This window comes from Python bivittatus, unplaced genomic scaffold (genome assembly GCF_059951505.1).
Source record: "Python bivittatus isolate LINGU-HERP-01145 unplaced genomic scaffold, Pbiv_v1 ctg000000_np1212, whole genome shotgun sequence".
In the NCBI taxonomy this organism is placed as follows: Eukaryota; Metazoa; Chordata; class Lepidosauria; order Squamata; family Pythonidae; genus Python; species Python bivittatus.
This window is the reverse complement of record NW_028277028.1, coordinates 3,433,928-3,578,106: the sequence shown is the minus strand read 5'-3', so window position 1 is coordinate 3,578,106 and position 144,179 is coordinate 3,433,928. Positions and strand designations below refer to the sequence as shown.

The 144,179-nt window shown below is 38.5% G+C and overlaps 1 long non-coding RNA gene across 2 annotated transcripts; it reads right to left on the bottom strand.

The window, feature by feature from the left end:
- Window positions 1-39,150: 39,150 nt before the first annotated feature.
- Window positions 39,151-110,852, bottom strand: LOC112540082 (uncharacterized). Of its 2 annotated transcripts, XR_015794860.1 has the most exons (5): window positions 110,591-110,852; window positions 87,410-87,463; window positions 57,825-57,893; window positions 47,982-48,175; window positions 39,151-45,566 (listed from the first exon to the last, which is right to left on the bottom strand). It is a non-coding gene; the product is annotated as an uncharacterized LOC112540082 (long non-coding RNA). The 2 variants fall into 2 exon arrangements; XR_003084140.2 differs by lacking the exon at window positions 57,825-57,893.
- Between the last annotated feature and the right edge of the window lie 33,327 nt (window positions 110,853-144,179).

Here is a 144,179-nt window from a genome sequence, read left to right as displayed (position 1 = left end):
TTATTAGAGGAGCCTTATTGGCTGTCCTGTCAACAAACTGAATTTTTCTTACAGGACTCGTTCACAGCCAGTCTCACTTTGTACTATGCAGATGGTTTTCTCTGATCAGTGATTCTTATTAAAAATGTGAGAATTTGCTGTCAATAAAAGCCTTCCTAACCACATCTAAGCAGAGGCTAGGGTGCTCTCTTGCCATCTTTCTGTAATAAGTCTGCATATGTTATTAAACACAAGATTCTACTAATGTAATTAGATAATTTGAATTTTATTTAGAATTCTTTGTGTAAAAGGCCATTCCATCCTTGTTTTCCTGTTTTTATTTCAGCATGTTGATTTCATGACTGTGGTCTCATTTGAGCTTAATAACTTGACAATGAGCTATTTCTATTGTAATGTGACCTTGCCCTGGTTCATATATGCTAAATCATGATTCATTGAATAAACCATAATTAGTTGGGTTCATAAAACACAGTAAGGTATAAGTTTACAAACCATGGTGGCCAAGATGACTTCATGTACTACACCAAAACTAAACAAGCCACATTAGGATTGTGATATTAACCCTGACATTGTATATTCCTTTCTACTGGCTTATTAAGGAATATGTTGTAAACATGCAAGACACTAATGGATATTATACATATCAAATGATGGACAAATAAACATTTGAAAAATCAAGGCTTTTCAATAAATACTGCAAATGATCTTCTCTGGGCAGAGCAATCAGGCTTTTACTGGTGATAGGTATAGATTTGGTTGTTTAGTACTAGTCCTTCAAACCATGCTTAGTCCATATGGTAATGATACTGATACTGTCAAATGATGCCATGGTTTAATTACAGGGTGGGACTTTATTAAAAGGAAATATCTCACGCATTGCACTGACACCTGGTGCCCAGTTGCATAGAAGCTTTGTGTATTTGCACAGGCTAATTTGAAGAAATTATTAGCCAATTGCTACCTCCTGTGCAAAATTGCTAACAGCAATTTCATAGTATTAGCTTCTTGCTTTCTGTCATGCAGGATAGCAGTAAGGGAAACTAACCTGAATAGGGATTGTGGAATTGCATCCATAAGAGAAGATGTAGTGCCAAATCAAGGCCTTTCAATAAATACTTCTCTGGAAACAATCTTCTCTGGGCAGAGCAATCAGGCTTTTACTAGTGATAGGTTTAGGTTTGGGTTGTTTAATTTATGGAGTAGGCTGTCTTTCTTTCGCTAAATGTCATTTGAGTTAACTGCTTTTACCAGTATGAATGGAAGTGTCCATTTCAGTTCAGTGCCTGCTGAGTCCCACAGACATTCTGGAAACCAAAATAGATGGATTAAGTTGGAGTGGCTGAAATGTGCAAAGTTAATGCAATTGTAGAGAGAGGTGAGGATGAGCTGAAAGCATCCAAAATATCAGCAATAAGGTTTTGGATGTGGATTAGAAAAAAAAAGTTGTCTATTTTGTCCGCACTTGCCATTCTTCCTGATAGAGCTGTACCCATTCTGGATATTTTTGTAGGGCTGCTATGGGGCAGGGACTATCTGTCAGTGAGCTTCAAATCCAGGGGAACTCAGCCTGGGTGCCTGTCATAATTCTAAAAAGCAAATTTAGAGGCTAAATTGTGCATCATGCCTTTTTTTTTCCAAGTAATTTTATTAAAGATTATAATTACAATAGTAACAACTAATAGAAACTAAAAGATAGAAAATAGAAAGAAAGAGTAAAAGCTGCAAAGGGAAAAAATAGGAAGGACGTAAAGAATAGAAAGAAAAAAGAAAAGAAAGAAAAGTAAGAATATGGTAAAGAAAAGAAAAGGAAAATAAGTGATTTCCAACTTTCATCACAATAAGTATAAACAATGTTAGTAACATTTCACCTCTTAATTGCAACAAATGATCTCTTCTTCCCATGTCCCCTCTCTTATCTATAAACTGATCCAGAAAGCATTGTCATTTCAGTCCTAGTGTCAGCAAAAGTCCATTAAGGGTTAACAGAAATAACAACTTATCTTTTTAAACCTTGATTAAATAAACCAACTTTATATTCCTTCCTTTTGCTTCTAATGATCGTAATCTTTTGTCCATTCAAATAATGTCATAGAATTTGATTTCTTTTCATTTCTTCTTTGTCCCTTCTCAGAAGATTCTTCAAAAGTTTAACAAGGCTCTTTTGTAAGTCCCATAAGAAAAAATTATCCAGGTCACTCTCTTGGTTTATTGTTTGTATGTACCTTTTAATTATTACAACATCAGCCAGTTTCTTTTGTATACCCAGTGTAATATCTTTTTCCATGTCATTCTTGTAGCCTGTGAGTTGTGACTCCACTTTCAACTTAATCTGTCTTGTCAGGTAAAGCTTGTTCTTCTTCCATAACATCTTTTGGACATAGTCTATCCATAGAGGCAGATATTGCTGCTAACATTGTTAATATTAACTTCTGACTCCATTTTTCAAAAGGGTCCTTCAATATTTCCAACATTAGAATATTTTGTGCCATTCTGTAACTGTCAAATTTATGTGTTCTAGTGTCCAGTTTTGACTTATTACTATTTTTAAATTCAAAACAAAAGCATTTTCTATGGGAAGTATTCTGTATAATTAATTCCAAAATCTTTATTTCAAATTTATCTGGACATTTAGTCTGTTTGTAGCTTTCTAAAATGAAAGTTTTAATCAACCTTTTGCTGTTTATTTCATTTTTTTAAAAGTTCTTAAGCTTGTAGTTAAAACTTTCTTTTGTTAATGATTAAAGGCAAACCCAGTGCTTTCAAACTTGTCAATCCAAAGGTTTCTAATAGCTGAAAAGTAGTTAACAAGCTATTTCCAGAAGTGATTAGAAAAGTAAGTATGTGAACTTAACATCCTTTCAAAGGTGCTGACCGTGGTTTGAGCAAGATAGTTATTCCCTCATCTCCCAGTGCTCAAAACCTGCCAGAGACCTCTGTCTTGCAGTCTCCTTGTGAGGACCAACTGTCTAGAGCACGTCCGGGCAATCTCTGGTCCTCTCCTTTGTCTGGAGAGGTTCAAGGAGCTGGTCTACTTGCTAGCTCTTTGTTCTTTGCTGTAGTTGTTGACTCCGCTTCTCATGGAGCTTTCTTCAGTCTGCCATTCTTCCTCCAGAAGTCAGTAAATTGTGCATCATGCTTGAAGGCATTGCACAAACATATTTCTTCACATTTCTTCAATATTCAGTTCTTTGGTTTGTTGAAGCCAATCAGGAATGGTGCTAAAACAGAACCAGCAATATACTGGCTTGTGAGGATGATGGGCCAGAAAGTGAAAAACTGCTTGTGCATGCATGCATTTTAGGGTTTCTTAGTTTCCAAGGTAGAATCAATGGAGTATGGGCATCTTATAACTGAGGAGCAGGAAATGTGTCAGAGCAGTTGAAGTCACAGAAAAAGGGGAATGCTGCAGTTGTAGACACAAATTAAGAATGGTTAAGCCTCTGATTTTTGGAATACATGAAAGAATTGATGCCTTATGAAGGAACCTATGTCTCATGTTTAAGAGAAAATGAGAGAACATCAGTTATTCTGTAGTGTTCCCAGCTAAAATAATTCCGATATCTACAGTGTATTTTAGACAATGATAAATCTCTCTCAAAGGCTTGTGTCCTGACAGTTGACTCTCTGCTATAGAGTTACTTACTAACAAAAACAGTCCTTATGGCAGAAACGTGAACATACGGTGCCATTTTTGTCCTCACGTTATTAGATGATTTAATAATGTCAACCCAACTCCACAGGTTCATTCATTCCAGTTTGCTAATATAACAGCAGTAGTGCGATTCTACCCTCCTTGGTGGACAGTGTTCTGTTGGCTATAGCAGGGAGGTCAGCAAGTGAAGCTGCTGCAGTTATGGATACCATACAGGTACCAAAGCAGACTGGAGAAGGTGGAACCAAGTCACCAATAACTTCACTATCCCTTAGTGAAGTGCCATTAGTAACAGATAGCATGAGTTGTCAACCTTACCACTCTGCCATAGCAGCTGAGTAAGGAACCAATTCTCATAGTTAATCTCTGTGCAAAGGAATAAATAACATAAATCTCAGATAAAAAATGGCAATGTTTAGAAACAAGCAGAGCATTTTAGCTTCTCATTATGTTACTGATCTTAAAAGTTGCCATCCTGGCATCCAAAAACACTTCAGAAGAAATATCCAGCATGAAACTTTGCCCCTTGAACTCTATTTGTTTGGTTCTAAATAGAGATAGCAAATTCCTGTCAAATAAGAGGTGTTAATTTACTAAACAATGCTAAAACAATGATTGATTGATTGATTGATTGATTGATTGATTAATTATGTGCCATCAAGTCAACTCTTAGCGACCATAAAGACAGATTTTCTTCATGAGCTAAAACAATGACATTGTCATTGTCATTGATAGCAATGGTTCCTAGGAATGGTTCTTTTACATATATTTAAGTTCTAAATCAACCTTCACATTAAAAAAAAAATCTATTGCCATTTAATTTATTTTTATTTTAAAAATTCATTTTTCATTTGTGGCACTTATTGGCTGAAAGTATTAATTCCCACATGCATATTTTTCACTTTAAAGTGTAATGTTTACTTTTCTGACATGCAGGATGGCAGTAAGAGAATCATACAATGTGAAGGTGAGTGACCCAGAATAGGATAATAGATAGGACAGAAACCAAATGAGATCTTATTACAGCAGAGTGTAGTTCACCTAGGTTAGGCAGTCTCAAACTCAAGACTCATAAGATTGCCCTAAGAATTGGATTAATACAAACCATGTACAGTAGTAATTAAGTAATGGTGACCTGCCAAATTACAGTTTTCTGCCTACTGCCCTCAAGATTTTCAGTGCAAAATCTCATGGTGTAAATGATAGATTTAAGGGTTTCACAATGTGTACACCCACACAGGCAAATGCCACTGAAATCACTGATGAGTAGTCACATCTAGGATTAGAGAAGTAATTTGTAGAGATGGCTGCTTCTCAGTCCTTTATATGTTAATATTCCTGTGCATTCCCAAGTGACTCATTTCATAAGCAATATGAGCAGCTGTTAATTCTATCAGTTCTCTGGCATATGTTTTTATTATGTGGCCATACATCAGCTTTGTTCATCAAGGTGCCCTCCAGATGTGTTGGTTTACTATTCCCGTAATTCCCAGATAGAAGGCCATACATCTTTGCCTTCTACTACTAATCTTACCAATTATTTTTATGGTAGGAATAAGGCATTTTCTTCTGTTTTTCAAATAGAATGTCGCCAAGTTAGAATGACTTATGATTTCTTATCTAGGCTTAATATCTATCATTGAGGATGGAAGCCACAGGAATAAAGCTAGATAATTCCATTAATTTTGGCAGTTCCTTTCAGTTTTAGATCTAGTCTTTTTCTGTGACTTCTGGGGGTTTTTCCTAACCTTAGGATGGCAGTTCCATTTAGTACAGGTGGAAATTGATTGCTTTTTACATAGCTGGTTCAGTCTAGGTAGTCTCACAAAGAACATTATCAAGGAAAAAAGAAAAATAAGCATGTTTCCCAGGGCAGATCAGATACAAATCTAGAAAGAGTAAAATATCCCAATCCACAATCACTTTCTCTAAATCTGCTTTAAAAGTGATCTTCAAAAGCAGCTCATGGACTCCTCTGTTCTGGTTCCAAGAACACATGTGGAGCTGAAGGGAAAGCCCAGGCTTAAAACTACAGGAGACCTGGGTCTAAGGAAGTGTTTTTCAACCTTACCTTTAAGATGTGTGGACTTCAACTTCCAGAACTCCCCAGACTTGGTATGAGAAGAACAAACTTACCAATTTTCACCTTTTGAACTCTCAGGAGAGATGGCAAAGCAGGGGTGTCTTGGTGCATTGAGCCAGCAGGAGCTAGTCTCTCCAGACAGGACACCCAGCCGTGGTCTGGATTGAAGGTTTAACCATTGTGTCCCACAGACCAGGCTAAACCTTGCTAGATAATTCCCTGAACCTCATTAGTTCTAGGATAGATGAAATTATGGAAATGGATTCCATTTTAAGCAATGACGGAAGTTTTAAAGAAATTCAGATTTTTAGGAACAGTTAGAAATCTCCTTTAAGCTGGACTCCATTCAGTTCTCACCTACAGTTGTGATAGTTTATTTATTGTCCCCAAAAATAAAATAAAATAAAATAAAAATCTGGGTATAGAATTGAAAGATGACACTACTGAGACTACTAGCCCCTTAGGAGATACTTCAGAGGAAATATCTCCCACCGAGATTAGTGGCAAGAAAAAAGGTGCTCCCTGTGGCAAAGAGATCACTCAAAACGAAGCCTCTGGAAATCTTGTGCTCCAACATTTTGAGACTACAACCTCAAGAGGAACTGATACAGACAGCCCCCTCAGGCAAGGAATCCTTCAAACTATCTCATCTTTCTCAATCCACCACTCCAAGGAGGAAAAAAGGAGTCCTTCACCTGTTAGCAAGTTGCTTAACTCAGGTTGTTTTGGGGAGCTGTTTCTTCCAAAGACAGATAAGCCTATTTCTTATGTCTGAGCCAATGTAGTTTACTGCTTTGAGGTGTTGGACTTAACTGGGGAGACCCAGGTGCAAGTCCACCTGTGGGAAAAAATGGGGAAAAGGAGCACTGTGTACACCATCTTGAGATCTTATGTGGATTCATTATTCATTTAATGTACCTGCATTACAATATGTATTTTAAATTCATGTTTTGAATGTAATCTCACAAAATATGCAGTTATACAGTAAATGTATTTATTCTGAGCTGAAAACTGCATCACTACATCTGGAGAAAGGTGAAGTTCAGAGGATAGCTACCTTCTATCAGTTGGGAACTTAAGAATTGGGTTCATTCATATCAAAATTCACTAAGAACCACAACACATAAATGAGAACAGGAGACAGTCTCATGTACAGTTCCTGGAATTTATTTTATTAACTTACTTTATTCCAATCAATATTCTGAAACAAATACTGAATCTTCCTGTTCATCATTCAATGTCACGTAATGAATTCAAGTAATTGAAGCAGTCTTTTGGGACCAGGAGATAATTTAGGTGCACTCTTAATTGTCCTTAGGTCTGAAGAAAAGTAGCTGAACTTGAGGATGCAGACCCGAACGCTGACTCTACATCTCTTAACAAACAAAACCGGCATCAGCGCTCAGCCTTTCACTCATATCCTTGTGGTAGTGATGACTCACTAGAGGATGCAGAGAATATGTTCCATAGTTGCACGATACTCTTATTTCAATATTGTTTATGATATTTTATTTATTACAGTTATTCATAATTCTCCTTTTACGTCTCTATTCTCCCAAACTATATAAACAGTTGTAAATAAGAATATAATAAATATTTTGAAACAAACAAATTTCTAGCTGAAAGGTGGCAGCAATTACTCAGAAAAACAAGAATCCAGCTGAGCAGCCTTCTGTAGTAGTCAATCAGTTTCTTCCCAGTGGCTTCCACAACATACTGTGGTGTCTTTATAATGAAGGCTTCATTGCTCCCTGGATTCACACAATGCTTGGAACTTTTAGGATGATCATGGATGCAGTATAATTCTTACAAAGAAATAGATTTATGCCTGCTCACATCAGACTTTACCACTTCCCCCCTATCTATTCAGCAGAACGTCTGAAAGAACTTGTGCATGTACAGTTGGTATAGACCCAGACTCTTTAGGAACTTACCCCAAAAACCTATAGCATTTGGGGTAGGACCAAATCCCATTTGTTCCTCTTTATGTATCTAGTGTATTTTATTAGATAGTCCTATTATCTACCTGTAGTTATGTTGCTATAAAGCTTGGACAGTTTGATTGGAAGTACCAGCACAGTTCAGTTAAGAATAGTGCTCATTGTATCCATTGTCCCCCTCTTTAGCCTGTACTCTATGAAACATCTGGAACATGCCTTAGTTACTTTCAATGACTGAAATGTGATAGATTTCAGTTGTAACTCTTTTACTTTGGCTCTGGAGTACCTTCCCCAAGGAGGCCTGCCTAGCTCTGATACTGTGTGGAAACAGGCTTAGCAGAGAGCAAATGAAATAGAACAAGTCAGCTATGACTCATTTAGATCTCTCTAATTTCAGTGGGTAATCCATGCCTAACTCCAGATTCATTTCTACCATAAAAAGCCGACTTTCTTTAAAAGAGTCTCCTGACAGTGGAGATCATCCCTGAATGTATTTTGTTTCCATAGATCTGATTATTGTCATTAAATGTTCACATGGGTTTTTTACCCACAGATAATGTATGCTTAAGGGCATTATTCTGCTGTATTAAACATCCATACAGTCATCTCATGAGTCAGGAGATGATGATTTTCTTTACAAAAATAAAGCTATGCAATTGATGGGAATTTCTCATTTTTAGCCCAAATGCAAATGGGCAAACTCACCAAGGTGATAAACATTTCTAAGTCTTGTTTACATTTTTGACAATTGACATTGTGTCATTAATTCATTTACATTAATGTACATTACCCTTTATATTTCCCCAGGCCTTTGGGCCAGAATGAGTTCCTATTCTTATGAATTATAGTCAATTCAGTTGTTTTTGCCACTTACTGTTTATTTGGTTTTAACAGTATGTTTATTTTATATTGTTGACTTGAATTTCCTTTTGAATTCAGGAGACACATTGTTTGAATTGGATGGCCACATAAATGCTATAAATAAATACATTTCTAATAACTCTCTCTAATCTGCAACAGAATAATCTGTATGCAATCCAAATAGTTAAATGAGACTGAATTCCTTTGCTGCATCAAACTAAAAATAGTTTAAGAAAGGACCAATAATGAGTGGCAAATTTCCTTCCAGATACACTTGTCTGTCATTACATTTTTCCTACTGCTAAATAGCAAGTTTCTAAGGAAGCTTAAATTAGGGCTGTCAGATCTAGATTGTAAAAATATGCCTACCCCCTAGATTTAGAATTTTTCCTCTATAGTTGCTGCTGTCTACCGGTTTTTCAGCCGAGATCTTGTATCCCTACTTAAAAGTATAGAAACACAGCATGAAAGTTACTGAAATGTAGCCAATCTGCTGGGTTTGATTTGATTATATTTTTATTTACCTTTATTGTCTTATTCTTCTTTAATCCTCTTTTCTGGTATCAAACCACAATAGATCCCTCTGCAGCTGGTGAGCTCCTGGCATTTGCCCAACAATACTGGATATGACAACATGTTTTCTAGCAAGAGAGGGGTTAATAGTTGGGTCCTGGAATGCAAATCATTACTTATATAATTCAATAATCCCACAGTAATATGGCCACCCTATTATAAATAGCAAGAACCAGTTAGGTGCAGTGGTTAAGGCACAAGGCTAGAAACTGGGAGACTCAGTCCCACCTTAGGACAAAGCCAGCTGGGTGACCTTGGGCCAGTCACTCTCTCTCAGCTGTAGGAAGGAGGCAGTGGCAAACTGCTTCTGAAAATCTTGCCAAGAAAAACTGCAGGGACTAATTCAGGCAGTCGGCAGGAGTCAAAAACTGACTTGAAGGGACAATATAAATTATAAATAGCAGTAGGCCCATCCCTTGATCTAGAAAGCATACCTGAACTAGATCTAATGGATTGTGCCAACAACTAAAACTGGTCAGTTTTAATGTATCTTTTCTGAGCAAGTCTCAAACTAGGCAATTCTCAGCACATTTGGGAGGCACTTATCTAGATCCACTTTAATCTGGTTTCAGAGGTTTGGGCCAATGGCCTCCATTGGGAGGAATGCCCTCTTGTGGATTTTCCTGGCGGTCTGAATAGGTACAGGAGATGTTGCAAGGTCAGGTCTGCATTGTGGGAATGCTGAAGCCCAAATGGCTTCAGTGGCTTGGAGCATCTCCCATCAGCTGCTACAGAGGCTACATTGCTATGGCTGAGAGAAAAGATCATGAAAATTGGGCTTGTGGAAGCTGGAGCCCACTGAGAGGTTCAAAAACTTTCCCCTTATTTCTTCTGTAAAATTGAGGGTTCCTCCTCCAAGGAGTAGCACATTAGACATGTATTTTCAACACCAGTTGAAACCCTTTTTATTTGTCTATATTTTTAAGATTCTTTGTTGGTTCTAAGAGAAGGTCTATGGCTCAGATGGTAGAGCACCTGCTTTGTCTGCAGAAAGTTTGAACTCCCTACCATTTCCAAGATTAAAGTTGGAAGAAAAAAACAACAATCAGTACTGTGCTAGGAGTACTAGGAGGCCTGACTCTGTAAAACGCAATTTCCTATGTTCCTGTCTACTCTTTATTAAAATTGTTATTATAGTGTGATTTTATGTTTATTTTCTGGAAGCGCATCAAGAGCTCTGGCTGAAGAGCAGCCAACAAATAATTTTAATAAATTAAAAGTTTAGTGGAGAGAAATGCTACACTTGATAAAAAGTCCTTCACTGCACAGTTATCAAAGTCACAGTTTTACTGCCATCCGTTATGCGTGATCTATGTCTGGCTTTTAATTAAGATCCTCACAAAGTATGTACAGTTAAAATATCATATTTCCAAAATTAATTTAGGTTTATGTTCTGATATAGAGTTCTACTAGTTTAGAAGTACCAGATCTGGCCTGCAAAAATGCATAGGAGTGCTAGAGAGCGGCAATAAGAATCAGAAAACTCTACATTGGTGTTTTTCAAACTTGGCAACTTTAAGATGTGTGGACTTCAACTCCCAGAATTCTCCAGCCAGCATGTTTGAAAAACTAAGTTTGAAAAATACTGGCTCTAAATCTTTGCTGCTAACTAATAGTCCTCTGGTCTATCTGATAGCCTTAAGCTTATCACAACTTACTGCCTTTATAGAACCACATTTCCCATGTTCTGAGGTTAACTTGCTCCTGATCAAGTGAAGTATAATTAGGGTAGATGTGCAATTAAAAACATTTAGAAGGTACAAAGCTGAGGAAGGTTGATTTGTACTAATGCCAATCAGCCAGTTAGTTTGATAGAACCTTCCTTTTGTAAGCCATGGTTATCACTTGCCAAATGTTCCTTGGATTTTATATAGTCAGTAATGGCAGATTTGTTCCTCTCTGTGTGGTCCTATTGCTGACTGATATAATGTTTTAACTTTATGTGTCCTGTCTATCTATATTATGCTTCTTTTTATTGACAAATCAGGAGAATTAATTTAGGCGGCAACACTTTTTGGACATGCCTTACATCTAAAATGAACTTTGAATTTTGCAAATAACCATGTTGAACAAGAAATTGCAAATTTATGTTGATTTAATCACCTTGGCAAGAAATTGCATTGTAATTGTTTCCTATTTTCATAGATACTTCTTGATTAATTTGCAGCAAGGACTTATGGAAAGCGACAGGAAGGAAAAGCAGACCAGAACTGGTCTAATTAAAGTGAAGAATGTTGGATGATCACATAAGTGGCCACGATGAAACGTATGAAATCCCATGACAAATAAATGGAGACTGCTTAAAGCAGCAAGGAAATGTGCACTGCCTGTGTGTGGTAAAAGACAGCATGTGGTTCTCAAAAAGCTCAGCAGGAGATAGATAGTTCAAGGATAACATGAAATTAAAATATTCACAGTATAAGAAAACTATGAAGGCATAGATTACAGTAACTAGTGAATGGTAGCAACAAGTTGAAGAATAGAGCTGTGTGCCATGAAGCTGGTCCTGAGCCCTTCTGTCAGCCTCTGCTCTCCTATCTGGTAGGAGACATAACTGGAATTGGCAGTCTTGGTAGCTCCTCAGCTGTGAGCAGGTATGCCTGATCTTGGGGCTGGCCCTGGTTGGCTGACTGCCCCCAGTTCCAGAATAGCTGCCTTGTGCCCAGGGAGAAGTTTTGCTGTTGTTGTTTGGCTTTTGATCCAAAATACTAATAGTAGTAATACTTCTAATAATAGTAATAGTGGTGCTCTATGTTATTAAGGGTGTTATACTGGTAAAAAATTGACAGGAAATGCTCCTCAGAGCAAGGCCTTGGCTATTTGTAAGATATCACTCTGAGACATATCTATTGAGATGGGCAAGTGAGAAATGGCTGGTGAGGAAAGAGTCAAGTGTGGGTGAGGGTAAGGGACAGGTGAGCGTGGCAAGAATAGTAAGTTGGGGGGGCTGCCTCAGTTCCTCTTGGGGAATGTGTATATGCTATGGTGGCAAGAAACCCATTTCACGAAAGGCAAACTGATAAAGTGGACATACAGTACAAGTTGTTCAAGAAACCAAGAACTAAGCAAAAGTGAGCTTTTGGCCCTAAACCACTACGGTTTTGTTTTGTTTCATTTTTGGTTCCTTCGAGTCAGTGTTGACTCCTGACAACTGCCTGGGCAAGACTGCATTTCTTGGCAAGATTTCAGAAGTGGTTTGCCATCTGCTTCTTCCTAGGGGTGAGAGAGAGTGACTGGCCCAAGGTCACCCAGCTGGCTTTGTGTCTAAGGCAGGACTAGAACTCACAGTCTCCCAGTTTCTAGCCTGGTGCCTTAACCACTGCACCAATGGCTCTCAAACCACTACATTACTCCCATGAAATAACAATTCATTGCACTAATATCCATTCTGTAGAAAGTAAACTGATGAGGCTCAGAGACAAGTATCTTGCTCAGTGAATGAGAGTACGGCTGTAATCTTATGTGTGTCTATATGGAAGTAAGCTTCATTGAACTAGATGGAATTTAATTCTGAGTATCTCTGAATGAGAAACCCACAGAGTGCATCCCAATGACAAAGGAAGGCTCTGTTCTGGAAGCATGTTTTCTACCTTCCAGTAACTCTGTTGTGTCTTAAGGAGTGCCTCTTTCTCTTTTTGTCTGTGTATATATGTGTGTGTACGCATACACATTTATGCTTCCTGGACAAGAAATGTGGCCCTACCTGTGTTAAAATGTTTGGCCATCCATAAACTAGACCTACATATTTTTGCTTTGCATATGCACCCCATCTATCTTGCATGCCCACTTTCACTTTCTGCAAAGCAGGATGCTACTCCTGTTCTTTAAAGAGGGAGTTTCAGCAGGTGTCACTGACAAATGTCCTCTTTATAAAGAAATATCAAAGGTGCTCTTATTTCTTTTTACCTCAGCCCCATTCTGCCCATTCCACCCCTCTCTTCCTCCCTCCCTGACATAGACCATGTCATGCCCTCATGCTTCCTACCTCACTATACCAGCAAGAAGGAGAGGAGAACATCTGGGGATATGAGGGAAGGAAGGAAGGAAGGAAGGAAGGAAGGAAGGAAGGAAGGAAGGAAGGAAGGAAGGAAGGAAGGAAGGAAGGAAGGAAGGGAGGGAGGGAGGGAGGGAGGGAGGGAGGGAGGGAGGAAAAGAGAAAGATGGAAACATGGAAGAAGAAGGAAGAGAAAGGTAGAAGGAGAAGGAAACAGAGGGGAAATAATTAGAAAGAAAATAATGAGGAAAAAAAAAGAGCATTGGGTAATAATGGGAAGGAGAGAAAAGGAAATGAGGGCACAGAAAGGACCAGCAAGTTATTTTTGCTGCTGGTTTTTTAACCCTCCCCACAACTGTGCCTGTTTCCAGCCCTCTTAGCTGCTGCTTTTCTGACCTACTCAGAGCCCTTTCTGGCATTATTATCTACCCTCCTGGTTTCTATTTCATGGAGTTCAGGTTATTCTGATTCTTCTCCCTACCACTTCAAAAGCCTGTTGATGCAGGATTTATCCAATTAGAAAGGAAACAAAATCCCCCCATCCCCCTGCACAAGGAAGAACTGGAATGAAGGGCAACAGAGACCATTAAAAAATACAATGGAGGGGAGCAGATTTTGGGGGGAAATAAAAAAAGATATTCTCACAGCAGAATAACATCAGGCAAGTAGGAAAAAGAGATATTATCTCTTCTGTTTTCAATTCATTAATGCCCCTTATTTTTTTCCCCTTGATAAATGAGTTGTAGACTGAACTAAAATGCTTGTTTAGGGCAATGCAATCCTATAGATGGGGTAGAAGACTCTCCTTCCCTTTTTAACTGCCTAAATGGCCAGTTAAAAACAAGAATGAATATAATTTACTCTGATTTATCGAGTGCTTTTGATAATTGCATATCTGTAGCATTTGGAAGTCTGAAAATAATTACCATTATTTGCTTTTGAGGCAAGCATAGGTACTGGTCAGTTCTTCCAGAGATACTACAGGCTGCAGTCACAAGCACAATTTACTGAGGATTTATGAAGCAACTGAAAACCTCCTTTAGAGGGATAAGGCTGATAGATTTACTCCAGCGAGAGCTATCAAGGAAAGAAATGAATCCAGCAGATGAATAAAAGTAGACAATGAAGCTTTTACAAATAACTGTGTTTGCATATACTGTATGCATCTGGTAGGATCAATGCATCTTCTACGAGCTGACTGATCCTGAACCATTAGGTGGAGCTAGGGGGCCACCGTAGGCAGTTGTTTTGGGGAATTATGAATAGTTAGCAATTTTTTTAAAAAATATTTTTCTCTCAAGGACAGGCACTGGTTGGGTTTTCTGCTTCAGTGGCCAAACTGGTTACTTTCACCTTGAATGGGGGAGCTTTTGCTATCTCAGCTGAAGCACCAGCTAGACCCAGGCCTTTTAGAATCCAATCATTGCAACAAGAGACATATTTTAGTAATCTTGATGCCTTTTACTTTGAGGAGGAGGAAAGGTTTGGGCAATTTAAGCTGGAAGGATGGCACTGAACAGGTAAAGCTAAAGAGGACCCTTTGACAGTCTCCTGCTTTTCTTGTACAATCAACCAGATTCATTCCCTGAACTGAATGAGAGATGTGTGTATTATCATATCCTCTTTGCAATCCTCCTGCATTTGCCTACAACTTCATCAGTTTGTTTCCTTTCAGGAAATGTGGGGGGGGGGGGCAGGAAGGAGGAGAGGAGAACTTCACAATAACTTTTGATGATAATGAATCTGTTTGATAGATGCAGATCTGGTGCTTCTGTCTGGAAGAAATCCTGAAGCAGACCTAAGATACCGTTAGGTGAACTGGATGGTAAGGTTATAAAGCCAGATCTGTTTGGAGGCAAAGCAGGGGCTGTACTAGTGGGTATTTTTGTGCAAGGATTGTGGACATTGGCACAATCTGAAAGCCAGTGACAAGGTTTAAGTGCAATGAGATGATGATGAGAGAGTGGCTGGAAATCAGGAGAAATGGACCAGGGAGTTAGACCCATCAAAATCCTCACCCCACTTTACCCTCTTGCCTTGCCATCAGTTCCCTAATGTCTGAAAAGCCCATCTGGTTTGATCTGTTTCTACTATACCCTCTGACAGATACTCAGTACCCTTCTATAATCTCCCCATACCCCATCTTAGATCATCATCAGAGCTCCCATTTTCAAAATGGTGGGAATTTGGGGGCCTCTAATGCAGAATCATTTGGATTGCTCTGATAGTGATAAGAGTTCCACCTCCCTCCTACACATATGCAGAAAGCACAGTCTTCAAAAATCCTATCTAAAATATAAGGGGGAAAACTAAGTAGGCCAAGCCAGTGATAATTCTCTTTGATTTCAGTGTCATTTGGCCCTAGTTTTATCTGCCTATCTACTGTATATGTATAGGCGTATGTGTACATGTGTATTCAAAAAAACATACAAACACCATATATAACATGATGCATTTGATGAGGTCAGCTTTGGTCTGCTAGGTTGCTTCCATGCTAGAACTCATTAACACTGCTGAGACACTGCTTTTCCACAATCGGCTGAAAGCAGAAGTCAAGCAGGAGTTCGATACAGTGCTTAATTGTGGCACAAAATCCAGCAGTGGGGTCTCCCATGGCCCAAATCTTTCAATAATGTTTATTCAGAGGTAAGTGCTACTCAGCAAAGGTTCTTTCCAATCTTAATTGAAAGCTTGCAGATTTAGTCCTTTAGGTCTTTAGATTTAGTCTTTTAGGTCTTGATAGCTATTGGACATAGTGCTGGGGTTCTTGATGAATAATCCATTCATTTCTTTCTGAGTACCTTTTGCTTTATTGTCTTTTATTATCAATTTCTGTTCAGGGGGCCCTAATGATTCCTTTCCTCTCATTTATTTGAGCTTCATATAACAAAAGAGTACAATTTTGCTATTTAAAAATGAAAAAGGGGATAAGGAGATGTCAATTCCATTGTGCCACTCCCAGGTTGTCGCCTTGGTGGGAGTGGTCAGTTGAGGCAATTCACAGCTCTGCTTCTTAGCAACCGCCTAAGTGGTTTCCAGAACCACGGATCCACTCTCCTTTATAGTTCTGCTCATCCCTGAGGTCTGCTGCCTACACTGTCAGGCGCTCCAGGCAGAAGCATCTAGCAATAAAGCTGCTAGGCATGTCAGTGGGGCAACTGGCAGCTTGGACTCTAGAACTGTAATTTACTGAGCTAGACAAGACATTGTGGGATCCTCCAGACAGTGCTGAATTACAGCTCCCAGAATCCCTCTCCCATGGCTACATTGTGGGGGGCTGCCAAAATTGAGGGCCACACATTGAAGTCTCCGGAGCTCTGAATTCTAAAAATATGGTACAACTGTGAGATTTCACTAATGCAATTGCAGAAATGTTGCATAATTTGGTAAAGGGCAATTTCTGATGTATGTTGTAGAAGGAAGTTGTTTCTTAACATATTTTTGCAAATCACCTGGAACATGAATATAGAAGTCCCCAGGAAGTGATGGGGATAAAAAAAGTCTCATTCATTCTGACATATCAAGGTTTCCATTAACTCTGTTTCCTTTCCAATCTGGTTTACCTTTCAGAAATAACAGTGTTCTTTCCTTGTTGACATAACATTCTAAAAATGCAAGACCCTATAACAAAAACGCAAGACTATAAACATCCTGCAGAAACATCACACAAGCTGATCTTGAATAATCCCATAAAAAGTCATCCTCCTCTTGCAGTTTGTAGCTTGAATACTACAGAATGGCTAAGCTGCTACTCAAATGCAGTTCTTCCCTGTGTACAAACTGGAGTGATTCCCTGCACAAGTTCAAGGAGGTCCTGTATTACCACAGAGTCCAGAGGATGTTCTGGACATATGATTTTTATAGGACTGTTTGTTAAGGGGATCATAATGTTATCTCTTTCCACACAGAAGTAGCCTTTAAAGTATCAGGCTATACTTTAGAAAAAGTGGAAACAAACAAATGATTTAGGCCTGCTACTTGACAGAGAGAGATTCAATACTTTACAGCACAGACTGTGCACTGTTTCAAAGCAGGATAAAATGGCTGAAATGATCTGTTAAGAGAAATCTGATTCATTAAAATCAAATTCAAATTAAATTAAAAACTGATTCATTATAGTGATCAGCTAACTGAAATATGTAAGATAGATCTTGATAACCCATTTTTGTACTTCTCTGTTTCTGAATTTGGAAATCTTCCAAAATCAGCTTATTGATACTAGTTACAGGTTAGCCCTGTACTTCTACAAATTCTTCTATATATGGGCAAAAGTAAAACTGGATCTTGCCTGGACGGTTGAGCTTGGCATGGGTAAAATCTTCCACTTCATAATTATCACAGCAACCCACAATCACACTACCTCTTTCATCCTGCTTAGATTATTGTCAGGAGAAGCCATTTTCTGGAAACTTGAAAAAACGGTATTGCAGTGAGGGCTTTGAGGTAACTTTGTATGCATGTGACAGGTTGGGTTAGAGCTGAATGCTGCAAGAATAAGGACTGATCAGAAATGGATCCAGGAGAACGGGTGCCAAAGCACTGATTTCTAAGTTGCATTTTGGCTTAGATTACTAAGCCATCATTATAAGCAGATGGAACCTTGTTTTATTCTATATTTCCTGATCTATTAAACTTTCCTTTTGTAACTACCATATTTACACACACATACAAATGAACCTGAAGATAAGACTATCCACATCATGAAAGGAAGATAGAAAAAAAAATCTGCCTCTCAATATTCAATATTCTCACAGAAATTCAAATTTTAGCTTTCTCACTGAAATTAAGATTTTCTTCCCATTTTAAAGAAAGCTCTCAGGTCACTACAATAACTGTTTCCATTCTTCCTTCCCTAGGCAACTTCTGTTGTCCATGACCTGACATAGGAAGGTAATGATGATAAGTGCTTGATAAACTACTGGTAGAAAGGGAAAGGGTTAACAGGGTATTCTTGTGCGGGGCAGGGGAGGAGAAATTGAATGTATGTCTTCAAGCCCTTTGAGGCTGATTCAAGGACATCTATCAATCAAAGCAGTGAAGTCACAGAGAGATTTAATTGGAAATTCACTGAACTTCTAATGATGTGACAGAGAAAAACAAGGGAAGAAGAGTATGGCGTATCCTTCCTTTCCTTGTGTTAATTCTTTCAAAGAAAAAAGAAGAAGGAAGTGATGCAGTCCAGTGTTTCTCAACCTCAGCAACTTTAAGATGAGCTGGCTAAGGAATTCTGGGAGTTGAAGTCCACAAATCTTAAAATTGCTGAGATTGAGAATCACTGATTAGCCAAAGATTTCATTCCACGCAATAATACTTAGAGATCCAGCAAAGTGTTTGAAGGAATGCCCTGTTCTTTCTGCAATGTAAAATGAAACTTTCAAAAAATCTTCAAGCTCAAAAAGTACCCATTACCTTTCTGCCAATCCAGTACACAGTGATGGAATATATTAGAAAAGTGAAGTTGTTTTTCAAAGAGTACCATTGATAAACGCTCTTACATTTATTTATTATTTATTTATTAAATTTATATGCTGCCCATCTCCCCCAGAGGGTGACTCTGGGTGGCTCACAATTAAAATCCAAAATAGTAAAAACAGTAAAAATATAAATACATCTATGAACTCTGTGTTTTCTGAAATGGATTCCTTGATAATGCTCAGTCTTTTCTGCTTTCTCAGTTTTGAGATTGCTACTCTTTGGGTCAAAGATACTGCTCAGGTCATTTGTGTACATTTGCTGGCACTCTGTTCCTACATATATAATCTTACCTATTTTATCTTGAGAGTCCTCAGGACTGTGATGGTCTATAAATGTGATAAATAAATAATTGAATATGTAAATAAATCTAGCATTCTGTATTCCTCCAATGTGAGCAAAAATGTGATCTATCATGGGGCTCTGAAGTACTGCAAGAGCAAGCTTGATTCTCCCCATCTTGGACAGGGAAGCAATTTTGCTCTCCCTCAGTTTATGCCTTAAAGATTGAAAGACCTCTCATTTTGTTCTCTCACAGAAGAGAATGACTGGCTGTTGTTCCTATGGGGATAAGTAAAATGCTGCACTTCTCATGGAAACGTTCAGAGACCAGTGCCCCACAGGTCTCTCCTCTTCGCTGTCTCTCTTCCTCTGCTGTTTATTATGACACCCCACATGTGCAGCTGGAGTTGGCTTTTCATTTTTCCTTCTACTGAGGCCACTTCTTCTCTCTTCAGGCTTCCTCAGGGCAAATGTCATAGCTATGCAAACCCTTCTTGCATTTAGACCCACCACACACCTTCGAGACATTTAACTGCTACTCGCTGTTAAACTGATTGACTGACATTAAGTGCTTGTGCTATTAATAACAATAATTGTGAAGCCTTGCGGAAGGTATAGACATAGCGTTGATCAGGCAAGTGGGGAGGATGAATGTAAGGTGATGGAAAGCCTCCCGCCCGTTCCCCCTCCCATGACTTTTCTCATCAGCAAACCGAGCAGAGATTATACGGGACAGCCTCCAGTTGCAGAGCAGAAGGTAAAGCTTGGCATAAACTACATTTCAGCCAGGGCCTTGCTGCTCAAGTCAGGATTACTCACAAATAGTGAAAGGCAAGCTGCTTATCTCAACTTTCACATGAATATGCGGTTATACAAAGCCAGATTTTTGTATCCCATCAGCAGGGCAGAGAGAGAACAGCATAAACCAAAAAGTCTTTGGCACTGGAATGTATGTATGAGATACTTCATACTCAGGTCCTTTACAGGGTGAGGATCCTTTGCAGAAGGGATGGAGGGTCCTAGCTCTTCTCCTGACCTTGGATGTGAGTATAAGATGTGGGCAGGAGAACACTGTGAGATCTCAGGCACCCCTGGGAGAGGCCCTGACTAAACCTCCAGAGAAGCCTGCTAACCAGCATGAGGTAGATGGGGCTAAAGAGCAGCTTGGATGAAGGCCACTTCCTCCATTTCCTTTAAACTAAACTTTTATTTGCACCTTGAGCTAGACAGGAACAGTCGCCAAGGTGGGTGCTGCTCCAAGGGCTGGAGAAAAGCTGATTGTTGGTGGATGTCAAAAGGAAGCTACTGCTGGCTTTGCTTTAGATGTCATCTTCTATCCTGCCATCCACAAATTTGGAATCTGGTGGGCTACTCAATTTCATGGAGAATTCATATTCAGAGCCTGGGCAAGGAAGCATTACCAGATCTTGGTTTGGGCAAACAAGCCATCCTCCCCAAGCCCAAGATTTTGTTTGTTTGTTTATTTGTCACATTTATATAGCCGCCCATCTCACACAAAACAACTCTTTATTGAAGTCCATTCCTTTATTCTGTGTACAAAAGGGGGTATCATCCACACGGAAGATCTACATTTGGTCTTCCACAAGTTTGGCTTGCCTCTGACAAGACCACAAGAAAAAATAAAATAAAATGAGATAGATGTGCAAGAGAGATGTCTGATATTACAGTCACAATAGAAATGGCCACAGAGGCACAGAGCTTCAGCAGGCAGATGGAAGAGGGCCACAGGGGGCCAATCAGGGCCCAGAAGATCACCAGCCTCTGAAGATGATGACTCCATGCAACTTAAAATTTACTTTATTTACCCAAGGAAAACATTACTTTCCAGTTACAGAAAACACTACAAGCAACCAACAAGATGGAGGACCTCAGTGAATAGTAAGTGGGTTGTCTTTGCCAGAATGAGGAAGCTATATGGATTATATAGGCTCTTCTCTAGGTCTCCTTGCTTTTTGCACAAATTGTTTTCCCCAGTTGTGTGCCCTGGGTTTAAGATATTGCTGACCTGAGTGTATCTTGTCTTAAGTCTTTTCAGTATTAGTCTTCTTGACTTAGGGCTTTCTTCCTTTTTGATTCAGCCCTTTTTTTACACTATCAGAATCCTTTCAGATTAGTCCTGATCTGATGAAGAAGGCAATGGGATGAGGAGTTTCAGACTTGCAAGATTGATGTCAGTCTTGTGAGATAGTCCAGACAAGAAGCATTCCCAGAAGGACTAGCTCCAACTTTATTGTAAAGTCACATTAACAGAATCTTCTAAGTGTGAAAGTACATCTCTCCCCCCTCACCTTTACAGTCCAAGAAACTAGGGAAGGTCCCTTCTGAGACATTTGCTACACCCCCATTCCTTCTGTGGACTCAGCTGCTGTTTGTCTGACCATTTTCTAGTTTGCGGCTTTTTCACCTGTCTCCCAAGGTCATTCCCACATACCATTACACCTACTCTCCAATTCTGAAAACATGAAGGAAGGCCATTCACTGTTGGTTTGCTTGTATCATGGGTAAATCTCAAAAGTGCAATGCTGTGAAAAAAGGTGGTTAGTGTTTGTTGGATAAAGAATAGGATGTTAAATACTTGAATAATAATAATTATCCTAAAAAATAGGAATTTGAAAATCAGTCTCATAGTTGGAGTTTGAAGACTTTTTTAACACATAGTAAGATGATACATGGACAGCAAATGATATTTCATCTCTAAATAAATATAGTGATACTTTGTGGATGTTATTTTCTATTAATATTTGTGGGATCTCTATTCCGGCAGGTATTGGTTGCCTGGCATTCTGTTTTCTATATCAGAGATGTCCAACTTGCAACCCTTGGGGTAGGAGCAGCTCCCGGTTTCCTCTGTTTTTGGCAGTCATTGGAGCCCTATAGATTGCCACCAAATGTCAGTACAAACTGCCAGAATTTGGTGGCATATTTTTCAGGGTTTTAAAACTGACATAAGAAGCAAAATAGATGCGTTAAATCTAGTGGTGTGCAAAACATTTTGAAATTGAGAAGTTTTGAGCCCAAAACAGCTGTTTCAAGCTTGGAATACTTCCAGTAAGATTGGAATAACTTGTTTGCAGCCCAAAGTTAAATTAAAAAACAAAACACTGCACACCCACCTAGTGAGATTTCCTGCCTTTGTCCTCTATGATAATGAAACAATGCCACCACCACCAACACTGTACAGAAAACGAACATTTTGTTGGAAATCATAAGAAAGCAGGTTGTTCTATGTTAAGCAAAGCAATGTCTGAGCAATTCATATTCACTGCCAGAGGGGAAAAAGACAAGTCTCAAATGGATATTTGCTCTGCTTAAATTATGGCCAGCAGAATTAATAAATAGTGTTATATTTTATATAAAAAATCTGATGGGGCCTATCATTTTTTTTAAGAAAGAGGCAGTGGAAATACAGCAAACATACTCTCTCTGAAATTGTCAGCAACACATGAAGATAAATTAGATAAAACATGAAAGGAAACAAAAGCAACAATAAATTTCTGGTACTATGGCTGCAAAATGAGGATGCAAAGAAGATTGATTATACAAAAAGCATAATTTTCAAATCCTTTTAGGTCAGTTGTCCAATATTTGAAAGAGTTACAGGTCCCAAGTAATGACTGCAGAAAAACCTGTGCCATTTGTTTGCTTGTTAAATGTTAGTTTATACCATTTACTGAAGGATGAGTAGATATCTACTCTTACGGTCTGTTATTCCATTGGTTTGTTCTGCTTGGGATTCCACTCTTTCTGAATGTAAGTTTCACTAGGAGAATTTCTAAAATAAAGTTTGGACTTGAATATGTGACCCCTTCCATTCTGCAGCACAATTCTTATAAAAAGCTAATCTAAAAAAAGAAAAAGAAGAAGAATACAGAATAATGCACCAAAACTTGATGTACATCATAGCACTCTGAATTAATTTCTATCCTTTGCCTTCAAGCAATATAGTGATTCCTCTTCAAGACATCATAAAATCTATCTGGCCCTTCATGCTCCAGGTAAAACAGATTTTCTTACTTTCAAAACCAGCTGGCTGAGAATTGAGGGAGTTGCAAACCCAGAACATCTGGTGGACAGATTGGGAATGTTGCCTCATAGTGTTCTTTCTCTCAACCATTTAGATGGTTGCACCAGGGTCATGGAGAGGTTGCCCAAAACTCCACCAAACATGGCAAAGCCTCACTTTTAGCTCCACCTCATCTTGTCTTTGGACATCCCAGGGAATACTGGGGCTGAGTAACCCAAAAAGAGTTTCAGGTGAGTTTTACTTCAGTCTGCTTTATGCAAACAACTTAATTTTTTGTGTACAAGTTGGTGGTGCTCGATCAGGGGCAGGAGCTGCTCAGCAGATATCCCAGAGCTGAGTGAGCTATGTGCTACACCTCCCTGCTTAAATAGACCAGATCCACCTTCCTCCGGAGAAGCAGCACAGTTCCATTACAGGGTTTGCGGACTGCTCACGTTTTGGGAGAACCAGGCTCAGTCTGGAAAGGATAAAACTGCTCCGACTGGGCTCAATTGCTGGGCAGATTAGGCAATTCTTTGGCAGTGGGGCTGGGGAGGGAAGAAGGTAAGTAAAGGCCTTTTCTGCCAGGGCACCCGCCCTTTGGAACATCATTCCCCTTGAGGTGAGGTTAATCTCTAACCTTATGGCCTTGTGGAAAGCCCCCAGAACATGGTTTTTCATCAGGCCTGGGGATCCCCTGGTAGCAGGGAGTCTGCACATTGGCTGCACCATGTGTAACATTCTGATTTTAACCCTCTTGCAATCTTGTCAAATAAATGTTTAATTATTTAATTGTTTTAAGTGGTCTTTATAATATGTTTTAATTGTTGGTTTTATTGTATGCTCCCCAGAGTCACCTTGTATAAGATGGGTGGCCATATAAATTTGATAGATAGATAGATAGATAGATAGATAGATAGATAGATAGATAGATAGATAGATAGATAGATATGAAATGAGGTCAGGAAATTTATTTCCTGGCTTTCTCCCCTCCTTTCTCTGACTGGGCAGACTTAGCAGGACATGTGAGTTGCATTTGTGACATGTGAGTGGCTGCATTTGTATAAGCCATAACCCATTTGTTTTACTTTGGGAATACTAATTTTGACCACATTTTTTGGGGCTGCACCAACACACTGAACCACATTGGATGGGTTCTCACAACACACTGAGCTACACAAATCTTCACCAAGAGTGTTACACTAATTACTAATAGGGGGAGAATATACCCAATGGAGTTGGTGGCAAGGGTAAGGCCAAACTATTCTTCTATTCATAATAATAGGAATAAGTAATAATTATGACCGCAACAATGACATTGGCAATAATAATAATAGTACCATCCTTGACTACCATTTTGATCTCCTCCAATTACTCTTGTCACTCATCAAATAATCTTCACTTCAAAATCAATAATGAAAAGAGGAGGGGTCCTCTCCTGAATTATTGTCAGAACCAGATGTTGCAAATTTTGATATCACTTTGAGGGGCTTGGTTATGGGGAAGTCATCAGAGTGAGCTGAGTAGGGGGAGAAATGGGGTGGGCAGAGGGGCAAAGCTGCTGGAAAAGGAGGGTGGGAGGCTCAAGGAGGAAGCAAAAGGGAGCAGGAGCAGCTGGGCTGTTTCATGGCAAGAGAAAAGTCACTGCTGCATATGCTCTGCTGGCCCCTCATATGGCATGGCTCTAAGGCTTGATGGAATGATGTCATGACATGGGGCACCAAGCACAGGACCTCCTGTGGCCTGCTTCCCTTCGCCTACAAGCAGGAAGAAAGAGGATGCAGCCCATCACAATTGAAGTGCACATATTAGTCTGGGGTGAGAGAGAGACAGAGAGACAGAGAGACAGAGAGAAAGAGAGACAGAGAGACAGAGAGACAGAAAGAAAGAAAGAAAGAAAGAAAGAAAGAAAGAAAGAAAGAAAGAAAGAAAGAAAGAAAGAAAGAAAGAAAGAAAGAAAGAGCCAGCCCTGGGTAAAAAGGGAAGGTAGAATAGAGTGATTGGACAGTGATGTGGGAGAAGTAGGAACAAGCAACACAGCTGGTGATATTGTAGGTGGCAACAGTATATAATGCTTTGTGACAACACTGAGGAAGTCTGCAGTATGAACACAGCAGAAAAATATGAATATGAATCAGATCTGTTGGTGAAAATTGAAGGGGAAAGCTTCTCAATTACAATTTTCTATAAATGAAGAGAAGCTTCTTATTGAGAGAAAACAAAAACAATCTGGTTTTCAAATCTGCTTCTCCAACAGACATTACCAAATAATGGTATCTGATGACCCTGTTACCTGGGATTAACAAGCTATAAAATGTTCTAATTGTTTCCAGGAGACCTCCAGCCAACACTGCAAGTTTTCCTCTTGATTCCTCCAAACATTCATTCCGTACATGTTTCCTGAAAAACTCTGCCTGTGTGTGAAAAGGACTGGATCATTTAGAGCCACAAGGCACCTGGCTAATTCTGCTCCATGTGTTGCCTCTTCTGAGATGTCAGTTTTATTGAATGGTTGCAATCCTTTTAATTAATTCTTCTCACAATAATGTGGAATAAGTTATTTCGGTCTATTGATACCGAAAGCAAACTTATCTAGGGATCTATGTTCACAGTCATTATGGAGGAAAGAGTATAATATATGAAGACTCTTTTAGAAAAAATCCCAAAACGGAATGATTCCTAGCCAAATCTTTTCAGGGAAGCTGAGGTAATTGCTGAAGGACTAAGTCTCATTACTGAATTGAAGAAAATAGGCAAATCTCATAAAGGAAGAATTTCCATGATGTGCCAGCCACTTCAAAACACATATTTTATTCCTTTGAGGGTAAATTTGAAGCTGAAGTATTCCTCACAGACATCATCTTCTTCAGCGGTGTTCATGGAAGGGGGGGCAGCAGCAAGGGGAGGCAAATTATGACAGCAGCATCATAGTGTCAAGAAGCAACTCCCATCCTTTTTATACATGTATTATGACATGGCACACACACATGAAAGAGGTGAGCTCAGGCTGCTGTACTGCTTTCACAATTCTGATGGAAGCAGCAAACTCCTGCTGATACCCACAATCTTCTTCTCTCAGCGAAATCTAGCTGGAAGAGCGGGGGAGCTCTCAAGCTTATTTTCAGTCTCTATGTCTTACTGAAAGTCACAGAGGAATAAGAAATTGCTTGTGGCTGGTGAATGGGGAGAATACAGGCTCAAGCAATTGATTCTGCTCTCGGGGGAGCAAACTTACAGAGCATATGACTTAGGATGATATCACTAATGACTTTGCAGCCTTGAAAGTGAGTAAGAACTATTTTGCAAAATTGTAGAAAGTTCTAATTGAGAAGTTTAACTGAAATATGCAGGGTGATTGTTTTGCGTACTATAATTTTATGGCAGACACATCAAAGGAGGGATTGGACAATTGTGGATATTCTAACTGGCTGGGGGCAAGGCAATGATGACACTTTGGCTGGCTCCACTTTGCATGGGTGATCCTTTCTGCACGTACTTGTCAAGAAATTTGATTTATTACAGACATGGAGACACTTCCCCCTGCCATCCTAGCCACTCAGGTCCCCCCAAAAGCCAGTGGCTGTGTCCTGGTAAGAGATGCAAATACCAGAAAATGCCCTAAACTTGCCTGCAATCTGTACAGTTCATATATGTATGAGTTGCGTGGAAAATGGGAGTGGAGGGGGGGGGGTCATATCAAGTATGGCACAGGCCCCCTAAATCCTGGTTGTATCCATATTTTCCCTGGGGTGATGCTTTAGTTCTGTAGTCTCCATCCCCAAATGAAATGAAGGTGAATATATGGAAATGTATCTGCTTTAGTCCATGCCCATCATTTCCTCTTCTCCCTTTGCCATTCCTGTTGTCAACATTTAGATTGCCAGTTTATAGCCATCTGATCCTGAGTTAAATGATTGGGTAGAAATAAATTTACTTAGATGTCCAATCATAAAACAATAATGACAGTTATAATTATAATTAATATTAAAACTGAACTGCCAAGGGTGGGTGGATCTTATGTGTAAATAATCAGAATGCTGGGCAATTTACTCTGCAAATTATTTTGCATAATTTTTGTTTTCTTCACATGGGAAGGCACTAAGTATGCAGAGCACTGAATCACACTCCTAATTTCTTATTCAACTGTCATTTGGCAAATCAAGGTTGAGATCCCGCTATCTCATGCTTTGGGAGCAAGGGGCTTCCATGGAATTGCAGTACAAAGGACAAGGCTTCCTAGCCCACATGGTAGATGGAGAAGAAGCAGTTTGGCTGAGGTAAAGAATGTCTGCAAATTCCCAATACAACAAGGAAGCAAGAAATAAAAATAAGCTTTGCCCTAAATTGCAGCTCCCTAAATGGAACTATCATTCTGGAGCAACAAGCTGTGTTGAGTGTTGTCTCCAAAGATTCCCTTAACTTCTGCTCAGAGCTCAAAGAGCAGTTGCCTCAAGCTTCAGACATGTGCATCTTCTTGAATGTCTTCTCCTTGGTACTTTGGGGAAATTGCTGAAGAGAACCAAGTCAAAAGGAGCTGTAGGATAATACTGGAATAATCCAACTGAGGTGGATATTTTTAGAAGACCATGGAGGGATACATTTCCAGCCTGTAGAGTGTAGTTCCCTCTATCCAATGCTTGTGGTGTGGGGAAATGAAGCTTGCCATCTTTTTTGTTTTTTATATTTTATTGTAATTTCATTGTTTGATTGTTGTGAGCCACCCAGAGTCATGATGAGAGTCAGGTGGCATACAAGACAGCCAGTTTGGTCTAGTGGTTAAGGCACCAGGCTAGAAACCAGGAAGCTCTAGTTCCGCCTTAGGCATGATAGCCGGCTGGGTGACTTTGGGCCAGCCAGAGTCTCTCACCCCAATTCACCTCACAGGGTTGTTGTTGTGGGGAAAATAGGAGTTGGAAGGTATATTAGGTATGTTCGCTGCCTTGAATTATTTATAAAAATAATAAAGGCGGGATAAGAAATCTAAATCTAGATCTAAAATCTAAAAAAAAAAGTTTAATAAATTACAAATATTGTTGGTCACACAGTCAGCCAGATGTTTAGACTGGATTTGGCATTTTTATCCACCTATCAAGTTAATTTATTTAACACCATCAAATAAATGATGATGATGATGATGATGATGATGATGATGATGATGGTTGGCTGCACTGTCAGCCAGATGTTTAGACTGGATTGGCATTTTTATCCACCTATCGAGTCCTTCCCAAGGACCTGGAATAGGCAGATGTTGTTTGATGGTGTAAAAGGTATCTTCCCAGGATATAAGCTGTTCCAAGTAAAGCTGCCTTTTACAATTGACTGATGGTGATTTTGTCAATGCTTATGGTGTTCAAGTGGTGCTCCAGATGTTTTGGGATTGCATCAGAAATTTGAAAGAAAGTGGAAGGTTGGCAAATTGGAAAGGACTTCTGGCAGTGGGGAAGAGAGTGCTGCTTCTTCTCCACGTAGCACTGATTCAGTAACTGCCCCATCACAAAGGGCCCGAACCTATGCCAGAAATGGTTTGGAGTATGTGTGTCACACTTCATATTAGATTATGCACGGAGTATGCAGTTGAACCTATACTTCTCTCCCCCCCCTCTTTTTTTTGTTACTTCAGTAGAAGTGTGCTGTGTCCTGATTCTGGAACAGTACCATTGCCCATGGTGCGGGCAGGTTAAATCTCCTACAAGCTTCTTTGATTCCAGAATCCCCTTCCTCCCCCTCCCCATTTGAGGCACTTAACAGAAGGAAAAGGCTCAGTTGTGGTTCTTTTTAAGAATTCCCAGGCAATTGAAGAGAATTCAGGATCAAACCAGCAACAAAAGGGGTGGACCTGATGCATATCAGGCCTGTTTTTACCCTAAAGTAAAATTTTTTAAAAACCATAAAGCAGATGGATGCTGCCTATATTGTGATTGTGACTAGGACTCCAAAAGACTCATACCTAATTCAATGAATGGGTTCTACCTGTTGCTATTATGTTGCCTGGAGGCTTTTTTAAAAGATGGATAACAAGCAGAAATTCTGGGGAATAACTAAATCTAACCACTGCAAACTTATTTTGGCATACAGATACCAGGAGACACATGGATACGTTATTTTACTGCTATTCAGGCAACCCTTCACTAAATGAAATTTTTCTGATGTGGCCACCAGTAATCCAGAGGTTATACAAGACTTAATCAAGTCCATTTAGGCCTATGAAGCTGAATGAGGAGAAGCCTCAGAAGGAAATAGGAAAACAGTTGGGTCATTGTACAAACCTGCTCATTTATAGAAATAATACAGATAACATTCCCTCTGCTATCACAAACTATATATAAAGGTTGGGGAAGGGAAACCAAAACCCCTATTAAATGATTAACTTGAGCTCCACAATGTTTATCTACTTTTGTTGTCTCTTCTTCCTGCACTATATTCCAGATACTAAACTGAGTGTTTCTTTTACCTACTTTCAGGAAATGGGGGGCCAGTGGCGTTCCATGTTATGGCAGGGGGTGGCACTGTTCCACTGAACCCAGGTCCTGTGCTTAACTCAACAACAAAGGATAAAGTGGTATTACATATATATTTAATTATAATCTGCTTAAAGATTCAGTGAATTGTAGCTTTTGAAAAACCAAACAATGTTTAAGTTAATTATATTTCTTTAAGCTAGGGTTGCCATCATCTGAGTTGCCAGAATCCAGGAGACCTAGATGGCAACAAAGAGGTTGAGTTTTTTTGTGCCCTCTTGTGACCACTTGCCCCAGAATAGCAACCCTATTTTAGGCTCGCTTAAATTTATTGTTTGATAATGAAGCTCAAGCTCAGATACTTTGGTCACCTAATGCGAAGAGAGGACTCTTTGGAAAAGACCCTGATGCTGGGAAAGATTGAAGGCAAAAGGAGAAGGGGACGGCAGGGGATGAGATGGTTAGATAGCATCACTGAAGCAATGAGCATGAAACTGAGCTAACTCTGGGAGGCAGTGAAGGACAGGAAGGCCTGGCGCGATATGGTTCATGGGGTCACGAAGAGTCGGACACGACTTAATGACTGAACAACAACAACAAAATTTATTGTAATTCTAGTAACTTCTACTATCTCTTTTTCCCAATCAGGGAACTGTATTATCATTCAAGTGCTCACCTGTATCTTCATAATATCTACATCAATCCACAGTGTAAGTGATGGTTCATATGTCTGAACATTCTCTAGGGCTACACATAGAAAACTAGGTCAGCTAGAATTAGTTTCCCTGACATGCTATTTTTCTACATGCAGGAAACATTTTTGCTTCTGCAAACTTCTGTCATCTGATTTCTAACCCACACTCACCAGTAATTCAATCCAGACAGATCTTATTGTCAAATACATCATTGTAGAGAGTAAAGAGGATGACCTTGAGGGAGAGGGGGGGAACCAAAGAGACAAGAAGGAAAACATAGATTAAGTCTGGGACATGTAGAAAGTGTGTGCAAATGTCTCTGACAGACACCTCCCTAAATCACATGGTTATAAGCGAGAAAGAAGGTAGAGTCCAATCAGACTTGCAAGATTACATTACTAGAGCCAATCTCAATAAAAGTAGGCTTTAGTCTTCTGTGGAGTTTATTTCTTGGTCTGGTCCACCTTGTAGGGCTGATGGTTATAGAGTTGCCTGCCTGGCCCTGGTTTGATTGAAAATGTCAAGGTTTTAGTTTTTTTCTGAAGATCCTCAGGAAGGGACTAAAGAAAATAGAGCCCCCTCCTCCTTCCATCTATACTCCGTTTTACATGTCTAATCAAGAGCAATGCAATTCTAGATCAGTTTCCAGAGGTTTTTCCATTTTTAAAGAAAAAAGGGCTATGGGTTTGAGAATTCCTAAAGCAATTCATGACTAGTATTTGAAGAAATAAGAATGTCTGAAGAAGGACTTAGCTTGAAATACAGTAGGCTTCAAATTAAAGCATCATTTTTGTATAGCAATTGAGGTACTCTTCTTTTTTTGCATCAAAAAGAGAAACATATATCAACAGCACATCTTTCCAGAGGGCTAAATTCAAATGTACAATGAAACCTACTAATGCCCTTTTTCTTAACAAAGAAATGTTGCCTCCCTTCTGGAATTCCATTTGCTCACAAAATTTCTAGGGTCCCTAATTACTGCTTCAATGTGGATGATTATTTCCCATTATAGCTATTAACCTTGGCTTATTTGAGGTGAAATACTAGCACACTAGGGATTCTTTGGTGCATATATTATATTATGAGAAAACTGGGGCTTTTTTGCACAAAATACACTGAATAATTTCATGAATATTCTCATCTGTTCTTTAAAGGGCAAAGCAGTGCTGAATTCTGAATTCATGATATGACACACACCTCCCAAAATTCAGTCAATTCTGCTTGCTTCCTAAGACCCCTGCTACTAATTACATTTGCCTTGCCAAAGTAAATATTTGCAATATTACAAGTTTTCTTCTTCCTATGAGTCTTACACTCAAGATAATCTTTCATCTTGAGCCAATCACAACGGCATTTTATATACAAGATCACAAGGCGAGGTGAAGCCCATCATAGATAATCTATGTATATTGCTTAGAACTACCACCCCTTTTCTAGAACCCTCCAGATGTACTGAGCTACAACTCCCATCACCCTCAATCACTATGATCAACTTGACGACTGAATCATCAATTTCTACCACAGCATGATCAGCAAAAGCTGTCCATGGGCATGTTATATAATATTCATGAAGCCATAGGAAAGAGACAGCAATCTGGCAACCTGGCCTTCCTACGCAGATGTGTTTGACTAAATGTGTAATAAAAATGTCCTGCACAAAGAATGGAAAGGCAGGTAGCACCACAAAAACATGACTGGCTCACACTTGGAAGTCTGTCACCTTAAAGAATTTGGCTCTAGTTGATTTCAAGTATTGTTAGATTTTAATTGCTGTGATTTGCTTTACCCCTCCCTTTTTAGCTGAAAGATAGGGTAAACATGTAATTAAGCCAACAAATGCCACCCATTAATTCTTTAATTGATACAGATGGCAAAACTGCTGAATTGCCACCATCATAGGGTGTCTTCACATAAAGTTTTCATTATGCAATCACTCTGGCTTGAATTCAGAGTTTTTGATAGGTCCCAATGACGCCATGTTCCATTGGTAACCCTCCCCTTTTCTCCCAAGTCTTTTTTTCTTATCAGATGGAAAAAATATCTTGAGGAGGAAACAATTTAACAGACGGAAAATGTCTCTGCTAACCACCAGTTGCAGCCAATTCTTGGAATATTAAAGTTCTGCTGGGAGCGTCTTTATGCAATGCATTTGCTTTGCCACTGGTTCATTTCCTCCTTGTTAGCACAAAATCTTTTTGAGTCTTTTCCCTAACATGATAGAAGACAGGGCTTTTAACTACAAATACTATCAACCTAAAAGGAACTTTTAATGCTACTGCATAAGAAAACTATCCAACTTGGTGAGAAATCATTGAAATTGGTGGTTGGGATTTGATCAGTATCTATTGGAAGGGAGGTAGGCTATTTTAGAAAAAATATAGTTAATGCAAGCTTTTAATGCTATTTCTTCATCAGGGATGAGGAATCCCAGGAGTATCAGGATGACCTATTATTTTGGTGTAATGATTCCTATTGCCTGGGCCTGAATAATTTTTCCAGGAAATGGATCTGTCTGGAACTAGATTCCTGGGTTTCACCTCTGCCATTTAGCATCTTCACACTTGGCCTTTTGCTTGTGCATGCTGACTTTTTCCATCTGGTTACTGATCTTGCTGGAATTCATGCCTTTATTCTGGAACCCTTTACATGTAATTCCAGACTGGAGAAAGCTGGCATCTATATATTTTACTAAGCAGCATTCTCAAGCAACCCACTCATTGCCTCTACCCAGCCATTTCACCATGGCTTTGTTAAAAAAGAGCAGGCCATACCTCCTCTTCTTAACAATTCTCCCATTCTTTTGATAGCAATTCTGTCTGGAAAGGAAGAGGTAATATGAGTCTTTCATACTCTTTTTAGACCTATTAGCTCTGATGGACTAAGGCAGTGTTTCTCAACCTTGGCAACTCTAAGATGTGTGGACTTCAACTCCCAGAATTCCCCAGTCAGCATGCTGTCTGGGGAATTCTGGGAGTTGAAGCCCACACATCTTAGAGTTGCCAAGGTTGAGAAACACTGGAGTAAGTTTTGGAAGTGTGGCAGCACATGGTCTTCCCTTCCCTACAGACCCTGTCCACTTTCTAAATCCTTAGGGTGCATTGAACTTTGTCATATTTTGGTCTGACTCTCATTCTATCAGGAAAAGGAAGATTTTTCTCAGTGACTCCAGGGTTATCCTAAATAATAATCCCAGAATTCTAATATTTTCTAGTTATAAGGGAGTCTGCTTGAGGAAGGAAAAAATCATGAAGGCATGGGAATGACATAGGGGCAACACCTCATTAATTGGCGTTGTAACTTAAGGGAGCCCAATATTTTTAGTTCCCTAATCAGATCCATGAATTGATTAATATGACAGTCCTACGGTCAGTGTTTGTGTTGGACTGTCTGTTCAGCAGATTTTTCTTGTAATATTCTTGGCTGTGCCATGCAAGTAAGACACGAGAAATCTGTTGATGCTAATTGCTGCTCTTCTTTGATGGCATCCATTTCTGTGGGCAGTAGTTTATCAAGCAGTCTTTTTCCAAGTGGCCACTTCTGGCAAAACATATTGAGCTAACAAGGAAGCATGCACAAACGTTTAATTAACCACATTTTTGTTTTTTTCCCTCCAGCATTTCTAAAACTGCAGCATTCTTTCCGAGATGCATTAGTTAAATAAGTTCAGCTTTAAAAAACAAAACAAAACGGTATAGTTGCCAAATTCCACTAAAGCTTTAACTAGGATTTTGGCCAGGAGAGTGTGATGATTTCCCCTTTCTGTCAGATGTTAAGGTGATATTTCTTTTCATGTCAGTTCAGCTTTCCAGCTGGTAAGAGACAGTCATTTGTAGCTCATCAGGATGCTGAATTAAAGGGCTAACTCTACCCAGCAATGTCCAGTCGTCTTTCTGATTTTGGAAGGCAGCTGGATGACAAGAACACTACCCTAAATGCTTTTTTATTCACTTCTGATTTGCAAATAAAAATAAAGACAAAAGATGTATTTTTAGAGAGGTAGAACACACATACCTATACATGAATATATATGCACACAGATTTTTTTTTTTTCATTTAAGTGTTCTATTTTTGTTTGTTTTGTATACCAGAGAAATAAAGCCCTAGGAAACTCCATGTGGGCAGACAGAAACTTTTGCTTGTATTCCTTTCTGGAATGTACTTAAAGTTATTCATCATCATTATTGTCATCGTTCAGATAAGAAATGTATGGTGTATCCACACTGCAAATTCAAAATATAAAAACATTTTGCAGTGCTGTTACAATTACTTTCTTTGAAACTGCTCTGTACTTTTCAGCTGTTCAGAATGTGGAATTGTGAGAAATAGATTGCTGCTGAAATACATAGTTTGGCTCTGCAATGAATGATTTCTATGAGCCTCGGCAGTGATGTACAGAACTGAATCCCAATTTAGAATGCATTTTTTTCCTTTCCTTGAAAATCCTTAGATGTTTCTTTTGAGCATAAACTCTGATATTTTGTTTTTTGATGGCAAACAAAAATTCACCTGATTCTTGATGTCTAACTGCTTACATAAGCAGACCTATCTACTTACTTTTGTCCTAAGAAATCTTATTTTGTCCATGGGGAATTCCTTTTACCATTTTACTTGTAGAATTCTTTCTAGAGTTGACAATTTCCATTTTCCAAGTTTGATTTGGGAGAAATGTATTCTGCCTGCAATGCATAAAAGCATATACATCTATTTAAGAAAGGTTATGGAAGGTGAATTTCTAATCTTTCCTTCTCCTACAGCCTCCTATGACACCAAGAAAGCCTCTTTGGTGGTTGGTGCCTCTACTGAGCAAGGCTGTATTGAGTGTGAAGGACTTCTGGGGCTGGAAATGTTGGATGTCCAATCCAATGACACTGACTTTTCAGGATCTCATGACTTATTGAGTACAAGGGAGCAGTAGAGTATCAACAGAGAGTTAAGAATTTACTCAGTATTTATTCAGTATCCCCTTTGTCTGTCTTACTGCCTCCTCTTTGTCTATGAGATTGCCAGTCTGGGGTCAGCTCCTTACTTCCCAAGCATGCAGGCACACGGCACATAATCTTGGATTCTCTTCTTGGTAGGATGTAGCTAGTTAGATGCTAGGTTTTTGTCTATTCCTTGAATGTATTTCCTTAAGTAAATTTCTATTATAGTTATGGAACCTGCTTCACTAATCCTTGACCAGATTATGTTCCATTCTCCAAAACACTCACATGCACATTCAGAACACTTCCGCCTCCAGTAGGAAAGAAGGAACTTTCCATGATCTTCCCCAAATAAGACAATATTCTGGGCATATGAAAAACTAGATGTCTTTATGAAAGTTAATAAAGAATCAATATTTTCATCTCTAATTGCTACAAAACCTTTCTTCCTTTCTGCTAGAGCAGATTAAGTACAATTCAGAAAATTCCTTAAGTTGATAATTAGGAGAAGTCTCCACTATATTCCATCCTAGATTGTTCATGCATACTTCCTGCCCTTCCAGAGAGGCTTTGGGTGGGGATTCAAGTGGCTGCAGAAATAGGAAGAGTCTAAAAATATTCTTTCTGTTAACTTTTAAGGTAACTTAAGAAAGAGCCTATCATTCAACATATCATTGGGCAACTATATAACTTTTTCCTATATTTAAGCTAAAGGATGAACAGGTTACATTCAGATGTAACAGTTTGTTCTTTCTGTGGGCTCTTTTAGCCGTGTTAAGTGCTTTCCTCCAGTGCCTGAGGTGGCTGAAAAATATGCTGGCATACTTAACACTGCCCTTTTTGCTGAATCTTGTGCCTCAGTAATTTGGCCAGAGAGTGTCTATGCAGTTTCAGGACACATTAAGGAAAGTGATTGATGGTTTCCCTTGACTTCATTTTCCCTCCCACCAAACATCATCAGCTGGCCAGAAAAACATCTATCAACTGTTCTCTTTAAGGTGGTCTAGGCCTGAAGTTGGGGAACAGGCAAGTTTTAACAGATAAGTAGAAAGCTGTGTTTGGCCATCTGTCAAAACTTGCTTTGGTTTTGCACAGGTGTCTTTTACTGGGCTCCTAGACGACACAAGTTTAGCGCTATTCTGGAATGTTGCTAATTTGGAATAGCACTATTTTGAAATATTCTAAAATATTGTTGGCTCTTGTTCCTTTTTTCCTCACCACTGATGTTCAAATCTCATGTCCAAAAAGGTTTGCATGCCACAGATGTAATTGATTGGTACAATATCCTTGTTGTGATTATGACGTGGGTACATAAATTCACAGAGGTAACTGTCAACCATCAATCAGTAACCCTAACTCTAACCCATTTGGCAGAAAGAAAACCACAAGACTGCTCAAATAAGGAGACATAATTGATTGGTATGTTGCAGAAGTTGGAAGTAATGGGTGTGCACAGGTTGGGTCAGAGTATAAGGAAGCCACTGAATTGAGATTGGATCACTATATTTCAGCCAGCCAGTGCTTTTTCCAAAGCTGAACAATGTGCAAAGCCAGTTTTGTCTCCCCTATTTTTAAATCAATTTCACAGTGGGCTTGATCCAGGTATCCTGGATGAATGGAAGGGGAGACAGAGAAAGAGGTGACAAGGCCACTTGTTTCTTCTTGCCTTTCCCACATTTTAATGCACACATATAGATCCAAGGTGTAGCATTCTATCCAAAGAAACACAGGAACCTGGTTATCACCCAACAGTTGTTTTGGAAAGTGCAGGTTGATGCCTCTGTGGAAGCCAGGTGTCCAGTTTCTACTGTAGTACAAGCCAAAATGACCATGGGAGGCAGTACTGAGTGACTGGAGAGTCTGTGCTGCAGCAGCCTAACGTGGCCAAAGGGAGCTGGCAGACCCCAGACCCTGATCATGGTGTCAGTGAGACATGATAGATTGCTGTACAGCAAGACTTGTGTTGGGAAAAGAGGAAAAACACTTTTTTAAAACTGGAAAGGCTAAAGATTAATGTAAGCTGCCTTCATGATAGGCAGGGGGTGAAACAGAAACAACATCATGAGGACATATTATTTAAGAATGGAGAATGAAACAGCTTTGTGCTGCAGTTAAAGGGATGAGAAGATGAGTCCTATGCTTGGGCATCATGGAGAATGGTAGTTTATTTAAAATTGGAAGTTGATCTGCAGAAATGGAGGGAGGGGGACACTTGTTACAACTTGTTTATATAGCAGGGTTTACAGTTACACCTAAACCACCTGAAAGTGACCTGGGTTACAGTGTCAGGTTGGTGGAGAATACAGTAGAATCTTCAGAGTAAGTGTGTGAATGTAAGTGCGTGTATAGGAGGGGCAGTGACCCTTGGAACAAGAATAGCTTTGTTACAAATGTTCCCACCTGTGAAATGTTGGAGAATACATAGCTGTAGTTCACTGCACGATTAGGCTTTGCTTCTCTTAATATAGACTTTTTGCCTTTCTCAATTGTTGAACCAGCAGGATACGCAGTATGTGTTGCTAGAGTTTTAAGATGACTTTTCATCTGGGAGAAAAGCAGTGGCCCTGAGTACTTGAAAGGCCAGTTGTTTAAATGACCGTTCATAATCAAAATGGATGGGGTGCTTTTTGCAGGGAACAATGTCTCCAGCAGCAAATTGCACAGGCTGCTGCTTTGCAAATGGATGAATAATTATATTGGAAGAGAAGAGGTTGCTATGTAAGTAACTTAAAACCAGATAATTTAAGAATAGTTTGGATGATTACTAATTAGTGCTGGTGACATGGGGGATCTGAATTATTCATAAAGGGATGTAAACCTTGGGTAACTCATTTTGTGTACTTCTCTGGAACTAATTTGAAGGGTTTCTAAAAATATGTTATTCTTGTAGGCCTCATCCTCCCAACAATATCTGAAAAAAGGCATATCACTTATATGAAGAGATAAATGTGTCTGGGAACCTGCCATATTTAACTGTGTCAGTGCGGTGGATTAAGGGGCCTGCAGATCAGCTGGAGACTCAAGGAATTCTGTGTTCTATAAAGATTCTGCTCTCAAAAAGGTACACAGTTACTCAAAAATTATTAAGTTAGACCCTTTTTTATTTGGGAGGTTGAAGACAACTTTGTTCCCTAGATTCCATTCAAAGGCAGGGTGTAGTGGCTTAAGGTGGTGGCTGGCTGGAGAATTCTGGGAGTTGAGTCCACATGGCTTAAAGTTGCTAAGGTTGAGAAAAACTGCTCTAGAACATCTCCCTGTCCTCTTTCAATGAGGGCAGGGAGGTTCAGGCTAGGCAAGGCAGCTACAGGTAGTCCTCGACTTACAACCACAATTGGGACTGGAACTTCCTTTGCTAAGCAAGGCAGTCATTAAGTGAATTGTGCCCAATTTTATTATTTTTTTTTGCCATGGTCGTTAAGGAAATCCAGCTTCCCCCATTGACTTTGCTTATCGGAAGCCTCCTGGGAAGGTTGCCAATAGCGATCCCATGATTCTGTGATGTGTTTATCTATTTGCCAATTAATGGTTGCTAACTGTTCTGTATAGATGTAGGCCTCCTAGAACTTTGTTCCCCTGCCTTATTTCCCAAATACTCACTGTGTTGTATTATTAAAATAAACATCCTTTAACTTTAGTGTTAGTCCTGTGTTGGGTTTGTATTGGCATCATGTTTCCAAAACTGCAAGGGCCTGGTCATTCAGTAAAGGGGTGTCTGGGTGTGTGGGTGTGAGTGTGGGGTACCGGAGTCATTTGTTTAAAAGATTAGTCCTGGAGAAAGGAGGCCTCCTGTTCTGCCCCATCTAGATTCCAGGGAAATGTGGGAAAGAAGGGAATCTTCCTAGTTAAGAGATGATAACAGCTTAACTATCTGTCCTGGGGAGACAGGTATGCACAGACACCTCAAATTCAGGTAAAGGGTGGGGAGGCCTAGTTGAAAATGGAAAGGTGGGTTTTGAAAAGACTGAGGAGACTTGAAGGAATCTGGCAGGTTTGTGTTATATGTTTGGTCAGATACTGTACTCCAATCAGATTAAGTCCTTTGTGTGAAACATCTCAGAAAAAGAAAAGAGTAGAAGACCAGCCACTATGCAATTGAGTGGACATCAACAGATTTGGTTCTTATCCACGCCACACTGGATGTTTGCTCAATTCCAAATGCCTAAGAACATGTTTAAGTCAAGTCCTTTACTTTACTTTATTATAGTCATAGACCAGTACAATTGAAAATACACAAAACATGTCTAATTAAAAATTCTTAGATATAATAATAGCAAATAAAATCCATATCATAATTGTAATTTGGCACCCTAACTATCATTTATACATGAAGTCAAGCAGCCTATACTGTAGTATATTATTACTCCTTAAATTATGACATCCTATAATTATTAATTGTTAACTACTAAAATTACAATGGAATGATAATATCTAAAATTAAAATATGTTGATTATGTAAAAATGTTTACAATAAGTTATTCATCAGATTCCAACAGATCTTTAGTGCTGCTGCGCAGAATCTAGCTACCTGTGCTGTGACCAAATCCTTTCGTCTTTAAGCAGAAACTGTAGATAGTCAGTGTCAGAGCGGCCTGGATACCTATTAATCATCAGATAAATAAATGTTGTTTGAATGTCTCTATAGAATGAGCATTGAAGAAGGACATGGCCAGTGGTTTCTACCTCTCTGGAATCACAGGGACAGAGCCTTTCTGCCAATGGTATCCTTTTGTATTTGCCATCCAGAACAGCTGAGGGGAGCGCATGGCATCATGCAAGCGAGAAAGCTTTCCGATGATTCACTGACTCTAACTGGCTAAGATATCTGGCCGGGTTGACAGTGTATCTGGTATAATCTGGAGACAAGAACAATGGAACTTTCTCTAAGTCCGCTTGCCTCTCTATGTCCTCTACCCTTTGTCTCAGATTTTGTTTTGCCTGATCATAATCCAATTCAAGTACTGAGGAAGGAGAAAAGCCTAGTTTTGTAAGGTTGAACTCAACAGCCTTGATCCATGAAGAGGAGAATTTATCTTGGAGGATTAATGGTGTAAGGCCTTGAGGAAAAAATTAAGCTTTAGCCAGAGGTTTAAGGAAGCTATACAGATTCTTGATTCAACTTTTATCAACCCAGTCTCCAGATGTAGGTGTGCGTTTGAAACACAACGAGGCATCTGGAGAATTGCTCTAATAAATTTTGATTGTACTCTTTCCAGAGATGTAAAACAAGCTGGGGGTCCGAGCTGGGTAAGTCAAGTCCTATATGTGCAACATTAGCATGCCAGCACCCTATGCTGTAGGGACAATGACCCTAGTTAACTGTGGTGCTGCTATATGTAAACCCACTGCCTTAAGCTCCTTTTCAATATTTGAACCGCGATACGTGGACAGTTTATAATTTCAACAGAACTGAATGATAAAGCATGGCTGAGTTCCTTACATCATGAACATTGTGGAATGGATAGTGAGAAAGATTTTATTCTTTGTCATATACCTAATTACTAACACAACACTGTGCATGTCTTGTCTGACATCCTCCTGAATTATTCTAGGTAAATGTGCATCAGGTTATGGTATAACTATAGAATTCACTGACAAAAAATGTAGTGACAGCTACTGACTTAGATGATTCAGTATCCCAGCCAATGAATTATTTCCTATTTTTTCTCCCCACCCCTGGCAGACTGATTGTTTTATGCCTGAGTTCATTTATTGTGGACCTTAAGGGCTTGTACAGCTAAAGTCTTTCACAAGCCTCCATAAATGGCAACAACAGTCCATTGTATGAAAAGCATTATGGCATCAGTCATAATTAAGCCAGGTGTCCCTGTCAGAATCTGAAGATGTCCCTTCCACATCTAGTTTCCTATCTAAAAAATGCAATTTAGATACATTTAGCTGAAAACAACTCAAGGCTGATCTTTCTCCAATGGCAGCTGATATAGGATGGCTCACCTGTCACTCAGAATGATGCTTCCAGCCATGAAAACTATGAAACAAATGAATCAAGGAGTCATCTGTTTCTGCTCCCTCTTCATGTGTTTTGAATGACTTGGATGGGATTGCCATCTAGTTTTCAAAATTCCTTGCAATCTATTATGGGAAATGTGGAATCCCTTGATTTTTTTCATGACGTTCATCCATTAATATTATAGTTCCAGAAACTGAACTGTTATATTTCAGTCTATAAAGAACAACTTATAGAAGCTGTCAAATCATGCTAATAATTCTAAAGTTGCAAAAGTAGAGTAAGGACCATGCCAAAAAATTGTACTTTTTTTCAGAAATGAATATCAAATTCTTCAAGCAACTAGGAGTTCCTGGCAGTTGGTTCAATTTACATGCTTCATCTACTTTTCTTCTGTGAATTTGGATCTTATCTGTGATAAAAACTGACTGGCAATTGACTTTCTTGCTATTTTTTTTTTTTTTTTTAGTAACATTAGCCAATTTCTACCTGGAATGAGAGAAATAATGTGTGAAATACAGACTCCTTTTCCAAGAAACTCAGGGTGTTCTGGAAATCCATCCTTTGTATGCTATAGGCTTGCACATTAATATATAGCTTTAAATATTTTCATGTACACCAAATTATATTTATTTTAGATCGTTACCTTTACATTGATGATAAACAGAAGCCATGCATTTTGATATTTAGTAGTCTACAGTACAAGAACATTTGATCTTTTAAAAATACATGCCCAGTGAAATGGAATTTGCTATTTGTCAGTATTATTACATAATAGGCTTTCTGGCAGTTTTAGGATATATACAATATGCTTTTATTATTTTAGTGTCATTGTTCATAAATAATTTGAAGGAAAAAAAAGCAGAAGGGCAGGGGAGAAAAAGAAGATTCTGAATGTCAACTAATAACAACAGAGCTCTATGGTTTCAAACGCTCTTTCAACCCACTCCTGCTGGGTTCATTCATTTCACTTTGATTTAATTTCCAGCAGCTTTGCCACAAACGTATCTAGCCCACAAAACTTATGATTACCCACAGTCTCATAATAACCCTGTTATTTTTATCCTGCCACAAAGGAGATAAAATACCAGGCTGAGATGCACACAGGGCCTAGTGGTTGTACAATAGTGTTAGGGCCACAAGAAGCTTAAAGCAGATAGAATAGATTAACAGAGCTATAGTTCTACTTGGCTCTTAGCCAGCAGAAAATGCATATATAGTCAAGCCTCTGAAAGTTTTATTAGGGCTTTGAAGTCTCCTCAACACTGCTGTTTTCATACTTAGAAAGTATCATTAATTTGAAATTTATCTCATTAGTGCAATTTAGTGTCTGCCAAGTATCCCTTGCTATGATGACCACAAATTTATCTGATACTTCATTTTTTGGGTGGTATTTGATTCTTGCTACAATTTTTAGAGGATGTCTAAGTTTGAAGTACTCCAAAGCAGGTCCAACATGTGATTATGACTTGCTTTCTATGCTCTCCTTTCCCCCCATTCTTTTCCCTTAGATGTCTGTGCCTGTAGCTCTGTTTGTGTCTCTATGAATGATCACAGGCAGAGATCTTTTACTATGACATCAGGGCAGCTCAGCCAATTATAGCAAGGGGCTTTATTGTGTGTCTTCATGCATGTGTGTGTGTATGTACATGTATTGATATTCACCTCACACTTTGCTTTCCCAGAGCAATGATTACAGCAAAGTCTGACCTTTTAAAATACAAAATGTATTAATCCCAATGAATAAAGATGACATTTAACATGTTTCACTACTGTAACCTTCTGAATTAAAGTGCTTTTTGCATGGATAGCCAATACTATTTATTGTGTTTTTGTCTGTTTCCCCTCTATGAGGAAGATGTAATTCCTGTGGAGCATAAAATAACAAGTATCCTGATAACATGGTCTTAGCAAAAAGTTATGAATATAATGAACCAGATGTGGAGGAGGGGAATCTTTAACACAGGGTTGTGATTATGAGATATGGCACAAAATCCTGCTAAGATCCTCTGAGATCTTAAAGGGGAAGATCAGTGAGGGAATGCTGAAAAAGACCATGAGGGAGGAGTCAGCTTGGAAAATTAAAGCAGATGCTGGTGAAGTCAGGAAAAAAAAGAGGAGCAGAATGCAGAGAATAGGATCCTCATGAAGAAAAGAAGAGGACAAGAAAAAAAAAAAAGAACTGATGGACAGAAGGGCTGTCTTCTAGCGCTGACACATCAGGAGTAGCTTCATTGCTACAAAACCAATTGTTTTTGTTTGACCACTCTGGTACGGTTTGTAAAAGAAAAGAAAAAAAGTGGAATATCTTAATTTATAAGCATGTTCATTCTGTGAACATCTCCACTCTGCTTCTCCACACTTTCCTACTGAAGAAAACAATATCTGTGAAATGAAAATGCCTTTTTTGCACATATTCAGAGTCTATTACAGCTGCTTGCTTCATATGTGAAAAATTGCCCTCCTCTCCAAGTCCTGACTGTGTCCAATTTACTTCATCTCTTTCCTGTTTTTTTTGTTTTGTTTATTCTGTCAGAATTAAAATTTGAGGAATGGGTGAAAACCATCTAAGATCAATATTTAAAGTAAGATTAGAGAGGTACCACCTAGGTTTAGCATGTAAAATAAAAATGGGGCTATTTGGGAATTAATTGTTTTGATGGTTTTATCAAAGCAGTATAAAAACCATTCAATTGCCCACCATACTAACACCATGGAGTATAAATTAAGTAACTTTTATGTTATCTTCTTATATTTATTAACAGGGCATAGTCTTGCTAGTAAAAGTGCCTCTAGTGAAAATACAGATCCTTGGCAAGTCCTGTGTGTGTGGAGACAAAGATCTCATGGCTTATGCAGAATCTTTTGAATCCTTTTGTCTTCTCCTTAGGAATAAAAATACATATAATCTATCATGTATGTACTATAAAGGAATACCCCATTTTCACAGTAATGCCTCTTGCAATCACCTTTGCCTTTGTTAACTTTCTGCTACCAAGTGTTGACTAAAGTGAAGACCCCTGGCTACTCCTCAGCTGTTTACCCATTTTAGCTGAGCACCGTTTCTGTTCATGGCTCTCTTTCTGTGAATTCAAGTGGAGGCATGCCATTCTTAAACTTAAAAGATCTTCCATATTTTCTAAATTCACTCTAATAATAGTGGCCTTGCATTTGTAAGTAATTCCAGGAAGAAGGGCTTCCTCCTTTTCCAGTTAGTAAAAACTCAAGACTCTGGACTGGACTGTGTTTTCTAGCCAATGATAAGGCCCTGGGGATTTTCTTTGCATGTCAGCTGCAGCATGGACTGAATCTTGGTTACGGCTAACTGATCTGGACTGTAAAACTCAGTATTAGCGCTAGATAGTTGCCAAGAGTTAGAATTTTCTGCATCACTTGACACACATTTAATGCTCATCCTGAAATTTGCAGCCAAGGTCTGCTGGACCTAATCTCAGTACCTTCTTACCTCTGCCGGAAGAGGTCCTTGCTGAATGCATTGTTGCTCAGTGCCTGTATACTGAGAGTTTAATACTGTGGCTTAACTGGTCGAGGCACTACTTCAGCTTGCTTTAAGGAACACAGCTACTCCGTGGTCCCCAAGGAAGTGGGGAATTTGGCCACAACTTAGGAAGGAGCACTTAAATCAATCATTTTATTTAATCACCTTTACATTTATATTAGAAAAAGGAATAAAAGACACCATTATTTCTGTGGCTGGTTCTTCCTCGCCCTTGAATGAAAGGAGAGGCATTCTCCTTTCCTTTTTCTACATGCTTTGTTATATGGATAATGGCATCTCTTTTAGAACAGCAGGCTAGTCCTGTTGATTATCAGAGAGCTTCAGGAAGCTCGCTGGGCCACATAGATGCTGCTGAATACTGCCAGTATTTTAATAAATGCAATAGCAAGTTAAATTCAGATTTCGGAGAATTGATGTGATGGTTTCAAAACCCTTTAAAATGAAAACATGGCTTAAAATAGGTTTTGTGAAGAAAAGCTTCCTCTGGGCAGATATATGGGTTGTGAGATAATGGATTTGTTGTACAAAGATTAGAAAACCACAGAGAGAATGCATTTTTATTGTTTGTCACCATTATCGTACATGAATTCATGGTTCTCTCAGGAATACTTGATGGCTGGACAAATTTACCCCAGAATGAAAGAAAAGGCCCAAAATTTGTACCTGAAAGACAGTGTTTGGGGCATAGCTGTGTAGCTCTTTGTTAGATAAAACTTTGCCTTTTCTGCTGGCTGCTGAGTAGTATCTCCATGAGGACCTAACAGAAAGCTCTTTCTTGGAAGATAAATATCCTTTTCTTCTCTCCTTACAGAACTATTTTGTTTTTTTCAATTTTCCATTTGCACTTTCAAAAAGTAGCAGAATAGTGATTATTCAGTAAGCAATCCAGCCTGCTGTGTGATTCAATTAAGAGAAAAGTCTCTAACTTGGGCTCAACTTCATGGGATGTCCATGTAGTTTTCTTTGTAGCAATATGGAAGTAGTTGCTGTTGCTTTCTTCTAGGATTTTTTAAAATGTATCTAGCATACACCTCTGATTTTCTGTGGAGGTTTCCCACCCAAGGACCAACCGGGCCCAATCCTGCTTAGCTTCTGAGACTGAAAACGTTGGCTGGATGCTTCCACCTGTTGAAATAAACCAAGGGTTTTTTTCCGCCATAAGCTTCTGCTTTCTGCCTGAAATGAAATCTTTCAACCTCCTGCAGTCTTTCATAATGATGGGGTTCCTTTTCCAGAGGCAAAAAGAGAAGGAATTGGGTGGATCGTGCACTTTAGCCTGCAGCAGTTCTGCCATTTGGCATCAAGAAATGAAATATATTTTAAACATCATTTGCAGCAGACAGCTCCTCCTCTATACCTCTAGATTTATCCATGAAAAAACAGCCTTAAGGCCTTGCTGATTGATAGGTCTCAGTCCATAGTTTCCTATTAGTAACAAAAAAGTGAGATGCCAAACAGTGACTCCAGCCTGAATATGATACAAGAGAGAGACCATTGAATGTTGTTTTGGAGTGTGGTGGTCTTTTGTTGTGCTGTGGGGTGCTATCCACTGTCCCTGAAAATTTAGTGTAATCTGATACTAATAACACTTACAAATAACTCTGTATTTACTTTATTAATTACATCTCTGGATTGACTTTGTACTTCAGGTCTGCAAACTTCTTTGTGTGTATGTGTGTGTGTGTGTGTGTGTGTGTGTGTGTGTGAGAGAGAGAGAGAGAGAACTTACCTGATGAAAAGTTCTGGGAAAGTTGTACATATTTTTGTGCTAGTTTGCTTGGGTCTACTAAAAATATCATCCATTTATGGATTTGATTTTTTTTTCTCACGGGCCAATATGGTTTTGCTTTTTCCCTCTTTCACTTAGGAAGATTTCCAGAGAAAAAGCAAGAGCAACATAGGCTAAATAAATAAGGGATGGTGAATTCTGCAGATGAAAAAAAGGAATTGAAAAAGGGTTAGGAAGGAAGATGGCTGTGTACATTTCTTTAAGTGCCTAAAGGTACCTACATTCTCAATCCTGAAAGTTCTTATAAGCCATCCTTCTAAAGCTGTGGAAGAAAGGCAATAAATTATCTGTTTACTGGCTTGAATAACTTATAGTCTGAGGGTTATAATACTCAATATGCAAAATGTGTATTATGAAACTTTCCTTCCAGTTATAAGGAGATTTGGACTGTTTGGGGGAAAGGGGCAGTGAGGGATGATAATTTGGCCACTTGCAATGTAGATGAGGTTATTATGACTCTTGAGAAACACCATGCAGAACTTTGTGTCCACTGGCTCCTGGGACAGCCTGTTAGGTTGTATCCCTTTGTTGCCAGCATGGTGGGAGCTGGAAAATGGGTACAGCAAGAAACTTGGATTTGTTGGAGCAAAATACCCAGTCTGGAGAAATATTTAGCCAGATGTTACAGCCAAGTGTTGCATTTTCTATCATGGCATGGCATTTTTCCAGTTGTAAAATTTAAAATACTGTATATACCAAGAATCTCGCATAGCAAGACTGCGCCCATTAGGATAAGGATGGGCTCCTAGCACTCCATTTTAGGCCTCCATAAGCTCTCTTCCATATAGAAGGGGCAGAAATATTCAGAACATTTTTTTCAGAACATTTTTTTCAGATTAGAGGAGCAAAATGGCCTAAGGTTTCTCATTTTGATAGGTGGTAGTTATGGGACAAAGACTTAAGACACTAATGTTATCCCCTAAAAAACCACCAAATATGGGAAAATGAGTCAGAAAAATCTCAGTGCTACCTTTTCTGGTGACTTCACAGCATTGTGGCCCTGTTGTCTGTAGGCCTCAGGTAGAGCACAAAGAAAAAAAATATACATTCCTGAGCAACCTTTGTTGAAATGGAGGGGCAAAGACAGGCCTCCAAAAGATGAGTTGTCCCATGTTACATTACATAACATGGGACAACTCCATTTTTTTTCAGCCTCCTTTTTTTACAGTGACCTGACAGTTGTACCCTTGTGGATCATGTCTTTATATAGAGATTTCTTAGCTAAATCCATGTTCATAACAATTTCATGGATAGCCAGTATAAACATTTTATTGAATTTTTGTGTAGCTTACACTTTTCCAACCACAACAATTAGATATGAAAAATGTACATGCCATTTAAATGGGCAATATTTAATAAGTAATAGATAAAAAACATTAGCCTACAGCTTACTAACATCCTCAGTTGGGATATAAATCCAACTGAATGAGTTCGAGATGCTCAAAGCAAAAATAATTTTTACCCATCCTGTGACAACAAATGTTTTTCTGGGTAAAAGAACTACATTTAAATAATACCATTAAGCTTGGTTTCATTTATTAATGGAACAATATTTTGGCAACTGTTTTGTAAAGTAAGGGTTTCTACTCGGCTTCTGAGCATGTTTCTTTAAATGCCAAATGTTTGCTCATTATGCAGTTAGGAGGAAGGTATACATCTGCAATATAATTTTTGTACTGTTCTTTACATAACTTTCTTTGGAAAATTGTAGAAATTGGGAAAGAGGATGAAAGGACATTAGTATTACGTACCCCCTGTTGACCAGGAGCTGTGGATGCTTGCTTAGGTTAGAGTAACTTGACTGTGGCATCAGTCCCCACATGGTACAAAGGAAGTCAATGGTGTGTTTGACTGAAGCAAAACATGAGCTTATTTAGCTCAAAAAGGAGTCAGTCTGACGTGGCTGGCTGTTCAATGTCCAGGTGTCAAGAGACCGCAGATCAGTCTGAAGGTGAAAGAAAGTCAAAGTCAAATAGATGATGGGGGAGGAGAGATTATGTTTACCTATACATAGGGATGGAAAGATATTCTGTGTTCTATTTAGCTTATTACTGGTGATCCCTGGAGTTATAGACAGTAACACTGGCCACTCAAGGCTGTTGTGCAGAGGCAGCAGGGGCTGTATATCATACTGTAGGTTGCACTACTTTAGGTTGAAAAAAAAATAGGGTTAATTTGTGATATAATTTCAAAAAAAGATTGGTTATTTCGTGCTGGAACAGAAAATAAGTAACCGTGTGCAAAGTTGTTTTGATGATCTTTGTTCTTACTCTTGGCAGGTTCAGCTTTATTCAACTTGCTTCAAAAGCTGTGACTGAAAGCATATTAAAGATTGTTCTTTTTTATACATTATGATGATCAACAGGTAGATGAAACTTCAAATATCTTCCTGCAAAACTAAATGCTCACTTCTTCCTTAACTTTCCTATTTTCTGGTGTGTAGTTATGAACCGAACTGAGTTTCTACCACATTTAACAATAGCTATTAAAAGCCAAGAACCTAATATTTTCATAAATGACCCAACTAGTAACATTGCCCAGATAAATGTCTAATTTAACCACAACAATTTTTGCTTGAGAAGAAAGAATAAGTACAAGAACCTGACACTATTAAAGATGAAATATGAATTGTATTACAGGATGTACTCAGAATAAAAAATGCTATAATATAAGGCAAACAAGTAATATCTTGTATTTTTAAAATTCATTTTATTAGTTGATTACATGCATTTTATATTCCATATGTTTTCATGCCAATTTCAAATGAGAGTAAGTATTAAAAAATAATTCTTAAAGAAATTTAAAACACCATAATATTAGAGTCACAATCCTGTACTCACAGATGTAGGAATAACAACAACAACAACAACATAAAATAGTTATGCTTGAATAATACCAGATATGTTACCATCATATAATGCTGGGTTAGATCCTGATTTAGTTATACTTAGAATTGGCTCAATAAGATTAATAGGATAAGTGAGTCATGATTAATCCTTCTATCTCAGATGACTGGAAAAAATGTGAAATGGTGGAACTGCACTTACAAAAAAAAAAAGAAAAAAGAAAATACATGTAGTCCTATTTGTTCAGCGACCATTCAAAATTACAATGGTGCTGAACAAATGGCGGTTACAGACGGTCCTCCAAGTTATGGCCGTTACAGCACCCCCGCAGTCATGTGTTCAAAATTTGGGCACTTGGCAGCCTGCCCACATTTATGACTGCAGTGCATGCTGCAACTCCCCCCACCCACCTATCTCCCCCCTTCTCTGTCCTTCTGGCTGCCCTGTATTCCGTCGCCACCTATCCCTGCCACCCCTAGCTGACCTTTACCACCTTCTTCCTCCAGTTGCTTATTGGGGCGTGTCTGGCCGAGGCAGTTGCTGGCTCTTTGTGAGGCCTCCCCAATGCTGCGCAAAGGGCCAGCTGCTGTCTCAGCCAGACGTACCTCATCCAGATGCTTGATTCAGGTGCTCTTGAAGAAAATTGGGAAGGTTTAAAATGTTTGGACTTCAGTGAATGAAGAGTTCCTAATGAAAATTTTGGTTTCCTTTTTCTATCTGTGCCCAAAATAAGTCACCATACATAACTCAATGCCTTTTGGAACAGAAGGACTTCCCTTCCCTTGCCACTATATGAGAAGGGCCTTGGGGAATGTTTGCTATTTGAAAACCAGGGTCCTATTTCTGAGTATTGATTGGCAAAAGACAAAATAATGACTAGTTCCAAAATTGTCCAGTGAGCTTTGTGGTTAAGTAGGAACTTCAACCTGGGTCTCCCTGTTCCCAGTTCAATGCTCTACCCACTACATCCCATTGAAAACACTACTGTTCTAAAGACTGGGTTTCTAAGAAACAGCAATACAATTCTCTTAAAGGCTTAGAAATGTATGTTGCTGAAAGCTCAGAGGATAAGAATTCTCTGTAGATTTATAATGCTACATTTCTAAGCCTTGCTGTAATTAATGAACAAGAACATTGGGTTTGAACAAAATATGCTCAATCCTGCAGTAAAGTAGTTTTAGCTGTTGAAATGAAGGGTGTTACTTGGAGAAGTGAGGACCCTTTGCAAAGTAAGAAAGATTACTTTAATGAATTCCCCTGTAGGAATACAAAATAAGCATTCTGGTCTCCTACTAAGCATTATTCCTCCCAATCTATATATTGCACAGTTGAGAAAACACATTCCTCCTCTTAGAGCTCTTCACTTAACAATTCCTTCTGAAAAGCAGACTCTTTTGTTCCTTGGTTCTGGTTTAATTATCTTCAATTTTAGATTTGATTTTGGAAGGTGAATTCCTTTCACTAGACTATCATGAAAAGATTTCCTCCCTAAGAAGGTCCAGGTTAAGTAAGACCAACATCACAAGCATTAGGGTAGTTGTATAATGAGACCTCGATTGAACAGAGTGGGGGGGGGGGTCTCAGTTAAAACCAATTATCCATTAAATATATCATTGTGTCAGTGTACATAATTTTTGTAATTATGCAAATGATGAAAATAGCTGCAAAAATTCAGATTTATGTGAATCATTTGGTGTACAGTGGATACAATGGGCTTTGTTATTTTGGTGTTATATCAAATGACTGCTAAGCGTTACTGTAATATAGCTTAACTCTTGCCCTCTAAGGGCAGCAACAGGTTGCTTAATCAACCAAGATATGTTGGAGTATTCTCAGATAGTTTTCATCTGAGGTAGTTTTTCAGATTTTAGATCAGATAGTTTTCATCTGATAGTTTTCATCACTCCATTGGCCTTTCCCCATTTCATGATACCAACATGCTCTGACAATATATTTTTTCTCATGTATATCCATGACATTGCCTTCATCTTGTTCATAGCCCATTAATGAGACAGGCTTAATGAGACAGGCTTAACTATCATATACCAGTGCTAAAATGATGTTTTTCCTTTTAATCCAACAGCAGCCAATGGCAGCCATAAGACGTGTTCTTCTTCATTCTGCTTTCACTCCCATTTCTTTCACATCTTTTCTTTTCATCCATGTCAATTTTTTCCCCAAGATCCACTCAGCACCGAAAAACGTATCTGTCTCATATTCATAACTTGTAACCTTCACTAGTTCTCTTAGTGTTTGATAAAAAAACAATACATTGAGTTATGCTTTTAGATTTATATTTATTCCATTGCATGCATATGGATTAAAGCACATATTTTTAAAATAAATACCAATTATTTTTTTCCTTCATTCTTGGGTCTCTGAATGGACCAATAACATTTTCTGTACTCTTCCATCCATTCATTCACCTAGCACAATGATTTTATCCACTGGGTTACATTCATTCAAAATATTCATATCTGGTTCTTCCATTATTTGTTCATTGTTGCGTAGCTTGCAGTTATCACCAATCTATGCTTCCTATTTTTATATATGCCACATCAACCTAGATGGCCCCAATTCATATTTTCTGACATACATTTTATTCCTTTCCTTTCTAATTAAACTTACATATTTCCTTGCATGTTTTAATCCACTCCACAAGATCAAATCACATTCTTTCAGCTCAATTTTATCTTTTCCTCTTCTCTTATTTTCACACAAAATATATCTCTATTTTTGTTTGCTTGTTTTCTTTCATTTGTTAATTCATGCTTTTACCATTTACTCTTCTTAGAATTCAAGTTGAAATCTTCCATATGCTATAGTCATCACCAGATGGGTCCATAAATATTGACCTACGTTGCCCATCATGGCTTTGGTCAATCAAGGCTTTCACTTTCTAATAGGATAGAGAAGTTACCAGCATTAGATGTACCTGTGCCACATACAGTATTCCCTGCTAATGGTAAGGGCTGTACTAGTCAATTTTGGAACATTTGGGCCAATATATCATAAGCATACAAGCATACACTACAAACACAATGAGAGCCCAGCTTTATCCCAGGCATATTCATAGTGTTCTAACTAATGTCATATCTTTAATCTATAGAACACCTTGTAAGTCAACATACTGTTGCCTGCAACTAGGAGGTACGTGCCATGTACTGACACATACACAAATGTTGGTAATTGTTGCTTTTTGCTCCCCCTTGCTTTACCAGGAACAACTGCCTGCATCTGCTCAACCTGATGCCATGGGAAAAGCACACAATGTTCTGTTTCCAATCCTATCAGTTTGGATTAGTACCTGAAAGCCATTTTAGCCATTATTAGTATTCGTTTATTCTATTTATATATCTAATGATTCCTTTCCAAATTATTTTGAGAGAGACACAGCACAGTAAAAATACAGCAGGAATTTAAAATAGGAAAAATCTAAAAGAGAAATATTTTTCACAAGTTGACAGCTGTGAAACAACAGGCTGTACTGCACCTGGAACAGCAGTATCATCCAGTAGGTTACCAACTAAGGAAATGTTTTGAATTGATAGCTGAACAAAATAACATCAGTGGTTTGATCTTCACTTGATACCTCACAATGATGCCACAATATTAGGAGGAAATATTTCCAGCATGCTACAGTTACTTATTTAATTTCCCCAGGAATAATACCCAGAACAGGATCTATGGAGTTAGATTATACGTCCATTTGTTCCTATTATTTAGCTATTCATTGCATGTATATTCCATCTTTCTTGTAGAGCTCAAGGCAGATTTCATGTGGGTCTCTTCTAATTTTATCCCCAGAATAATCTCCTAAACTGAGAGGAAGTGAGTGGCTCAAAGTCATGTAGTGAGTTCCATGGTCAAGTGGGGATTAGAAGGTGAGCCTCTCTGGCTTAAATCCTTCATTTCTTAACCGCTACATTTACTTCTTCTTTTCAGCTCAAAGAACCATACAATTTTAGTCACTCTTGTAGGTAGCATGAAGTAACAGGATGACATTGTTGCAAATTAAGGTCTACTGTGTATTTGTAGTAAAGGCAGTACAGATTTGATTGATTTCCTAAGTTATCTCTTTAACTATGCTATAATTATCAAAGTATTATACCCCCTTCCTCCTAATGCATGGCTACCAGTTGTTAATGATATATTTGTTTAATTAATTGCATGAGGCAAAGCCAAGTTTGATGTTCTAATAAACAGGCCATTACCTTTGGTAATGACCAATTTGGGATGATGGTTACCAGCTGTATTCTATATCTTATGAAAAAGAGGCAACAGCGCCGTTTTTAGTCCAAGTAGGCAGCCAGATTTTAACAGAGGCAATTGTTTTTAAATGCTGTCCTCGTGATTCACCTCCAGTTTGTCACAAGTACTAATGTGCTATAGCCAGTACATTTTTTAAAAAAGCCCACAAACTGAGAAAAAGGTTAAAAAAAAAAACTTCTCTAAGAAAGATAAGGGAGAATTGGAAAATAAATACTTTCTGCTTAATATTTCATTTAATACAGAATTCTAGAACAACATAACAATTTACTTTATACTGTAGTCCTATATCTTTGAAATGATTCTTATCCACTATAAGAAGAAATAATTTAGGTTCTGTGACAATTCAAGAAGGAATTGTGAAGGAAATGTCTGTAGTAGGAGCATGAGATACAGAAACGTGTGACCCAAAACAGCTGTGTATCAATAAGATTGGATCAGCATAGGTCTCAATAAAATCTATACCTTCTCTCCTTGGCAAGTATGTACAAAACACTGCATGGGCCATTACTTGTAAAAAGAAAGACAGTACTCACCATTATTCTATCCTCCCATATATTGATTAATCTGACTAGGAGCAGTTCTCACGTACCTTGTGCATAGATTTCTTTGCAACAACTGCTATGTGAGTTCATCATGAATGACTATGTGAAATTTATCTTTTACTGAGTTAAGCCATTGGTCCGTCTAGCTCAGTTCTGTCTACTTTGTTGCCTAGGCTACTCAACTGCAGAGTCTCTGCCCAGTAGATGAAGGGAAGACTGTGTGTCCTTCAGTTTTATTTGTCAAGCAGACATTTTCTAATGACAGCCAGGGCATAGCTATCAATCTGCAGTCAGCTTCTTAATTAACTCCTAGATTAAGACCAAACTTTAGGGAAGTAAAGGGAATTGGTAAGTCATTAGCCCTAAGAAAATACTGTAATTGTTGGGGTAATAGCAGGGCAAGGGTGGATAACTGGCCAAACATGACAAGTTTTATTCCAGATGATCCCAGTCTAGCAGCCTAACTTGCAGTGTACCCTAAAGGTGCAGATTAGTATAGTTTACAGGTTAAAATTTATATTTAATAAATTATTAAAGAGAAATTATTCAGTATTAGCATTGGTACTAAGGATCACAAAATAAAACTGAGCAATTGTTAGGAATTTACTATACAGGTAGTCCCCAGTTTAAGAAAAAGTTCTGTTCTCAAGGTCTATCCTTAAGTCAAATTTGTATGTAAGCCAGAACAGTATTATTGTAAAATACTGCATAAGTAGTATTGTATAATTAATTCAAACCATTATGTATTTAACTCAAATCATTGTGTATTTAACTAAAATTTTGCTACAATAGGCTCTGTTCTTAACTATGGGTTGTCTGTAATCCAGGTGTTCTTAACTGGGGACTACCTGTATTGCTCTGAAATAACATAGGAATAATAATAATTAAAAAAAGACATTTTTTCATGTGCCATTAAATCATGGTTGCCATTTTCAAGGTTGGGTATATAGATTAGCTCTCTTAGAAATAAAAGCCAGGCTTTCCATATTTCTTCCCAATTTGGAACTGTGCTCAGAGTCATCCAAGAAAAATGCTCAGTTATATGATTGAAACAGACAGTCCATTTATCCAAATAATTGCTACAGTTTTCATAGAAGTGGTTCACTTCTTCCGTAAAATCATTTAGTTGCCCTCTGATTCTTCTGAATTCTTCAAAATTTGCTTTACTCAAGTGCTTTCTCTCTTTGTCCACTTGCTACCACTGCTGTTTCTCTTTTTTGGCCCTTTCACGCATCATGCTTTTTGTTTTTGGATAACTTCATAGCCCTTCCTGGGTGAGTTCTCCAGAACTCACACATACACCTCTGGGCCTCCTTCATGTGCCAACTCATCTGTTGCTGCTACCACCACTACTGTTGCTTCTCTCCCCTGACATTTGCCTATGCAAGAACCTCTTGTCATTCTTTCAGGCCTTCATCACTCGCTTGCTCAATCTGATTATGCTCTCCTCCTCCTCCTCTTCTTCTTCCTCCTCATCTCTCCTGAAACCCCAGGAGCTTTTGCCCACATGCTGCCAAGCCCGCCCTCTTGGCTAATCACTGCTCCTGTTTCTCTTCTGCTTTCCTCTCTTTTCACCATGGTGTACTGAAAGCCAGGCCAAAACCCCCCCACAAAGGTTAAAAATGGGTGCAATTGGAAAATGGCCAAATCTAGCCCCTACACAGCTGTCTAGATCCTAGGGCAACCCTGAGCTAGAATTTGCCCAAAGGAATCCAGATGATTTCTAACCAGGATAGGAATCAATTGCAGTTGGATTCTCTTCTTGCTATGTAATCACTCATGCTATTTCTCCTCCTTCAAATGTGAGGCACAAAAAGCAATATAATCTTTGAAGATAAAGTACCCTTGGACATTCAAATGATGCAACTTAAACCTATTAGTCAAACAAACTCTACCCATTTTTTTTTAAATAAGATGAGGAAGAAATTGTAGCACAGAGGAAGAGAGAAAAGAAATGTGCATCATAAAAGCCAGATAGTTAAATCCTCAGATAACCTCGTCTGGTGATCATCTAAGAGGTTTTCCATGCTTACATGCAGGTTATGACATTTGGTGGGTAATGGGTTTCCATAGCAAATGCTTAGGTTTTTAAAATTTGGAAAGAGGGAGGATTTTTATCTACAAGGTATTTCAAGGCCTTTTAATAGCATATGCATAACTTGAAATACATCTGAAGCATGCAATTCTCAGGCAAATGTAAGGAATTTTGAGATGAATTTGAAATGTGACATACTGACATTATTTTCCATATAAAAAATCTACTGAAAAGTCATTTATAAATATGTAGTTGTTTTCTGTCTTGATTTCTATTACTTCTACTTGAATGTTTGATTGCTGCCTCAAAGTTAATGCTTTCAAAATGAAAGAGCTTATTGTTCCTCACAAGCCTTCCTGTCCTTTTGTATAGTTTTTGTATCCATTGATCCCATTATCATCTAGTCTGTTGATTGGGCATGAAGTCTTTGCTTTATTTTTCATTTCTTTTTCTTCTTTGCTGCCCACATTCTGTCTGTTCCCATGGCCTTATCACTTCTCCCTGTTCCATTTAGCAATTCTCCTCTTTCACTTGGGGGAACTAGCTTCTGTTCTCTTTGTCTTGTATCTTGAATCCTGCCTTTCCACATTCACTCCTCTGCTAAAATCATTCACATCTCATCTCCCAGGCCACCCCCCCCCCCCCAATCTCTACTTTGAATTAAGAACAACCCCCTTCTCTTGACTGTAAAACCTTTCACCATGTGGATATTTGGGCGTGGCTCAGCCAAAAAACTCAGATTTGCAAGAACAATGAGAAATAATTGAGGAAAAATTCTCAACCAGCATACTCCAGGGATAAATGTTCTCTTCTGTTTTCTGCACTTTTATGAAGCCTACATTCCAGGATTTGCAATGAAAAAAATGACCCTATATATACTGTAAAGTTCTAGGACATACGCACCAATTTCTGTTGGGTTCAAAACAGGTTACAGACAATATTATTGATTTGATCCAGTGAGAGGAATGGGAAGGGAAATAGGGGCTCCTGCTATAATTGCTGGAACTGCTGTGTACCAAAGTGACTGGAAGTTCATAGAGACACAAAGAGAGTCAATTAGTGTGGATTGCCAGAACATCCATTAGCAGTAATTCTTCGGGGCTTTTCTTTAGGTTATTAAACATTTCAAGGCAATAGTGGATGACCTGCAATCACACCACTTAACAGCTGCTACCATATCACTTGCCAAAAGCCAGGAAGAAAAAAGTGTTATTTTCATGAAATGCGTTACTGGGATCTAAGAGGCTGCAGTTGTGTCCTGAGTCACAACAACTGATTTCATTACTGCAAAGCAGCATATGCATATTTGAACTCATAACTATCCACCTATGGGCCAGACCTCTAGGATTCCAAATCATTCTGAGAGTTAGAAAACCAACTATATACCCTCATTGTTAGTATAAACCATTCCAACCTGGAAAATGTCATCTCATAACCAGAAAGCAGTATATTGTATAAATAGTTGCTCACAGAAATGCCAAAGACAGGTCATCTCCGTAAAAACAACTGTGACAAATCCCTTTTTAATTCTTTTTAAACGTATGGTTCAATAACTCTCCTAAAGTATATGGTTACTTGTTTAGAGACTTGAATAGATGGAATTCCTCTAGCATTTCCCCAAAAGCCTCTTCTATATGACACAATGGGTGAAAACTCATCACTGTATTTATTACTCTTACACAGAGTTATTATGAAGATAGGTCAGCTGCTATTTTCTGATTTGCTGGCTAGATCCATGAAAACAGAAATGAAGATTTTGCTTGATAAGGCAAAAGAACATTCAGTCTCTCCAAAAAGGTTGGCTTTTAATTATATTCTACATTCTATTAAACTGAGAATTGTGCTGGGGGAGGATGGAGGAAGGAAGGAAGAAGAGGAAAAACAAATAGAAGGCCCTACCTAACAACATCCAAGCAGAAGGATTCATCAGTCCTCCTCACTTCAGTGTACTCTGAACAGGATCTGAAACTTAAGAGTCACAAATGTGAGATGGGCTGCTATATTAAATAATTAAATAAATAAATAGACAGTTAATACAACTAGCTAGCTAGACTGACTCTTGATTTTATTTGGAATTATTTGTGCATGATTGTTTCCTTTTCTCTTTTACCTATACTACCCCCTTTATATCTTGCTTAAAATCCACATTGGTTTAAAATGGGACCTTCTCTATAAAGCTTTCTTTGCCAACAAGTTTGCATAGTTGCACAGCTATCTCTTGTGTTTCAGGACTGGGACATGATTTGTTTAATTTTTTGCTTCTAGACTTTGGGCAGGAATATTCAAAGCACCTTCTTCTTTGCTATTTCAAAGGGCTAGGCTCAAGGAAAAAATCCTTGGTGGAAGAATTAAGACTTCCCAGCTGGACAGGGAGAAGGGCGCCAGGAAGTGCAAAATATCTGAAGCATATTTTATTGGGGAACTCTTGGGAGATGGAGTCCACCAGTGAGGATAAAATCTCTCAGCTCATAGTACTCATCATCTCCTTTAATTTGTTGGGCAAAAACTAAGAAAACTGACATACAAAGCAAGGGCAAATGAATAGGAAAGGACTGTATCTTTTAGTCAACAAGGCAAAGAGTTAAGAATTTAAGTACAGATAAGAATTTATATAATTTATGGGGAATAATTCATTTATTAATGTGTATATAATGGGATTGAAAGAACATCATGTGGGTGAACATATAAATTGCTGAATGCCATAGCAGTCAAAGAAAAGAAATTCCATTTTTCTACCTTTTCCATTATTTTATCTTGAAAGATTTCCTCAAGATGAATAAATAATTTTTTATATTAAAACAGGAGAATCCATTTATATGTTTATATAAACAAGACTCCCCCCCCCAAAAATAGCTCATTAATATTACAGCATGAATTGATTTTTTGGATAGATTTTTTGGATAGATCAATAGGCAAACCACAATCCTATATCCATATACGCACAGTGCAGAAACCCCAACAGATATTATGTAATATTTTTCTTGCAGAAACTGTGTATTTCAGGTAAAACTGGAAACAATAATGCATGTTTGAAAAAAATGCATGAAAATATGTACAAATTTCAGTATTTTTTAAAAAAATCTGAAATTCAATAAATTGAACTTGACAAAAATGAGAAACTAAAAGTACTTGAATTTAACATATATGCAAATCTCAGCTCATGCAAAAACTGAAATAGAGTTGAGGGTGGGTATGGGGGGCAGTCAGTCAAGGTCAGCTAGGTACTGCTACCTGACAACCTTGGCTAAACCTAAACATGTAAGCAAAGTTGGACTTACAGGTAGTCCTCACCTAATGACCACAATTGGGACTGGTATCTCAGTCATTGAGCAAAGCAGTCGTTAAGCGAGATCGATGTGACTGCTTTGCTCAATAACCACAATCCGGGCACTCCCAGGTTGTTAAACGGACAGAGCGAAAGAGCTGTCTGCTGAAGGATTTCAGCTCACCATGGAGCTCAAATCCTCCCGGCAAGCAGCCTTTTCACTCTCAAATGTTCCTAAAGCTCATCGAAGGGTTTGCCCTCCCCTCCATGGACAGAGGGGAAATCCTTCCTGGGGATGGAGGAATGGAGGTCAGATCTTCAGGATTTGAGCTCTGTTCCTGCTCAGCACTGAGAGGGGAGGGGAAAACTCTCAGTGGTGGGCAGGTATGGAGGTCAAATCCTGAAGAACCTCTCAGTGGTGGGTAGGAATGGGGCTCATATCTTCAGGATTTGAGCTCCGTTCCTTCACACCGCTGAGAGGTTTAGCAGTGTGAAGGAATGGAGCTCAAATCCTGAAGATTTGAGGTCCATTTATTCACACTGCCAAGGGGTTTCCCCTCCACTCTGCAAACAGAGGGGAAATCCTTGGAGGAGTTGGAGGAATGGAGCTCAAATCTTCAGGATTTGAGCTCCATTCCTGCACACCACCATGTCTCCTCCGCTTGCAACCTTCCCTGCCAGCTTCCAGTGGTGATCACATGATCATGGGGCACTTGGCAACCAGTCATAAATGCAAGCCGGTTGCCAAGTGCCCAAAATGTAGCCATGTGACTGTGCACAGGGGGGCAGCGTGATGTTTTACAATGGCCAGAAGTGCTTTATGGGATGTAATGCACCCTTTTTGAGACCGTTGTAACTTCAAACAAGCGTTAAACAAATGGTCATTAAGTGAGGACTACATGTATATCACCTAAGACACTACTAGGAAATACCAGGCCTTAGGCTAGTTTGGGAAATCAGATTCTATTCTATTCTATTCTATTCTATTCTATTCTATTCTATTCTATTCTATTCTATTCTATTCTATTCTATTCTATTCTATTCTATTCCATTCCATTCCATTCCATTCCATTCCATTCCATTCCATTCCATTCCATCCCATCCACTCCACTCCACTCCACTCCACTCCACTCCACTCCACTCCACTCCACTCCACTCCACTCTTCTATATATCCCAGACTAAGGCAGTGGTAAAGGTATTTTTGTTGCCAAAAATCTACATGGATGCATGTAGTCACCAGGAGTTTAAATTGACTCAAAGATGACTTTGTTTATTATTTTAGAGGACTAAAATATTTCCAAGACAGCCAGTGTGGTGTAGTAGTTAAGATACCAGGCTAGAAACCAGGAGATTGTGAGTTCCAGCCCCACTTTAGACATGAAGCCATCGGGGTGACATTGGGCCAGTCAGTCTCTCACAGCCCCAGGAAGGAGGCAAGAGCAAACCACTTTTGAAAGTGTTGCCAAGAAAACTGTGGGGACTTGTCCAGGCAGTTGCCAGGAGTCAAGACTGACTTGAAGGTACCAAAATAAATAAACAAATAAATAAAATCCAGTCCTGAAACAATAAAAATACAAGGCTAAGCATAACACAGAAAATAGATGGACTATGCACACCCTATCCTGTACAGCAGGGTTCCTCAACCTTGGTGACTTGAAGATGTGTGGACTTCAACTCCCAGAATTCCCCAGCCAGCCATGGGGTCCACACATCTTCAAGTCACCAAGGTTGAGGAACCTGCTGTAGAGCTCCCTGATAGCACCACCAGTTAGTTTCTTGTAGTGTTCTTCTTACCACTACAAGAAAGTAACTGGTGGTGCTATCAGGGAGCACCACCAGTTGAAAATTTTAAAAAGTGTGTTTGCTATAGCAGTAAAAGTGGCCACACTGCATGAGTGGGGGGCAGCAGGAGCTTGGGGAAAGTTGGCATGGTATCAATATGTAGGTGGTAGTGGTGGTGGTGGCAGCAGCAACTGGTGGCCTTTATCAGTCACCTGCACAAATGGACCAATGAAGGCTCATGCTGGGACTTAGGTTCCAGTCTATTGTTCTCCAGAAACTGAGGTCCAGCTGCTGCCTCTGATTCTGGAGAGAAAGCACAAAGAATGCCATCATGACCAGTAGATAGACTCTCCCGAATTTAGCAGTGTTTAGGTAATCTGTTTCTATACCTCACAAGGAAGGAAATATAGCAAGGTCAGGATATAGCTGTGATCTCACTGCAGATGTCATGATGCAAATTTGTTCAACTGAAGAATGAAAAGGGGCTACGTTAGCTTTCACCCACCAGACGGATGAGAGGGCAGAGAGGTGTGAGGTTCATTTCATCAGTCAGAAGTCCAAATAGGACCCTGCCAGGCTTCTGCTTTATTGATTTGTTACCTGTGAATGCAGGTAAGTAATGTTTAAGGGAAGCATGAACTCTGTTTTTATAAATGTAACAATTTTATATAATCACAGCATCCCTCCAGCAGAGCTTATTTATACTCCCACCCAGCTCCCACCTCCAGTCTGGTTATATTGATTAGGTCTAAGCAAACAGCCTTGTACTTGTGATGCTTCATTTATCAAATTTATGCTCAAAATTGTCCTTAAACTCTCTGCAGTCTATAAATGATGCTTACAAAAATGTAGGCAGTTCACATGCAAGTGAAGTCAGCAGTTCCACATACATTTACCATATAGTGTACATATGTTTGAATGCACAATATAATTCATAATATAATATAAATATATAATTTTTGTATGTGTATGCATGCCTTTGAGTTCATTTTGACTCCTGGTTACTGTCTGGACAAGTCCCTGCAGTTTTCTTGGCGAGATTTCGGAAGTGGTTTGCCATTGCCTGCTTCCTAGAGCTGAGAGAGAGTGATCAGTCCAAGGTCACCCAGCTGGCTTCATGTCTAAGGTGGGACTAGAACTCATGGTCCTCCAGTTTCTACTCTGATGCCTCAACCACTACACCAAACTGGCTCTCCCATTGCATTGCATTGTATTGCGTTGCGTTGCGCTGCGCTGCGCTATATTATATTATATTATATTATATTATATTATATTATATTATATTATATTATATGAAATAATAATAATGCTCAGGAAAAAAATAGGGAGGAAAACATACTCCTCCTAAATCATGTCACTACTGTAAAAATAAAGTGAATGAGAAGCAAACACACACACAGAGTATTCTAAACATAAAACTTTTACAAGTGCAGTGCAGAGAAACAAACACTTATTATAGGATCATGGCATTTAATGGAATATAAAAGAAATATGTAGAAAGTTATGGAATAATACTGTCCTGAAGGTCCTTCAAAGCTTCAGTGAAAAAAAGCAGTATTTCTAGGATGCTGTTCATTCCATGTAAATGGAAGTCCTACCTGCACTTTAGTTCACAGAATTGTACTCCTAACTTTAACTAATAATGCGTGTGGTTGAAGTCTAAAATAGTGTTTTACATTTTACTCTACATTTATCACCTGCAGTCATTCACAAACTTCTGTAGGCAGGGGCAAATGTTGAAAGGGGTGTTGTGATGTCATGAAAAATGTTTCATCATTTTGGTGGTGGCATGGATAGGAACAGATGCCTACGGATGCAATCAATTTTTTTTCTCTATATTTGGGTGCCAAAATGTGATAATAACTTATTCTAGAGAATTCTGCTGCACATCTGAAAGTGCTGAAAGTTCAAAAGTCTTTTCTCAAGAATGAAACTTTTTTTAAAAAAAGAAAGTATGGTATTCTGCATCCTGAGGATCCATTGGAGATGGCATCTCTGTGCACCAATGAACCTATTTAAATATTAGGGGAAATGGCAAGAGATAGATAAGGGGAAGGACCTTCACAAGCTGTCACTGTGGTTTATTTCTCACCTGGCCTCTTGTTGGTTGAATGAGTTTCTGTGTTTAAGAGACAAGAAAACTTCCTCCCTCTCATTTTCTCTCTCTCTCTTCCCAAGATCTGATTTAGCTAGAATTGAGACTCTTCCATCTTCAGGCATTTCATAATAAATCTAGCTTTTACTTCAGATACAATGAACACCTGCTAGTGCATATTGATAGCTGAGCTTTGCCTGTATTTTGCATCCAAGGCAGCTATTTTATTAATGTAATATATATTAATATATTACATATTATATATAATACATTAATTAATATATTAATGGGACATTCTGCTACTAGTTATTCAGTATTCTTTCAACCTCTACTTATGTTCAGGAGCATATCCTCTCACAAAGGCTTCTGCTGAATTCAAATCTGCACCAGGAATTGCTAGCAAAATCTTCCAGAGGTTTGCTAGCTGTCTATGTACAGTAGGTTTAAATTTAAAAATGGAACCACTTATTAATGAAGCCAATGGCCCTATAGTTGCCTTCCATATACAAAATCTTAAATTCAGTATGATGGCATTGCATCCTTTGGTTTCCCTGCCTCCATGTCTGATCCCATCCACCCAAAGTCAGTGTGTCATATCACAAAATGCAGATAATCATTAGAGGGAAGAAAAGGGTGGTGTTGTTTTAAGCTACATTCTCTAGGTTAAATATTCAGTGGTTCTACACAAGGTGACTTCTCAAATGGTAATATTTTTAAAGAGAGAACCAGGTCACATTGCAGTATTCTCCATTTGGATTCTTCCAAATGGAAAAGTGTAAGCTTGAGGCAGCTCTTCTCCTCTCCATTATTCAGAGAAGAAGCCCCACTTTTTTCAGGCTTCTCTGGTGCTTGAAAAAAATTGCCACTGCTCCTAGAGCTGCAATTAACATTATTAAATAGATTCTTTACAGACTGAAAAAGTTGAGCTATTTTAAAGCATAAGAGAGAGGCATTGTGTGCATACTTCTATGAGGTCCAGAGCACTTCCAAATCATTGTTGAAGCATGCACAACCCTATTCAGCAGAAAGTCTGTACTTCTAGTAACATAGATGCCCCAATGGGAGAAGGGGTACTGCAATGTTTTGCTTATATTGTGCCAATGTAGCATACATATTGTTCTTTCAGACATACATGATCCCTTATAATCATGAGACTATATTATTTTTAATTATAGTAATTAATGCTGTGGAAGAATCTTTTATTGGAAATGACCAAGGCAGGCAAATGCCACGAAGGTTCCCAGCCCGCTTTTTTTGGATCCTGAATGTTGATCTGTTGGTTGTGACAAGAGTTAACCATCTGGCTTGTTGCCCAAGTCTGACATCGTGGGCTGAGAGAGAGTGACTGGCTCAAAGTCACCCAACCTGCTTTCATGCCTAAGGTGGGACTAGAACTCAGTCTTTTGGTTTCTAGCTTGGAGCCTTAACCACTACATCAAACCAGCTCTCGAATCTCCTTCACCAAATATCCATAGGAGTACCCTATGTGAGAAACATCCTTTGGAGTTCTTAGTTGCTATGTATTGGAAAACACTCCACTCTTTAAATGATTTCCAAAAAAGACCACTATAAGGGCAAATGTCATAAAGGTAAATGGTACTACTCAATGGATTCTGTTACGTCCTCTTGCTGCACCTAATGGCACAGGAAAAAGATGTAGAAACAAGATCCAACAATACTAACATTGTTGAATGAGCTGTAATACTTCAGAGTATTATGAGATCCCTTACATTCTATGTATTTGTTTGTGCATGAGAGGATGGGGTGGGGGTGAGGAAGGAATTAGCACAGGAGGAAGAAAGCATATTTCCAAGAGAAGTTACTAGAAATTAATGGATGAGAGAGACACCTGGCATGTATTACTGAGAACAATATCTGTGAGGGGGTGTTGTGTCAAAATCAGTCAAATGGTGAATGGAATGTCACTTGATAGATTAGGACTTCGTAAGTTTTCCTCCTAGCCAAATAATGTGAGGGAGTGAAGCACAGACAATGATTCAAAATTATCTGGGATTAAACAAAGCATCAAGTTCAAGAGAATAGTTATATTCAAGGTACAAATCAAATCTAAGCTCAAGTAGTTAATCCTAGAGTACAATGCAAAGGTTCTGACAAATGACCCTGGGATAAAAACAAAGCAGAACTGAGTCATGTCCAACTGGCTATCTTATATCCCAACTTCAAACTGCTATGGTAAACCAGCTAGATTATATTACTTCAATTCAAATTGCTGCTCTGTTGGGATTCACAGTTACTATTTAGTAGGCCATTACTCTCCTTGTACCTTGAACTTCAGTTCTCTAGCTGTCATCCCGCTGTTCCCCTCACAGACTTGAAAGATTCCCGAGGAAGTCCTAATTGGGCTTGGGGTTGGAGAATGGCAAATTCTTCCCTTTTACAATTCCATGATGATAGGACCATAAATATCTTTTCAGTAATGGAACATGGACCTGACTAAGTAAGCGATCAGTGCAAGTCATGCATGTTTTTCAAGAAAAGAAATTCTTGAAAAGAAACTCTGAATTTCTGATTAGCTGGGTTTTAGAACTCAGAATGCCAGAAATTCTTCATTACATTATAATCAGGTGCTATAATTTATAGCAGGGCAAGAGTTACAGGACCCATTTTCCTTGGAATTAAAAGTTCTAACAAGACAGCATACTTTATAGACAGGAAGAATAAAGATCTCCTATGTGGTGGGGCAAGGCAGATAGTTTCAGGGTTTCAGAGAGATGAAAGTTGCCCAGTATTGCATAGGAAGTCAATAGCTGCCCTTATTCTACTACAGAATAGAAGGTGAGCTCTGCTGGATCAAGCCAAAAGATCTATTTATTGGCAAAAAGATCTTATGAAAAATGTAACATAAAGCTCCATGTAAGAAGGATCAGAATTCTGCAAGCCATGGTATTCTCTGTGACACTCTATGGAAGCCAAAGTTGGACAATGAAGAAGCTCGATAGGAAAAGTATTGACACTTTTGAACTTTGGTGTTGGAGAAGACTCCTGAGAATATCATGGGCAGTGAAGAAAACATCCAATGGATCATTGAACAAATCAACCCAGAGTTCTCACTCAAAGCACAAATGGCCAGGCTCAAATTATCCTACTTCAGACATATATGAAGTCCTAGCTCTCGCTAATGCTGGGAAACGTGGAAAGAAAGCAAAGAAGAGGATGGCCAGCAGTGAGGTGGATGAATTCAGTTACAGTGGCAATGAGTGCAGTTGGAAAACCTGAAAGACCAGGTTAGGGATAGATTGTCATGGAGAAAATCTATTTATGTGGTTGCTAGGAGTCGAAAATGACTCAATGGCACACAATCTATTGTTCAGTTGTTAAGTCATGTCCGACTCTTCATGACACCATGAACCATATCGCGCCAGGCCTTCCTGTCCTTCACTGCCTCCCTGAGTTAGCTCAGTTTCATGCTCATTGCTTCAGTGACATAATCTATCATCAAGGACAAAAAAAAAAAAAAATTACTGCTACAGGGAAAAGTGACACAGGCTCCATCCTTCCATTTAGCATTTTTGTAATACATGTCTTGTTTATGTAGAAATACTTGAAATGTTAAAAGAATTGCTAGAGTATTTGAATAATGGAGCATTCTTCTGCATTCCCATCATTCAGCATAGAGTAAGGATAGAACATCTCTAGTCATCAAGGCTTCTCATCCAACCCAACAAAACCTAGTAGAGTCCCTTCCTGTATATCATCCCTTAGAATTAATGTTTCATGATGGAGAAAGGAATTATATCTGTTACTCTATACTGAGATTGCTCAGTGTATAGAAAAATGACACTACTATGTCTTCCATGATTGCTCAGACACTAGCATGCTCCCAAGAGGCAATCTGGCTCTTGAATTCAAATTAATAACTTTCCTTTAGTGTAGAGAGAAAGTCCTGGTTGCCTAAATCCATCCAAAATATTTCTTTATTCAAAACAATAACAAACTGAAGCAGAATTGTTTGTACTATTCTAATGCAGTGCTGGACCATTGGCCGAGTGGATTAGTAGGAATGAATGAATTCCTGTGCCTCATGAAAACATTAAACCAAAGATCTATCAAGGACAATAAGTGGCTAGTTCAATGGAAGTACAGCTTTTAAGACCCTGTGAATCAATATTTTACTAATCAGCAAATTAATTGCCATCTCCCATCTCCTAGCGTACTTGCAAATGTTGATGTGTCATTCATACTGGTTGGTCGTTAAGACTGGCAAACAAATTTCATTTTTGTTGAATCTGTTTCAGTGTAGCCTCACTTGAATGCTTCCAGACAGAGAGCACCAAATAATGCCAATTCTGGACTCTTCTGTCTTTTCCTTCTAGAAGAAAAAAAATTTCTGCTGATAGGAAACACAGAAGGCAATAAAAGCCACCTGTCTCCCATGCAATATTCTTGTAACTAAAAAGTTATTTAACAAGTAAGAAAAGGGAAGACAGCAGTCCGGACCAAGCTTGTCACCTTCAAGGCAATATTGTATTGGGGAAATGGGGAGAAGAGGAAAAACCAAATTACTGTTGAAGTTCCTCACATTATTGCAACTTCTGACTTCCTGCCAGCTTCCTCATTGACTTTACTTGTGGGAAGCTGGCAGGGAAGTTTGCAAATTATGATCACGTGACTGTGGGACGTTGCGACGGTTGGAAGTCTAGGCCAGTTGCTGAGTTCCTGGATGCTGATCACATGACTGTGGGGCACTGTGATGGACGGAACTTCAAGGACCAGTTGTAATGTTGCAAGTTTGAATGGTCACTGAATGAATGGTTGTTACATGAGGACCACTTGTACTAACAATATTACTGACAAATGATGTGGGAAATTCTCCAAGCACATTTCAAGAAATTATCTAAATCTATCAAGCACCTAGGTCAGATCACACTTACCTTGCAACAAATTATATGACCTGCTGGTTTAAAACTGACTGGAGAATGATTGTCTATAACAGTAGAGTGGGCTTCTGCACCTTCAGATCAATTGAACTTATCTAACAGATAATTAGATCCAGTAGTGACCAAATAATAATTGATCTGATACGACAAGTCAGTATAAAAATTTATTACTCTTGTAGTCTTCTATAAATTTTAGCATTATTTATACCATTTTATAGTTGTTTTAGTCAATTACAGTATTTAGATTATTTGTTGTAAAATTAACTGTAACTACAAAGGATTTTTTTGTTTATAATATCTTCTCACTGCAATTTTACCCTAATAATTCTATTCACATTCTATTTTATGCTATTAACATGATTTTTGTTTTTATACTTATTGTAATGTAAGAGCTATGTCATTGGTTATATGCTGGTCTATGACCGAAATAAAATTGATTGATTGATTGATTGAATTAGATCCAGTGTGTGTCATTCTGCATGAACGGGGCCATCTAGGACTGGTCCATGGTTGCCATGGACAACCTGAAATTCTAAGCCATTTATGATTGGATAACCTCAGCCTGGACATTGAACTCCTCCAGCAAATCATTTTACTTAAGTTTGCCTGACCCTAGCTGGAGGGGTATATGATTTCTTGGGAAAATTTCTCTTGGCAACACAGTTCTCCATCAATTGGTAATGTTCACAAAATTGTAGGTACCCATCTGATTTCAAAACTGAGAGTATAAGGGCTGCCAAACTAAGAACTGGATGGGTTCGACAATGCACAGAGTCTATGACCAATTTATTTCTTGATCCACTTCGTAATTCAGCACTTCAGGGAACGGGAACTTGCTGAATTTTCTAAACTCTTGACATATAGAGTATGCTCTAGTCAGTTAGGAGTGTCTTGGTAAAAACAGAATTGTGTACTAATGATGACCATGTCATTGCTAAAATGTTTAAACTTTTGCTGCAATATGAGACAGAAGAACAAGTGAAAGAATGTATGATAAAATGAGCTATAAATTTTGGCTATAATATACAGATGGATCAATGGGAAAATATGTGGTTGAAAGGACTGAAATTTACATTATGTTCTAGCCTTAAAGAGAATTTTTATAAAATGATGTATTGTTGGTATTTGTCACCATAGAAAATTGTCTAAAGTGTATAAAGGTACTTTGAATCTTTGCTGGAAATGTGAACAACATGAAGGGACATTTTATCATGTTTGGTGGACATGTAAAAAAGCCAAAAAATGTGGATACAAATACATACACTAATTCAGAAGATTTTAAAGGTTAAAGTACAACTGAAACCAGAGACTTTTCTTTTGGGACTAATGGACAGGCAATTATAACGAAGTCATGGAACTTTGTTTTTATAAATGATAACTGCAGCAAGACTATTATTTGCTCAAAAGTGGAAAGGTTTGACACTATCCACAATGGAGGAATGGCTGGTGAAGATGATGGAACTTGCAGAGATAGCTAAATTAAGTTCCTTGATTAGAAGAAAAAACAATATCAACATTTATGGCTGATTGGAAAACCCTTATCGACTTTTTGCATGAAATGGAAAAAAATGCACTTATAATTTGTAGTTTTCATGATTAGAAAAAATTGGATAATAGAAAAAAATTGAGCTTTTTTTGTAATCATAGAGTAAGAGTTAATTTCGTAATTGTATTTGCTGCAAAAGAATTCGGAAGCATCTTTCTTTTTCTTTTTGTTCTCTTTATACTTTTTCTTCTTACCTCTTTTTTCTTTCTTTGTTCTTTTTACTCTTATTAGTTTGTGTTAGTTTTTATGTTCTTTGTAAAATCTTTAATAATGTTTATATAAAAAAGAGTGTCTTGGTAGAATTGCTTCTTCCCCAGATGAACTTGCTCAGTAAATGGTTGCTGTGCACAAATTTAAAATGTTTACCTAATCCTAACCCATGTCCCCTAACCCCAGCCCTAACTGGGGCCTCTTCCTTTTGAATTGTTAAAAATTTGCACCCTGAACGTTTCTCCAACCTTGGTTAAAGGAAGACTTGCAAATTACCCAGCACATTTCCCCTTTGCATGTATCATATCCCTCAGTGGAATTTTGCTTCTGGAATACACATGCAATATCACAACTACAGGCCTGAAACATGGTGCATTGTTCCTAGGCTATAAGTGGGGTAAACAATTGTGGAAATAGGTGTCCCATATCCTTGAACAGCATTTTCATCTTTGTCTGATAGGTGATAGTTTGTCTTCTTGGAGAGCATTTTGTTTTGTTTTTGTCTTTTTAGTACAATAAATGCCAGAATTCATGTCATTAGTTGCTATGCCCAACAGAGACTAGACACCCCAGGAGAAACTAGTGAATTCTTCCAAGTCTGTCTTTCAGGTCTGAAGGCAGCTCTGTCCATGCAATGTCAAAAGCTTTCTGAAAATACAAATTATGTTTAGCCAATAACTGCCTCTGGATTCTGTCAATATTGACACCAGAAATTAAAGTAGTATATGGCATGGTGAACAAGTTATCCACAGTGCAATATAGTTCAGCAGTAAATGCTTCAATGGACATCTCAGATGGTCATGAGAAACTGTTAAATTTGAAACATTGCAAGATTTGTATTAATCATGTAATCAGTTTGGTTGTAGTTTTAGCATAAGTTACCAAACTTTGAATCAGTCCATAAATCTGTGCTTTCCCACATACTCAGTAAAATAGTACATGTATTGCACAAATACATGTATAAACAATTTAACTTTTTAAAAGTAAGACAGAGAAAGAATTAGTCATAACTAACTCATATGCAAGCTTAGCCAGCTAACAGTAATAACTCAATTTTAGTAAGTTTGGGCATATTTTGGCCTGTCTGCCACAACCACATTGAAAGCCCAATTTTACTCCAAGCATGCAAGCTAAAATCTCTAGAGTCTACCTTGCAAGTCAAAATATTGTTACTCACATCTCACCACCTAGATGGTACATGCAGTGAACTGACAGACGTTGTGCGGAAAAATAGGAGGCAGGAGTATTAGGTATGTTTGCCACTTGAGTTATATATATATAAAAGATTGGAATAACAACAACAACAACAACAAGTTAGGACATCTGATTGTCAAAGTGTTAATTGGCCAAAGCAGTGATGGGCAGTGGAGATCAATATCTATGGGTCCATCTGGTAAAAACTATCATGTATGAAAGATTGAGACTTTCAAAGAGGAATAAATGATAAAGAGCATGAATTAAGAAATGAAATTAATGAAAGAAAAATAGATACATTGTGTGGTTGTGAAACTACAGGAAAGAGAATAATATATCTGAATAAAAGCAATCTGATCTTGTGGAATGGAATTGATAAATACATGCATAGAAGTGAAGGTATAGGTTTAATTATGAATGAAAGAGCTAAATTTTATGTTGGAAATTATGATTTGGTGTCCCCTAGCTGTAGGTCCATATGAAAGCTGGAATGTATTGATTGGTGACTGCATATTTCATTCCAGTGGATAATGGTAATGAAAGAGCCAGTCATGAGATTTGAGAAAAATTGTGCAACATTCTGAATAAACCCAATCCATGTCATCTGTTAGGTGACATTGATGGATGGGTGGGAATATGATGAGAGAGGACAGAAAATGTGATTGGGCCATTTGGAAACTCAAGACTGAATGCATTTATGTCTTTATTTTCTTTGGCTTACCAGCTCTTACGGCTTTCCTGCACCCTGCATAATGTTGTTTATCCTAAAAAGGGAGTAGCGTAATATGCATCCACTCTGCCAGGTGAACAGCACAGCCCAGAGTTAGCCACAGGAAGATGAGTAGATTGAATGAAGAAAAACTTTCCCTGGGCAATTTAACAAATCATCCTCACTATGTCCTACTAAGTAGGCTGGGCTTCAATCCCAGTTGTTTCCAAAAAAGGAGAGATGGTCTATCATCTGTTTGCTCCTTTGCACAGAACTTGGTAGACTGATTCTTCTAGGATAGGTGGAAGTATTAAATACTTGTGCTATCAAATTCTTTGTAATGATGAGTGATCATCTATTTAATTTTGAGTTGTAAGGGTTAATTAGGGCTTGTATTTATTTCTTCTTCAAAATATTCAGAGTTTTATGCTGTTTCTGATGCCATAATTGCCAATTCTTTCTTTTAGTATTTGCATTTCTTCTGCCTGTTTTAGGAGACAGACAGCTTGCCATCTCTACCATGTTTTCTCCTAGGCATCTGCATGTATGTATGAATCAAAGCCTGTCTATTCATACCTGCCTATAAACCTTGGCAAGATGAATTTGATCCAGTTGGTAAGCTGGGCATGCAGTAGGTCTCATAACCCTGTGATAATGAGATCACTAGGAGTTGGTTAAACTGAAAGGGGTATGTTTCTTGTGACTGATATGCAGCCCTAAGGATACAACTGGGAGGATTCAAAGAAAGGAATGTCAAGGCTGATTTTAATGATTAAAACCCATAATGGCAAGCTTTTTCTGTCTCAGCCATTATGGTTGCTTAAAGCAACTGATAATTAACTAGGTTTTTACTATCAAAGGAGCTGTTGAAATGTAATTTGTAATAGAAGACCGTGACACAACATCTATGCCCTAAATGGGGATTTTGAAAACAGAAGTGACATGCAAATTAATAGGTTTTGTTGGAGGATAAGTATGCTCTGCCACTCCTTACCTGTGGCTTTCTTTTGTACTAATGCTATTAACAGACTGGAAAGTAATCACTATGCTTTATTATTTACAAGATATCTATAAAGAACAAATTGCCTAAGTATCTAAAACAATACTTTAGCAAAGTTTCTTTTAGGGCTGAAGCATCCTGATAACATCCTGGGACAGAGAACTATAAAGTAATACATATAACTTAAAACACTTTACTAATAGCATATAGCTCCCAGGAAATTGGGGATTAGATGATAAAAAAAAACAAAAGTGAGACATTTTCTTTCACACATGCCCTAATATATTTAATAAAGAGTGGTGCACAATAAAATAATGGAGTCATTTCAGTAAATGACAGTGCCTGACTGATTGTCTGAGCTTGGACGCTATGCAGGGTCAAATCTGGTAACTACTTAGACTCCTAGGTAATACCCAGTCTACTTGAAAGCTAGAGTAGGAAGCTGAGAAGCAACTTGGAAGAAGGCAGTGACAAAGTACTTTTGTAATGTGACAAGAATTGCATGGAAATGTCCATGAAGTCACTAGAGGCTGAGCTCAGCTCAAAGGAGACTTTATCTTAAAAAAAAAAAACCAAAGAAATAAGATAGGACAAGGGAAAATTGGGAGGGACCATAAAAAATAATGAATTCCAACCTTCAGTTCCTTAGTGAAATGTCATTAAGTGCTTGAAATAGATCTACTGCAAGTATGATGTCTCTTGTACGCTATGTTTGCTATAGTACCAATATATTTTCTGCCACAGAACAAAGAGCAGCTTCAGGGGTAGGTAAGAAAAGTTAAGCCAGATTTCTCTTGCCTAGGGCCTTCAAGGTGCATTGAGCTACAGCACCTATCATTCCCAGACAGTATGGGCACTGGGGTTTCACCAAGCTCCAAAGTGTAATCCGAGACAATACAATTGACCTCAGAGGTATAGGGGCTTAGGGACTCCAGCAGACTGAAGTATTGTGGAAGCTCCAAAACTATGCATTAGCATTGTTTTTGTCTAATTTGTTAAAATACTCTAAATATTTGTAATATCTAAGTCACCATGTTTAGTATTAAAATTCCTTTAAAAAAAAGAATACTGCAACACGGTTTCACAAAAAAGGGTATTTGTGACCACACACTCAGGAGAGTTCTGATGAGTCATTGCAAAATGATTATAAGAGCCACTGAATTACTTTTGATAACTATAATTATAGATATAGGATCTTGATTTGTATGCGGATCATAGCTTCCTGCTGTAGGGCATAGGCATTAAACATCCATGATTATAGGTTTGAATGAAGATTTGACAATTAATTGAAATGCCACTCCCAAAGCCTCTGATACTCAAACTTCCTAACCATTAAGACAAACCATGTCTTTATAGTGATATTCTACACCATGAATCAAAGGCTGGCTACCCTGAGAATCTTGCTGAAGGGTACCAAGCTGTCACTCAAAAACAAAAAGATATCTCGTGGAAGCAATGACACCAAAAGATATTGCTTTAAATATTTTTCTCATTTTAATATTTTCCCTTGCTTTAAGGAATTATGGGAAGAGAAGGGATATGTGAATTCCTCTTATGTTGTATCTTATGTATTATGTATCTTCAGAGCATCCCTGGAGAGTGCCTATGGAAAAGATCAATTTTTTGATTGTAGGTATGGGGCCTCCTACCTGAATGCTCTCTCTCCTAATTAATCCATTTACCTACACGTGGAAGTTTGGCATGTCAGAGAAGGGCCTTCAACCTCTATCTTTCAATTTGAAATATTTGATTATAGAGATGGATTCATTCTGGGTATCTCAGGAGTATACAAACATCTCAATAGGAATAATAGCCACCTGTCTGACACTTCTTGCATCTGAAGCCTATAGTGCTCTCTCTATTGCACTGTATTTCACCCTTCCTCAGACTGATGCCCTCTGGATGTGTTGGAACTGCAACTCCACAACTTCCCAACTGTTAGGAAGGCATAAGGTTGTCATGGTGGATCTCACTGGCATAGTGATAATCTACTTTGATGTGTGATCAGAGTAATGCATTGGAGGGCTGTTTTAACTCATACTGATTTCTCTTTCTCTTAACTCTGGGTCATAGCAAACATATCCATTACTCTTACAATTCACAGCTAGATTTTTGATTAATCACAAAATATTTTAATAGCCAAATGTGATGGAAACCTGAGATATATACACAGAGCCATTAATGCATATTAATAAAGTGAAACATATATGCTGATTAACAGTATAACAGCCCAGGCAACATTATGGCTGCATTTGGATATTTCATTTCATTTCCGAGAGACATGGGGTTGGGGGAGATCAAGAATTTTAGAATCTGAAGGTCAAATTAGTTTAAGAACATCCCTATTGCTTTTGCTTTGTTAAGATTCATCTGTATCATTTCTGCCAATGGACAGTTATATTAGCAGTGCCTATAGGGGTTTTTTTTTTTTGGTTTTAAGCCTAAAAAATACTGAAATTAATGGAAAATTGAAGGATAACTTTAACATCAAAGCATTTTTTTAGTTTTCAGTTGTAAATATAAAGCATGATCTTTTCCTTATTTTGGACTTTAACCTATTACTGGGCAGCACCTTGCATAATTTTGGATCCATAAGAATAATCCAACTTTTTGCATTATTAAAGGAGCAAAACATCAAAGGAACCCTCCTCTGAGTTTTGTACTTGCAGATAATGAAGAAATTAAGTTAAAATAGAGACACTTAACTACCCCTACATGACAAAGTGTTTTGAAAGACATACCTGCTCCTTGTTTATGTAAACTAATGCATAACAAAGGGCTAAAATTTTCAACTAAGATTAAAAAACTATTAAGATAATAAGGTAATAAAATAAAAATAAGGCATTAATTAATGCAAAGTTAATTCAATAAGTAAGGATCTTATTGAATTCCACAGGCATATGGGGCAACTTGGAAATCTATAGTTTCTGGAAATATATATTCTCTTTCATTTTTAGGAATGCTTAAATTTCTCTACTTTATTAAAAAAGAAAGGGATGCTTTCTTTTTTTTAATAAAGTAGAGTGGCATTTGGCATTTTAACACTGAATTCTTTCTACCAATTGGTATGACCATATATCCATCCAATGACATGAACATTGATCTTGATATGGACAGAATCACTCTGAAGGTGGGAATTGTACATTTGATTGGTAGCCACTGAGTGGCTGACATCAGTGGGACGTGAAGGAGTATTACTGTTGGCCAAACTAAGCAACCATGGTTTTTGCTGAGTTATCTCTCAGAAGCCATTACTTGCCTTCCAAACAGTTGCTTGGAGCTGATGGGGAATATTTTACCAGAATTGCTCATAAATATGAATTAAGGAATCTTTCCCTGGGGAGGTATCAAGTGGGAAATGCAGCCAAAGAAATGTACTATGCTGTCCTGTGGAGATTCATACTTGACAGATCAACCTTTGTTGCGTATGAGTTGGACAAATGCAGCATTATTCCTTTACCAGTTCAGTAAACTAGAAAATGAGCTAAGATCATAATGATAGCCAATGCTGGCTTTGTACCAGCAATAGTGACCTGAAAATTGTTTTTTCCCTCTTAACGCCACAAAGAAAAATACAATCATTATTACTGGAAAAAGAGAATACTATTAATAATACCTAATACATGACACTGGAAATGGAAGGAAATGCTTTGTTTTACAAAAGGTAGGGAGTTCCTATTATATTGGAAGATGCTGCAACATCTTCTTCAGGTTATTTTCAATGTTATAAAATATACTCACATGCCTGTTATAGTTGTACAATAACAAGGAATTTCAAAGGTATATGATTTTTGAAGACCCTGGATAAGCTTGCAAAACTCCCGTTTCATTTTAGGGGTAAGCTTGACGATGCTTTTTATAGCCTACCTTGCCTATGCTACTTCAGGGAAAAGAAACACATGATTGGCTCCCTCTCTGCGTGCATTAGAAACAGAAAAATCTTTCCTCCTAAAATAACCTAGATGCCAGGCAGGACAACTCTGGCTTGGTTTTCTATCTAACCTGTTTATGCTAGTGCCCATGCATATAAACTTTTTTTTTTTTTTTTGGTATTTGCGAAGAATTAGCGATATGCTCAAGAAGCAGCTTTACCACTGCTGCACCATTTGTGCAGACTGTCAGTAAGGCTTGTCTAAACTGATTCTCTCTCAGAGCAGTAAGACAGCTTTAGCCCTTCTGGTAATGTAGGAAATTCTTTTGGCCTTTGCCCAGTATTAGCAGCTTCTACCTCTATAGACTGGTGGAAGAGATCACTTTCTGATTCAGTGATAAGGTGCCAAAATGCTCAGTTGCTGTTTTTAACTTTTATATTGGCTTGTGCTATGATTTTAGTGGAGCATTTTATTTTAGAAGTGTTTCCCGAGAATGCACAATAGAATGGGTCAGTGTTAAGTAGCAATATGGACAATTGCACAGCTGAATAGGGGGTCTACTGCTCACTCATGTGGAAATGTAATATTTTATTGTTACAGAGATTGAGAGATTTATGCAGCAAGGGAAGTGCCTGGCTAGAGAAAAGTGGTTGGGTCTGTGCCCAGGTCATGGATTTTTTTAAAGGATAAATTATTAGATCACACCACTTCTTTAGGATAGGATTCATAGTGTCCTGAATAAATCTCCCATTTGTTTAACTACTGGCTGTGTATTCTCTTTATAAAGTTTGCTAGTTGCTTTTTTTTCCCATGAAAAATAATCCAGAGGATACAAATCATCATAATAAAGCCATATAAAATGCAAAATAAAATAAAGATGAGATAAGCAATGAATTCAACAATTTAAATATACATTGTTTGCTGCCGTATCTTTAGTTGGCCATCCCAAATTGATTGCTAATCAGCTTTGTTGGGTGACTGAGTTCAGAAGAATAGTGAAAGAAAAATATTTATTTTTTCGGTGGTTCACTCTCTCACCTACCACAGAGATCTCAGTGACAGGAACCCTTCACATATATTTATTGATTATCATTTTGTTTGTTTAATTTGCTGGTCAGTGATTGTAATAAAGATTATCAAGATTATCAACTAAATGTTGATTCCCACTGTGATAATACTCCTGGTCCATTAAATAGACAAATACATATATTGATACTGATAGGGATATGTAATGCTACAGACAGTCAGTGTGAATGATTTGTCTCTGCTTAGAATTTGGGTAAACCAAAAATAATCATTCAAATCATCAGAGTTTGATGATTGAGTTCATGGAATGATAATATCATGAATGCAGATCTCCTTGAGAGTGTAATCCTATGCATGTTAGACTAAGAAGTAAAACCCACTGAATCCAGTGAGACTCCCAGAATTGGTATTGTTTAAGAGGCTGGACTATTAGTCAACTACTTCTCTCTTCTCAGGTGCTAAGGGTTGCCACATGATAAATTAAGAGAAGCACTTCAAATATTCTGAAAGCTCTATGTAAAGCTTTGTCATTATGTTTTTGCACTGATTTCTTTGGCTTACTTCAAGCTGTTCAGTTTTAGCATTCAGAAATGTGTTACGATGCACATATGGATTTGATTCATTATCAGCATATGCTTGGTAACCAGTTTCTAAATTATCTTGTTGCTTGCTTGAATTATTACAAACAAGACTGTGAGAATGCCAATTGATTATTCCATTGTAATCAATACCAAGGAAGGGGAAACAAATTTTGGATGACTAACAGCAAATGATTCTCACTTCACACTCATAGTGTTTATAATGAGAATGCTGAGGGAAAATGTGTCAGTACTCAAAATCATCACAGAGATGATGAACATTAAAAAAGATGAAAGTAGCAATTCTTCAGTAATGTGTGATGAAATAATAAAGTGCCATGAGAAAACAATTCATGTGCTTCAAGAAATACTTAAAAGCTGAGTTCAGACATTGAGCTAAGCCATAATGTGGTTTGTTTGAATCAAAAGTTGATCCAGAGACCTTTCCTAGTATATAACTATCTCCAAATCCCACACGCATTGAGTCCCAAGGTGTGAAACTCCACTTGCATTCGTCTGAACGTAGGAAGAACACTCCTCATGATCAGAGAATAAAGCAAGGGTTACTATGAGGAGTCTGCTAAAATGAAGGCCAGTAGAAATATATTTGGATTATTGGCAAACAGAATAACATAATTCAGAGAGCTAGAACTTTGAATGGTATTTCATTTCAGTTTGTGCAAAATTATATAAGTTTTATTTGGGTGCAAATTAAAAAACAATAACTCTCATCCCTTGTCTGAATAATTGTTGGACATCTGATTTTAGCCCAGGGAAGTAGTGTGAAGTATAATTTAAACTGGAACAATGGAAGTATAGTCTGGTAAGGTTAATATTAGAGAGAAGCCACGTTCCCTTACCTAAATTATAATGGAATGACTACAGCATTGTTTCCCAATTTCTGACAGCAGAAGTCATTTTTCCAGCATTAAAATTTGAGACTTGTTGTCCCTCTTCTACCCGGAACATCTGGAAAGAAGAAGAACCCACTCTCAGAGACCCAGCAGTTGAACATCTCTGAGGACAGGTCACCTTGACTACATGTGTGCATTAGATCCCTTCAAATGGATCCTTCAGTATCTCCTGATGCAAAATGATGTCCCATTGAAGGGCACTGCTTATAAACAGATCTGAACAGCAGGTGCCAGTGTTAGAACATTTTTATTTTATTATTTATACCTAACATGAGTTTTCTTTCTGAAGAATTACTTAATCTAAAAACACGGGAATGACTTGTGAGAATTGGATTTGTTAACCGGACATAAATCGATAGGAGTCTTAATTCAGGTTTATCTGTAGGCAAGAAAGAATCAATGAAATAGGAAGGGCAGTTTTCCAGAAGCAATTTAAACTATTATAGCAATATCTGTAGAAAAGTAAACATTTAAGCTAAGCATTTTTTTTCTGACTCATTTTGTGCTTTCTCCCTCTTGCTTTCCCTCCCTTGTGCATTGTCGAGCACTGACTAATAGATGTCTCCTTTACCCTGAAAAACAGGCAAAAGCCTAAAAGGCAGGTTTTGAGCTTTTCACTAAGATAAAAAGGTTCTTTATTCTGTGTTCGAGTCTGAACTTACTATTTGTTTCAGTCATCCCTTTCCTGTCTTACCATTTTTATGTTTTTGCCCCTCTGAGGCCAAGTGTATTCAGATGATTCGGAAAGACCCTACCTACTCAGCCAGCAGAAACACACAACAAAAAGTCAGTGGCCAGGCTGGGCAAGGGAGTGGAGGCTGTTCATGTTCCAGATCACAGTGCCTGATGCTGTGCGATGGCCAAGGCAAAGAGCTGTGGTGTCTTTAGCCTTTGTTGCTGTTCTTGCGTACTACCCATGATGCTAAGCTGAACTCACAGCCTGTTACCTCACTTAGCCCAAGCTGATTTAGCTTTTTTTCCCAAATGTACTAAATGGAAGATATAATCTGGGCTAGTTCTCCATTCTGAGTGATTCATTTGCATGGCCAGAAATTAGCTGCAGCCTCCATTTTCTGCATGCATTTATTTGTCTTTGTATGCTTTCTACTTGATTCTTACTCAGTGCCTAACTTCTGTTTTACACCTTTGCTACATTTTTAGCTTCTAGTGGTGGCAATGACATAACTGTTCTTGGGCTGCATTATTTATTTTCTGAGTGGCGATGAATGAGTTCTGCCTCCATGAAAATTCAATATGGTACAAAACCAGCATGTGAGAGAAAAGACCTGGCTAGAACCTTGTCATTACTAACATTTTCTAACAAAGGTAATGGGATATGTTTTTTTCTCAGTGATGTAATTAGGGGGAAAATGCACATATTTCCTAGGCTGGCTGTTCGTATTATAGCACTAGCTATGAATGAAAGGAAACTCAGACTCAGTTCTTGTAGGATTATCAGTGAATGATTCTCATCTGGTCAGTCCATTCATCCATAGTGTTTATTTAGATGTGGCAGTTTATTCCATCAGTTTCAAAAGACTGCGGCACAAACATTAGTCTCTAATGAAGTGACGTCTTCTTGTTGCTGCAGGGTGGGCCAACTCACATAACCAAATTGTCATGTTGAGAATCTAAATGAAGTGGATCCATGCAGTATTAAGCACATGGTGAAGCCGTTGCTGAGATGCAGAAACACATGCCTAGTTTGCAGATTCTAGAAATACAGCCTCATGGTTCATAGCCAAAGCTCTCATGGGCCCACTGCCATCTGTAAAGGACTTCAAGAACCTGCTTTTCAGCTCCTGCTTTGCTAATTACCTGACATTGCTGCTCCATGCTGACTGATCCTGAACATGACACTATTACTATCTCAGTTTGTAATTGGCTTGCTCCTGATTACATCTTTGCTCTTTGGTTTAAATCTCTAGCTCCAGTCATCTTTTTCCATTTAGAGTCCCCACATCTTTCAAGATAGGTGAAGGAAAACAAATAGACATTTTAAAAGGGAGGCAGATTTTTACATCCTAATGTTTTTTGATTGTGCAAAGTGAGGGATTCAAAAGGATATAAATATAAAAATAAAAATAAAAGGATATATAAATGTTCAGTGGCATCAGTTTTCCACAATTTGCTCATCTGAGGACTGGTGGTCCTGGACCTTTCTGTAGGGTAGGAGTTATCTATGAATCAATGACTATCTCAAATGTATGCATTCTTTAGACCCAGCATATTCTTTTGTATGAAAAGTTGCCAGTGGTAACTTCTACCTAATATGCAATTTCCATCTGACTAAAAATCTTTAATGCCACCAGTACTGTCAGGTTTAGCCCAGGGAACTCCAGGAGACCATGCAGATTCAATCCAGCAAGGTTTATTAGCTACAACCTCTAGCAAGAATCTTCCCAGACTGGAACCAGTTCCCAGGGTCAGTCAGTAAACACAGTCTGCATTCCTCAGGGAGGTGCCAGCCTCATCCTCTTATCTCTTCCCCGCGCTTCGGGAGACGAAAGAGGATTCTTCACTTCCCGATTCTGGCCTCCATAATTCCATTCCATTACAAGTACTGTGAGTTCAGGAAGTAAGCTGAGGACTGGAACCAGTCCTTGTTTGTTATTCCTTTCAGAACATGACAGAAAAATGTAATACTTGTGAAGTTGGAGCAGTGTAGACTAGAAAGGTTGCCTCCATCTTTACTGAAGAAAAAAGGTTTTCTTTACGTTTGTGTGTAGTTAGCAGTGGAATTGACTAGTGGCATTGAAAGAAATGGTTGGAAAATATTGGCTTCAATTAACACTGATAAGCAATCACGACTAGTTACTGAATTATCTATATCTGTTGGATAAGAATGGACACTGAGGGCTAGCTGGAATATAAAAGCAAAAAGAAAAAGCGTTGATGTTTGACAACCTGTTGGGAATCAATAATTTAGGGGAAGATTCCAAAAGTTTGCCTCAGACCAGCTTTCATGCTGGTTGAAGATGACAGGCCTTTTAGTGCATCTGGAGTTACCACACATGGGAGGCAGAAAACAAAAGCAAACAAAAACACAGATAACCACTAGAGGCCAGCAATGAGTTAGAGGGTTTTTTGTATTTCTTTGCTGCCATCTTGTAGTTGTCCATTTTTTTGCAGCCATGTCTGATAACCTTAAATTAATACCTCTAGGAGACTGAGAAAAGTTCAAGAAGAAATTGACAAGATGATTTGCTAGGCAATCTCCAGTGACTCCAGGGGCATTATTCTAAATAGGGATGATGCTAAATGGTGGCACTTAGCCATGCAATCCACAAGCTTCCCATTTTTAAAAGAGTCTAAATCAGGTAGGTCAGGGAACTTGGTGGGCATCAGCAGGTATCCATGGGCATCATGTTCCCTACCCCTGTCCTAGTGAGTTGGGGACAGAAAAATAAGCACACTTTCCTGATGACTCAAACTTTTCTGTGTCGGATTTTTAATTTGCTTGTATATTTTCTTATAAAAATCCTGCTCTGGGATTAAAATCTGTAAGGCCTATTAACCACATTGTCAAAAATGAACTGCCCCACATTTGGGCTGGCTGCTGGAGGCAAAATATTTATAGGCATCATTATCCTTATTAAGGAGATGATCGGCTCAGGATTGCTGAGAATTGCAAGAGGCTTCATTGAGATGCCACAAGAGCATTACTTGATGCAGTCTTTAATTAGCACTGATGCAATGGCAGGTGGAGAACAGTCAATAGCAAATCTGCTTCATGAGGAATTTAGGTTATGACCAGTTATATGCAATAAAACAGACAGCAAGGAAGAAGAGAAAGGTAATTACATTAGGGGAGTTTTAGAAAATTAAGTCTTTCTGAGAGATATGATCCAGAAATTGGAAGCACCCAAGATGGGGGGGGGGAGGGAGAAGAGAGAGAGAAACTGGATAGTTCCTGATTGTTAGGATAGATTTAATCCTTTCTACATGAAAAGAAATGGGAAGGGGAAGCATTAAGTATTTACTTTTCAAGGGAAACATGCTATGAACTAGAATCAAGTGGTTGCTGTCACATCCTCTCGGAGTTAAGCAATTTTTTCCTGGTGATGACAGTTGGCCTTGCTGATCCTGTATGCTGACTGCAACAATAGTTTCCAGCTTGGTTTCGATGGCTGGAGACAGTGATTTTCAACTATTACTAATAGCCACACTTTGGGAAGGCTGGTAGGATTGGTAGGTTACAAACCGAGTATCACATCTATCTCTGACAGTAAAAAAAGATGCAGGCAGGAGGACAGGAATAGCAAAAGGAGGAAGGAAAAATGGAAGATACTATAAAGTACACCTCTGAGTGAAGGATAACATTGCATGAATTCAGAATTATGGGGTTTGGAGTGGGAACCAACTGGCTGTATCCACACAGCACTTTATACTACATAGTCTGGTTTACTAAACTGTTGGAATGCAGACCAGGAATCAGACTGTGTCTGGAAAGCTTTAGTCAAAATCTATAACGGTTATACAGAGCGGGTTGCCATGGTTTGCTGGGCAAAACAAAACAAAACAAAACAAAACAACTCAAGACCTGCTTTACAGGACAAACAATTGGTGGGATATTGACCAGAACAGGATGGAGACTTATAGCAAACGCCAAGTAGCTATGATTTATCTAGGACTCGTTTGCTAGATGGTATATCAGCTATCATATGTGAAGGGTGATATAATATTTTAGAGCATGAAAGTATTACTTGTAAGTAAATCTGTTAACAAGCCCAGGAAAAAAGTTCTATAAGTTTCAAAGCAATTATCTTAAATCAGGAAACATTAGCTGTAGGGGCCATCTGTTACCTACCTGGTATTTCAAACACATTTCATAAGAGATGGGATACATATGAATGAATATATTCATGCTGATTTTTAAGGTTGCAAATGCCCTTCAAAATTGAATGGTTAAGCATAAAGTTTAGAGTTCATCCCTCATTCACTTTGCTCTTATAGAGTCATATGTCAGGAACCTAAGGAGATGTGCACACTTGCAGACTGAAAAATTCATGCAGCCATTGACTGGATTAGCAGATTATGCTAAAATATATTTAATTAGCCATGGATTTTTGTCTAAACTACAACAAGCTGGCCTTGCAACTCATACTAAAAACCATAAAACAATTTGCAAACCTGAATGACTGGGTTCATAGAATGCATTAAACTAAATCCACACAAACCCTAAACCTTAAGTGAACCTTATCACTGTTTTAAAATGCTTTTGAAAGTTGAAGGTAGAAAACAGTGGTCTTGTAGCCATTGCCAATCTTTAGAATTAGGATAAAGTCCTATTCCAGGCCAATCATTCCTACACACAGAGGAGCTAGGTTGCTGGGGCTTTCTTTTGGATTTGCTTAAATCCAGCAGCAGGCAGGCCTTGTTCCAAGAGCAAGCACATTTCAGCAAAATCCCAGTCACCTGTGGGCTCCCCTGCAAACAAATTCCAAACAAAGAACCCAAAGCAGTGGATGGAAGCATTGTTGAGTCACGGTCCTAAGGTCTATGCATTTTGGGGTAAGTTGTCAGCCAGTCTGGGTTCAGAGTTTTGGGAGGCATGAGATTCAAGGCTTTGGGTGCACAGAGTTTGGGTCCAATGGTTCTTTCCCACAAGAGTCTTGTTGGCTAACAGTGGCTCTTCAGCAGAACCAGCTGGGTGCCAATTAAGGCTGGGGACACTCTTGCTGAGTGAGAAGATGCTGAGAGCACCTTTGCTTTGCTCAGCATGGAGTGCAGGGTGCCCAAGGGCTGGAAGGTCACCCCAGTTCCTGGTCCTCATTCTCTGACCATGGTCACAGTTCCTCTTGGTGATTGCTGGCTGGGTCAGCCTCAGGGGCTTGATTACTCATGGCTTCCTCAGGCTTGTTCTCTCCTCACCAATCCCTGCACTTTTCCTTTGCTTTCCCAGGTATTTGCACACATGGATACCTTTTACTTTTCCTTCCCACATTATCATTAGTGTTATGTTATGACACTAACATAAACCTTTTGTACTGTGTTTTTCCCCCCTTTTTCTTAAGGTACCCCAATAACCAAAGCAACAGACAACAGATTGTTTTGTCCCTACATTCCTCAGTAGGTCCATGGAAACTTTGTACAAGGAAGAATGGATAGTTCAGCTTTGGAGAAAAAAAGTAGCAACTTTCTACCTTCCAAATCAAAGATGCTTTAAAAATACAGGAAAGGGAAATTTTGTAGTACTGGGGGCAGGAGATGGGAAAGCAAAGGGAGGATGCTTCCAGCCTGGGCAGAAACACAGAGGGTGCCTGATGGGAGATCTAAGGGCTGAAGGGAAGATTAATTTCTAGGGTTGTGAAAGAATGCAGCTCTGGCCTTGGGAAGGGGAAAGAGAGCAATGAACCATGAAGGGAGGAGCAAAGACAATTCAGTCCTGGGAAAGTGGAAAGTGTGAGAAAGAAACTCAAAATAACCCGGCTTGATTTTGTCTCAACAGAGAGAAGGTCTGACAAGCTTTCAAGATAGTTATTCTAAAGGACATTCCTAGAATTTCTGCTGATTTTGTTTCTTGATCTTGCCTACCTTGAAGGGCTGACATTGAGTATGGGTCATTGATTTAAGAGACCACTGCTGGATCAAGTGCAAAATTATAACAAAATGCAGAAAATGTAGCAACCTAGTAGGCCAGGAAGAAATAGCTGCCCAGGCAACAACCAGCTGCTGGAAGGGTGAAGGCCTGCCAGTCACCACTCTGGGGCTGCTACTAGAATGAAATGAAGTACCAGAGACCATGGGCTTTGAAAGGTTTAAGATAGTTTGGTCAGAAAACTGCAGTTTAGAATCGAATCTGGAAAACCCTGGGGCAGGAGGCATTTGCAATGGGCTTGGAGTGGGAAGAAGATAATGTCATCCATTACTACAGTCAGGAAGTGGTGAGTGGCCTGTATTGGCAATGGGCCCAGCAGAAAGCATGGCCCTGCCCTTTCTGCCTTTATTCAGTTCTCCTTTGGGAGAAGACCAAAGGAAAGTAGAAATTGACTTACCATCAGCTGTTCCTACCTGCCCATCTTCTCTAGCAGCAGATTCACCTCTTCCTTTGTCTTCCTTTTACTACAGACATAGCCAAAAAAGTCCTTTTTGGGTCTTTTAGCTTCCTTTGTGAGCCTAAGCTCCTTTTGTACTTTGGCTTGATTTTCTTTTGCAGATATTAATTACTTGAAGGTATGCTTCCGTGGTAATTATTAGCTTTTATTTCTAGTTCATGTCTCTTTGAACTCTTAAGCTCAGTCAAAACACTCTCTGCATCCCTAACAGTTTCCTAAGCTCCCCCTCATTTTCTTCTCATTAGAACAGTGTGCTATTGTACTTCCAGTATTTAATTTTTTGAGAAACAACCAACTCTTCTGTACTCTGTTCAATCTGAGGGTTTCTCAGGTCCTACCATGAGATCCCACACATAGTTTCTAAGCTTATTGAAACTGACTCTTCTGAAATCCTGTGTGCATGTTCAGCTATGCTCCAACTGCTCTTTCTGCAATATCTTGAGCCAAGATGATATGGTTGTTTTCTCCCAAAATTCCCAGTGACTTTACCTCCTTATCAGGCAATATTGATTAGGATGAGATCTTGGGGAGCCAATCCCCTTTTCTCTTCTTCAACCTTCTCAAAAATGAAACAGTCAGCAGCCACTGAAGAATTTGTTTGAATGACTGAAATCTTCCATTATGACTTTCTCTCTCCTCTCTGAAGGTTCTATAATAAGGTCTAGGATAACTTTATCCAGATAATGACTGGCATGGTGGTCTAGAGCACACCCCCATATAAAACCTAGTTGTTTCCCCTTCTTTATATTCTTACCCAAATGCTCTTGACTGGGTGTGTCTGGCACTAAACTTACAGTGAAATTGGGATCAGGAGTCACTTTAGCAAGCAAAACCAGATATCTTCTTTAGTGCAAAATATGTAGCTCCCATTCTAGTGTACTGAGATTATCCAAATGACTGGATTTTAGGAATATCCACTCAACCTGATTGTTGATTTCCTAACCTGGATTATCAACCAACTTTCCCTTTTTATATTTAAATGAAGCCGTACAGACAATGAGATAGGACAGAAGGGAGGGGATAGCTGCTTCTGAATAGTACTTTTTGCAATTTTATGGTCAAACTGATTCTTCCACACCCAGGCTAAGAAATTTGTCCTTGTTGACACTTGTGATGATTTGAGCTTGAGACCCTGCCTGTCAAGGTCCAGGTTGGGTGCTGGGAGTTCTGAATTGCCAGACCTAGATGCTGTGGCTCACCACTAGCCTTAGGTTTAGTGTCTGCAACTTGCTCAAATTCTCCCTAGGAAATCTAGAATATTTATTGAATGCACTGTCAAAATATTAAATGATAGCCTCTGGCTTTGAATGATTAGATAAATGTAGGATAGACTTACCAATGTCTGTTAGTAATGATATCCCGACCAATCTTCTGTGTTCAGAGAAGTCTACTGTGAAAAACAATGATGGAGGCAAATTAAAAAAGGAAACAGTTTGTTGTCCAATATGCAACTAAATGGACAATGCTGAACTAGGTAGGCCTAGTATGAAATGGAGTACTTTGAAGTAATTCTTAACTTACAGAGGGTTGCTTGCATAGATACCTTGGGAGGGGGAGGGAGTATTGATTCAGTGAGGATAGCTCTGACCTCAAATGAGAATGATTCTTGTGATCAGGCCTTGTAAATGCAAAGGATTTCTGGAAGATTTGGGAAATGGTGCAGAAGTGATTGGAGCAAAATACAGGGAGAATGTGGCTCTTTCTCCCAAATTCCCCAATTTCAAATTATGAACAATATAGGCACATTCCCTGTGTATCAAGTGTTAAGACAATATATGAAAAATTCAAATAAAAAACCCCCTTATTGTAGAATATCAAGAAAGCTGTGCCAAAGGGAAACATACTGCATCATTTTTTGATTGGTAGAAAAAAATGGCGTTTTCAAATTATATATGTTTTCAATCCAGTCCTTAATATCTGGATTAATAATGTTTTTTTCAATTTCTCAAAATAATTCTTTCAGCAATTCCCTATGCTCAATATTGATTTTATTTTATTTATTTATTTAAATTTATTATAGCTGCCTAACTCTGGAGGCATACAAAACCAGCTCCCTCCCACCATAAAAACAGATAAAACATAAAACCATACAGGCAGCTCAGACTAGAATGATCTAAAAGTGACACAAATCAAACAAAACAAGGCCCCCCAAAATACAATACATTAACCCCAGGGCTGATTACTGATTTCCTAAAAATTAGCCAAATTTCAGATTTTTAAAGAATAACTCAAACATTACTATCCTTAACATTAAGAGATTTCCCAATATATATTGTTCCAAAAAGATACCAATAACTGACAAGACCAAGTCATATGAATTAATGACCCCTCAATTTTTTTTGCATCGCTAACAAAATCTGATTTTCCTTCTTTCAAATACATTTGTTGGAGTGTCCAATAAACTCAATACAGAATCTTTTGATGAATCAATTTCAATCTTAAATCTGATAAGACCAATTCTTTAAATTTAAAGAATTTAAAATTAAAATTGGTGCTCCATTGTCAGATATTCCAATTCTTTAATCCATACTCATAAATATCAATTATTCTAACGATAAAAATATTTATTTTTTTCATACAAATATGATATACATGTAGTTTTATAAACAAATTCCTTCATCAGAGAAAGTATCTGAGGTTTCTTTGAAGCAGTTAAAGTATCTGATACATACTGGGCTATCATACATATTTGAGTTGAGAGTGCTCCTGTTGTGAATTCGGCAAGTGAAATTCTATCTGAAGTTAAGAAAAATCCTTAAAATACTCACTGCAAAGAAATTTATTTAAAGTAACTATTCCAAGTTATGCTTTCCAATAAAACAACTTGCCACCTATTTCAAGGTTAAATTCTTACAAAATGTTACATGTTCATGAGCCTTGACATCAAAACCCAGTCTAACCCCCCAAAGGCCCTACAGAGGTTTAATTGCTTTCAGTCCCAGAAATGAAAGGCCCTTTTTACTATATATTGACCCAAGATTTTAGTGGAAATAAGTAATAACTTTCCAATGAGGCCCACAAAGGTTGATCTATCTATATGCTACTAAAACTCTCATGTCTGTACTGTAACCTTCAATTGGGAGAAAGGGTGCATCATAGGCCAACAATTTTTGAAGCAAGGTATCTCAGATGGGTTAACTTACAGAATGTGTCCAAGATCTGGGACCCATTACTCCTGTAGGATTGAAATTTGGGAAATTTGTGGCTGCTTCAGCACTGCTGAGCAGCCATGCTGCCGCAGTCAGCCCAGGTCATGTGATTATCATGGGTGTATCCCCGACCTCTTTCCTGCCTCCCTCTGTCCCCTGCACCCAATTGGCTGGTGACCAGTTTCAACAGGTGAGTAGCGATTGGCTGCTTTGGAAAGGAGGCAGAAATCTGAAATTTCTTACCAGCGGTGGGCATTGAGAGAAGGATGAAGAAGCAACTTGGGTGCCTGCTGATGAGGTAGGGCTGGCTGGGGGGTCACTGGTGATTGATGTGTGAGACCTCTTCCTCAAAGGAGGGGCCCCTAGGACACACCAGAATGGGGAGTGAGGGTGCAGTTTTCCTCACAGTACACAGCTCCCTTTGTTCCACCTCCCCCCACCAAAGTGGCAGGCAGTTCCACGGGTCAGCCAAGGAGGAGGAGGAGGAGGAGGTTTCACCGGGGCTTTCCTGAGAGTTGTGAGGGGAAGGCAAATGGCACAAGCCTATATTATATGTGGAAAGGGGGAGGGGAGGGGAGAAGGAAGGAAGGAAGGAAGGAAGGAAGGAAGGAAGGAAGGAAGGAAGGAAGGAAGGAAGGAAGGAAGGGGGAAGGGGGAAGGGGGAAGGGGGAAGGGGGAAGGGGGAAGGGGGAAGGGAAGGAAGGAAGGAAAAAGGGAGGCAGGGAGGAAGCAAGATTTCTGATGCTCCCTGCCAGCTTCCCACAAGCAAAGTCAGTGGGGAAGGTGGCAGCAAGTCATAAGTCACTCCCACTCCCACTGCTTTTTTACCCTTGTCATTCTGTTTCTCTTTTTAGTTAAGGAGATATATCTGAAACGATGACCCAATGGGTCATGAGTTGTTAAGTAGTCTACTACATTTTCATTCCACAAAAATATAGATAAGATGAAAGTGTAGTGATATTTTTGAAAATCTGGTAAATTAAAACCACCATTATCAACAGGTAATCTCAAATTACCTAGTGAAATCTGTTGTGGCCTATTTTCCTATATAAATTTCCTCAATAATTTGTTATGTGAAGAAAATATCAGTTTGGAATTAACATTGGAATACCTCTAAAAACATACATTAATCAATAAGCAATATTAATGTTAATAACATTAATCTTGCTCCACCAATGTGGAGTTTTAATCCATTTATTAATATCCAAGCAACATTTTCTAATAATTTAACATATTTATTTCTACATATTTAGAAATATTTTAGGAATATATAGTCCTTGATAATTAATATATTATGTAGAAATTACAGAATCCATATTTTTATATTGATCTATTGATAGATCAGAACTCAAAGGAAAGTTGACTTCCCCAGTTAATCTTATAACCTGTTTATTTAGTAAACTGTTGAACCACTCATATAATTCCCAGATCTATATCTAATGTGAAAGCTTGAATCACTACAAAGGTTGTTATACTTTGCATGAAGATTTATCCCACCTTGGCCTTTGTTTTATTCTGAAATCTTAAATGGGATCCAGCCTGATTGATCTAATTGCAGGAATTGACTGAGCTGGAGCAGCAATTAATGTGTAAGCTCCTAGTGATCTCTGTAACACACTTGCTTGCCCCAGGTGTTTTCCCCACAGCATTTTATGTAAAAATCCTGTTGTAAAAAAAATAAAAATAAAGCAATGCTATGAAACCTTAAAACTATTTTCAGTAAAGTTGATAGCTATCCCTTACACACAGAGATAGTCCCATGAAAGTGTGTGTGTGTGTGGGGGGGGGTTTATTTTATCATCTTGTGGTCTGCAGCTGAAGTGAGAGTTTAAGGCACAGCAGCTGGTTAGGACTGTCTTCTCAGTGAAGTTGGCATCCACAAAGAAAGCCAGGAGGCTTCACAATTTGCAACTGGCTTTTTAAAATGAATGTTAAGTACTTCTTTAAAAACTGTGGTCCGCATCCAAAGAAAGTAGTCAAAGGGTTCCAAAAATGTAAAGCCTCCAATAAGCCATATCTCACAAGCTTTAATTGCCTATTCCTAAATTTATGTAGGAGCAATTGTTTTGTCATTTTTAGTTTTATGTTAAAAATATATTTTAATATTTGTATTCTGATTTTTTTTTTTGCTTAGAAGCATTCAAACAGTCTAACCATAATGTGATGAAATTCTGTTAGAAACTAATTTTTATAAAGTCAACTTTGGTAGATTATTCTTCAGGTATTACCTGCATACTCAAAGTGTAAAATATTCCTGGGATATTTTTCTACACAAATTGATTTCAGGATAGGATACTTTACAATTACTATTTCAAAGCTGAAATGCAATGGTATTGATGTATTTATGTATATATTTCATCAAAATAGGTAATAATCCCACAGCCGTTTGCAGTTGTTGTTCTGTTTGACAGTTGGCTATATATCAGAGATTTTATATTTGAATCTAGCTGTCCCCAAGTTGTCAGTGTGCTCAGAGAAACTGAATTCAGTTTCATTTCCCTAAAATCAGCAAAAATGGCAAATTTGCAAATATTTGTTGCAGGTATCTACAGATTTCTTTTGGCACACATAAGAAATACTACGGTAGGGTTATTCCTGGGTCTTCCATAAGTTACATTTCAATCTCCTATTCTTCCTGTATCACTTGAAGGCCCTTTCCTGCTTTTGTGTATCCAGAATTTCATCAGTGATTGTGTTGGAAGTTTCCTATAAACTTTCTTTTCCTTTACATTTTTCCTCAGTTTCTAAGTATTCCCAACATATTAGTTGAGGGTCTTAGATAAAAATTAACATCACGTCTTTAACATGTTAATACCAATGAATGCTTTATTCATGAACAGACACGAATGAAGACTGCACGGATCTCTCGCTTCTTTTTAAAAGGTCTCTGTCTTGACATACAGCGCTAGGACAGCCCAGTTCCTGAGAGAGAGAGAGATTCTAGCACATTCATAACAGGCTTAGCATTCCTTTTGGGTTGTTATAAACAAAATCAATCTGCACTAATGACTGCAGCAATAAATTTAATCCTCTGTCATTTGGTAACAATCTGCACTTACACAGTTGCAGCTCTGACAGAGAATAATAGAATTTACCCTTTTAAAGTTGTAAATTACTAAGAAAATGCTGAGCCTTAACTTCTCGGTTGTTTTTAAGCTGAAGAAATATTGGTAATACTTTCACTAAGCATACTATTAAAATAAATAAACAGTATTTATTGCTGTGGCTGGAGTAAGAAATGCAGGTTGCCTATTTGTCATCCCTAACACCCCCCCCCCCCACACACACACACACATTTGTAGAGAGTGAGAAAGGAACATCAGTAGCTATTCCACAGGTTAAGCCTATTTGAGTATCTTCAGGCTTGGAAAGAGGTAAGAAAGAGGTACTTGCTATGCCGAAAATGTTTGGATCTGGGATCAGTGTTATGTGGTCAGTAGCCTGCACTGTGGCAGTACAAGTCAGCAGTAAGCAGCAGAGATACATTAATTCTACTACTAAGCTAATGCACACAGACATTTGAACTGTACACATCTGTTCATGAGGGGAAATGCCTTTAAAAATAAAATAAAGAATGCAGACTTTTCATATTGCAGTATATATAGGCAGAATGCACATCAAATGCATCAGGACCATGGGCCCTTGTTTTGTTGTGATCTTCTATTCCAGCCATGTTACAACATACCATGGCTGCAGTGTGCAATGGGGATCTACCCCATCATCACAAATGCCCAACGTTCTGAACCAAAAAGCTGATGCATGGATACAGTGGCATTGGCTGACCTGGTGTAACAGAAAAAAGAAAAGGGGGTGGTGGTGAGAACTTTTCTATGCGGTATAGTGCCATGGCTAAACAAGGAAATAGAGCAGAAGAAAGGAGGTAAGGAAATAGACACCTTTTCCTCACCACAAATGAATATTGTATCGGTGGGATTTAGTCAGTGCCTGGCATAGGATAAGGAGCAAATAAGAATTCCTAACGATGGAATGTGGAAAATATACTTTCTGCCCCCTTACCTTGGCTTTCAGATACAGATACCATAATAGGTAATACAGAAGAGAGAAGCAACAATAAAGGTAGTCACATGCACTTTGCTCAATAAAACCTTTTTCTCCTAGCTCTGGATGACTTGGGTCAACAGCAGAACCATGGAATCATTTGAGTTTTCCTCCTGCTTGAGAGATGTTATACTGTACGAAGAGACTCAGTAGAGATGGTCAATAGAGAATATACCCTGCTATTCTGGCAGACTTATTATTATTACTTTTAATTCCCATCCCTCCATTTCCTGTGCCAGTTTTGAAATGTAGGTTTTATCAATGCAGTAGACATTGATTTCTCTCTCTCTCTCTCTGTGTATAATATTGTATATGTATATACATATGTAAGTTGGGGGGGAGAAGGTTCACATGCATGAATGTTCTTTATTACACATACAAAATTATATCAGGAAGTATGTTGGGATCCTTGTTCCTTATCTATAGATGTCCACATACATGGAGTGGTTCAAGTGAAAACAAGCACAATTATGCTATCATTGTGGTTCTATTCACACAGCATGTTAAGCTTGGTTAGTTTTTACCTTGCTTCTTTTGCAAATGTGTGTATGTGTGCACGCCAAGCCTGTTTGTTTAATTAATGGTTGAGTGTGTTAAATGAATGTCAAAAATAGTAAGCCATGGCTAAATCAACTATTGTAGGCGTGTTGTGCAATATAGCCCATCAGTGATACTCCTTAGATGCTGATGAAGGGTGGGTGTCACTTGGCTTGACTACCGTCCTGGGTCAAGCAGAGAATTTCCTATCTGTCAATATTATTTTAACATTTGCGGCATCAGTAGATTGTTTTTCTGAACTATCTGAAATATTGTCTTTGAAATACTGTCTATAAATACAGAACATTTATTTATTTAGAAGATGTGCATGTTATTCTGACAGCCAGCGTGGTGTAACATTTAAGGTGGTGAACTAGGAGTGAGGAGACCCAGGTTCCAGTCCTCCCTTAGGTATGGAAGTCCTCCCTTGGGCCAGTCCTCCCTCTTAGCCCCATTCAGCATCAGGCTCTGCAACAAGCTGGCTGAAAAACAAAACCTTCATGACATCACAAATAGATAAGCTTCACTGAAAGAAGGCACAAAACAACTGGATCCTGCAATTAAGTGGGACAAATGCTAAGAACAATCACAATATGTACATGCTATCTACCATCATCTCCTCAGCCAGTAAGAAATCCCCAACTAGCAGATTCTAATGAAGCCGCTCTTTTGCAGGATCTGCTCTTTCCGTGGCTCACTGGCTCCTTTAGGTGTGCCCTTTCCTTGCCTCTTTAGAAAAATTAGTTCCAAAATGTTTAAATATGGTTTTATTGTATTGAATTACTTTTGCACAAAGCAATTTAAATGCCAATTCACAGAGGGATGCTCTACACATAAAATTATTTATCTATCTCTTGGAGACATGTCTGTAATGTTTTAGAATTAATTATACAACATATAAATGAAAGAATATTGCTCTGCCTTTTTAAAGAACCTTGAATTATGTTAACATTTTTCTCCTATGAATCATTATGTGATCCACAAAGTCATTTAAATAATTCATTAGTTTATATATGATATCATCTACAATCCATTAAATTTTTTCCTTCACTGAATGTGAACTCTATGCAGGTTGCTAATCCAAGCATTTTAATATTTCTGCAGTTCAGAGATGCCAATATTCTTCTGCAGTTCAGGTACCTTGGCTTCAAATGTGACCTGCTTGCCCATAACCCAAACTTAGAATTATTTGCCCTAAATCCCACTTTCTCCCCATTGCAGCTTTTCTCATCTATGACTCAGTTATAGAGTAATGGTCTTTCTCTCCCTGTCAGTATTGGAATACAGATGCCTGAGGTATAGACCAGTGCAGAAATCATAGTTAAATAAATGATACAGCCATAATTTCTGAGTGAATGTTTTCAGTTACATTGACCACCAGGAGACACACACGATGTGACTGCTTTCATCCTCTTTGGATGAAGGCATGGGTCTCCTTTGATCAGACATGGGTAACCAGATGTTATTCTATGGGGTTCAAACCCTCAACCAGGAATGAGCTCATGGTCCTTTGCTCTTTAAATGTTGGCACTGGTGAGTCAGGTGAATCAGGAAGACAAAGGGAACTCTACCGCTACAATGGAAAGCAAAATTACCTGCTTTTACCATGGTATATATAAATAGGGTGATTACTTAGTTAAGCTTGATTTCTGATTACTACATAACTTTCTTTGAAAGAGCACAGAAGTGGCTGTGGTTTGTTATTGCCTTTTTTTAGGTTGCTTGTTTTTCAGCTTCACAATCCAGTCTATAGTCCTGGGATGTACTGGGATTTACATTTGTCCATCTCTTTCGAAGTATCTTTGGACTTCTTTGCTGTAGAATACACACATACATGCAAAGACATGCACATATAGCAGATACAGCATATCATTCATGAGTATCAGCAGGAATGGGGGGGCGGGGGGTGGAAGGACCAAAGTTGCAGTGTAGGATATGACTGTAATTTGCAAATGCAGCTACATCATGCCTGCCCTTTTAATATTTCATGTGTGATTTTTCTGGCAACATCAACTTTTTAATACATTCAACAACTTCATATAAATTGTTCTGTAGACCTTGCCTTATACTGTCAGATCATTAGTCATGTAGCTCCAAAAGCTGTTAATTAACATTATAAAAAGCCAGAAATAAAGCACAATAAATGTTACTTTAAAAGAAGCAACAATTTATTGGGTCTTCCTCAGAGGATAGTTGCTGGCATTGATCTGCGGGGGGCAAGGGTGAAGCAGAACAAGTTTGGGGATAGAATTTTTACTTGCATCCTCCCTCCCCATCCAGAGGTCCTTCCCAACAGAGCAGGTGGTCCTGTGAAAGGAAAGAAACATCTACTTGGCCAGAGTTTAGAGCTCACTTTACTTGTACATGGATCAGTGGTTCTCAGCCTTATGTTCTACCAATCACTCCACCAAGAAAGCTGGTTCTCATGTGGGTGGTAACAAACACTCATTTTTTGTGAGAAGGGCATAGATATGTTTACAGTAATTCTGCTATTACAGAATTGCCTCAGATGCTTATCTGAGTAGAAAGGCATGTTATACATTTAATTAACTAAAAAATTTTTTTTTTTAGAAAAATCAGCTTCTTACACTATTGTCTTCTAATCTTCTAAATAATATTATTAGTTTCATAACTGATTGTGCACCACTCTCAGACCAAGAGGCCATGAATGTGGTCCTTCATTAGTAAGTCCAGTCTTTCCCAAACAGCGTTGGTAAACCAACAGTGGGCCACAGCAGGGAGCCTTCTGCTACAACACTCACTAAAATTCACTTCTAGTTTATCTTGCTTCTAGCAGCTGCAGACAAAGTAGCCAAGGGTAGAAAGGCATAATGGGAGCTCAGAGGTTGCAGAATGAAGGGGAAAAAAAACCAACTCCAAGAAGATTAATTGAGAACATACAAGTTCTGAGTTTTCCCAGGTGAATCTTTCTCTTGCACTTCATGAGAACTCTGCTTATGTGACAATTGTCTTTAGAACCAACACTTTAAAGTCACCCAGATCCCTTTAAGGAAGGAGGGAGGGGAAAACATCTGAAGGGCCATTGTGAAGAATATTCTAGGGATTTGATGGATAAAATTGCTCAGATCTCAGATTCAGAGTTGCACTTTTTCTGGATGGGTCCCATTGAGCTGATTGAGGCAGAGTCTTGCCTAGTTATTTGGGAATTTTGAGTCTTAAGAAAGTGGACAGGAGGTGACTTACACATGGGTTCAAGCTGTGGAATATTCATCTTTGAGTGAGGAGTAGTTCCTTCAAGATAGTTGTGCCCTGAAGGCAGTGATGGTATAGCCCCTCCTGAAGAAGCCATCTCTGGACTCAACAATGCTGGATATCCTTTGGCTGGCTCCAAACTTCCCTTTTTGGGGAAGGTTGTGGACAAGATGGTGGGGCTGCAATTCCAGAAGGCCCTGAAGAAAATGAATTATCTAAACTCTTTTCAGTCAAAATTCAGACCTGGGTTCAGTATTGAGACAGCACTGATTGCACACGTTGATAAACTGTGGCAGGACATTTGCATGAGGCTGTTGAGAGAAGTTATCCAGCAGCAAGAGGGCAGATATAATCAATATACTGATGATTCTCAGGAGTAGTCTGGAGGTTGAGTCATGGCAACTGGACTTCTTTTCTTTTTGGTAGAGACGTTCTGCTACTTGTCCAAGCAGCTTCTTCAGTCATTCTGAGGAGTACTTTTTGACTCTGGGCTAACCAAGTGATTTTAGTTCCTATCCAAATGTGTGAAGACTGTTTGGGTCTAGATAGGAAGGAAGAGGCTTTAGGCCCAGTGGCTATGAATACAAAGACATCAGTATCCACACATTTTCCAACATTTATTGTTGATGGGGTAGCACTACCCCAGGTGAAGCATATGCATAATTTGGAGATTCTTCTGGACTCCCAGCTCTTGTTCAATGAGCAAGTGGTAGCAAAGGATGGTCTTTGCACAGATATACTGGGTTTGCAACTTACACCCATTTCTGTACTAGGAGACCCTTCTCATGGTCACTCATGCCTAAGTCACCTCCCAAAGCATACTGTAACATGCTTTACATGGGACTGCTCTTGGAGACCACTTGGAAGTATCAGCTGTGCTAGAATACAGCAACACAAGTAGTTACAGGGATGTCTCATTTCAGCCATGCGACAACTTTACTTTGTGAACTGCACTGGTTACAGGTTGGCTTCTGGATGCAAGGTACTGGTTGCCACCTATAAAGCTCTTTGGAGCTTCTGACCATCTTTCTCTGATTGTTTCAGAGATCTGTTAGTAAGGTCTGACAGAATTGGTATGCTCTGGGTCCCATCAGAGAAGCAATGCTTTCTCTGTGGCTGTCCCTGGGAATAGCATTCTCCAACCCTGCTGTCCTTCAGGAATATCTTGAAGACCTGTTTTCTTTCACTGGGTCCTAGGATAGGGCTATTTGTGATCCTGCTTGGTATATGTTACTTTGCATCATTGTTTCCCCAATGTAGGAGGTTTATATTTTTCTTTTTGTTATCTATGTGAAATTACCCTGTGTTTGTTTCTTTCTTTCTTTGTAGGCTGCCTAAGTTGCTTCAGTGATTGAAGTGGCTAATCAATCAATCAAATAAATAAAGTGACACTCATAACTCTGCAGGTCATAAATAGAATTCAGAACTTGATGATTGTTTGGCAATTTCATATTACACTACAATTACTGCTTCTGATTTTACAACCAACTGGGTGTGCCCAAATGAGACTGAATTCTGATGTCCTTCTCTGTATGTTCATTTGCAGAGGGTAGAGTTAGATGGAAGACAGCATGAAACTGATTCTTTGTGCTGCTCATTCATGTTTATGTAGATAACGTTAAATTGTAGTTTAGTGCAGAATTGCAGAGGTCTTTTGGGGCTGAAAGGTTCCTTCATTGTAGGCTGCATTCTAAGAACATGGAGTAGACCATGAACAGAATGAGACAAGGTGCTCATGAAATTTGGCTAACTTAATTAAATAAAATTAATATGATCCCTCCCCATCTATTTGATAATTTATTTTCAGTCACATTAAACATTACAGTTCAAGGGCTCTGTGGTCATATTCAAGGCTTTGGGGATTACTGATGGCTGAAGCTATACATTAGTCATCCCTGGTTCAATGTCACATGCAAATAAATCCCTGAATTCCTAACTCTGAAACATATAAGCAAGAAGCTTTGTGGAGCATTGTTTCTGATTAGCAAAAAGCTTTGTGGAGCATTATTTCTAATACTTTTAGTTGGCTGTATTTTGTGAGAAACCATGATCTTGTGAGGATTTTGTAAACCATGTTTTGTCCTAGATTGGAAAAGAGAGTATGTCTCAAGACATTTTTCCGTAAAGGCTACATTTCTGTTTCAAAACCACACATTAACCAAGTCTTGCCTAGAATTCCTCCTTGGAATTGTTCAACAGATGTAGTCCTTGATAACTTAATGGCGTTTCTGTGGATTCACTGAAAATTAATTCTTCCTCCCAATCAGTCTCACATTTCCTTTTTTCCACAACAGAGAAGAGATAGCAGTGGTTGTATAATTTTGGATCCCAGACAGATGATCATTTCAACATGTTTGCAGTATGGATCTGGGAAGAACAGATTCATACTTCACAAGAGATCTTCTGTCACAGAATTCTGAACTAAAGAGATATGATGGCATTTTCTTTTCAAAACAAAAAAGGGAAGTAAACAGCTGTGTGGGTGTGACATGAAAAGCCATTGTGACCTCCCACTTTCAGGCATGAAAAAAGAAAGAAGGGGGAAGTTATGGGAAATGAACATTTCCCTCCAAGCACTAAAGCTCTATTGCCAGTAGGATGTAATCAATATTCAGCTTGTGGAAATGAATGTTCTGGTGATGTATATGATAGTGGAGATTAAAAAAAAGTTTCCGGTGCCATGGGATGAGGCAAGGGAATGAGAAAGATAATGTAAAAAAAAATGTCTTCCCTAATACTTGCACTAGTAATTCAAGGAAATTCAGGGCAACAGGCTTTAATTAACTTTTAATTTTTAATTGACTTTTTTCCTGCAACTAGCACATAAACAGGCCCTGGTGTTGCCTTAGATGACAGATTGTAAAGGTGGTAGTTTTATTGGAAGATTGGAAAGGAAGAATTGGATAGTGCTGTGCACCTCTTTCGCTTATATGCATGGTACATAGAACTCTATATTCATATATAATGGTTTATTATGAAATACAGAATCAAGAAAGCATTCATTTTAGTCACTAAAATGTTATACATAGGTTATATTTTGCTTTGTCCTATCCTTGGTAGTACATCTGTCCAGAATGAGATGATCTTTCTCAATGTCAATCCAAAAATCTTGGGAAACAGATATTCCTTAATTTGGAAATGGTCTCATCACCACCTGCCATAAACACTACTTAACCTTGATAGTCTTATTTTGAACTAGGCAAACCATTCCAAGCACAAGATAAGATGAAGCTGTCCTTGGCAAACTCCACTGAGATGAGACCATTGAAAAGGAGTTTGAGTAATGGAGGTTCAGAGGCTATATAGGCGAGTCAAAACCCCCCATGGGATGGAACTTTAATGTGGACCAAACTAGGAGAGTATTCCATGCTGTCTTCAAAGGGATTTACCTGCCATCATCTCTCTGGGGTTCCCTGACTAGCAGAAGGGGTTTAAGGTCTTTTCTTTTTCTTTCTTTCTTTCTTTCTTTCTTTCTTTCTTTCTTTCTTTCTTTCTTTCTTTCTTTCTTTCTTTCTTTCTTTCTTTCTTTCTTTCTTTCTTTCTTTCTTTCTTTCTTTCTTTCTTTCTTTCTTTCTTTCTTTCTTTCTTTCTTTTGTATCTTTGAATATTCTGTCATTGCTGTCTTGGGTTATGTTATATTCTTCAGTGTTCCTGAATATTCTTTGATTGCTCTCTCATGTCATTATATTATTTTCTTATACTGCCCTGAAATAAAGCCTTAAGCACTCATACTGTGGGGTCATTGCTTCTGAATCCAGAGGGACCTGTGACACAACCCTGCTGGGCTGGGGACAGAGCAATACAGAGATGCTGTGGACCTGGCAGAAAGTTATGGGAATGGAACTAGATGTTGCACAGTGTGCCCGACATTTACAGCTATGTTTACATTTATACTCACACACATGAACAAATCATCAGCCAGTCTAGTTCACCTTTTTACATTGGATAAGAGAGGTGTGATTTTACTTTTTGCTGTTTTTAGGCAAACAGTAGAGGAAAGAGCCTATATCCCTATTGTAAGATAATTCAACATATAGTACAGAGAAGCAGCCTCTCTGCATAACAAGTGGAGCTGTGATATGCTTTAGTGTAGCTAACTTGAAAGAACAATAGATACTTGGATGACTTTCACCAGTCCAAGTCAGTAAGCAAATGTCTGAGTATTGGATCCTTCAAGCATACATGATAGTTGGGGAAGATCTGCTGAAGGACAGAGGTTAAGACTAGGAATTATTTTCTTTCTGTGGAATGAAAAATAAAGACCTGTGTAGGCATGACTAATCAAGATGGGCAACCATTGGGCAGGGTTGGAATTCTGAGAATCTCATAGGAGATTCCATATGCATGGTGGACATGGACCACATAAAACAATTTTTTGGAAAGCAACTTGCTGAAGTTGTTTTCCACAAAAACTCTAGCCTCCCCACCTCCCAGATGCTATCTGCCACACCAGGTTTTTTTTTTTTCTGTTTAATTTATAAATAAAATACTGGGCTCCACTGTGCCCCAGGAGGGCAATAAACATTTGCAGCATGACGGGTTCCCTTCCCATTTTGAAAATATTAAAGCAGGAAACCTTGCAGTCAACTAGGGAGGTACCTATGGTCTCCATATTACTTATGCCTGGAGTACAGCCTCTTACTGCAGGATCTCTTACAACTCATGATCTTCATGCTGAATACCTGAAATAGAAGATTACTCTATTATATCTCTTACCACCTTATAAAGTGTAAAAGTCAGAATGGTCACACCAAAGGCAGTTGTGCTTAGATCAGGGAAAAATCCATGGGGCTGATTCCCATCAGTTGATGAAGTGAGGTGTATATTTAAGAGCAGTTCTAGTTTCCAAATACTATGAAGAATCTGAACAGTAGTACTGAGGGTTTCCAATATTTAAGTCAAACACTGGTAAAAATACACTATTTTTAGGATGCTTGGACCATCCCTAAAAATTATGAGCAAGTGATAATCCAAGTCAAAAGACATCCCTAGATTATCAAAACCTTTTTCAAAGAGGTAAGAGAAAATTAGCACAACCTTATAATTTATCCATGGATGTGTGCAGCACTGTATTTTATAAAACAATAAGATATTCCTATTCTGATGAAAAGCTGCTAGCAAGGCCTTTGTTAATTATCCTACTTTATTAGCAAATTCATAACAAAGCATTTATTTATGCAGGGTGTATTTAGAAATTTATCTTCTTGGTAATATATGAAATTAGAGCAGCAGTTTTAGAGAGGAAGATAAATGCATTAGCATTTTTCCTCCAGCTCAGTCATGGGATTATATCGCTGAAGAAATTAGTTTTGTGATCTCACGGCTAGTGCCCATTAGGTTCTGCCCTTCACCTGTTCTTTGTCAATCACAATTGCAAGGAGAAATGCAAGTTTAGGGCATTTTACAGCCTCAGCTACATCATTTTCTAAAAAGAAAAGAGAAAGAGATGAAAAACATGCATCATCAGAAATATCATTGCTTAGCAGAGAGATACAAGGCATTGCAGCAATTTTAGCATGGAATCCCCCTTCCTTTGCTTCGCTGTGAGAAATGCCTGTCCTGGGTTTGAAAATGAATGTAAATTGATGGGGCAAATTAGATGCTAAATGCATCATTAGCAATCATGTCAGATTTTTTAAAAAGTTAATAGCAGGCAAGAGGAGGCAATTTTCATTGGGATCACAGTACACAGAAAAGGGAAGGTTTAATTCTTTCTTCCATGTTGCAGTCTAAGAGAAACTCATCACCCTCTAAAAGCAGCTGCTGTACTTTAAAACTGAATGCTAAAGTTATATTTAATGCTGTATCCAATTTGGGCCTCACTTATAGTTCAAAATGAGAGCTTAGAACTGATAAAATCAGAACTATCCATTCTGTCAACCATTCAATGTCATTATGCATTTGTCTTATAGTAGGAATAATTGGACAATCCCATATGGACAGTGCTGGATTATTGAAGATGCTCAGTGGCCATAACTCTGGACATGATCCTGCACAACAGATCAATATAGTAGCTAAGTTGCTTAGGTTGAAATTGTCACTGTCCCATCTGAACTCTGCATTTTTTAAACACTATTGCTCGGGGTTCCAAAAACATGACTCAAAAGTAAAGTTGATGGAGATGGCTTCTAGTTTGCAGACAGGCTGTCAAATGCATCAGTTGTCAAACTGGCAGCAAAATGAGGTAGAGATACAAATAAAGCAAAACAAGTATGAAAGCATAAAGTAGACCATACAAGGAACCCTAGGAGTAGTCTCATGTTTTCTTAGTTCAGTTAGCGAGCTTTCACAGGTATAGAATTATCGCATATCTTTTGGATGTCCAGCATAGCTGGTGTCCCCATGTACACATCCTTTGGTCAGAACTGAATGGTATCAGCAGACAGGTTGAATCACTGCTTGACTCTGGAACTCTTTTAGGACATGCAACCCAACACAGACTTAATCAGTAAACGCAAAGCTTAAACCTGTCTAGAATTGCTCAAACTGTGCAATAGCCTGAGATGATACTGATGATAGTCCAGTCACCAGGACTTCTGGGAGTGAAAATCAGAACAACCTATGGTGGACTACTGGTTGGAACTGGGGGGGGGGGGGAAAAGCCAAAATGAGTATTTTTGAGAGTGGTGAGCAAGATGCCTTGGATAGACTTCACTTCCTTTTCACCTGTATCCATTTGTTTGTCACATTTTCTTGAGTGCCCAATGCACATTGTTTCCCATAAACAGAGAGCAAGACAAGTAGAGGATGCCATGGGGTAGTGGTAGCCCAGGTTCTTTGCTTGGTAAATGTGTAGAGGATGTTGCTCCTTCCCATTGTTCTTGTCCCAACAAGAAGGATGGTGAAAAGGCACCATCGTTCAGGAGGAGGTGGAACAGGACCAGAGGCTACTGATGTCCAAGAAGCGTAGAGTAGGAAGGACCATAGAGATCATCTAGATCAATCCCCTGCTGAATGCAGGATTCACTAGAACATCTCTGACAGATGACCATCCAGTCTTGTTTGAAGATCTCCAGTGAAAGAAAATTTACCAAGTCATCTGGCAACCTGTTTCACTGACTGACAGCTCATACAGTCAGGAAGTTCCACCTGAAGTCTAGTCTGAACTTCCTTCTCTGTAGCTTTAACCAACTGTTTTGGTCTTGCCCTCTGGGGGAGTAGAAAATAAGTCCATTCTTTCTTGTATGTAAAAACCCTTCGAATATTGAAAGACTGCTACTATATCTCCTCTTAGTAATCTCTTCTGTTGGCTAAACATATGTAGATCTTTAAACTATTCTGCATAAGATTGGTTGCTAGACCTCTCACCATCTTGGTAGCTTTCCTCTGAACTCACTCCAATTTGACACTCTCCTTTTTGAACTGTGATACCAGAACTGGATACAATATCCAAGATGGCTCTGACCAGGGCATAGTAGAATGGAACAATTAATTCCCATGAACTTGATTCTATGCCCCTGTTAACACACCTGCAAAATTTGCCTTTTTAGCATGTACATCATACTGCTAGCTCTTTCTTTCTTTCTTTCTTTCTTTCTTTCTTTCTTTCTTTCTTTCTTTCTTTCTTTCTTTCTTTCTTTCTTTCTTTCCTTCCTTCCTTCCTTCCTTCCTTCCTTCCTTCCTTCCTTCCTTCCTTCCTTCCTTCCTTCCTTCCTTCCTTCCTTCCTTCCTTCCTTCCTTCCTTCCTTCCTTCCTTTCCCTTCCTTCCCTTGTATTTTACTCATCCCACAGGATCCAGGTGGCTACCAATATAAATATATAAAGTATCCCAAAAAACCGCTTATACTTCTAAGGACAAAGTTTTTAAAACAAGCACCAAAAATGGAAATAGTGTGCACCAGCAAACCCTCTTTCCTCCTCTCCTGCAAGAAATAAGAATTAGTTCTTCAGAGCTTTCTATGGTCAACAGCTGAAGAGAGATCAAGGAGAACTAGAAGGTTGCACCCCTGATTCTGTTCCCTCCAAAGGCTCTTAATTTGACCAAAGGAGTTTCTGTGCTGTATCCCACAGATGTAACTCTGACAACCAAGGGTCCAAATAACCTGCTTCCTCTAAGGTCCTTTGCTGCTGTAGGGCTACCACTTACTCCACAACCTTTTCAAGAGAAGAAAGGTTGGAAACAGTTTACAAATTAGAAGCAACAAAGTATTTACTAAAACACCCATAGTAGGAACCAAAATATAGAAAATTCTAAAACCATCTAATCATAAATATCATAAAAACTATTAATTTGTGGCAGTTCTTCAAAATAACTAGCTGGATCAATGCAAACACAAGCAAATCCCTCTTTAAAAAATGATTAAGCTAGTGAAAACCTTTTTGGCTTCCCCTGAAATTATTCTTAGCTTTTTGCTGGGGCACAATTTCTAAATGCTATATGCAGATGTCTTTCACAGGTGTGTATGCTATAAATAAAAGAATATTAAGCTAGTTAGATGGCCTTGAAATGCTATATGTCATACTGAACCGGAGATGATGGGAAATAAGATGTTTTCTCAGTAGTCTACCATATGCAGCTGTCAGAAAAACGGATTGATTACCTATAAATCATAGACTTTGACATGGCGGCTCAGGGGTCTCGGTGAACCCCATTCTTTTCCTCCTCAACTGTGTTGGCCTATGCGATTCCTCATTACCGCGTTTAGATCCGTCTTATTGTGCACAGTGCACTGCAACCTCTTCAGGAATTCTCAGGGCACTTCATGAATTGCTGTCATCCTGCTCACCCATTCCCAGTGGCCAAATTGATCACGCCCTTGAGCACAGTGAAGGAGATAATTTATCAGGAGATTGGTCTCATCAGTTTGCCATTTTTTCATCCAGCTGTAAAAAGGTTCTGATTAAAAATTATATCTCGTGCATGTGTCTGCACATGTGTATGAAAAGGCAATTCTTTTTCTCTATAGAGTACAAACACAAGTATTTTTAAGGTGCAGTTATCTACTTTGGAGGTATACTGACATTCTAATAAGGCTCAATTAGAAGCCTTTTTCATTTTAAAGGAAAAGCATACAGAGAAGCCATATTTGCTGATTATGTCCAAATCATAAGGAAAACAAGAGCATAAACATCTCTGTGCAGGTGCAAGGAATAATGCTGGCTGTCACCCAGTGTCACCTTTCAGATGTGGCAAGGCATAGATGATTGGATAATGAGGTTTGCCTCTCTTGTTCAGGTGTGGTCAGTCTTGAACAGTTGTCTGAAGATGCAGGATTCATAAAGGACAGGACAAAGCAAGAGCGCCTAGAGCACTTCCATTCTGGGTTTTATCGCTGTCTCCTCGGTGACACCGCGCCCTTTCGTTTCCATGCTGGAGCTGTGCTTGGGCTGCAAAGCTAATTATGCTTTGGCTTGGTTGCCCAAGATCTGAAACTGTAAAACTTCTGTTTTGTGATTTGAGACGTACAAATACTATGGGATGTGAAGGCAGGCAGCTTTCCCATTGTTGGGAACTCCTGCCAAAGTGCACTCCTGGCTCCTGTGCTCTCCCCATTCCCAGTCGCTGATGTCTCCATGGCATCAGTTCACAATTATTCTGAGATTGCCCCCCAGAGCAGAAGAGCAGCTTTGGCATTTCCCTATGTCTGGTCATACCTTGTAAAAATTGCCCCACAGCAAATGCAGGATGATGCAACAATGACAGAAGGGAACTCAACACTTGCTGGTGACCATTTTTTTTGTGTGTGTGCTCTGACATTGGTTAGGGGGTGTGGCAGGTTCAGCACAAGTTCTTGGAAACAGCTGCCTGTGAATGAATATGGGCCATTCTGAGATTGCTTCTGACAGGTTGAGGAATATTGGGGAGTGAAAACCCTAGTGATGTGGAAGCACTGGCAACTGATATACAAGACATAAAACACATTCATAACAGGTTGATCCATGGTGGTGGTGATCCAAAATCTGCTGTTGTTTTTCAGTTTTTCTGCTCTTTCATAACATCTTACCCTAATAAATATTAGGGTCACCCAAAATGTTCAATGAGCATTTTGTGATTGCTCCATAATTCTTCATCTGGTAAGATGTTATGAAAGAGCAGAAAAACTGAAAAATTAAACCCAGTAGTTCAGCCTGGCTGCCATGAAGTCTGCATTTGAAAGTTACTCTTAGGATGAAAACCATAGATGAAATGCATTAATATCTGTTACTGATGCAATGTTATATCTTGCCATCAGACAAAGAAAACGGCTGCTCTCCCCAAATCTAAATCCATTACACAAGAAGTAGTATTCTCCAGCTCTACGGCACATTAATACATAAGCATTTTTCTATCATGGCATGCCTTTTTGTAGCTATCTCATAAGTAGTATCTATGGATATTAGATATGGGAGATGTTACTGAAGTAGGCTTAGGGAATGTTAGCATCATTTGATCATTAAACTAGCTTCCTCTGATCTGAGTGCTCTCCATATGAGTCTGAACTTTAACTCTCAGAATTCCTCACCACTATGGCCTTTGCAATACAATTCTTGGAAGTTGAATTCTACACAACCAGCAAGCACCAAATTTGGGGAAGGCTCTGTTAAGGGTGCCCCCATCCCCTCTAAAGCATGCAATATTTAGCCAAACCCAAATTCAGTTATTTCTAGCCTAAGAGTTAGGTCTCTGTGTATGATTCTCCCAATGGAAATTGATGAAAAGTGAAGCTAAACATTTTAGGGCTGACTATATAAGGGATTCTGGAATATTTTACTTCAGTGAAAAGCTATTAACTACAACCAGGGGCAAGGTGATAGCTATGTATACTTCTTCACTCAAAATTATTCCCCTGTCTGATTTTCTTTCTTCCAATGTTTGTGAGTTCAAAAACAGCTGGGCAAGGTCACGTTTCAGCAAATAAATAAATAAATAAATAAATAAATAAATAAATAAATAAAATCTGAATTAAGTAGCCCCAATTTTCTTCTACTTCCTTTATCTTCCACTCAGACTGGCTGCCTTTGTGGCTTGTTATTTGAAAAATATTTGGGGAAGGGGGTTGGGAGGAGATGGCTATTAACATAGCCATCTCCCCCAAACCCCCTTCCCCAAATATTTTAAAAATTTGTTAATCAGATTGCCATCTTAACCCATTTCTATGGGGTTTGGTCTATGTCTCATAAAACTACACACATGAGTAGATTGTGTTGTTGATTGTTAGCACCTATTTTATGTACTAGTTAGGGACATATTGTCATGGAGAAAATCCATGTGGTCATTAAAAGTCAACATCAGCTTGATGGCACATAATCAATCAATCAATTTTATGTACCATTTTTTTCCAGATTATAATAGTCCAGGGGAACGTTAAAGAAACCCTAAAGTAGAAAATGGTAGAACTTTTGGTAGCAGAATGAAATCAGTTCAACCATAATTTTAAATAGCATAGTTTGGGCAGATCTACAGATAAATGTGTGTATGTAAGTGTGTATGGGTCTTCGTCTAGTTTCAAAACACTTGATAATGGGAGAGAAGTGCTGCCTCTCAGCAGATGGCACTACCTAGCTATCTCGGCTGATTTTGTCACGTGGATTGAGAGAGTGCCTGGGAATTTCAAGCTGGGCTTTAGTCTAGATTCAGCAACAGAAAAAAAAAAATCCAGATAAAAGTAGTGGTAAGCTACTTATGTAAATTGCAAGGAAACTGCATAGATGCAGTCACCAACAGCTAATCAAAGTTTTTTTACTTTTAAGGGGCAGGTAATAGGAATAAGGGACAGGATTGGAAAGCTCCCTCTTTGCCTGACCTCAAAGGCAGGGGCAACCTGAGGAGGATTTCTGAAGATGCTGGCCTGAGCATGTAGGCAGGTTTGTTCAAAATCATAGTAAATGTTAGCATCCTTCAGTACCAAATGATAAATGTCCTTAAATGTTAGAATAGTGCATAGGAATGGGAGTAAATGCTAGGCTGTAAGTGCCATTGGATTTCTGAATTAACATAGAAAAGATTCAAGTAGTGGTAAGATGTGTTCCACCTGGCCAGTCCCACTTAGAAGCTTAGCTGACCTATTTTGGATTAGCTGCACTTACTAGCCAGTTCTTAATATTTGGTTATTGTGCAACTTGCTTTTTCTAAAGCTATTTTTGCATGCCTAGGGAGCTTCTGATGTTGAGGAACTTTCAGACATGTGAAATCCTATGTACAGTTTGAAATAGTACAATCCAGCGGTAGATATGGTTCCAATGTGAGGTTTAGTTCTTCAGTCAATTGTAAAGCATTATAGCATCTTTGATTTGGGACTCACTGTATCAACAGAAACCCAATGTATTTTCCATCTGTGCGTTGGAATTTATTTCAGTTGACTATTGCTGATGGAGCTGTCAAAAGTGAAAGATAATTCCTTCTTCTTCCATGCCATTCTTAGCGATGATATCTATCTGAACATTGTAATCTATATATTTTTCCTGTAGATATATCAAAATGATACAGGACTCAGGAAAAAAGTTAGATAGCAATATATTAAAATGGCTCTACTATAAAAACTTTTAGATAATTCAAAACAATTTGAAACATCAAATTGCCATAACTTGGGAACTTCTAGTGTGGGAGGCTTTTTAATATTATGCAGTAATGATTCATACTTCAACCTGAACTGAAATAGTAGTTGAATGTTGTTTCATGCTTTATATGCTTTATATGTTTTCCTAGAGGCTACAACTATTTTTATAATTTAACATTCCTATCTTGTGAATAAAATTCAAAGTGTTGTTCAGAAAATAACACAAGAAAGTAATGATCTTATTTAAGACTGGAAATACTAGGTTCAGATCCTGAAACTTATGAATTGCTTCTGGCTGTGCAGAACTCCCTTGGGAAAAGCTATACCTATAGAATATTAAGCTGTATTTTGGCACTCCATTGTTTCAATACATGGTAGCATTTGGGGACCCATGTCTGGACTCAAAGCTAAGCTGAGTCAGGTCTCATTAATACTTGGATGGGGCACTAGAAGACAATACAAGGGCTATAGGCTAGACTGGGAAGTCAAAAATATCCTGGAAGAAATCAATGACAAGCTACTTTTGTATTGTTGCTAAGAAAACTACACGGATAGTTGAGCTTAACTTGAAGAGGACTGACATTTTTGGTTTTTAATCATCATTCCACCAGCTCAGTAGGAGGTATTAAGCTCATGTTTGGTGTTTTTATCCTTGGGCAGCATTAACTGGAAGACAATTGAACAGTTCTCCATCTTTAAATAGCATCTTGATAAGTGAAAGTATCTATTCATTAAATAGAGATTTACTATTATTAGCTGGGCTTCTATATTGGGCTAAGCCAGCAGTTCCCAACTTTTCCTGTCTGCAGACCATTATATATTCAACAACAGCTTTTGAAGACACCATCATGTGCAATCTGTAGGCTCAAAGCATATGTGAATCAGTTAGCATCCACAAGACCCCAGAATTATATAAAATAACACTAGATCATGGGACGCGGTGGCGCAGCGGCTTAATGACACTGAATGTTGCCGGCCAGAAATGGCTGATGCTTCGGCGGTTCGAGTCCAGCCTTCGCGCTAAACAGGGTGAGCTCCTGTTTCCTCCCCAGCTCCTGACAACCCAACAGTTCGAAAACTCACGTGAGTAGATAAATGGGTACTCTCACTCCCGTGGGAGGAAAAATGCTGGCAGACGCTTGCACGGGAGTCGGGAGCAGCTGCCGGAAAGCGTGAAAACGCGCTCGCCCGAAAAGGGCCCGAAGCAACGGAAACCCCGCCTCCTGCGCTCGCCAGCTGGGCTCTGCTCTAGGAAGGAGGCTCTGACAAACCACTTCCGAAACAATTGCCTTGAAAACTGCAAAGGACTCGTCCAAAAAAGCAGTCACTGCAGGGTCAGTAATGACTGAGCGCAGACAAAAAACAAAAACAAAAAAACACTAGATCATAACTTTTCATGAAATTTAGTGCTGCTTCTTGAAAACTTGCAAGATTTTAGGCAAACTCTTCCAAGAATTCGTAATTCATAAGATTGTTGTTATTCTTTTAACTTTTTTTATTTTTGCACCTGCACCATGGCAACCTTCACAGACCAGCAGTAGTACCTAGATCATATATTTGAGAACTACCGTGTTAAACCTAAGCCATGAATTACAAACAACATCTAGATTCACACTGCACATAAATCCAAAACAAAACCACATTATGACTCAGCTTAATGTATAACTGAACCACTGTCTCCTAATATCTGTGATTATATATTGTTGCTATTGGGTATGTGCAAGTATAGCCATATTAGAATGTATACAGAAAGGTTGCATCTATACCTTTCAAATGACATTTCAAGTCATTCTGACGCACAAGAGAATTGGGGCTGAATGACGAAAATAAAGTGTGGATGCAAAGAAGAATTACCATATTTATTTTTTAGTACCTGCAAAGGAAGTTCTCAGGATAATCTATAATTAATTAATTGTAAATAATAAGTCCCCCTCCCCACTCCATGTCATTTGATTAATTATAACACTGAAACCCAGCACACCAAACAAAAACACAGAACAGAACAGCATGGAAAGTAAATAAAATTAAAACCACAATCCAGTCACCCTTTCCTTTCCTTTCCTTTCCTTTCCTTTCCTTTCCTTTCCTTTCCTTTCCTTTCCTTTCCTTTCCTTTCCTTTCCTTTCCTTTCCTTTCCTTTCCTTTCCTTTCCTTTCCTTTCCTTTCCTTTCCTTTCCTTTTTTTTTGCAGTTTGAATTAAGTTAAGGCTTTTCAAATTAAAGATTTCTTTTTTTAAAAAAATCTACAATACATCTTTATATATTAGAATTTTAGTTATCCTTTCCTGACAGTTCAATGTTGTTTTACTTTAATATTTTATGTTGAGATCACACCACTGAAATGTCAAAAAACTGAACTAAAGCATTCTTTCTCTCTCTGTTTTAGATATAAATTCTAATCATGTTTAGTAAGGTCAGTAAAACCAAGGGGTCATCCACATGTCCCACTAACTGCAGCATCAAGAGGTCTCACATTCTGTTGTGTGAAAGCGCTTCTCGTAATCCAGCCTTCATCACATCCTGGGCTCACGGCAGAAGCAACCTTCATTCATTCTTAGCAGTTCAGACTTTTCCATTTACTCTTGGTACAAATCTTGGCATACAAATGGTCTGGGTTGCCTCATTCAAGATCTTGGTGGTGATGTGATCAGGGGCTGATATTTGCAGTGTTCCTCTCAGCTGGTTGAGGCTATTGAGAGCAGAGCAGTTCCCCCAGTCACTGGCTACTTCCTTTCATGGCTGTTTTGGCCTGGGCTGTAGCAGAAATCAGACAACTGGTTTCTACACAGCCAGTGCCTGACTACTCTTTGCAAAGCAATGCTCTAGCATTACATGGCCTTTTTGCATACTCTGGAATACCAATAGACCAAGAGTACTTTTGCACTCTTCTGGAATACCAATAGACCTGTTGTGAAGCATTTGGGATATTCAGAAGCTGAAATGAAAAGGATAGGAGATCTGCAAGTTTCCCCTTGTGACAGGAAGAAAGTATTCTGGAAGACAGGTAAACCTCCATCTCAAAATAGCTCACCTGACAGATCAATGGCCTGAAGGACAGCTGGAAGCTTCATCCCCAATGTCCTACCACCATGTCAGCTAGGCTATTTTGGGACAGAGCTTTACCATTCTTCCTGTCACTTGGGCTTCCAGGAGACTGGTAGACCTATGTTTTGAAATAGTTTGAGAGACAGATAGTTGACTCAGCATCTCCACCCTTGTGACCTGTCAGTCTGGGAACTGAAAAGGTGTCTGAAGCCTTTCTCCCAGATAGCCATCCACATGTGCCCAAGCCTGCCCCACTGCACTTTCAGGAGAGCAATTGGTGGCATTTTTTCTTAGTTACCAGCTGAAATGGAGTGTCAGCTTCAATTGTCCAAAGTAAAGATGTATGGACAGGACCATTAGCAAGCCCTGTTACTGAAGCAGATTATTGCTGGGCCATCAGGACAGTGAAAATTATGCCCGCATATTTTTCTGCCTGCTCAAGTACTTGAATGCATATTGAGGCAGACATGAGGAACTGTCCTAAAACTCCAGTCTGGATTTACTTCTGAGTAATGTCAGTGTCATTCTTGCAGCAATGCAATAGCCTCCAAACCATGTAGAACCCAATCAAGCACGTTTTGCTTCAGGGTCTCTGTAAGGAAGCATGATGATATATCTTCCTTGTTTACTACATGACTTCAGGCAATAGCCAGTTTTCTACACTCTTGTTGCCTCTGGATTGGCACTCAAAGGTCAGCTCCTCAAAGGGCTCATTTTGGCCCTATTATTAGAACGACGATATCATTGCAGTAACAGTATGCTCAGATCTTGAGGTTAGCATATCACCCAAGGGCACTGTGACCCGACTTGATCATACACTAAGCCTGCAACTTCGCCTATGCAATTTCTTTTTCTTCCCCTTTTATATATGCTCCTTGGATCAGGGGTATTTGCAGTGACAGTCACTGGCTTCAAAATGGGAGTTACAGCTGGTCAACCAGAGCCCCAAATCTTTTTAATGTGTGTCACACACATTGCACATGTTAGAAGAGGTGGGGCTTCAGTTGACTAGCCGTGACTGCCTTTTTGAAGCTAGTAACTGTCATGCAGGTGCCCCTGCCTTGAACCATCATTGATTTATATAACAGAATGTTATTGTGTATTATATTTGAAGAGGAATTGATCAAATGTTTATGACTGCAGTCCTAAGCCCACTTATCTCAAAGTAAGCCTCAAGGACCTCAAAGGAATTCATTTTCAAATAAGCATGAATGGATTTGCAGTACAATTGATTTCTTGAGATCAGTTTAATTTGTGTCCTATTGTAATAATTCTGAAAGAGTGTTGGGAGGCTATGATCAAATTATTGACCCTTATTCATTATTTAGTTTTTGCTGTGCTTTTTAAATATTCCTCAAATGGACTGTTGGTGTTTCAATTTTCATAAATTCTGTTGCAATTATTGATGCTTTATGGCTACCAATTTGGTCAATTTCCATTCTGAGAAAACCTTTCATAACTACTGACATGGAAGTCAGAGTGATTGGAATTCTCTAACCTTTATCCTAAACATACTTCATTGCTAGCAGACTTTCCTAGCACCTGGGTCTGAGATCATTCTCCCTCCTTTTACAATAAAGAATCCAGTGGCTAAAAGAACCAAATGCTGAAGTGCTCACCGTATGGTTGCAGCCAATCTAATTAATTTTTCATTGAGGACTGATGTATTTGAGACCAATCAATTATGGTTTATGCTTACAGATTTGTAGGAGAAGAGGTGAGCTGACCCTCATTTATTGTGTGGGTAGTCCAAAGTAGTAAGTGAAATGACCCTGGGGGACAGATACGAATAGGGTCTTGTAAGTAGTTTTCTTTTAATTACAGATCCAATTATCAACACCTCCTTCACTTCTTTGAGGAAGAATGGAAGCTGTTTTCTGAAGATTTTGTAGCCTGATTCTCAATCTTGTTCAAAATTATGAATGCATAACTATTTTAAGAGTACTCATATTCTAATCATTTTCCTTTGAGTTTCTTTTTAAGTAAATCACTCAAAAAATCTCAGTATAATCTTAGGAGTTGAAGTACTTTAAATTACATTTACATTATTAATTTCTTAATTGCATATACATTCTGCATTGAAACTTGTTTTTGTAGGTAGTTCCCACTTATGCATGGTGATGATTGCTCTCCAATTCCCAAAGATTAAAAGGTCTTAGTTTGGGATGGAGGCATTTCATGGAAAGAGTAGACTTAAAAAGTCAGTAACTTGTATCGGCTGTAGTGATCCCACAACACACATCCTTTACCTAATATGGAACATCCTTTGGAAGGGCGGACTCTTAGCAGGACAACCCCTGTTTCCAGCTGTCCTTGAAAAGCTTGGTATAAGTTGTGCTTCTACTGGTTTTTCCCATGCATATCATTCTTAATTCTATATTACAGGGAAAGAGAATATCATGGCATCAGTTAAAGAAATAACACTATCAGCTGTATAGTGACGTAACTAGGTAATGTGTAATTCTGGGAATCATGATTGTGCCTCTTCCAAGGTAGAATGAAAGAACCCTTAAGTGTGGTGGAAGTGATCCTGAATTAGATTTTTGAAAGATGACAGTTTATCCAACAGTGTACAGGAAAACTGTTGTGGCAAAATTACTAGTTTTTGCCATTAATTAAAACGGGAGAATAATTGGCACAGCTTTGATAAATAGCAATAGTTCATTCCAGTGGCAATTTCAGCAGTAAAAGTATATTACTTCTGTAGATGAAATTAGTAGTTTTATTTAACTATATAAGAAAGCAAATTTTTGAGCGATAGAATTTGTTGGAATTTGGCAAGGTAGAAACGTCCCTCTTTCAAACATAAGCAAAGAATAAATTCCTCAAACCAATTTTGAAAGAAGTTTGTGGCTGCTTGCCAAAGATTTGTCACCAAAGATGGATTTATTGTGACTGACACCTTAAAATAATTTGATAGATAGCCTCACAAGTGAGAGGCATTTACTTTTCCTAAAATGCTTTCCAATTATCCTCTCCACTTAAGAGCTTATTCCATTTTTGTCTGGAGGTAGGAGGAAAGTTAGTATGAATGCTTAAGGGAGTCAAATAAATATTTTACCTCACAAGCTGATTAATGGTTGTTCAGAGCTCAGTTGCAACAATAATATTGAAACTGTGCTTTAGAACTATTTTAGGCATTTAATTTGGCTCTCATGTGCAGCAATGCAACACAATTTGAGCAGGTTTAATCAGTACCATTTCTATTACCATTTCTGAGCCAAAAAATTACTTGGCCTCTTTTGAAACCTATTACAACATGTTGTAAAGTACTTTCTAGTATAATCCTATATACCAAATACAGCAGAGTATAGCCAGCAATAGTTCCCCATATGGGAAATGTGCCCAGCTCAGGACAGGAGGAGGAAAAACATCTTAACATCCATGGCCATGCTTGAAGTATACAGCAATCACATCTAATCACTCAGATATTCAGCCAATGCACCAGCGTCAATGAGAATAATCTTTCTGGACAGCTCCCTGCTTCATCCTGCACCCAAAGCCACATCGCTGCCCATCTGTGAGCGCTGCAGTTCTTTACCATCTCTGCAGATAGTGCTTCAATGCCTGTTATTTACTAATCAGAAGCACCAGTTTTGATTATTAGAGTCAAAAGACATCAGGAAAGATAACGATAAGTCCTCCTCAGGTTCCTTGAGGGAGTCTTTTGGGAAAAGGAGGCCCAAGAAAAGACAACAAGGAAGGTCATAATCATACACTGACTACAGCCACCCCCAAAAGCTCACTAGAAAGTACATAAAATTGGAATTCAGAAATGTAAATTTCAGCACAATCATGAGGATTGATAGGAAAATGGTCCCATTCATCTTTTGCATTTCTGGTGAGCAAGTCCTGTCAGGAGCAAAAAATATGAAATTGCCAGGAGTAGAATTCATCTTTCCCCATTAAAGGGTCTACCATTCCATCATACTAGCTGAAAAGAAACAAGACATTATTGGGCATGTGTTCTCCAGTAGCTCCAGACAAAAGTGCATGTATCATGATCACATGAGCAACAAAAAGAACTTTGGTGTATTGGAAGAATTCATGTTTCTCATGCAAGGAGTCTCAGTTCAAATCTGATATAATCCTGCACAACAAAAGATGAGATGATCCCATAGACAGGCACAGCTGAACCCATCAAAAGGATGGGTTATCCTCAGTGGCCCTGTTCTCTGGCTGCTGCTGCTAAATTCCAGCCTCATTCATGATTTGATTATGGATGAGTCAGCCAACCTGGGATTTACAACTGAGGCCCCAGAGAAAGGGTTCTCCCTGTCGGAATTGTGCCCACCTTGGTTTTGTATTTGGCATCAGCCATGACCCAGGGCAGGAAAGATAAGGTGGCCTATGTCATCCAGGAAGCCTTGATGGCTTTCAGAGACTGCACCACAGATAACCAATTGTGAGACCTTATGGCTGAAGTTGGGCTCTAGGGAACAGTTGGGTTTGTCTCTTCGTGCTGTACAGCAACATTCCTGCTTGAACTGCTTGATTCCATTGGCAGATTGGGTAGCTCAAGAATTCATGGCCACCATGGCCACCGTAGATCTGACCTACCTCTGACTGACAGTCTGATGCATACCAGAATTGTACATTAGACCTGATTTTTCTCTTCGGGGCAGCTGCAACATGATATAAGGTGGAGGACATTACCATCAGTCCTTTGTCATAATCAGATCACCCTCTGATTGCTTTTTGCTTATTGATGCTCCCACTCCCCAGATGAAAGTAGGACTTATTAAGTGTGCCCCAAGCATCTGATAGACTTGGACTTTTTCCCAAAGCATAGTGGGCTGTTTGTCTGAGGTCTCAATCTCTGCCTGGAATGGGCAGGTGACAATGCCATATGATTGGATTGCTACATGTCCTCTAACTGTGTGTCAATTCTCAGAGTCTCTTAGGTTTTCCAAGAAACTCTGGGAGAAGTAATGTCAGAAGGGAAGCCTAGAGTGACATTGGAGGAAGACAAAAAGTGAACCTCACCAAGCAAATGTAAGAGTCCTTATTAAATATTATTTCATGGGCAAAACATAATTATATCTCCACCCTTTTGCACCCATGTATAGCTTATCCAGCAGCCTTTTTTGGGGTGACCCCATTCCTTGTTGGAGAGAGATGGGGCCCAGGCCACTTACCTGGCTGCTGTGAAGAATTTTCTAGGCATCTGGTAGATAAAGTTGTTCAGATTTGCTCAGAGGTAGACTGATTGGTCTGGTCTGGTAAGGGCTTGTTCATGTATCACCTCTGCTCCATGAGCTGCAGTAGTAGCCAGTATGTTTCTGGGCACACTTCAAGGTGCTGGTTATTAATCACAGAGCCTAGTTATCTGAGAGACTGTCAATCTATCATAGTGTCTGCCCATACTGTTGATTAAGTAGTGTTAACTAGCATGTCCCAGAAACTGAACTTTCTGTGTTGCTGCACCTACTTCTGGAAGAGCCTTCCCACTGAAATTTGTGCAATTCACCTGACCTGCTTTTAAATAAGACTTGAAACCATGGTTTTTCCCTTAGGCCTTGAATTAATGTATGGCTGGGCCTTTTAAGTCATGGGATGGTGTGAATGTCCTTTTGATTTGCACCCTCTGGGTGACTGCTGTTCTTTCCTTATATCATTTCGTTTTCTGTCTGCTTTTAACTGTGAAGCCATCTAGGTCCATTCTGGAGTTGAGCAGTCTATAAATTGGATGGATGAAACAAAACCAAATGAATGCGAACTGAACCCAGAGTCCTGGTAGCTTGCTTCTCCCATGATGACATAGGTCCATTACTTTGCCTGATATGCCAACCTAGTTTTCATATGCTTACTTTCCCTTGTAATCCTTCCTTCTCCCCATGTACTATGTCAGCAGCACCCATCCCACATGCACACTCTGAAAAAAACTAACCCTTCCTTTTCTCCCCAGTGCCTGAATGAGCAGAGAGTACAGGGAAAAACTCTTGAATCTAGATGAAACTAGGTTCCATTGTTGTTGCTGTTGCTCAGTTGCTTCAGACTCTTTGTGACCTGATGGACATCATTTCACCAGGATGGCTGTCCATTACTGCTTACTGTAGTTCTTGTAAGCTTATGCTTGTATTATCTTTGATTGATTTTTTTTTCAATTGCCTATGATTTTTTCAAACACCAGGGTCCTCTCCAATCTCTTGTCCAAACTATTTAAGTTTTAGTTTCATTATGAGTGCAACTAATGCTGTAAGTACTCTGGATTTACTTCATCTACTATTCACAGAGACACAGAGAATAAAAAGCAACTTTTAGCAACTGGAATCACAGCTCCTGAACTTGGGTACACAACTGATGTTTTCATAGGAATAAGTTATAAGAATAAGTGGTATTACTGGATGTTCTATCAGTGCTCATGACACAGCCCAGTACTATCACCACCAGCTAATTATAGAGAGGTGACTGCGGTTACTTAGGCTATGTTACTTAATTTTCTGTGATGATCACAGAGTTTCTCTGGTATATGTGGTGAAGGTTATACTGCTCCATCCACCAGGCCAAAGTATTCGACCAACTATGGCATTAGCTGCAGAGTCACCAATACCAGGAAGCCAATGCTTCCCCTTAGTGGGAATCATTGCTCTCAGCTCTTATAAGAACAGTTGCCACAGAAGTAGACAAGATGCAGTAGAATAGTGGTGGCTTCTTGTTCTCACATCTTTTTTTTTATCAAAACTTTTATTAAGATATATAAAAAGTACAATTAAAATACAAATCAGAAAGTATAGAAGAGAGAGAAGATAGAACTAAAAGAAAAAGACAAAAACTAAGAGAATGAGATTAGATAGAAAGATGAAACAGAAAGTGACTTCTGACTATCTTCAATACAGATATGAGTACAAATTAAAAAAAAAAATCTCTTACCACTATTTAATCCTAATTCACATTATTTCTATCAACACAAACCATCTAATAATTAAATCCCACAATCAAAGCTTCATTTTTTCCCAACCTAAGCACATAATCTAGGAAGGGTTGCCATGAGGAGACAAATTTAGAAACAGTATTATCTCTTATTAAAGCTGTTAGCTTTGCCATTTGAGCCAAGTCCATTAGTTTAATAATCCACTCTTCCACTGTAGGTATTTGCGAGTCTTTCCATCTTTGCGCATATAACAGTCTTGCAGCTGTGATCATATATAGAAGCAAAGATCCATATTGTCTCTCCAATCCTTTCTCCATCAAACCCAATAGGAACAATTCTGGTTTTTTTTTTAATATTCACTTTAAGAATCTTTTGAATGGCAATGCATATCTGGTCCCAAAATTTTTTAGCCTTTTCACAAGTCCACCAAAGATGACAAAAGGTTCCTTCACCCTGCGAACATTTCCAACAAACATTTGTTATACCAGTATACATTTTTGATAACTTATAAGGAGTTAAATACCAATGGTACATCATTTTATAAAAATTCTCTTTTAAGTTATAATTCAACATAAATTTCAAACCTTTGTTCCACATATTTTCCCATTGTTCCAACATGATATTGCATCCAAAGGTTTTAGCCCATTTAATCATACATTCCATGACTTGTTCATCTGTAACAACATCTTATACATTTTAGCAATAACACGTTCATCATTGATATAGAGTTGAGTCTCACAATAAGATATTTCATTAACAAATCTATAATTCTTTTTATCCAACTTAAAACGTTCAAACAATGGCATCTGAGTAAACCAGTGACATAAAAAACCTTCTAATTCTAACTGTTCTCTTGTTTTAAAACTTGGTTCACCCTCCTCAAAATTTAATAAATCTTTATATTTTAACCACTTCATTTCTCCCACATTTCCTCTCCTAGTAAATGCTTCCTGAGGTGACACCGACAAAGATACATTAGTAGGGAGTCTTACCTTATATTTGTTCCAGATCTGCAGTAAGGCATTCCTAACATAATGGTTCTTAAAATCCTTATTAACTTTAACTTTATCATACCACAAATAGGCATGCCACTCGGATCTTAATTCATGACCTTCAAGTAGTAATAATTCTTTATTCTCCAAGGTTATCCACTCCTTCATCCAAAGCAAACAACAAGCGTCAAAATACAGTTTTAAATTAGGCAGACCCAAGCCTCCTCGTTCCTTGGCATCTTGTAACAATTTATATTTAATTCTCGTTTTTTTGCCTTGCCAAATGAACTTAGATATATCTCTCTGCCACTGTTTAAATGGTAAATCTGCGGTCAAAATCAGTATAGTCTGAAAAAGAAACAACATCCTAGGCAAAACGTTCATTTTAATCACTGAAATTCTCCCCATGAGAGACAATTGTAATTTTTCCCATCTTACCAAATCTTTCTTCACTTCATTCCAAATTTTGCCATAGTTATTCTGGAACAACACACTATTTTTAGTAGATAGAATCACCCCCAAATATCTCCCCTTTTTTTCAGTCCTGAAACCCATCTTGCTCATCAGCAACTCTTGATCAGGCAGGGTCATGTTTTTAATTAACATTTTTGTTTTTTGTTTGTTTATTTTAAAACCCACCAGTGAGCCAAATTCCTTCAGTTTCTTCATCAAGTGCTTGGCAGATACCAGAGGGTCTTGTAATATCAAAACTAAATCATCAGCAAAAACCCTCAATTTAAAAACCTCTTGTTTAATCTTTAAGCGCTTTATTTGTTCATCCCATCTAATGTCTTTATTAAGAACTTTGAGAACCAAAATAAAGAGCAGAGGCGACAAAGGGCAACCTTGTCTTGTTCCTTTTTGTATATGACATGATTCAGTTAATTCTTCATTCGCAATAGTACTAGCCTTCTGAGGTGTATAAATTGACTTTATTCCCTGTATAAAATGTTCACCAAAGTCCATACTTTCCAAAACTTTAAACATAAACATCCAGTTCAAATTATCAAAAGCTTTCTCTGGATCCAAAAAAATAAGAGCTGTTTGACATTCATTATGATATTGTAAATATTCTATAATATCCAACATGACCCTAACATTGTCTCTTAATTGTCTTTTAGGCAAAAATCCACATTGATCATGATGAATAAATTCCTCATTTTTTTTTAACCTTTCTGCCAACACTGAAGCAAATATTTTATAATTGTTGTTCAGCAATGAAATTGATCTATAATTCTTGATTAAAAGTGGATCCTGTCCTTCTTTAGGCAGAAGCGCAATGTTGGCTTCCTTCCATGAGTCAGGCATTGCCGCACCCAACAATATAGAGTTCATCGATCTTTTAAAAGGTAAAAGAATCTAATCTTCAAAACATTTATAATATATTGCAGGTAATCCATCAGGTCCTGGTGCTTTTTCCAGTTTGGTTCTCTTTATAGCTTCAACTATTTTAGAAGTATTATAAGACTGTTCAATATTAATTTCTGTGGCTGTGAAAGTTTTGGTAATTTTTGCTTGTTCAAATATTCATCAACCTTTTCTAAAGAAATTTCTTGTTTTTTATATAAGTTAGAAAAGAAATTATGAAATGCTTTTTTAATTTTTTTCATTGTCCAATAGTTCCACATTTCCTTCTTGAATTTTAGAAATCATTTTCTTGTCTCTCTCTTTCCTTAATTTGTATGCTAACCATCTTCCTGGTTTATTTGCAAATTCAAAGTGTCTCTGTTTAGCATGTCTTAATTTCATTTCAATTTCTTTCACAGTCAACACTGAAATTTGTTGATGTGGTAACTGGAGTTGATAAACAATATTATTATCAGACTTTTTTTCTGGAGTTCCTTCTCCTTCAACTTAATCCGATCTAAAATCATTTGTAATTTTTGTTGAGACTTTTTCTTAAGAATACAATTATGATAAATAAAATTTCCCCTCATAACCGCTTTACTGGTATCCCACACTGTTTTTAAAACTATACCTTTATCTAGATTGATCTCAAAAAAGTCCTTTAATTTCTTCTTACAGTTCTCCACAACATTTTCTTTTTGCAAAATAGATTCATTCAATCTCCACCTAAAAGACCTAGTAAATTTTTTAATTATCATGCTTACAGAATTATGGTCTGAAAAAGTCTTTGGTAAAATATCCACTATAGAAATATTATTTGCCAAGTCCGTTGAAACCCGTATCATATCAATTCTTGAAAAAGATTTATGTCTCTCTGAATAAAAAGTAAAATCTTTTCCAGTCCATTTTTATATCTCCATGAGTCCATCAGTACCAAATTATCCATTAAATCAAAAAAGGACTTTGGTAATTTTCCTTGCTTAATTTGTTCTCTCATCCTTTTGAGAGGAATTGTACACTGTTTATAATACAGTTGTGGGATGAGAGCTGAAGAAAGTCACGTTCCGAACTATGAAAGTGTGAATTTTCAGTTATTTCCTCTATCTTTTAATTGGAAATGCAGTTGTAATTATTATAGAAAATTCAGGCCTGCTTCAGAGTTTTCCATTCAGAGAGTATAATGGAATTAATATAATCAACATCTCTTTAGGATTTTTGACAATATGAGCCACTGCAAACAGACAAAAAATATTACACCTGTTTCGAGTCGAGGTAAAGTAATAACTTGGAATGAATGGATAAGAATTTTTTGAACACTGCAGTATTTAATGATGGCTTTAGTGTGTCAGAGCCAGTGCAGATCAAAGCTTTTGTATCACCTGACTAAACAGAACCCAGGAATTTGCAGCAGAGCCAAAAGAAAACTCAGTGAAGGCCACTATTTATTTATTGTTTATTATTAAATTTGTATGCTGCCTGTGTAAGGTATGCCCCATTCGACAAGAGAAACTCCCGTGACACGTGTGGTTCACAAAAGAGGTTTACTCATGTGTAACGTAACAGTTACAAACAAAGCCAGGACTGGCTTGGCACAATTACATTGATTACTTTATAGTTGTCCCAATTCCCCGCGGGCCCCGTTGCTAGGTTACATATTACAGATTAGATTACAGATTGCCCCCTGTAATCCCCTCTTTTGCTCGAATGGCAGGTTCAGCCCAGTTCTCTTGTTTCTTTGATTGTTGTTGCCTGTGGCGTGGTCGTTGCCTTCGTTGGGGCTTCTGTCGCGCACACAGCCGGGATCTTCCCCTCACGCGCTGATCGCTCTTCCTCAATTCCGCGGCTCTTTCCTTTGTCTATAGCACCCATGGCCCTCTGGTGTTAACACACTGCATCCGCTCCAGATTAGTAAAGTGGCGCCAGGTGGCCCATTCATTAGTTTGCAGTTTCGCACTTCCTCCTTCTGTGCTAGCGCTCGAGCAGTGAAATTGACTAAAGCGCGGCTGGGCAAGCTCCTAACCGTGCCGCGCCGGCTGAACCTGACAGGCTGACTCTCAGTGACTTTGAGCAGTTACATGTCTGATCACTGGATGCTGAGGAAACTAACAAGGGAATAGCTACTAGGGAATATAGTTCACTGGCAGAGTAACCCAAAAAGCACAAGGCGAATCCATGTGGCCAAACCCAGACCTCTGCCAAGCTTGCACTGGCAAGTCAGAAGTGAAGCAAAAGTAAGTATGGTACACACACTATATTGCTTTCCCAGTTCTGGGAAAGGTTCTGCCAGAGGAGTATGTTAATTGAACTAAGTAGCTAGTAAACTGGCTGTTATGGGCACTTTCTGACCCTAATAAAGAGACAAGCAAGAATAGCTTTGAATGAGAATGATCCTAATGGCCCTTGAGACAACTTCTTAAGGATCACAGCCTACGATCTTTGTTGACTTAAATCTGATCTCAGCAATGAGAGGAGAACCAAGCTCTTGCACAGGTAATGTTGAGGATGCTGGGAAAGAAGCTTGGGATGTTTTATATGAAAACATGGATTCTACCAACTCAATTATGGAGGTTCTACAGTATTAACTGAAAAAATACATTTAAAGGCTTTATATAAATAATATTGATACAATTATATCAAACTGGTTTTTGAAGGCCTGTATTTCATTCATGTCCTTTGGATGATGATGATGATGATGATGATGATGATGATAATAGTAATAATAATAATAATAAAAAATCATGCCCTTCATCCATGCAGCATGTTGACAGACTCTACATACCCAGGAGCATAGGTGAGTGTGGAATACTGCAAGTACACCAGACAGCTAAAGAAGAAAAAAGAGCATTAGAAGAATATCTGAAGGACAGTGAAGAAGATGCACTGAAGCTAGTACAACATGAAGGCTTACTGAATACTGAAGAGACCAAACTGGCTTACCGAAAAGACCAAATAAAGAATAGAAAAGAGACATGGCAAAGCAAAGTATTACATGGCCAGTACAGAAAAAAACTAGCAGGCAAAGCAGATAACAACAAGACCTGGCAATGGCTAAGAGCAGGAAAGTTGAAGAAAAAGACAGAGGGGCTAATTCTAGCTGCACAAGACCAAGCCTTGAGAACAAATGCATACAAAGCCAGAATTGAGAAGACAGCAACACACTGCAAATGCCACCTCTGCAAAGAAGCTGAAGAAAAGTGGACCACCTAGTTAGCTGCTGTAAGAAGATAACACAGACTGACTACAAACAACAGCATGACAAAGTAGCAACAATGGCATATTGGAATATCTGCAAAAAAAACCATTTGCCTGCAAGCAAGAACTGGTGGGACCACAAAACAGACAAAGTAATAGAAAATGAAGAAGCTAAAGTGCTCTGGGACTTTAGAATCCAAACAGACAAGCACCTGCCATATAACACCCCAGACTTAACAAAAAAGTCTGGATAGTAGACATTGCAATACCTGGAGACAGCAGAACAGAAGAGAAAGAACTGGAGAAAATCACAAAATATAAAGACCTGCAAATAGAAGTAGAATGACTGCGGCAAAAGAAAGCATAGTACTAATAGTAATAGGCACCTTGGGTGCAATCCCAAAACATCTGGAGCACCACTTGAAGACTATTGGCATTGACAAAATCACCATCAGTCAATTGCAAAAGGCAGCTTTGCTTGGAACAGCTTATATCCTGCGACGATACCTTTAACACCATCAAATAACATCTGCCTATCCCAGGTCCTTAGGAAGGACTTGATAGGTGGATAAAAATGCCAAATCCAGTCTAAACTTCTGTCTGACTCTGTGACCACCAATAACAATAACAACAACAACCTGCCTACTCAGAATGACTCAAGGTGATATACAGTATACAAAGTTAAAAACACATAATAAAAAGTGGGATAAGAGAATGGAGGAAGAAAAGCCTGCAGATGAACAGGCAAAGCTGAAAACTAAGGCAAAAAGCACAAATTTCAGTCCCAAAAATAATTTAATCCAAATTTGAAAAGATGTGGAATATGCAACAGTCAAGTCAGCAAACAATAATGATAGAGAACAGGGAAAACTCCCTGATGCTCCCTTGCTGCCATGCAAAGGTTACAGCAACATTCATTTTAAAAATGTGCCTCTCCTCAAAACTGTCCTTCTTTGCTTTTTTAAAAATCTAGGTAGCAGAGCTTGAAATGTTTAAACATTAGATATTTTTTTGCTTGGAGGATTCCAGGTATGTTCCAGCCTATTGATTGGTATGTACTCCATGTCAAAAATTCCCCAGGGGCAAATAACCCCAGTAAGTGACCTTGTTCAGCAACAGAAACAGAGGGCAGCAGGAAAAAATAATGAGAATCAAAGACATCAGATCACCTGTAACTTAATTCAAGACAACATAGCTGACAGCAACATCTATTTTCACACCATGCATCCCCTGCAATTGACATTTTGTTCAATTTTGGAAATTTCTTGGCATGGCTGTATTATGAGTACAGGTAATCAATAAATTCCAGGCTGCATCTCTAAAGAAAGGTTATTACAACAAGGTCAGCTCCATGGGTGCTGTAAAATCACTAAGTATTGTCAGACTGTCAACTAATTAATTTGTCTTCAACTCTTTGATAAGAATAAATCTGTAAGGACATGCAAAATACAAAGAGGGCAAGTATGTGAGGGGGGAGCACAAGAAGAACAATGTACTTTGTAAAATCACAGCAACAACAATCCCTTTCCCAGAATGATTTCTCTCACAAAGCCACCTCCCATGTTATGCAAAGGCATATATACTCCTCAGCTGCAGCCCATCTCTGTGATATGACATGGTGCTCATATTTTACATGTTGTTGGATGTGTTGACTTCAATTCCCAGAATTCTCAGCAGCAACAATGTTTCCATGCATCTGGAGGCCATATGGGTTCTGGAAAACTGACTTAGTGGATGTAAAATTAGACATATGGTATTAAAATTTCCAAGCCAATCAGTGGAACCACCAGTTTCTTAGCATTCACTAGTAGCTGGACATGGGCAAGATCTTCCCTAGTAAGGAGGGGTCTTTGTGCAGATAGAGGAATAAAGAAGACAGGCTTTATATTGCCTCAAAGTGGCTGAGTGAATTTGGAAGACACTCTAAGTGTGATGGAATGGTGTTATGAAGGCCACGCTCAGGGAGATAAGCGTTTCCTTAGCCCCCAGCAGGAGCGTGGAAAGTTTAAGAAGTTGAGACTGGCACCACCCTAAGGAATTCACGGTGTTGTGGCTTGCTGGCTTGGGAACTTAGGCTCAGTCTGGAGAGATTTCTTTCTTGAGGTGGAAGCTAATAAACACAACAGAACTGTATTGCACTGTCTTGTGGAGTTCTTTGGGCTGAACCTGACATCAGTCTCTCCAGACTGAACCTAAGTTCCCAAGACAGAAAGCCACAACACCGTGAATTCCTTAGGGTGGTGCCAGTCTCAGCTTCTTAAACTTCCCACGCTCCTGCTGGGGGCTAAGGAAACACTTATCTCCCTGAGCGTGGCCTTCATAACACCATTCCATCACACAAAGTCGCTAATGGGAAAATAATGTTAGAAAGGGATCTTTCAACCTAAGGACTGAGTTATGTAGCTTTCAGTATCACTGGTGAGATTTTTGAGAAGAAGGACTCTGGCAGCACCTTCTCAGACTAACAAATTTTATTAAATTTGTTTAATAAAGCTTCTGTGAAGTGAATTGTACTTCATGAACACTGATGCCTTTTAGTGAAATTTGTTAGTCTGAAAAGATGCTACCAGACTCTTCCTGATTTTGGGCTACCATAGACTAACCTAGATCTTCTCCTACAGTGCCCAGGTTGATATTTTTCTTGTTCATACTAAACATGGAAGCATTTTTCATTGAGAGAGCAACCCATGGAGAGAGGATATTTAATTTGCCTCCCCAAGTACAGTTCTCAGAAGTTTGGTCATGCCACATGACAATCCCTTGTCACTAAAACAAAAAGATTAGAGAGCTTTCTTTCTTGTGGTAGTTGCCAATGGGGGGGATGTTTACTTCTGTATAGACAAATTCTACTGCTATTTCCAATGGACCTATGACTAATTCTTATCAAATTATATGAGTCTGACCATGTGCTTGTTATTACAAACCTTCATTGGTTTCCAAGGTTTTTGGGGGGGAGGGGGGTTAAGGTTAGGGTTTAAACTTTGAACTGTAGGGTTGAAAAGAAATAGGAATACATGCTTTTGGGTATAAAGTGCCTTGAACATTTTGTATATAGATAGTGTATAAATAAAATGTTTTCTAAATTGTGAGGCTGCTTCCAATATGAGCTGAAGGAATTTATTCATCTTAATTTAGCTATAGCTATGTGTCTTATATTTATATTTGCTTAAACAGAACCATGTTAGAGAGGTGGTATAAATCTATAGCTGTAATTATAAAGAGCATATAACTTCTGCTGCAATTTGTTGGCTTGTTTTGCATAGCTTTATTTATGATCTAACAGTGCTGTGATTAACACATAAAATCAATTTGTTTGAACACTTGAGGGGAAAAACTAATCTTTTTACTAAGTTCATAAATCTAGGATTGCTAATCCCGTTTCAAATGAAAAATTTTGATAACTTATGGTTGACTGGACAAAGCCTAGTGGTTTATGGGTAGTTGTGAACAAAAATCCAATGGTTTGGCAGAGCTCAACTCAAAGTCCATCAATTCTCTTCAGGTGTACAACCTAAAAACTTGAGGGAATGGAAACAGATTCTCCCCTTGGTTGTTTTTGTCAGTCTGCGATCAAAGCCTCAAAATTCTTGGCAAAAATGCATACATTAAATCTTTGATTTTCATGAATATTGAAGTTCCTAGTTATATCTACGTGCCTTACAGTTTCTCAGTCTTGTTTTACAGCAAAAATATGCACAATAAAAATTTGTTGGTGGACTTAGCCAGTGAGCCATGTAACAACATTGTTCCAGATTGATTTTTTTTTTAAAGGACAAGCCAGGATTTTATTTTTTCTTCAGTTAATGAGCAAAAAACAGAGAGAGATGGATAATTTCCAATTTGTTGTGCCCACAATATGTGCTGGCAGACTCAGAGACAAAGTATCAGCACTGTTTCTTGGAATTTATGCATTTTTTATTTTTGATGTGACTTGTTCTCACCATGGGCAAAATTGGCCTTATGGGAGAAATATGTTCAGTGGTCTGTTCTTGGTTCATGAATTATATATCTAAGGAAAGAGTGAGAGAGCAAGCATTTGATTGAACCAAAATTACATCACAGTGGATGGTAGTGAATGTCCTTCTTCAACAGGATAATAGGACTTCGGCCTATTGGCAGTCATTCAGTCTTTGTCCTCTCTCTCTTCTCCATTTGCTCCACTGATCTTGTCTGTAATCCAGTGATTGCACAGTGCCAACTACTCTTTCCAGCTGCCTCATTAGCAGCAGTCATTGGACAGCTCCCACAACAGCCATCCAATGGGATGAGAATGGCATATGGCAAAGGATTGTGACTGGTAACAATTAAGCAGAATTACAAACTGATTATAAACTAACGATAAGAATGAAGAGAAAGGGGTATTTGGAATCAGCCCCAGTCAAGGGGTTTTGAATGTGTGCATTTGCTGCCATAGTTCCTATGTAAGCAAGAGATTTGCTGGTTTTTTCCAGTGGTGATCCTTACTGTGATTCGAATAGTGACCAAGATTACATGCTTAATTTTTTGAGGGGAGTAGAATAAGAGGACAGAAAGAATAACAGATGGAGTGTTCCAAGTCACCAGAAGTCTGCCAGCTGACATCTTCCCCAGGATATAAAAATCCCTAGCCCTCCCCAACTGTCTCCAGCTGCCAGTCACATTAAACTATGGTAGCATCCAATATACATGTATTCCTCATTTAGAACTGCCTTGCACAGTGACTGTTCCCAATTATGACGTTACGTTTTGATGAAAAGTAAATTTGTGACCAATCCTTGCATTTTAAACCTTCGCAAATCTGTAAATCAAAGGAAAGCTGAAGTAAGATCACAAGCACAGTTGCAGTGTCACTTAGTGACCGCTTCGCTTAACGACTGAGTTGCTGATCCCAATTGTAACTGCTAAATGAGGACTACCTATATATCCTAAGAAGGAGAAGAAAAGGCTAAAGATAATTCATCTATCCCCACCTAATGATAAGTTCTCCATTGGCCTGTACATTTTCTGTTGTCCAAATACTCAAGGCAACTAACCTGCGCTATTCATTCCAGTTTAAAAGTGTGTGTGCATGTGGGGGGTTGTAAAATTTTGGCCAACCTCTCTCCCAAATTTCTGAACACTGAGTGTAATTTTTCTGACTATAAAATTGCAGTTTTGGAAAACCTCTGATTGGATTATTCTATTTCAATGATCAGCAGTTGAATTTTGATTATCCTCACCATAGTTACTAATTTTATCTTATTTTTGCTTAAATTTCAAGAGCCATGTCTGAAATTTGAGTTTGTAATGTGACAGGCAGACATTACATGATTTGCTGCAGGTGTTGTTCTTGTCTTTCAAGGTTGCCTGCCTCTTGGACCAATAGGAGCAAATGGGTAGGTTTCATGAGATTACACAAACAACTTTCACAAAAGTGCATCCAGTCCTGGTTGGCTGCTTCTTATCTAGAAGGATTTTTAATTACAGTTTATAAGCTATCAGTTATGTAAGTTATAATATATACTTATATAACAGTATACTTACAGACTGTAACTTATAATGGATATAAATTTATAAGTTTATAAAGATAATCTGTTTATATATAGAAATGTCAACTGGCACACTTGTAGCACTTTGGCAAGCTGATTCATTGATTATATTCCTATATAATTTACTGTACAGTCAGGAAAGTAATTTAATCTAGGTTGTTTTTTTTTTAAAGGATCTGTGCTTCCAGTACAGCAAATGGAGTTCTTTTTTAATCAATTTCTGTTACTCATAGAAGTTGGTACTGCTGCTGTTGCCTCCTGGAAACCTAAGCCAGTGAAATAGTTGGTTGATTGGCTGGTTTCTCAAGGTTTCTTCATCACAGAATGTAAAGGTTGGGAGGGACACTGGAGATCATCTAGTCCAAAGCCTGCCACAGGCAACTACTACTATGGCATCCCTGATTATTGAAATAACTCTAGCAAGAGTTATTCACCTCCTGAGACTGTCTTCTGCAATGACTCTGAACAATTCTGTCCCAATTTCTACATAATAGCCCCACTGATACTGGAAGTCAGCTATCTGACCAATGCAGAATAGTGAAGAAGGATGATTTCTGTTGATCACAATACCATGTTTTTGTTGATGCTGCCTAACATTGCATTTCTTTTGTTGCAGCTGTGTTGGCTCATATTTGTCCAGATCCATTTCATATGCCTTGCTGTCCAATATGATTCCCCATCTGACTTTCATTTTTTTGGTTACCTAAATGTAGGACTTTGCATTTTTCCCAGATGAAATTCACCTCGCTGGTTTCTGCTCATTGTTCCAGCTTGTCAAAATCCTCCTCAACCTTCATCCTCTCATGTAATCATTTCAGTTGTCTGTAAATATGATGATAATATTTCATGTTTCCTCATGTGAATATATTGGATAGCACGAGGCACAGAATGCCATTCAGCACTTACTTCCATCTTGCTGTGAAGTCCTGGTTGTATCCTTATTGGGTATGTTTGTTCATCCAGCTTGTCCTGAGCTTCTGGGCTTCTATGTTCTCGACTCATCCACAGTTGCTGCTTATTTGTTTGTTATTTTAATAATCTTGCAGTTGATCCAATAGTGGCCCATTACATCAATGAATTATCCTCAGCCTTAGAAGCTCATGATCCATTCAGCCCCTACATCTCTTAGTGGTCATTTTTGTTTCTGCCTAGACTAGGTGAAGCATGCTCCCCTTAAGTGTAAAATGAAATAATGTGGGAAATGGGGCTGAAGACATCCATGTGTTCAAATATCTGGAAAAGCAAAACAAAGGAAAGTGAGGAGGGACCAATCCCTAAAAGGAAAAGGCAGGCACTGGTAGACCAGTCCACATGGAAGCCAGCTATCAAGGTTGCCCTTCCGTAATGGGTGGAAATAGCAAAGAAACAGGGGATGCCAATCAGGTCTTGCAATGGGCACAGTCTGTACTGAGCACCAGCCCAGCCCAACTGCCAACCCACAAGAATCCAAACTGGAATTTCTGAAGGTCACTTAAGAAGCAGCCAAGAAAAGTATAGGTCATGACCCTTCAATATAGGCAAGCTCAGGAAATAGGAGTTGGTAGGAGTCTTGGAATGTGCTTTGATATGGTTAGGGTATTATAATAGAAAGAGAGCCAGTCTGGTGTAGTAGTTAAAGAACCAAGCTCGAAGCTGGGAGACTGTGAGTTCTAATCTTCCCTTAGGCAGAAAGCCAGCTGGATGACCTTGGACCAATTACTCTCTCAGTCCTAGGAAGCAGGCAATGGCAAACCACTTCTGAAAATCTTGCCAGGAAAACTGCAGGGACTAGTCCAGGCAGTTGCCAGGAGTCAAAAACAGACTCAAAGAACCCCCCCCCCCCAAAAAAACAGCCCCAGTTACTTCAGTTTCCCACAAAGTAGGGAAAAGAAACATTGAGAATAAAGCCCTGGTTCTTCCCATATTAAGGCAGAATATTATCAAAGGTATGGCCCTTGTGATTCTTTTTGTGTGTGATAAGGAAAGCATATGCAAGGATTAGAGTGCCATAGAAATGGGATGCCAGTGGAAACCAGCCTAGTTATTGATCTCATAAATGCTGATATTTTGGTACTGGTGAAAGAGATCAAAGTGGGAAATAAAGTAAGCAGGAAGACTGGGGGAAGTAAAAGAGTCCTCTGTACACAAATTGTTTTATAGATGTTAAAAAAGGGGGGAAAGTCCTCTTAAAAGAGCCAGTGAGTGTTTGAATTTGCAATCCTGAGACTTGCTCAGCTATGACAATCTCTCTCAATCTCTCTCAGCCAATCTTAAACAACAGAATGATTGTGACGATAATTTGGGGGAGGCATAGGCTGTCTTGTGAGTTTTCCTTGAGGAACAAATTAAAATGTACAGTAATAATAAAAGACAAAATGTAATGGGTGGATACTAAGGACATTGTAGTTAGTAATAATTATGAACAAGTAACCAATAGCTCACTCAGTAGGGCATCCTAGGAAGAAGTTGGGAAAATTAAAAAGTGTGTGCAAAGCTTCTTGCAGTTTCCTTTTTCTGAAAATTAGTTTGTACTTCCTGACCTGCTACCTGATGACATTTTTATTATTAGGCATGAGAATGGAAGAGAATGAAGTCAGAGGATGGACTTACTTGATAACCATGGTCACTATGGTTACAGTGCAACATAGCATGATTGGATCAAGCTGCAGCCATTGCCTGTTCACTTTTTTGAGAAGAAAGTGACATTGGAAGATGGTAGTGGAAATTCAGTTGGAATTTGGACCCCAGTCCATAAATTATTGATCCTGTTTGATTTCCTCCCCATTCCTTGACAAACAATCCAACAAAAGTTATTGTTAAACTTGGCACTAGCTAGAAGGGTTGGAAGTTCATCTCCTCTAGTTCTTCCTGGTATGCAGTGGTAGTTACCATACCACTATATGCAACAAAGGGTCTGTTACATTTGCAATCATTTAATTTTTAAAAGTATTGTGAGATAAAGAATCATTAGATATTTATGAATAGCATGAGAGATAGCCAATGAAAACACTGCAGGAAGGAGAGTCAAAAGGTAAGAATACAATCTAAACCAATGGAAAAAAGGAATGGAATCTGGGACTTCATCTGCTGGAATGAGAAACTATAATCTTATGCATATTACTCAGAAGTAAACACTATGGGCAGAACTGTGAGAGTTCTTGGGGCACCATGCATCTCATATTTTCTTATTCCAATGTAAATTGCATTTCACTTAATAGGAATATCTAATAAATCATATTAGAATTGCAACCTCCATTTGCAAACCACACTCTTCATAAAATGCAGGAGGGAGTTCCAAGAAATAGCCCTGTGTGATTCTCTCTTTATAAATTGAAATGTATAAAGTCCAGTATATATTTTAAAGGCAGGCTCCCTTCTTTGGTTATTCTTACAGGATTAGGCCACTTTTCAAAAAAAGTATGCACCACTAAATATTAATAATACCATGTATCTATAGATCAACAGCAAATCCAAATATACTGGGGAGAATATGAGTTTGTCAACAGTAGGATGATAAATTGCCTTTCCAAGACCCAGGAAATGCAATCATTAGAATATAACTGAAGTTGTCTCAGGCTCCATATATATGGAAACTTTAGCACTGAGTCCCACAATTAAACAATATAACTTCTTCCTACTTTTAAAATCTTGTTCAGCTTTTATCATAGCATGGCTCCTTCAACTGAGTGCTAATGTTTGGGCAAACAAGTTGTTACTGAAGGGACATCCAAGAATGCTTTGCCCATTCCACTAGATGAGAACTGTCTGAATGTTGATATGGGATGCTGGAAAGGAGTCAGCATTTGAACTGGGCCCAAGAAAGGGTGTTAAGAGTTAAGAACTACCTGAGAAAAGTGGCCAAGGAGTTACTGGCAGGCTTTGTAGAACTTGGGGGTCCTAGATGATATTCTATATTTTTGTTCTTATGTATTTCTTAACTGCTCGACACAGATCTGTAGATAGAGAGAATTGGGATGCTTGAGGATTTCATTCAGTCTGCATTCTGTAAAAACCTCTTCAAAAAACCACGAATTTTAAAAAATCAATCTGCATTCCACACCTAACTTGGATCGCACTTTCTGTTTAATATGTGGATTGGTTTGCAAGGTGAATCATTTGGATTTTGCAGTTCTCAATTTCACAGGGATAGCCACAAATATGGTTCCTGCTTTTCTCAGGGAACTACCAAACTACTGGATGCTCTCATTTTGTACTGCTTATAATACATATTTTAAACCACATCAGCCTAGGAAGTCAGAAAAGCCTTGATAAGTTAGACTGTGGTACTGGAATGGTGAGGTTGTAGTAGGAATTGTTTGGCAAGGCATGGAGATAGCCAGATTGACTTAATGGAATGTATTTATTTGTGCCAAACCCTGTTGTGATCCCTGCTTTTATCTTTATTACATGGAATCACAAAACAGTGATGCAGAGATCCACATACTTTTCTTTCCAAAGTAGACAGCTACATTCTGATAGGGTAGGTTGCTGAGCAGAATTGTAGTATAGCTTTCTTGATGCAATACAATGCACAACACTGTTGGCAGCCTGCAAACTGCCACTGGCAGGTCTGCTGAGCTGTCTGGTTATCCTGGTGTTCCAAGGTCATGGCTAACAGGTTTAAGACAGTGGGCCCAAATATTCACTGAAACTCCTTGCTAGTCTGCCTCCATGGTTACCTGTGCTATGTGCATAAAGGTGATCTAACCTGGTCTGAGTGCCATTCTTTGCTTATTATTGCTAGTCTTTTCCATAGCTTCTAAACAGGAAGAATGCCAGACCAAGTATGAACTTCTGCTACAACAATTCTTGTTTTCCTTACTGCTTTCAGAGGTAAAGGGTTTTGATATATTCAGGAGTATTCCATTGCTGAACTCGGAAATGAATGATAGTATTGAGACCTTCCATTTGATGGCAGGCCTCTTGTTTTTCCTCTTTCTCTCACCACTTGCTTTTTCTGAGGAGACATAATTCAGTTGCTTAAGATATGTCTTGGCCACCACAGTCCAAACTGCTTTCTATATCACGATCTTAGCTGTCCTTTGCTCTGAGTTTTGCAAAGGGCTTTAAAGACCCAGAGCAGTGTGAATTTTCTTTTCCCCAAATGGTCTAGAAGGGAACTTGCAGCCATTGACGTAATTTCATATGGCTGTTTCCGAAGCTTCAGATCATTTCAGAACTTTGATAGAAGCAGATCACAACCTGCTGTTCCTGTCAGGAGAGAAAGGGAATGAGCAAGAATAAGAAAAAAACTAAGCATGAGAGAAAATAGATGTTCTCACTTTCTCTTGCCTCATCTCCATGCTTTCCTCAGTTCCTACCTCAACAGCTCTCCCCTGCAGAAACATGGCCCTTGAAAGAAAAAGAGTCCCCATCCTGGCTGAGAGATTGTCCTAATGCTGGTATAGATCTCTTCCAAATGGCCACGCTGATCCCACTTATTTTTGTTTGATCCATCAGCGTCACACATTTTATCCAATAAAGCTACATTGTACTTTAATGTTAATTCCATCCTAGATTTATCTCATGTGAAGTGATGATGGGTGGCACCAAGATGAAATTCAAATCAGCAAATGGATGTATTTGGCATGTTGTTAAACTTCATTCTGTCTGATTGTGACCAAAAGCTTCAGAAACCTCTCAAATTAAAGACAAAATACCAGCTTAAAAAACAAAACAAAACACTTCTGACCGAACACATTTCTCCCCACAGTATTTCCTGAGGAATAGTTGAAATATTGAATTTGAGAGCACTCTTGCCTTTTCTAAAAAATAAACCTTTAATTTCTCCTACTTGCAAATATGTTTGCTTGGCAAGAGAGAAAAGGAATGGATAAAGTGAAGTTTAGATAAAGTGATGTATCTTCTTAATGGTAATCTGAAATGGGAGACCCATAGATCAAAGGGGAAACTGAAAAGCTCTCACATTTTTTCAAAGTATTTATATCATTTCCTTTACAGAATAAGTACAGATAGATTTTCCCTTTTTGGTTTTCCAATTCAGCTTTCAAAGCTGTATTTGTGGTACATTTCCAGGTACCAGTCAACCTTCTGAACATCATGGTGCTGGGACAGCATCTGAACCACAGGTCTTCAAAGTGCTGAGACTTTTTGGACGTGGAAACAATACTGTATATTTTTTACTCTGTACTTCCCTATTGAATAAGATCTATAACCATTTCATACATAACAGTTACATTAATTTATTCTGAAATGGTTCTGCCTAACGATGGACAAAATCCATCAATCCACAATTCCAACCATTGTTGAAGAACCTTCAAGCCAGCTTAGCCATTTTTTTCCTCCAAATTTTCTCCAGACTTCAAAGGGGTTACAAACTAATATCTCCCTCATAGGATTAAGTAGATTAAAAAAAATGCGGAGTTCTTCTTGCCAGTGGAAACTATAAGCATAAGCTTCCTTTGGAAGCAGAAATCACTGGAACTTCCTGGGTTCTAAAACTTAGCCAGTTTTCTTGCTAAATTTTGGAAAGTAGAAGAAGAAAATGGCAGCCATTTAAGAGAGTTGCCAGTGAGCCATTGGGAGCTAAACAGAAAATCATAGAGGTCAGCACCTAGCCATTCATAGCTAAACCAAAATTCCAAACTCCCACATTGTTGAGATTCATCAGACTAATGTTGTCTGAGTTCAGAATCTAAGCAGGGTTTGGCCTGGTTAGTATTTACATGAGAGACCTACAAGGAATACTAGGATTGCAGGCTAGACTGGGTAATTAAAAAAAAAAAACCCAGTGGCAAACTACAACTGTATTGCTGTCAAGAAAGCTACATGGATATGGCCATGAAATTGCCAGCAGGTAAGCATAACTTAAGGGAGCATTTTAGAAAAACTCTTAGGGCATGTAATTTGATATCCTCCAGATATTTTGGTTGAGAAATGTCTTTGCCGTAGCGTCTTACTTTATGCTTATAGGAATTACACTCTATCTGAAGGTCCTATCCCATGCATCTCAAATCTACAACATTATTAAAAGTTTTAAAGCCCTAGAGAATAATGAAGAGAGCAAGAGTGTATCATAAAGCTACTTGCCACCTTCCTTCTTCAAGTGCTTATTATCTTTTTTTCCCCAAGTCAATTGTTTTATTGCATTATAAAATGCAAATAATACATTATAGAATATAGATAATAACTGAGTACAGTGGTATTTATACAATAGAAACTAGAAATTGTTAACATTGTGATGATTTAGATAAATTAAACCTTTAAAGCTTAATACTTAATGCTAAAGTCTCCATTGTATTGTTATTTATTTTTATATATAAGTGTTAGAAGAAAGAAAAAAGAAAAAAAGGAGCTGCTTGAAAAAAGTAGATAGGCATTTAATTTCTAACTTCCCCTTTTTTTATACTCTGACCAATTTACAGTATTTAAAAACATTTAGAAACCATACTGTAAGTGTTTGCATTTGCCTTGCTGTGTGATGAATTGTATATGTGGAAACTATTCTTGCTTGAATTTGGTAAAACTTCTGTTGTGGATCTATGCTGTTAGTTTTGTCATTGCTGCATATTCTCCAAGTTTAAGTTCCCAGTCAGATCTGGCTGGTGTTGTATTTGAGTAAAGTTTTTTCTCACAACCATGAGTATCTTAGTAACTTATGGCGTTTCTTGTTACTGTATTTTGGGATTATATCTGGTTAAAAAAATGGTTATTTCATTTCAAATTGCACTTCTAAAATTCTCTGGATGGTACTATGTATGTCTTTCCAATACTTGTGAGTACTTTTTACATGTCCACTATGTGTGGTAAAATGTTCCTTCTTCTATACTTCTTTTATCAACCCCCGCATGCCCAGTGCTATTTTTTCCTTAAGAATAGGAGGTCATAGAGAGCAGAAATTAGCCATTTGAAAGGCAATACAAGCGGTGCCATATTACAACTATGCAATGTGCTTGTAAAGCCTTCTGTGGAAAACCTGCTTTCCCAATAAGTTATTCACTGTGCTTTAGAAGGGTAGCTACTGCTGGGCAAGCAATGGGATGGAAGACTAAAGCCATAGCTGGCTGTCAGTCAGTCTCTGCAATGAAAAAGCAAGGCACAGAAGAGGCATTTTTCTGATGGAGAAGCCCAGGTGGGAAAAGAACCTAGTTTCTGACAGTTGCAAAATAGCTAGATATTCTTGCCTACTTGTATTGCACTCTTTTTTTATAATAACTTTATTAAGTTTTTTTTAAAAAAATAAAAACTGACATGAGCTAATATTAAGAAAGAGAAGAAAAGTTGAAAAGAGAGAAAATAGTAAAGATTAAAAGTGCAAAAAGGAAAAAGAAAGAACAAAAAGAAAGAAAGAAAGAATTGACTTCCGACCCTTCTCACAACAGATATAGGTAATAATATACATCCAACTTTTACTTAGTTTAAAAAAACAACTTCCATTATTTCTATTAATCCATATCATTTCTAATCATCAAATCCATACAACTGTGTTGCACTCTTGACAGATTGCAGGTAGCAGTGTGAGAGTATCAAAAATGTCTACATCAGCAAATGTAGAATTTTCCTTGTGCCTGGTAGACCTCCATAATAAATAGAGATACATAGTTGTTGAAGAAAGATGGCCAGATGGCTATAGTTCCCTCCATTTCCTCTTGGTTGCTTCTGGGAACAACTTCAGAAATTACAAATTTCCCAGCTTGGCTTTTATGAGACTATTTCTGAGGTGATGTACAGCCAGGTTCCCCCCTCACTTTTTCATACAAATGACTTTTTGGCGGAACTTGCAGACACAAAAGCCAGCGTGTGTGTGTTTGTCTGTCACCTTCCCATTTCTTTCCTCCTTATCAATGTTTTAGGAAATGTGATAGATTCTCATTTACAAAGTCCTTGCTCAGGTCATTTTAAAATGAATGAGTTGGAAAATATCTATGATGAATAGCCCAAGGGGACATAACCTCCTTGTTCACCAAGGATTTCTAGTGAGCTATGAAAATTGAGCAATTACTTGAGGAAATGCTTTGCAAATCTATGACCTCTGTCCTTTGCAGTATCCATGGAGACCAGCACTAAAGTAAATCTTAGGCACTGGATGGAGATTAGCAGGTACTGAGATATAGGAGAAATTTTCTACCTATGTCTTTTGCATGTTCTCTGTGTGTGTGTGTATGTGTACACACACTCATACTTGGGATGGTGGTAAATGTACATGGTGTATATATGTGCCTTTCTATGGGATTCTTTATGTGGTACTCAATAAATATTCACACAATAACCAATGCTAAAACTGGCAAATGCTCCAGATATTACAATGAACCAAAACAAACTAAATGCCAAAAATTGCTGAAGAGATTCATATGAAGGATAATATCCTTCTTGTGTGCAATAAAATAATACCATCTTTGCTGCCCATCTAACAACAAGCAATGATGGTGCTAGGGTTTCCTATTTTTGACATTTTGATGGCAGAAAAGCTCCTATCTCAGTCATCTACCTGCCACATCTGTATAGCAGGGGTAGAATCAAATATACATATATACATACCCATTATACTATTCCCTTTCAGAGTAAGCAGTGTTATACAAAGGGAAAGGGAGAAAGAAATAATAACCTGAACAAATTAAAGATATGAGAAAAGAGAAGGGAATATAGCTAAATCTGGTTCATACCAAAAGGATTCACTATGCCTCTACCTACTCTTCTGTCCTAGAAAATTATTCTTGCTTCCACAATGTTCACACATTACTTTATGCATTGCTTTTTATTAAGTTTCTCACCTCTTTATTTTAGGGGATCTCATCAACTCCATTTAACATGAGATTATCAGTCTTGTCCTTCCTCTCAACCCATTCACTCTTCTTTTATATATCTGTTTTATGAAAATATAAATGTTTAGTCTTCATTCATTCTCTCCACATGATCAAACCACTTGACATACTTCTTTCATACTGCTCGGTCACTTTTATATTCAATCCACATTTATTAAGCACTCAATCATTCCTGACCTATGAGTTCTTGATTTACTACATAAACAACGTAAGTAGCTCATTCCCCCTGCATTCAATTTACTTTTATGCATTTTTGACATAATCCCTGTAACTTCCATATAACAAAGTGGGCAGAAGCTCCAGAAGTACTAACTTACATATGACCATCTAGCAGGATTTGAGAAACATTCATTTCTCACAATAGGTGACATAGTACTCATTACCTTTCTACCAGAATTTGCATATCTTAAAATTTCTCCATCCATTTTCTCAGCTTTAGTATATATTCTAACAAAGTGCACAAATTCATCTACTTGTTGTAGTTCTTCACCATTTATGTACACCCTGGAAATGTTCGTCACATTTCCCTGTCAAACAGAATTATTTTGGCCTTTGATAATGAATGTTCAGATCTATACTCCTTGTTGAATCATACAATCTATTTAACATCAGCTATAAATCAATGGGTTCTGTAAGTCAACAATTTAGCATCATCTGCAAAAAAATATATGTACATTCATGTCTATAACCAACACTTCTCTATCATTTCCACAAGCATATATATCGAAAAGTACATTAAACAACCAATGAAATATTATACATATTTCTCTTATCCCTGTTCACACATGTTTTACTTCCTCATATACTGGTATTCAACAGTCGATTTTCAACTTCATATTTGTACAAAATCTTCCCCAATTTAAGTCTGTTCACTTTATCATACACTTTCTCTAAATTAATAAACATACAATACAATTTCTTTCGCATACAGTATTCAATTCTTTCTCAATTACTTGTTAAAGAGCAAAATTCTGGTGTGCACAGTCCATGCCCACTTCCCAAATTTTGTTCATTGTACAATTCAAATCAGAATTTGGTCCAACACCATCCCAAGCACATTTGATAAACTAAAACTTTGGCTATTTTTCAGTTATACCACCTACCCCTGCAATCATACCATTTTTCAATGTTCTCATGGCATTTACGAATTCCTTTTCATCTATTATTTTTTTCTGGACACTAAGACTATAGCATTCATTTCAGTATCATTCCCACATAACTCCTAAAATACTTCATCCAGCATTCTTTCGCTTCAGTCTCATCCTAAATAATTACTTTTTATTATTAAAGTTTTGTTTAAAAAATAAACAATTTTTAATTTCAGTCATTCTACTGGAGACTCCTTATTCAGCTGTCTTTACCCACTTCCAAAACTGTTTTTGGATTTCTGTTGACATCTGCATTTGCTTTCTTCTGTTCAGAGGATAGCAATCACCAATTCTATTGCTGTTTTGCTGTTTTTCTGTCCTGTGACCATCTAAGGTCTGCAGGAGACTGAGGGGTCAAAGTGCTATTATACTGCAATACAAATGTATTTTACTCCTGCCATTGTAGATACTGTGCTGTTCCAGACTATACACCTTACTTTGCAGTTACTCATATATCTAATGGTCATTCCACCATCTCCAACCCTGTGGTGAATTTTGACACATTTGGGCATTTATAATAGCAACCTGTAGTTGCTATTGATGGATCAGCTGCCTCTACCAGGAATATGTTATTAACAATGGCATTACTCATTAGATCAAAACACTGTTCTTGGATATGTGCATCATTTTTGCCAAGCCAGGGACATTTCCCAGAGGTTACTGTTACTGTATCCTGCTGGCAATTATCCATAGCTGTTCATGTGACAAACCTTACTTTGCAGTTACTCATATATCTAATGGTCATTCCACCATCTTCAACCCTGTGGTGAATTTTTACACATTTGGGCATTTATATCACAAATGCAACCAAATCCCAGTTTTACCCCAAGCTTGCTCACACTATTTGCAAGCTAAAATCCCTAATCTTGAGACTACCTTGCAAGCTGACATACTGGTGCCCACATCTTACTTGCAACATACTGACACAGACTGAAATGGCATAAAGTTTTCAGACAAACAAGTAGTTTTCAGGAAGGCAGAGATGTTTTTTGTGATTATTTCTGAACTCTCTATAGATTTAATGACCAGTATCTTGAATTGAGCCTTGAAGAAAACTGATAACCAGTGAAAACAGTAGAAGTTTGGTTTAAATGAGCTGAACTAATTCTTCTGGTCATTGAAAATCTTCATTTTGACAGATTGAAGCTTCTGGAATATTTTCAAAGATAATACCACATAAGTTATATTGGAGTACTGTGGAAGTAAGTAGAGTACAAATGACTGAAGTTAGATTTGGTAACTCCAAGAAGTTATATAAGATAAAACTGATTTACAAAGCACTCCTGGTTATTATACAGGTAGTCCTCAACTTAGGACAGCAATTGGGACTGGAATTTCTGTTGTTAAGCGATGTGGTCATAAAGCATGACCGCATTGCTTAGTGATGGCAGCCCCTGCAGTCCCAGTTGCTGTCATTAACTGAATCCCATGGTTGTTAGGCAGGACAACTTCCTGCTGGCTTCCTACAACCAAAGTCAATGGGGAAGCTGGCAAGAAGTTGCAAGTCCCAGGTTTGCAGTCAGGTAAATGGCTGCTGCTGGGTGGGGTGAGGGGTTGTGCATGGGTGCAGGGGAGGGTCGGAGAGGGTGCGTGAGAGATGAGGGCATGTGTGAAGGGCATGGTGTGGGTTGAGGAGGGTGCAAGGGGGTGCATGAGAGGCACTGTGGGGTTGGGGAGGGTGCACGAGAGGTGCTGTGTGGGTCAGGGAGGTTGCATGGGGGTGTGGCATAAGTCAGGGAGGGTGCACAAGTGTGCATGAGTGGCCAGCACAGCATGAGCTCATAGGGGCTGTGGGAGGGTGCACGGGTGGAGGAGACTTACCCCAGTGACTTGCAACCTTCCTTGCCAGTTTCCCCACTGTTTTTCTGGGAAAGACGGCAGGGAAGTTGCAAATGATGATCATGTGAAGATGTCATAAGTGTGAACAGGTTGCTAAGCACCCAGACCACAATCATGTGACCATGGGGGTGCTGGGATGGCTGGAATTCTGAGGGCCAGTCATAAGCACCATTCTTTTAGCACTGTCGTAACCTGTACTACTACCTGATCTACAAAAGTAATATGAAATCCAGGTGTATTCCCAAACTATGTCAGTAAATCAATCAATCAATCAATCAATCAATCAATCAATCAATTTATTGTTTTGACTGCCGGTCATATAAAATAAAATAAAATAAAATCTATCCAAAACTGATCAAACATTAATCAAATACATTAAAATGCAAAAAACCCAGTAAGAACATTAAACCATTGTTGTTACAGCAGGTAAAATAATGAAGAAACATTAGGAACTTTTGACAGAATCATCTCTTTGTTTAACAGCAGCCTGCGCAAAGCTTGCTAACCTCCATAGTGGTGTCTCCTTGTCTAAATTAGTTAAATATTCAATTTTATGTGAATGAGGCCAAAATGATTTCCCTATAAAGAGGGGCTCCAAAAATTTTCCATGTGCTGGAGCAGAAATAGGGCAGTACAATAAGTAATGTGAAAAATCTTCTATGATTTCCTTGGAACATGGGCAGAAGCGCATATTATATGGAATATTAAAAAATTAGCCCTCTCTAATTGCTGATGCCATAGTCTCATGAGTGCCTCTCAGAGGGATGGCACTGTAACACACCTCAGATAATGTTCAGATTCAATTCTGGCTTTATTAAGTGCATACCAAGGGGCAATTTTATTTTCTAATAGTTTAAACAAATTTATTTGGGCAAAGATGTCCAACACCCTGTTTTTAAATGGCAGATTATCATTTGCATTATTTAAATTTAAAAAGAATACTGGAGAACCAAAGGTATGCATATGAT